This window comes from Stomoxys calcitrans, chromosome 4 (assembly GCF_963082655.1).
Source record: "Stomoxys calcitrans chromosome 4, idStoCalc2.1, whole genome shotgun sequence".
Lineage (NCBI taxonomy): Eukaryota > Metazoa > Arthropoda > Insecta > Diptera > Muscidae > Stomoxys > Stomoxys calcitrans.
This window is the reverse complement of record NC_081555.1, coordinates 68,387,094-68,531,272: the sequence shown is the minus strand read 5'-3', so window position 1 is coordinate 68,531,272 and position 144,179 is coordinate 68,387,094. Positions and strand designations below refer to the sequence as shown.

Genomic DNA, 144,179 nt, shown 5'->3' with positions numbered 1-144,179 from the left:
GGAGATCGGTTTATATGGGAGCTATACAAAGATGGTCTGTCGGAAACTCCAATGTATACGACATACATTTCCGACGCATAATACAAACGTCAGAAACGTCATAAACCTAGCCAAAAAAAAATTTTTTTGACAGAATTGAAAAATTATTAGGAAATCGTAAAATTAAAGGCAACACTGGCTCGCGCACGTTTCGTGTTCTGTTTCACTGCCAAACATCTTCAGTTTGGTCATTTAGCCATAAATCATTTTACAAACGAACAACGCTTGCAAATTATTGAATTTTATTATCAAAAACGCATGCTCTGTTAAGAAAGTTCAACGCGCGTTTCTTCCATTTTATGGACAAAACCCAATGGGTACGTAAATAAGCAGAATGAGAATGCAAGAGCTTGACTCATGCAAGTCATGTGCTTTCAACAAAACGGTGCCAGATGCCACACAGCACGCGTAACAATGGACTTATTCAGAGGAGAGTTCGGTGAATATTTTATTTCACATTGGGGATCGGTCAATTGGCCGCCTAGATCGTGCGATTTTTTTTTATACATTCTTGAGTCTTTAGCTTACATAATCCTTACATACTAAACTATAAACTAAATACAGCGGTCAAAAAAAGTATTCATCATTAGCAAAATTGATAATAAATTCACTTATTTTGGGTAATTGAAGAAAATTTAAAGTAAACAAATAATGCAGTTTTATGCAATAGTTTATTTTTCGTAATATGTTTTAAAATAAATTCAAAAAATAAATTTAATTAGCGCAAAAAATGCAATTTTATATAATAACACCAAAAACAGAACAAACAAGTAAAAGCGTGCTAAGTTCGGCCGGGCCGAATCTTATATACCCTCCACCATGGATCGCATTTGTCGAGTTTTTTTCCCGGCATCTCTTCTAAGGCAAAAAAGGATATAAGACAAGAGTTGCTCTGCTATTAAAACGATATCAAGATATGGTCCGGTTCGGACCACAATTAAATTATATGTTGGAGACTTGTGTAAAATTTCAGCCAATTCGTATTAGAATTGAGTCCATTGGGGCTCACGAAGTACAATTGAGAGATCGATTTATATGGGACGTATGTTAATGATCATGAGAGAATCCATCGTACAAAATTTCAGGCAAATCGGATAATAATTGCGACCTCTAGAGGCTCAAGAAGTCAAGATCCCAGATCGGTTTATATGGCAGCTATATCAGGTCATGAACCGACTTGTACTTTATTTGACATAGTTGTTGAAAGTAACAATAAAAAACGTCTTGCGAAATTTCAGCCAAATCGGATAGAAATTGAGCACTCTAGAAGCTCAAGAAGTCAAGTCCCCAGATCTGTTTATATGACAGCTATATCAGTTATGAACCGATTTGAACCATATTTGGCACAGTTGTTGGATATCATAACAAAATACTACGTGCCAAAATTCATTCCAATCGGATAAGAATTGCGCACTCTAGAGGCTCAAGAAGTCAAGACCCAAGATCGGTTTATATGACAGCTATATAAGATTATGGACCGATTTGAACCATACTTGGCACAGTTGTTGGATATCGTAACAAAACACGTCGTGCAAAATTACATTCCAATCGGATAAGAATTGCGCACTCTAGAGGCTCAAGAACTCAAGACCCAAGATCGGTTTATATGGCAGCTATATCAGGTTATGGACCGATGTGAACCATACTTGGCACAGTTCTTGGGTATCATAACAAAACACGTTGTGCAAAATTTCATCCCAATCGGATAAGAATTGCGCACTCTAGAGGCTCAAGAAGTCAAGACCCAAGATCGGTTTATATGGCAGCTATATCAAAACATGGACCGATATGGCCCATTTACAATACCAACCGACCTACACTAATAAGAAGTATGTGTGCAAAATTTCAAGCGGCTAGCTTAACTCCTTCGAAAGTTAGCGTGCTTTCGACAGACAGACGGACGGACGGACGGACGGACGGACAGACGGACGGACATGGCTAGATCGACATAAAATTTCACGACGATCAAGAATATATATACTTTATGGGGTCTCAGACGAATATTTCGAGTAGTTACAATCAGAATGACGAAATTAGTATACCCCCCATCTTATGGTGGAGGGTATAAAAAAGTATTCATCATTGATGTGCTATCATCAAAGTCAAATTCAAATATTATTTGGGAATCCCCCTTTTCTGTTTTATTTAGTAAAGGAGGCTTTGCCCTTGACAGCAAATATTTAATTTCATTGAAAATATAGTTTTTGTCAAAATGGGTCGTAAGCAAAACGAGGTTTCTGATGAGGTAAAAGTTTTGATAATAAAACACCACAGGAATGGTTTAACTCAAAAAACTATCAGTGAAATATTAAATAGACCACGATCTACTATACAATCCATCATCAGAAAGTGGACAGAAACGAAAACTGTTGACAATAAACCAAGATCTGGTCGACCAAAAGCACTTTCAGTTGGAGATGTGCGTTGGCTAGTGCGGCAAGTTCAGAAAACTCCGAAGACAAATGCGACCATTCTTCGTAAAAACACTATGGAATATTTAGGGAAGGAAGTTACTACACAAACAATTCGAAATACACTCAAAAGGCATAGTTACAGAGGAAGAACTGCACGTAAGAAGCCCTTTATAAATAAAATAAACCGAGTGAAAAGGCTAAACTTCGCAAAAATGTATGTAAAACAGCCCGAATCATTTTGGAAAACAGTCATTTTTGCAGACGAGAGCAAGTTTAATCTTTTTGGGTGCGATGGAAAGGTAATAGTGTACAGAAAACCAAATACAGAGCTTGAAGAACGAAACACAGTTGCTACTGTAAAACATGGTGGAGGTGGTTTAATGGTTTGGGGGTGTATGGCGGCTTCAGGAGCGGGAAATCTTGAAATTATTAATGGAGTAATGGATCATAAGTATTACATTGGCATTTTAAAGAGGAATTTAAAAGATAGTGCTGTAAAACTTGGGCTTGGTAATAACTTTCAATATTATCAAGATAATGACCCCAAACATTCTGCTTTAAATACCAAGATGTGGATGCTGTATAACTGCCCCAAAGTCATTAAAACTCCTCCTCAAAGTCCCGACTTGAACCCAATTGAACATCTTTGGGAACATCTCGAACGCAAATTGAGAACGCGCAATTTTTCGAGCAAGAGTCAAATGCAACAGGTGATAATGGAGGAATGGACTAATATAGACCAAAATATAACCGCTAAATTAGTCCAATCGATGTCAAACCGTTTAAAAGAAGTTATAAGACGCGGTGGTCGAATAACAAAGTATTAATTTTTTTAAATTATGTTATTTATTTTTTTGTTTTTTTGCAATGATGAATACTTTTTTTGTTGAATTTTTGGGTTCAGCTGTAAAATGGCGCTTTTTGTTCCAATAAATACTATTTTTTTCTTTAAAAACAATGAAATTGTGTACATATATATCACACAAGCACTACTGCATCATTAGTTTAATATGTTTTTATTCCAATTGTCTTTTGTAGACTTATTAAAAAAAAACATTGAATGATGAATACTTTTTTTGACCGCTGTATATATAGAATACAAATTTTTATGGGTTGCCCAACAAGTAATTGCGGATTTTTCATATAGTCGGCATTGACAAATTTTTTCACAGCTTGTGACTCTGTAATTGCATTCTTTCTTCTGTCAGTTATCAGCTGTTACTTTTAGCTTGCTTTAGAAAAAAAGTGTAAAAAAAGTATATTTGATTAAAGTTCATTCTAAGTTTTATTAAAAATGCATTTACTTTCTTTTAAAAAATTCGCAATTACTTTTTGGGCAATCCAATACAAAATTTTAGATTAAATGAAAAAACAAAAACAATTTATTAAGGTGTAGTATTAAATTTCTTTTAACAGAATCGCTTTTTGCAGAGAGATCAAAGGGATTATAATAATTATTAAATTCAATAAAGAGGTGGCATAAAAGGTCATTGTTTGCATAGTTCGATGTGAAATAACTTAATTGAAGCAGCTGATAGTTACGGGAAGGACTAAAAGGAACATTTATATAATTCCTATTCAAAATGATATGGGAAATTATTTAGCCTTGCATAATTTTGAAAAGGAAAATTAATATTTAACATTGTACAATAGATAATTTAATTAAGTTTAATCTGAATCCATACAACGGAAGAGCCCGATGATTCCAGCCACGCCCCCAGAGGCTATATAAAAGAAATGGTTTTTGAACAGACTCAATCGCATTTTAGTGAAAAGAATAGGCCGGATCTCATATAATGGACCCATATCCTATAGTACTACGCACGAATGTAATATATAATTGTTTAGTTATCAAGGGAGCTAAAAATTCTTTACTCCAACGCTTGATAAATCCCAGGCTTCTATAGGCTTTATTCGTAATTAGAGAAATATGTTTGCTAAAATCTAACCGTTGGTTCAACAGGATTCGCAAATAATTAATAGAATCCACATAATCCACTATACGATCATCCAAATAATAACTTGTGTCTATCTTCTTGAGCCGAAAGAAAGACATATGTTTAAAAGAATAGAAAAATTTTACATCATCTGCATACATTAGAACCTTACACTGAAGTATTGCATTTTTAACCAATGTAAATAGAATTGGTCCGAGATGACTTCCTTGAGGGACACCAGACGGCACATTAATTTTATTAGAAATAGCATTCCCTATTTTCACCATTTGAGCTCTGCCTATTAGGAAGGATTTTATCCAGTTCAAGAATGCGTTGAAAAACCCCATAAAATACAATAATTCATGATTAACCTTATCAAAAGCTTTGCTGAAGTCCATATAAATACAATCCATCTGATATCGACTTCTAAACCCTTCACTCACAATTGTAGCTAATTTCAAAAGGTTTCTTACAGCCGGAAGCCATGTTGAAATTTACAAAAAATAATATATATATATATATATATATATATATATATATATATATATATATATATATATATATATATATATATATATATATATATATATATATATATATATATATATATATATATATATATATATATATATATATATATATATATATATATATATATATATATATATATATATATATATACAGGGTGGCTGATGAATATTGCTACAATGATGAATATTGCTACATTTTTTTTTTCGGTGTATGGAATACATTTTTCTTTTATTCATGTTAAATTAAATTATTAAATTAATTATTAAATTATTATTAATTAAATTAATTAATTAATTAATTAAATTAATTATTAAATTATTATTATTAAATAGAAAAAAAGTTATTACATTTTTTTTTGGTAGCGGCTTTCATCAGCCACCCTGTATATATATATATATATATATATATATATATATATATATATATATATATATATATATATATATATATATATATATATATATATATACTTTATGGGGTCTTAAACCAATATTTCGATGTGTTACAAACGGAATGGCGATGTTAGTACCCCAATCCTATGGTAAAGGATATAAAAATAAATTGAATATGTAGTGGGAGTCTTCCAGTCGGAGTCGAGCAATTTTCCCTGGAGTCGGAAATTTTTTAGAAATAATTTTATTTAAAGTTTCTTAAGAAAAATTTTGGGAAAATATCAATAAAATTTTGTCTTTAACAGTTTTTGAAAAATTATCTTTCAAAAAGTTCTTGAAATTTCGTGCTTAAAATTTGATTGAAAAATCTAATATATAAAAACAAGTAAAAAGGCGTTAAGTTCGGCCGGGCCGAACTTTGGATACCCACCACCTCGGGTATATATGTAAACCACCTTTCATCAAAATCCAGTGAAAATTGCATACCTTATGTCCCATAGTAGTTATATCGAAATATGATCGGATTTGGACCAAATACTAACAAGTACAAGTCATTGTTCCATAATTTATAACAAAATATTGGTCTTTAGTAGCTATATCTAAAAAAAAAACAATCTGACTCATATACGACATAGATGGCGAAAATCATAATATTAGTCAATGTGTCAAATTTCAGTTAAATCGGATTATAAATGCGTCTTTTTGGGGGCCAAGACTTTAAATCGAGATATCGGTCTATATGGCAGCTATATCCAAATCTTGATCGATCTGAGTCAAATTGGAGAAGGATGTCGAAGGGCCAAACACAACTCACTATCCCAAATTGCGGCGACATCGGACAATAAATGCGCATTTTATTGCCCCAAAACCTAAAACCGGGAGATCGGTCTGTATGGCAGCTATATCGAAATCTTGACCGATCTGTGCCATAATGCAGAACTATGTCAAGGGGTTAAACCTAACTCAAACCTAACTAAACCTAAATCGGAGAATCGGTCTTTATGACAGCTATATCCAAATCTCGACCGATCTGAGCCAAATTGAAGAAGGTTGTCGAAGGGCCAAACAAAACTCGCTGTCCCAAATTTCGGCGACATCGGATAATAAATGTGGCTTTTATGGGCCTTAGACCCTAAATCGGAGGATCGGCCTATATGGCAGCTATATTCAAATCTGAACCGATCTGGACCAAATTGACGAAGAATGTCGAGGGGCCCAACACAACTCACTGACTTAATCGGAGCATCGGTCTATATGGCAGCTATATCCAAATCTCGACCGATCTGGGCCAAGTTAACGAAGGATGTCGAAGGGCCTAAGGGAACTCACTGTCCTAAATTTCAGCAAAATCGGATAATAAATGTGGCTTTTATGGGCCTAAGACCCTAAATCTGAGGATCGGTCTATATGGCAGCTATATCCAAATCTGGACCGATCTGGGCCAAATTGACGAAGGATGTCGAAGGGCCTAACACAACTCTCTGTCCCAAATTTCAGCAAAATCGGATAATAAATGTCGCTTTTATGGGCCCTAGACCCTAAATCGGCGGATCGGTCTATATGGGGGCTATATCAAGATATAGTCCGATATAGCCCATTTTCGAACTTAACCTGCTTATGGACAAAAAAAGACTCTGTGCAAAATTTCAGCTCAATATCTCTTTTTTTGAAGACTGTAGCGTGATTTCAACAGACAGACGGACGGACATGTCTAGATCGTCTTAGATTTTTACGCCGATCAATAATATATATACTTTATTGGGTCGGAAATGGATATTTCGATGTGTTGCAAACGGAATGACAAAATGAATATACCCCCATCCTTCGGTGGTGGGTGTATGTTCCGTATAAATTCAAAAACGGCTGAACCGATTTTCTTGAAATTTTCTCATACGGTGCAGAACGCTTTCGTGGTGAAAATAGGGTACTACATATTTTGATATCTGAAGGGGACGTTGACCCTCATCTTACCGAGTGCGATTTAAACGAAATTTTGTGTGCTCTCTTATAGTATCCAAAACACAAAAATTTGGTATTCAAATTTCGGTTGCGGAGCTTAGGGGGGTCGACCAACCTCCATAGCCCACGAAATACATGAAAGGTATTCGTCGGGTCTACCCTTCCCCAAAACATCCCCCAAACAGGACTTATTTACTGACTGACTGGATATATGGGCTCAAATAAAATATATTTGAGTGTTGAATGCGAATTTGATATCCCAATGTAGGACCAAGTATTTTAAGGACGCCGATCCCCCCCCAAAAAAAAAAAAAATATATAAGGGGCTCAAATGAAAGGTCTATGGGAGTATAGCATTGATATCAATATTCGGCAAAAACTGTCTATGGGGCCATAACACCCCCCAAACCAGGCATGTTTACTGAGTATTGAAATATAGGGCTCAAATGAATAGAGCATGAATCTGATATCAACATTCGGGACCAACTGTCTAGGGAACATCCCCAAAAGAGAGTGGAGCTCAATGTTGATAGTTTTTAGGGCCCACCTCCCAAACCGGACATATTTGCTGACTTTTCAATAAGGGGCTCAAATGAAAGGTATTTGAGATAAGAAAACGGATTTGATATCCAATTTTGGGGCCAAGTGTTTGGGGGCACCTCATCCCTATAAACCAATGACAATATGGGGTTTAAATAAATTGTATTTGAGAGTAACATCATGCTGCTGATATTTTTTTAGTGGAAAATAAATATTTAAAGGATAATTTTGTTCCATATAATGTAAAAGAAGGCGCAGCGGAGCCGGCCCGGTTAAGCATTAATTTGGCTGTTATATTAAATTTAGTCTCCATTGCCGCCAACGATCTTCATACTCGTCATCAACATTCTTCTCCTCTTCATCCTTAATTTTGAATAAAGATGAAAATTAAAAAAAAGCGCCGTAGGTGATTGTAGTTTTTTTTTTGGTTTTCATAATCTACTCCTTAATACCTTTCATTTGATACCAAGATTGTCTAGGGTTAAAATCCTCAAGATCCCGCAAAATTTCAGCCAAAACGGACTAAAATTGTGGCTACCAGGGGTTTATGAAGTCAAATTGGGAGATCGGTTTATATAGGAGCTGTATCCGCATCTGTACCGATATGGCCCATATGCAATTCCCAATGACCTACGTCTAGCGGCTAGCTTTACGCTTTCGACTGCTATCCTGATTTCGACAGACGGAGGGATGGACATGGCTAGATCGGCTCAGAACGTCGAGACGAGCAAGAATATATATACGTTTGGGGTCTTAGACGAATATTTCGAGGTGTTACAAACGGAATGACTAGATTTTTATACGCACCACCATCCAATGGTGGTGCGTATAAAAAATAACATAGTTACTCACAAAATTTAATGAAACTCTAAAATGGGTCTATTAGGGAGTTCTATAGGGAAATAAAAACTTGATTGAAATTTTGATACATATTCAATTTATTTTTATATCCTTCACCATAGGATGGGGGTACTAACATCGCCATTCCGTTTGTAACACATCGAAATATTGGTTTATTTCGAGTTTCATTTTAGAGTTTCATTAAATTTTGTGAATAACTGTGTTATTTTTTATACGCACCACCGTTGGATGGGGGTATACTAATCTAGTCATTCCGTTTGTAACACCTCGAAATATTCGTCTAAGACCCCAAACGTATATATATTCTTGCTCGTCTCGACATTCTGAGCCGATCTAGCCATGTCCATCCCTCCGTCTGTCGAAATCAGGATAGCAGTCAAAAGCGTAAAGCTAGCCGCTAGACGTAGGTCATTGGGAATTGCATATGGGCCATATCGGTACAGATGTCGATACAGCTCCTATATAAACCGATCTCCCAATTTGACTTCATAAACCCCTGGTAGCCACAATTTTAGTCCGTTTTGGCTGAAATTTTGCGGGATCTTGAGGATTTTAACCCTAGACAATCTTGGTATCAAATGAAAGGTATTAAGGAGTAGATTATGAAAACCAAAAAAAAAACTACAATCACCTACGGCGCTTTTTTTTAATTTTCATCTTTATTCAAAATTAAGGATGAAGAGGAGAAGAATGATGATGACGAGTATGAAGATCGTTGGCGGCAATGGAGACTAAATTAAATATAACAGCCAAATTAATGCTTAACCGGGCCGGCTCCGCTGCGCCTTCTTTTACATTATATGGAACAAAATTATCCTTTAAATATTTATTTTCCACTAAAAAAATATCAGCAGCATGATGTTACTCTCAAATACAATTTATTTAAACCCCATATTGTCATTGGTTTATAGGGATGAGGTGCCCCCAAACACTTGGCCCCAAAATTGGATATCAAATCCGTTTTCTTATCTCAAATACCTTTCATTTGAGCCCCTTATTGAAAAGTCAGCAAATATGTCCGGTTTGGGAGGTGGGCCCTACAAACTATCAACATCGAGCTCCACTCTCTTTTGGGGATGTTCCCTAGACAGTTGGTCCCGAATGTTGATATCAGATTCATGCTCTATTCATTTGAGCCCTATATTTCAATACTCAGTAAACATGCCTGGTTTGGGGGGTGTTATGGCCCCATAGAGAGTTTTTGCCGAATATTGATATCAATGCTATACTCCCATAGACCTTTCGTTTGAGCCCCTTATTTTTTTTTTTTGGGGGGGGGGGGATCGGCGTCCTTAAAATACTTGGTCCCACATTGGGATATCAAATTCGCATTCAACACTCAAATATATTTTATTTGAGCCCATATATCCAGTCAGTCAGTAAATAAGTCCTGTTTGGGGGATGTTTTGGGGAAGGGTAGACCCGACGAATATCTTTCATTTATTTCGTGGGCTATGGAGGTTGGTCGACCCCCCTAAGCTCCGCAACCGAAATTTGAATACCAAATTTTTGTGTTTTGGATACTATAAGAGAGCACACAAAATTTCGTTTAAATCGCACTCGGTAAGATGAGGGTCAACGTCCCCTTCAGATATCAAAATATGTAGTACCCTATTTTCACCACGAAAGCGTTCTGCACCGTATGAGAAAATTTCAAGAAAATCGGTTCAGCCGTTTTTGAATTTATACGGAACATACATACAAACAAACAAACAAAGCCATAAACAAACACGAATTGATTATACCCACCACCGAAGGATGGGGGTATATTCATTTTGTCATTCCGTTTGCAACACATCGAAATATCCATTTCCGACCCAATAAAGTATATATATTCTTGATCGGCGTAAAAATCTAAGACGATCTAGACATGTCCGTCCGTCTGTCTGTTGAAATCACGCTACAGTCTTCAAAAAAAGAGATATTGAGCTGACATTTTGCACAGAGTCTTTTTTTGTCCATAAGCAGGTTAAGTTCGAAAATGGGCTATATCGGATTATATCTTGATATAGCCCCCATATAGACCGATCCTCAGATTTAGGGTCTTAGGCCCATAAAAGCCACATTTATTATCCGATTTTGCTGAAATTTAGGACAGTGAGTTCCCTTAGGCCCTTCGACATCCTTCGTTAACTTGGCCCAGATCGGTCGAGATTTGGATATAGCTGCCATATAGACCGATGCTCCGATTAAGTCAGTGAGTTGTGTTGGGCCCCTCGACATTCTTCGTCAATTTGGTCCAGATCGGTTCAGATTTGAATATAGCTGCCATATAGGCCGATCCTCCGATTTAGGGTCTAAGGCCCATAAAAGCCACATTTATTATCCGATGTCGCCGAAATTTGGGACAGCGAGTTTTGTTTGGCCCTTCGACAACCTTCTTCAATTTGGCTCAGATCGGTCGAGATTTGGATATAGCTGTCATAAAGACCGATTCTCCGATTTAGGTTTAGTTAGGTTTGAGTTAGGTTTAACCCCTTGACATAGTTCTGCATTATGGCACAGATCGGTCAAGATTTCGATATAGCTGCCATACAGACCGATCTCCCGGTTTTAGGTTTTGGGGCAATAAAATGCGCATTTATTGTCCGATGTCGCCGCAATTTGGGATAGTGAGTTGTGTTTGGCCCTTCGACATCCTTCTCCAATTTGACTCAGATCGATCAAGATTTGGATATAGCTGCCATATAGACCGATATCTCGATTTAAAGTCTTGGCCCCCAAAAAGACGCATTTATAATCCGATTTAACTGAAATTTGACACATTGACTAATATTATGATTTTCGCCATCTATGTCGTATATGAGTCAGATTGTTTTTTATACCCTCCACCATAAGATGGGGGGTATACTAATTTCGTCATTCTGATTGTAACTACTCGAAATATTCGTCTGAGACCCCATAAAGTATATATATTCTTGATCGTCGTGAAATTTTATGTCGATCTAGCCATGTCCGTCCGTCTGTCCGTCCGTCCGTCCGTCCGTCCGTCCGTCCGTCCGTCCGTCCGTCCGTCCGTCCGTCCGTCTGTCTGTCGAAAGCACGCTAACTTTCGAAGGAGTTAAGCTAGCCGCTTGAAATTTTGCACACATACTTCTTATTAGTGTAGGTCGGTTGGTATTGTAAATGGGCCATATCGGTCCATGTTTTGATATAGCTGCCATATAAACCGATCTTGGGTCTTGACTTCTTGAGCCTCTAGAGTGCGCAATTCTTATCCGATTGGGATGAAATTTTGCACAACGTGTTTTGTTATGATACCCAAGAACTGTGCCAAGTATGGATCACATCGGTCCATAACCTGATATAGCTGCCATATAAACCGATCTTGGGTCTTGAGTTCTTGAGCCTCTAGAGTGCGCAATTCTTATCCGATTGGAATGTAATTTTGCACGACGTGTTTTGTTACGATATCCAACAACTGTGCCAAGTATGGTTCAAATCGGTCCATAATCTTATATAGCTGTCATATAAACCGATCTTGGGTCTTGACTTCTTGAGCCTCTAGAGTGCGCAATTCTTATCCGATTGGAATGAATTTTGGCACGTAGTATTTTGTTATGATATCCAACAACTGTGCCAAATATGGTTCAAATCGGTTCATAACTGATATAGCTGTCATATAAACAGATCTGGGGACTTGACTTCTTGAGCTTCTAGAGTGCTCAATTTCTATCCGATTTGGCTGAAATTTCGCAAGACGTTTTTTATTGTTACTTTCAACAACTATGTCAAATAAAGTACAAGTCGGTTCATGACCTGATATAGCTGCCATATAAACCGATCTGGGATCTTGACTTCTTGAGCCTCTAGAGGTCGCAATTATTATCCGATTTGCCTGAAATTTTGTACGATGGATTCTCTCATGATCATTAACATACGTCCCATATAAATCGATCTCTCAATTGTACTTCGTGAGCCCCAATGGACGCAATTCTAATACGAATTGGCTGAAATTTTACACAAGTCTCCAACATATAATTTAATTGTGGTCCGAACCGGACCATATCTTGATATCGTTTTAATAGCAGAGCAACTCTTGTCTTATATCCTTTTTTGCCTTAGAAGAGATGCCGGGAAAAAAACTCGACAAATGCGATCCATGGTGGAGGGTATATAAGATTCGGCCCGGCCGAACTTAGCACGCTTTTACTTGTTTTTAGATATAGCTACTAAAGACCAATATTTTGTTATACATTATGGAACAATGACTTGTACTTGTTAGTATTTGGTCCAAATCCGATCATATTTCGATATAACTACTATGGGACATAAGGTATGCAATTTTCACTGGATTTTGATGAAAGGTGGTTTACATATATACCCGAGGTGGTGGGTATCCAAAGTTCGGCCCGGCCGAACTTAACGCCTTTTTACTTGTTTTTATATATTAGATTTTTCAATCAAATTTTAAGCACGAAATTTCAAGAACTTTTTGAAAGATAATTTTTCAAAAACTGTTAAAGACAAAATTTTATTGATATTTTCCCAAAATTTTTCTTAAGAAACTTTAAATAAGATTATTTCTAAAAAATTTCCGACTCCAGGGAAAATTGCTCGACTCCGACTGCAAGACTCCCACTCCGACTCCGCAGCCCTGGTTAAAACCCTGTATCATTTGCCTCTGAGCAATATTTATTGCTTAATGACTATTTTCGCACCTTAAAGCCCCTTTCTAGCCCCACAACACTGCCAGCCAGATAGAAAATTTCTATTTTTATTTAAACACCTTCCACAGCAATTGTCCAACCACCAAACATTTGTGGTCAATTCCAAAAACAATAAAAATTAAACGCCTCAAGCTTTTCCGTTCCCTCGCCATTCTCGTAGAGTTGCGATCAATCGCCAAACGCGCTTATGCCGCGATGTAGCGCGAGTAGCCGTTTTTTAGGGAGGGGATATGATCGTACAAATCATTTAATGCATACAAAGAGGAGTAACTGATGTTTTTGATTCAGTTGGCGGATGCGCACGGGAACTAAGCTGAGTGAAGGCAGCGGCTACGGCGGCAATGACTATGGATTTCCTTATATTACCAGTGTTTGGGCTATCAGGAAGATCTCTATCACTACTTACACACATTAAGGCGTTATTGTGCGGCATAGGCACAACCGACCGAAAGACTGTGACGGGATCACTTGGAGGCCAACTCAAAGTCATCATGATCATCACGACGATCATTATGTTGTTGGAAGACGATGGCAATCGTTGTGGGTACTATGTGAATATTGTCGGTACGTGTGGCACTCCATGTCGGCATCGAATATCTTCTCGTAGTAGTCTTACTTTTGGTGGTGTTCTTTTTTTGTTGCAGGCTTTTATATGTGCAACGAATTTTGAAATTGCAGCCTTTAGCTGACAGCATGAATGATAGCGTCAAAGGCGAAGCTAATCAAATTTGACCATCATCATTTTGTGGTGTGGCATTAACAGCAGTACCATACGACGCTGCATGCATCTGTGCAATTGACAATGATGTTTATAATGTTTACTTCATAAATAATGCTACGCAGGCGCCAGAGATAAGGCCCACACAATAAAGCTCCAAACGGAAAATGAAATAAGGCCTAATTTTTGAAATTTTATTTCATTATCTGTTTGGGACTTTATTGCATTGGAGCTTTATTCTATACCGCTTTGGAGCTGCTCTTGCAAATAAAAATAAGGGAGCCTACAGCACAGTCCTCCGCCCAAATTTTTCCACATGGCGAATTTTATGCACATGAAAATGTTTTGCCCAATACACGCAAGAAAATAAAAGGATTGGGACATTTTTACGGAAACCAAAATACTTTAATTACGAAGTTTTTCTGTTCTTGTAACTGCGTACGCTTTGTTCAACATATCAAATGTAAGCTATAAACTTAACAATATTCAAAGTAACTAACTTTGTTTTCTGTAGATTATTTAGCAGCTTCGCCTCCGGTAAAAATGATCTTTCATTTGTTTTAAAACCAAAAAACTCAACCAAACGTTGTAAAACCAAAAACACTTGTGCACATTTCGATGATGATATATTTATTAAACCCAGAGGTCTCGATGTTAACCCAGAACCTTGAAGTCGAGTGCGAGGCACTGCTGCCATCGTCACAGTCTTGAATTGACGGAACCCTGGTATTGCCATCTGGAAGATCATGTTACTCGGATGGATCAAAGCTAGAGGAGAGAGTGGGCGTGGGGGTTTACATTGAGAACCCAGGGTCTGAGATCTGTTTCAGACTGCCTGACGGATAATACGGTCCTGCAGTCGAAGATCCGGGAGATCTTGGAAAACGTGAAGTGGTGTGGACGTCGAATGAGAACATCTTTACTGACAGTAAAATTGACATAAGGGCAATAACAACCAGGACGGTAAGGTCACGAACAGTCTTGCAGTGTAAGAAGGAGATTAACGCCTTCCCTGAGGATGGCGAAATCTGCATCGTTTGGTTGCCGGACCATAACTGAGTAAGGGGAAATGAAAGGGCAGACGATTTGACGGTGAAGGCCAGAGGACTGCCATCAATAAACTTGGTTAACCCAAAGCCTTTCGGGTCGACGCAGTCCGATTTAAGGGAGTGGGCGACGAATACGCATGCAACATTATGAAACAGCGAAACGGTCGGTAGGACGGCGAAAATCCTATAGGAGAATCCAAATCGTGAAAGGACGAGGCTATTACTGGAAGGAAGCAAGAAGAAGGTCAGTAAAGCTATTGGTATCATAACGGGACACATAGGACTACGAGATCACTTATGTAAAATCGGTGCGACAAGTGATAGCATGTGTAGGGCATGTGGGGGGATGATGAGACTCTGGAGCATTTCCTTTGTCATTGCCCGGCTTTCGCGTCTAACAGATACCGGCACTTAGGTGGAGACACAATACCAACTTAGGGGAGTGGTATTGAAAACAATTAAGGTTTTTGTAATTAGCACGGAATTCCTTACTTAACATTTTATTTTTAGAGGTTACTTTATAGTTTTTAGAGCGCCCATTGGGCGAATAAATATCTGCACCGTTTTTTTAACCTAACCTAACCTAACCTAACCTATTTTTTTACTGAGCAAAGAGCAGTCAGAACATTGACTAGCTCAGTCGAGTGCCGATAGCAAACTCCGGTAAAGACAACTTTTAAAGTCTAACCTTAAGTAAAAACATGCTGGTATGACCAATAACAAAAATCATTAGAACACCAGACAAATGGCTACCAGGTACAAGCGAACACTACAAGAACTTCTAAGCCACACACATTGTTTGGTAATATTTCCGCTTTAAGAAATATCCATCCCAAAGTAAGTGAAATATGTGAAAACAACAACTCCCATAAGCAATATTTGTTTTATCCTTACAGTATAACAAATATTATTGGTAAAAATTTGAGTATTTTTTACAACATTATAAATTTGAGTTTATATTACAACATTAAAATGAACTTACATCAAAAATAATACACGAATACATAAGAATGGCATCAAATAAATCTTATATATAAAAATCAATTTGTGTTTGTTTGCAGGTTTGTTTGTTTGTTTGTTTGTATGTTTGTGTGTTCCTTATAGACTCAGAAACGGCTGAACCGATTTTCTAGAAACTTTCACAGATGGTGCATAATGATCCCGTGGTGAAAATAGGGTACTACATTTTTTGATATCTGAAGGGGGGGCGGACCCTCCCCCTTACCCTAATTTTCAGAAACGTAGGTCTCGGAGATGGGTTGTGCCATTTAAGCGAAATTTTGTGTGCTCTCATATAGTACCCTAAAAATAAAAATTTGGTATCCAAATTTCGGATGGGGTATTTAGGATAAGAAAACGTATCTGATATCCAATTGTCGGACTAAGTGCTAGGGGGACTACCCCAACCACCAAAACACCCCTAAATCGGACATATTTACCGATCATGGCAATATGGGACTCAAATAAAAGGTATTTGCGAGTAGAATACGAATTTGATATCCAAATGTGGGACCACTTTTCTGGGGGTCCACCCACCTTTAAGCCCCTATGGGGCTTAAATAAAAGGCATTTGAATGTAGAATACGAACCTGATATCCAAATATGGGACCAAGTGTTTAAGGGGCCGTCTCTCTCCAAAAACATCCCCCCAAAGGGACAAATTTACGACCATTGCAATATGGGGCTCAAATGAAAGGTATTGTCTATGGTTCAAAGTGGAACACGAATCCAATATATATATTTTCAAGGCCAACTCACTGAGTGGCCGCCCATCCCCCAAAACACCCCCCAAGCCGGTCATGTTTGCCGACTATGGAAATATGGGGCTCAAATTAAAGTTATTTGAGAGTAGACCACGTATCTGATATCAACATTAGGGGCAAACTATCTAGCGAACGTCCCACCACCATAACAACCCCCAAATAGGACGTATTTGCTCACCAAGACAATTTGGGTCTTAAAGAGAGTGGAACTAAATATTCATAGTTTTTAGGGCCAATACCCCAAACCGACATGCCAATATGTGGCGCAAATGAAAGGTATTTGAGATTAGAAAACGATTTTGATAACCTATTTTGGGGCCATGTGTTTAGGGGACGCCTCCTCCTGTAAACTCCTCTTAAGCCAATGACAATATGGGGTTTAAATAAGTGGTGCTTGAGAGAAGAGCACGATGCTGACATTTTTTCAGGTCCAAGTATCTGGGGGACCACCTCTCCCCCGAAAACACCACTAAATCAGACATCATGAGAATATCGGGCTGAAATGAAATGTACTCCATTTTAAGAATGGAGTACACCTTACATCCAAACCTAAATTCGTAGACCAATAAAGATCATATGGGATTCAGATAAAGGCACTTTTATTCTTAAACTGTTAGTCAAGCGATGTACTATTTTCGTAGCATTGTTTTTCACTAAAAGATCTTTAATTGAAAATAAATATTCCAAGGAAACTTTTGTCCCATATAAAGTTAAAGAAGGCGCAGCGGAGCGTGCCCGGTTTGTAAATAAATTTGAAACCCCGAAAAATATGTTTTATATTGGTTTTATATAGTAGTAATATAGTCGGCGTTGACAAATTTTTTCAACGTCTTGTGACTCTGTAATTGCATTCTTTCTTCTGTCAGTTATCAGCTGTTACTTTTAGCTTGCTTTAGAAAAAAAGTGCGCGAAATTTTGTTTACATTTGTTTGTTTGGCGTCAATTTTAATATGGGTACCACATGTATTGAAAGAAATTCATTTAACAAACCGAATCAACGCTTGTGATATGCACCTTAAACGCAATGAATTCGATCCGTTTTTAAAACGAATCATAACTGGAGATGAAAAATGGATTGTTTACAACAACGTTAGTCGAAAACGATCATGGTCCAAGCATGGTGAACCAGCTCAAACCACTTCAAAGGCTGATATCCACCAAAAGAAGGTTATGCTGTCTGTTTGGTGGGATTGGAAGGGTGTGGTATATTTTGAGCTGCTTCCAAGGAACCAAATGATTAATTCGGATGTTTACTGTCAACAATTGGATAAATTGAATACAGCCATCAAGGAGAAGCGACCAGAATTGGTCAATCGTAAAGGTGTCATATTCCACCAGGACAACGCTAGACCGCACACCCAATATATAAAGAATGGAAGGTATTATCAGGATAAAAGAATTATATTTGTCACAGATTCTTGAAATAATGTATCCCAAAAAAACTTGTACTTTCATCGCACACGGAGTCCAAATTCCAAATAAAAAGGGGAATTTATAATCCAATTTCTCCAATTCTTCACAAATGGGGAGGGCAGTGATTAACTGTGTGAAGGTCGGGCTCACTGTTGTATTGGAACTCTAATACAGCGCAGAAAAATGATTTGCAACTGCCTTGCAACAACTTATTATTTTTACCCTATTGCGACGAAATTTTTTTGGACGCATTGGCATCTCTGCCTAATAAGGTATGGATCGAGCATATTTGGATATGCATACATATTGAACTGCAGATCTCCCGATTTAAAGTCTGAAAACGTTAATTTAATGAAACCCCCGAAATTCGTGCCGCATATGGTCCAGAACAGACCATACTTTTAGGTAAAGACTATTCTCCCTGATGAAGGGGTTAGGCCCATAAAGGTCGTATTTTTTTATGCATCATTTATACATCGTCACCGTTGCATAATATGAAGAAGACACGGTTGAAACTTATCTCCCGATTATAGGTTATGAACCCATCAAAAGTATTTAAACCCGTTAAACCAAATTTTCTACAGGGAGTTGTTTTGGACATTTCAGTATCTTTGTCCTAGTTGTATACAAACCGAACTCATTACTCAATGTCTTGGGTTTGAAAAAAAACGAAATTTGGATATCTTGTCCACGGTAATACACACAAAAAAGTAAAAACGTGCTAAGTTCGGCCGGGCCAAATCTTATGTACCCTCAACCATCATGGGTCGCATTTGTCAAGTTCTTTGCCCGGTATCTCCTTATATGCAGACAAAGGATAATGAATAATAATTGCTATGCTATTGAGACTATGTTGGGTTATAAACCGATTCGGACCATACTTGGCTTGGATGTTAAAGGACAATCGTATTAAGATACCATTGCGCAAAATTTCAACCAAATCAGATTTCAATTGTGACATAAGAAGTAAAATGGGGAGATCGGTTGGCATGGGAGCTATATCTGGTTATAGGCCGATTCAGACCATATTTGGCACGTTGATTAGAGATCATAGATACAGTAACTGTGCCAAAATCGGATAAAAATCTTGTCCTTTAGAAGTTCAAGAATTAAAATCGGGAGATCGGTTTATATAGAAGCTATATCAGGTTTTAAGCCGATGCAAAATTTCTGCAAAATTTGGAAGGTAATTGCGCCCTCAAGAGGGTCAAGAAATAAAATCTGGATATTGGTTTATATGGGAGCTATATCTAAATACAAACCAATATGGCCCATTTACAATCCCAACCGACCTACATTAATAGGAAGTATTTGTGCAAAATTTCAAGCGTTTAGCTTTACTCCTTCGAAAGTTAGCGTGCTTTCCACAGACGGACGGACATGGCTAGATGTACTTAAAATGTCAAGACGATCAAGAATATGCACACTTTGTGAGGTCTTAGATCAATATTTCGAGGTGTTTCAAAAGGAATAGCGGAGTTAGAATACCTTCATCGTATGGTGGAGGGTATAAACATTTGTGGAAACACTTTTGCCGATTACCGTATATGAACTTCACACACGAAATTCCAGCCAAATAGAATGAGGGTTGTCTCTCTTTAAGATAACGAGCTCTAATCGGGACTCTATTTAATATGATGTGGCACGCATTGGTATTTTCACCTCTTTAATATGAGTCATAAAAATGTTGTATCACTTCATATTACAAGTTTAGGCCCTAAAAAGGCCCTTTTATTATTCTCTATCTCTCTCACTCTCTCGATCAACACACAAATCAAAAAATAAAATAACAACAAGAACACCTTAAAACATTAATCGAAAGATGAATTGTAATTTAAGTTCCTTGATTCCATTTGATTCAAATTTTCTATATGACCTTACAACGTCATTAATACTTATGTTTGTTCCCGTTGAATGTTTACGTAAAAGGAGGGATTCATTTCACCCTGTGCTTAACGTATACGAGTATAAAGTATAATCTCGGTATGGTAAAATAATGTATCACGTAGATGGTAGCAACTATAACACCGCTATTAAAAAAAGTTAATACAAAAAAGCTAATAAACTGAAATGTAATTAAGAATCCGATCAAACTTTTCTGCCAAAATTCTTTTTTTATCAAATTAAAATGCGTCACACTTGCTTAAACTTACAGAAGAAAATTAAAAACCTACACAATTTTGTTTCTATGATTTATATATGATACTTGTTGGAATCGATGACTGGAGCGGTCGTTTTGTTATTTGTCTCCTCAAGAATATTCTGCAATTCGCCATAGGTAGTTATTTTCCGAAAAAAAATGCGTCTGTTTCCAGTTCAGCGGCAGATCTAGAGCCCAGGAATATGCTTTGAATGAACACCAACTGCTATGGTGGAGGTATCAGGCCGTAGCATATTATCTGCTACTAAAATCTCTACTGGCACAGTAGTTATTTAAAAGGCTGCGGTCTCGTTTACAGAAAAAAATGGAGCCATTAGATAAAACTTTTCAAAATTTCCAAAAAAAAATGTATCGATTTTTGGTGATAAAAAAAATTATAATATCGACAAAAGTTGATAACAATTTTTGTCACTTTTTGCAAATGTTTTTTTGTTAGGTTGGGTTGAAAAGAGGGGGCAGATATTAATCCGCCCCATGCCACTATGGACATATACCTAAGCCCCCTATAGGATTTTTGCCGTCCTACCGACCGTTTCGCTGTTTCACAATGTTACATGCACATTCGTCGTCCACTCCCTTAACCCGGACTGCGTCGACCCGAAAGGCTTCGGGTTAATTAAGTTTATTGACGGCAGTCCTCTGGCCTTCACCGCCAAATCATCGTCGTCTTTCATTTCCCCTTACTCCGTTATGGCCCGGCACCCAAACGATACGGATTTTGCCATCCTAAAAGAAGCCGTTAATCTCCTTCTTACACTGCAAGACTGTTCGTGACCTTACCGTCCTGGTTGTTATTAGCCTTATGGCAATTTTACTGTCGGTAAAGATGTTCACACTCGACGTTCTCACGTTAGCACCACACCACTTCACGATTTCCGTGATCGCCCGGATCTCCGCCTGCAGGACAGTATTATGGTCAGGCAGTCTAAATCAGAATTCAGTCCCTGGGTTCTCAATGTAAACCCCCAGGCCCACTCTGTCCTTTATCTTTGATCCATCCATGTAACACGATCTTCCAAATGGCAATACTAGGGATCCGTCAATCCAAGACTGTGCCGATGACAGGAATGCCTCGCACTCGACTTCAAGGTTCATTTCAGGTATCCGATCGGAAACCTCATTCCTTTCTTCTAGGTTTTCTATCGTTGCCTCGATTATACCGCGATGGAATGAGCTGCTTAAGCCTCATAGCCGCAGTGGCACCCTCACAATTAACCTGTATGTCAATGGGTCGGATATCTAGAATAGTCTCCAGTGCCCTAGTGGACGTGGACTTTTTCTCCATAGCAGTCCACGAAACTACTGAGGCGTAAGTAAGTATTGGTCTAATCACGCTCCTGTAGAACCAGTTCTCAGTACACTCCCTAATGTGACACTTTCAATTTAGTTTCCTGTCCAAGATCACACCTAAGTATTTGACCTTGTCAGATATCGAAATCGTCTTATTGAGGAAACGTGATGGGACACACAATTTATCCACCTGTTCCTTAGCATATGGTTTATCCAGTAAGGACCGGGTCCACCCGGTACTGGATCAGTGTGTCGAACCGCACATTGTTAAAAGCCCCCTCGATGTCAATGCATGCCGCCAGTGTGTACGATTTGGCATCGAAGGTTTCTTCTATTTTATGCACAACCTCGTGCAGGGCAGTCTCCACCGACCTTCCCTTGACATAGGCATGCTGTTTGTATTTTAGCAGTTCGCTGGATGTCCTACTCTTTATCATGGTGTCCACAATATGTTCCATGGTTTTGAGTAGAGAGGACGTAAGTCTTGCGGGTCAGTAGGCCTTTGGTGTCGCATAACTTACCTTGCCGGGCTTGGGTATAAACACCACACTTGCCTCCTGCCAGGATTTCGGAGTATATGCACGCTGTGAAAATTTTGGCCAGATGAGGCGCCAGTTAATCTGCCTCTTTCTGTAGTAACGCCGGAAATATTCCATCAGGTCCGGATGACTTAAATAGTTTGAAGCTCCTCAATGATTCCTTCACCATAAATTTAGTTATTATAAACCTTCGATCAAAGTCATTCTTCCAAGATTCCGGTATCTCCGCGAGTTCCTTCGTATCCTGTGGAAAATGGGTTTTCATCAAAAGCCTCAACATGTTCTCAGTTGTCTCTGCTCTCACTCCCATGTCGTCTACTAAAGTTTCAGTTTGGACATGGGTTTTTGAGAGAAACTTTTTTATTATGGCGGCGTCAATAACGATATAGACATGTTCACAGAAAAGCTTCCTGGATGCACGTTTTGCCACTCTGGTAATCTTATTGTATTCCCTGAGCCGTGTGTAATACACATCCCAATAAACTTCCGATTTTTTACGACATGCTCTGTTAAAAAGTCTGCGGACCTCTTCCCGCTATTGCGAATCCCCGGTCATCCAGGGGTTTTCTTGGGTTGATTTCCTTTCCCGAAGAGGACAACTATCTTCGAAGGACCCCACCAGTGCAGTCGCAATGCTGTTGACATATTTGTCAATGTCTACTATACTTGAACAATCTAGATTATCTTGCCCAAGTCACCGTAGCGCAGAGGTAAGCATGTCCGCCTATGACGCTGAACACCTGGATTCGAATCCTGGCGAGACCATTAGAAAAAATTTTCAGTGGTGGTTTTCCCCTCCCAATGCTGGCAACATTTATGAGGTACTGTGCCATGTGAAACTTCTCTCCAAAGAGGTGTCGCACTGCGGCACGCCGTTCGGACTCGGCTATAAAAAGGAGGCCCCTCCTTTCTCATTGAGCTTAAAACTTGAATAGGACTGCACTCATTGATATGTGAGAAGTTTGCCCCTGTTCCTTAGTAGAATGTTGATGGGCAAAATTTGGAAAAAATTTTATTTGTAGTCTTCTTCTGAGTAGCCTTCCGATTTTTGTCCAGTTGGGTTTCAACTTATTCCGGAAGCTTGTCGGATTCGGCGCTGGCCGTGCTATTCTAAACCTAATGTAGCGACGGTCAGAGAAAGAGTGTTCCATGGAGACCCTCCAATCCTGAACCTCATCGATTAGATTTGCCGAACATATCATCACATCTAATACCTCCTCCTTAATCCTAATAACAAAGGTAGCGGTGTTACCAATATTAAGTGTTATTAGGTTGTTAGTATTCAAGAACTTTGCCAGGGCTTGACCCCGCTTGTTAGTGTTGGTACTACCCCACGAAATGTGGTGAGAGTTCGCATCGTACACTATTAGTACCTCGTTTCCTGTCTGTTTTGCTTTCCTCACCAGCCGTTGCAGCTCCGACGTGGGTGGTGGTGTCGGAGAGACGAAAGGCAGATAAAGTGATGCTAGGTATGCTCCACCGTCTCCCTGTCTGACCACTGTTGCATCCGACGCTGACTACTCTGGGAAAAATATATAATTCACATTTTTATGACAAATAAAGCAGGTTCTCGGCCGAGTACCAGTGTTAGCATAGAATAATTGGTAGTTGATGTGGTTCAGTCCAGAAACTTTGTTCTGGGTCATCCATGGCTCCTGAATTAAGGCAATATGAATCTTGCCCTTGCTGATTTTCTCCATCAGAGCGTGTGTAGTAGTCTCGGTCCGGTGGAGGTTTATCTGGATTACCTCAATCATTGGTGATAATCCCATCGTCTGCTCCCTGTTCTTCAGACTGCATTGACTTTCCTGTCACTGCACTACCTGACTTCATCGTTTTAGGTTCTTTGCCTAGTCTAGTCTTCCGGCTATTTATAAAGTCGGTAATGGTTCCATCGTCGGGTCCCTGTTCGTTTAGCTGTAATGGGTTTCCATTGCCTGTACTGCCTGATGTTTCAATACTAGGATGTTTGCCTATCTTAGCCTTCCAAATTTTTAGTAAATAGGCTTCTTGGGAGTGTTTGATGGTACCATCATCGGCTCCCTGTTCGTTGGGTTGCATTGAGACTCCTGTCGCTGCGCTGTATAATATTTCAATACTAGGATCTTTACCTATCCCAGTATTCCGAATCTTTAAGTCGGTGAAAGGTCCGTCGTCGGGTTGCTGTTTCTTAGGCTGTGTTGGGTCTCTCGCCCTGTACTGCCTGATATTTTAGTATTACGATCATTGCTTCTCCTAGTCTTCCAATGTTGAGAGATGCCGTGATTGTCTCGTTGTCGGCCTCCTGTGGGGCGGTGCTGAGTCACCTGCCACTGCATGGCCTGACAGCTTTGCTCCCGTAGTGCACCATGCCTTTAGTGTTAGCCAAACTAGTCACGGAGACTTGATCAATGCCAACCACAAAGAGAGTTCCTTCCTCCTTCTCCTCCCTGTGGAAGACCTCCCACTTCTCTGCGACCAAACCTTGGTTTTGCTTGCCCAAGAATCCCAACATGCGTTCCGTCGCAAATTTACTGCCCCATGCCTTGATGAAGACCGCAGCCTTTGTGAGCTGGGGGATATTCAGCTTTCTTACCAGGCCATACACTAGCATCTGGGTAAGATGTTCTTTCCATATCCTCAGATAATGTATCTGCATCAGTTACCAGATTTCCTTCTTTGTCTCTGCAGGAGAATGTGCCTGCACCAATGCCATCGGTTTGATTCTTTAATAGAATATCCAGACTTCATTCTGACTCTTGTACATCTCAATTCACACTCAGGACTTTCCATTAAATTTTTCTTTCTGCGGAATAGACTTTTCTCCTCTTCTCCCGATACCTCTCCTTCATCAGGCGCCTTGCCATTACGCCGTAATATCATCGGGACAAGGAGGGCTTTCAACAAGCAATTGGGTCAGTGGAGTTGAGTATGCCGTTGTCATCTGCTTTGTTTGCAGATTTCCGATGACCAGCTTCCGTGCAGTGTCAGATCGTACTTTTCTCACCATACTCAAACGGGTGCGAACCTTTGCTGCAGCAAGGTAATGCTCCGAATCTATATTCGCTCCACGGATCGATCGTACATCTAACATACAGGATGAATACCTTCCATCTATCTCAACGTGATCAATTTGATTCCTTACTCCTTGATCTGGGGACAACCATGTGACTTTGTGAATTTTTTTTATGTTGAAATCTGGTGCTGCCAACTACCATGTTTTTTGCCGCGGCGAAATCTATTATTCTTAACCCATTATCGAACGTTATCTAGTGGGAGCTACATTTTCCCACTGTTGGACCAAAGATATTTTCCTTCACTACTTCACCACTTCGCATTAAACATTTCACAGAACGGTTTTAACATCATGGGAGAAGCAGCGGTCGTATTCTTTCTCTAGGCACTCGCAGAAAATATCTTTGGTCTGCGCTCGAAAGTATCTATCAAGCAACTGGGTTATAATAAGCATGCAATTTTAAACATATAAACATTCTCTATTCTTAAAACCGGTGCAGTGTCGGATTTTGGGTTTGTTTTATTTATTATGTTTTACTAGAAGTGAGCCCGTCTATTTTATAACAAAATCACAAAATTTGCACAAATAGCCATCGGAACATCTCAAATTCCAATGACATATAACCAGCGTAACTTTAGAATAATTTATATTGCCTTAGTTTTATAACGCCTTTAACTAATTAAATGAATTTTTAATTAATTTAATGTTTTGCAATAGCTGATCCACACCGTTTTGCATAGCTGATCCACAAAAAAATGGTAGACACTAATTTAAAATATTTATTTTTACTATTGACTATTTAGCACTGTCATGACCATGTTTCAAAATATGTATACTCGCCCGCTCCAAATTCTTTGGATTATCTGTAGTAGACACATAAAGAAATTGTTTTCGTCAAGTTTTTAACAATTTAAAATAGTGTTAATTAACAAAGTAGTAAAAAATAACGTGCTCTACACCGTACTCAATAGTCCTTGGGTATGTAGGGCACCTTAATCAATTTGACAAAAGTACTGATGAAGTTACATGGCGTAACAGAAATCATGATACACTAGCCAGTCAAAGTGTTATGAATAACCACACACACTTGCTCAACTTTAAAAAGTTCTTTGAATAGAAAACATTGAATATGATTTCGAGCTGGAAGATGTTCGCAAAATCGAGAGTATAAAATATATTTATCTGCATATCGTTAGTAGATAATTTTCCAAAGTCTCGTCAAAAATCTCTATGTTATTTTAAAAGATTTTTATCGAAGTATTTTATTAGATATTATTATTTTGCGAGTGTATGCAGAAATTACTACAAGTGAAGTTATTATTCGGTTAAAGAAGATCAGATCCTACATTAACTTTTGTTCACTGAACAAAGTTTTTTTAAATACTTAATGGACTATTAAAGGTTAGTGAATAAAGTTTTTGGCTTAAACGCCTATTAGTCGTTTATAAAGCCTCAATAACTTTTTGTGAATACGGCTGAAGGTCTTTAGGATAATGTCCGAAGGACAACGTATGACATATGGACAAAAAGTGGGGGTTATGAATATTCCAAAAATCAATGGCCAACGCTAGATTTAAAAGGTTACCGCTTTGTTGTCACAGGCTGGAACAGACATCCCAGTCATTGTGTCCATCATGACAGGTCACTGTCTGATTTGAAAACTTGCTGACAGACCGAAGATTCCTATTAACGACTTTTGCAGAATCTGTGAAGTCGTTGAGGAAAAAGAGACTATAGAACATCTGCTGTGTGTATGTCCCGCACTGGCAGTCAGAAGGAGTTCCACATTAGGTTCTTATTTATTTGAGAACTTGTCTGATTAAGCGTATGCGAACATTCGCAAGTTGCCGGGCTTTTTAAAGCGGAATGGATAGTTCAACAGTAGGAACCAGAAGACATCTTCCTTCTCCTATGTCTGTAGCATTACTATGGGCGAAAAAGTCTAAGTGAGTCTGATGGCAGACTGCCACTTAAACCTTACATAGTCTATGATGTTTATAAAAAATAACAGACCTATGTGGTCCAACTAGGGATCCCAGAGTCGACTTTCGCCAAAGCGATTAATCGAAAGTCGAATAGTCGTAGTCGACTTTCAATTATTAAAAAATAGAATAATCGATTTAGACGTCGAAAGGAGATACCAGTTTTGCTTTGCTTATGTTGCTCCTAGGTTGCTAGGTGGGAATTGTTTCCAATTTTTCTGAAACGAATTTGGGCACTTTATTCTCAAGTGCTACGATTCATTTCTCTATGGTTTATGGCAGCGGTTTTCAGATGGGTTATAATAATTCATGCCAAAGTTTGTTATTTAAACGAAAGTCAAGATTTGGTACATGGCTGAATCGCTTTGATGAACTTCCGCATAGGTATTCAGATGGGTTATAACAATTCATGACAAAGTTTGTGCATGCAAATACAATAAAAATTTGCCTATGAACATTCCATAATCTTCTCACATATCGATTAGCGCTATCCGATTCAACTTTTTATAGCCGAGTCCGAACGCCGTGCCGCTGCGCCACACCTCTTTGGGGTGAAGTTTTTACACAGCTAGTACCTCCCAAATGTTGCCAGCATTAGGAGGGGATAACCACCGCTGCAAATTTTGTTCGATGTTCTCGCCAGGATTTGAACCCAAATGTTCAGCTTGATGGGCGGACATTCTAACCTCTGCACTACGGTTGCACTCTCGTCTGTATAAGACTATCAGCCGTTTCACTAAGTTAATAAAACCCATTCACTCGCAGAAAAACGAGTTATCAGGTAAGCCGCAATGCGAAAGAAGACGTAGTCAATTTTGGGTTTCGAGAGCTAAAGAAATAAAAAATCTGAACATACTTTATTGGTTGTTTGGTCATTGATTTCATATATTCTTTATTAATCTCCCAAAAGGGAGGGATACGGGCTGTTGACCATGGGAATGAATATCACTAGAATAAAAGGATTTTTATTGATTACAGAAAAGGAATCGCCAGACATACAGGCGTTGTCTGTGTCCATTCACCCTGCATTTTTGGCGATTTCTGTAACCAATAAAAACCTTTCATTTTAGTGCACTCAATCAAATTTGTCATTCGAAACAGCAAATATGTTTGCTAAAACAAGAGTTTTTGTCTGCTGAAAATGGAAAAGCAGACATTACTGCTGTTTCAGCAATCATAAGGTTGTTGTATTAACTAACATTTCGGTCAGTTAAATCAGTAAACAAAATCTGCTGTTTTAAGTACAAAAATCTGTATACCTTCAGTGGTGATTATAAACTCACACTGAAACACACAGCAAAACTACTGCTATAATAGCAGCAAAACTAACATCTAATATTCAGCAGACAGTGTTTGATATTTTCAGCGAACTTTTTTTCTATCATTCTCATGGTCAATAGTCCTTATCCCTCTCCTTTGGGAGATTAATAAAAAATACTATATGGAAATTTGGAACACGCATTGATGGGAGCTTATTTTAATATCAACGCAGTTCATCCTTGAGCAAAAAAAAAATAAATAACATATGCAAAATTTATTGGGCATTGATGAAAAGTTAATTAAACATTTGTTACAAATTTTATATCCACTGGTTTCTGGGCATTTGCGTTGTTTCGCAAATAAGTTGGACGAATTTCCTCTTCTCTTTAAAAAACCGCTGAAATATGAATTATTTTTTATTTCTCTTAACAACATAGCGAGTTTTAGGCATTCTCTTTTACTTGTTTATTTATTGACATATTGTGTCAACCGCTCTAATTAATGAAGACGATATTTTTTTTTTGGTTTTTACGTGTTTTAGCGATTTTCTGTGCCAAATATACGTATTTTTTTTAACTGAAGATCTGGCCACATTTTCTTTCACTCACGAATCGTAAGGCCATGCGAATAATTTTATAAGAAAGTGAAACCCGGACTCACTCGAGAGTTAATTACTACCATTCTTTCTCATAACTAGTATCTCGGCTTAGTGAAACAGCCCCTATATCTTTTCATTGACCCAGCTCCTAAAATACGTATTTAATGTCCGATATGGCTGGAATTTGGAAAATTTTGTTATAATATACTCATCCGAGCCCATATTTTGATATAGCTGCCATATAGATCAATTCCCAGATTAAACATCTTAAATCTATACAGCGAGTATATTCATATCGGTCCAATTTTAGATGTAGGTCCTATACTAACGTACCCCAATTTTCGGTATTCTTGGTCTGAAACCGACATTTTTGTTACAAGTCTAAATGGAATTTACAATAAAAAGACTCTGATTTAATTTAACAAAACTTGGAAAATTCGACAGTATTGAAGATACTTGGGTATTAACTTTCAGAATAACACTAGTTGAAAGTCGGATAAGATATATGTACCATTTCGAGCTTTAATTCAAAATAAACGGGAATGTAGAAACTTTTGAAATTTTGTAAAAATAATAGCCATATTAACTTTAAACTAGCGGGGTGGTTTCATATAAAAATGCGACAAATTTTCATTTAAAACTTCTTAATACCTGCCCCCTATGAAAATACAAGAAACGATTGTCTTGATGGTAAAAGTTAACGAAAACTTGTAAGAAATAAAAGTTTTCAAACTTTTAACAAAACGTCTACTTTTTGCAAAGGTCGGAAAGTCTACTTTTTGATAAAGTCAAAAAATCGACTACTTGCAAATAAAAGTCGAAAAATCAACTTGTTCCATTTTGATAAAAGTCGAAAAATCTAAACGTAGATTTTTCGTCCCTACTTGGGATCCCTAGGTCCAACAAAAATCCTTCAATGTCTTTAGCTCACAGTAAGGGTTAACTATTTGATATAGCCCTCGCCATAAATGCTATTCCATCGAACTCTTTATATTGGAAGCAGTATTAAAAAGAGTAGGAGCAAGCACTTTGTGGTCAACTTTAATGTAGCACAAATGGAATAGCATAATGGCACAAACACATAGCATCTTTATATTTGTTGAATTTTTTCCCATTTCCCTTTCCCATCATTACCAATACCAACTGCATTTGCAACTCGATCTTTGACAAGAAGTTCATGCTGTCTTTGATCTATATTGAGATGTTAGAATATTAATTTGTACATAAATACTTTCCTGCATCGATTATGCCGAAGGGCTATGCAAGCTGAGTGCAGGTGGTCCTAGAAGATTTGAACATTTTCAAAAAGCCGGCATTGCAAGAAAATATTGACGAAGATATTCAATGAAGGTGAACCACACACAAACTGAAAGCTTCAATCTCATGTTGTGGATAAGGAACAGTGGTTAGAGAAAAATTTAAAACTTTCTTTGAAAACATATATTTAATGTACTGAAATTAAATCAATTACAAATTTTAAATTATTATTGAAACTGGGAGTGGTATAGATATTCTTTATATTATATGTATGCTATTAAATAAATTCTGGTTCACCACTGAATGCCCTTTTCGGTTTTGTGCTTCTACATAATATTACTCGGGACCCCATAAATTTGTGTTTAGTTGTGCACAGTATACATCACAATCTACTTCTTTCATCTATAATTAAAATCGAAATTGAATTCTAAGAATTTTAGCTAGTGATACAATTCATAGGATAGAGTAGAATACATGTTCAACCAATTCGAGGAAGAATTAAAAAAATTAAAGTTCAAGAAAGATCGTATCTATAATGTATCCATTTTTGTCATAGAAGTAACTTCACAACTTAAATGTCACTATAGTTGACTTGGTTGAGTACGTGGCTCACCAATGTGGGTGGTGAATCCGATACCGATCGGGGGCTTTGATCCATGTAGACCAAAACCTTTAGAATCCAAATGGACTACTAATTATCTAATTGAGCCCAGACTGTCATTACCAATACCTAACCTAACATTCACTTCTGCATCACATGTAATAATAAGTTGAATAAAAGGCATTCGTTCTTTTTTATACTCACGACCAAGGGTATGGCATATTAGTTTTGTCAATGCTGTGTATATCAGTATCGTTCTCTACTATCAACAGTAGTTGTTTGTCTATGAAAATTTCAAGAAAATCGCGTCCGCTCCCGTTATTAAATTGACTATTTCTTTAAAAAAAATCCATAACTTTTACAACATCAAGCAATATTCAACTCCGATTGTATGTATTCGTGATCGCCGTCTATATCAGGCTTTAGCGTTATAAAGCCCCATATAAATCAATCTCCTTAACTGATTTCTTGAGACTCTAGAGGGAGTAATTCTTATCCGATTTGGCTGAAATTTTTGCAAACTGGTTTCTTTTATGTCCTCTAACATTTTTGTAAAGTAAAATCTCAATCGGTCTATAACCATTTATAGCCCCATACAAACCAATCCCCCGATTTACTTCTTGAGCCCCTATAGGACGCAATTCTTAAATTTGGGTAACGTTGTGCATAATTTCTCCTAACACCTCCAATGTCCGTATAATCCGACCTCCCGATTTTACTACCTAAGCGTCTAGAGGGCGCCATTATTATTTGATTTCACCAAAATTTTGCACAGTGTTTACTCCTATAACCTCCAACATCCATGCCAAGTATGGTCTGAATCCGTGTCTATTGCTCCTATATAAACAGATCTTTACTTCTTGAGCATATACCGGAAGCAATTCGTAATCAAATTTTAACAAGTAAAAAGACATTAAGTTCGGCCAGGCATCATTTATGAACTCATTGCAGCTGTATTTAAATGTAGTCCGATTTGGACCATAGTCGGCATGAACGTCAAGTGTTCTAATACAATACACTGATTAAGTTGTTAAAACATAATGTTGGTCAATACAGCAGCTATTTTAAAATATTGACCGATATAGGTCAATAGGAGGCCACCGTAACGCAAAGGTTTGCATGTCCGCCTATGACGCTGAACGCCTGGGTTCGAATCCTGGCGAGACCATCAGAAAAAATTTTCAGCGGTGGTTTTCCCCTCCTAATGCTGGCAACATTTGTGAGTTACTATGCCATGTAAAACTTCTCTCCAAAGAGGTGTAGCACAGCGGCACGCCGTTCGGATATAAAAAAAGGAGGCCCCTTATCATTGAGCTTAAACTTGAATCGGACTGCACTGATTGATATGTGAGAAGTTTGCCCCTGTTCCTTAGTGGAATATTCATGGGCAAAATTTGCATTTGCAATATAGGTCAATATGCCAAATTTTAGCGAAATCGGATAATGAGTGCGCCTTTCGTTGGCCTAAGACCTGAAAACGGGAGATCGCTTTATATGGCAGCTATATCCAAATATAGACCGATAGGGGCTATATTGAATACTGATGTCGTAGGGCCTAACACAGGGTAATAAACGCTGCTTTTATGGGTCCAAGGACTAAAATCGGGAGATTGGTATATATGGCACCAACATCGAACTATTGACCGATCTGAACCATATAGGAAACGGATGGCAGAGAGCCTAACATAGGTTCTTGTGCCTAATTTCAGCGAAATCGGGTAATAAATTCACTGGCCCAAGACACTAACTGGCCCAAGATAATAAATGCACCTTTTATGTTCTCAACACCCTAGATCAGGAGATCGGTCTATATGGCTGCTATGCCGAATATAGGCTGATGGGGGCCATATTGAACACACATGTTGATAAATCTAACACAACCTACGGTGCAAAGTTTCAGCGAAATCGGATAATGAATGCTCCTTTTATGGGCCCAATACCTCAAATCGGGATATAGGTATAAATGGTATGGAGTCCGTTTGGACTCGGCCATAAAAAGGAATTCCCTTATCATTGAGCTTAAAAAACTTGAATCGGACTGCACTCATTAATACGTGAGACGTTTGCCCCAGTTCCTTGGTGGAATGTCCATGGGCAAAATTTACTTTTGCATGACAGCTATATTCAAATATAGACCGATCTGAACCATGTAGAGAACGGATGTCAGAAAGCCTAACATAGATCGTTTCGCCAAATTTCAGAGAAATCGGGTAATAAACGCGCCTTTTATGGGCCCTAGACCCTAAATGCAGAGATCAGTCTATATGGCAGCTACAACCAAATATAGCCAGATATTAGCCATACTCAGCACGAATGTCGAGGACCCTTACGTAAATCATTGTGCGGAATCGGATAATAAATGTGGATGTAGTGGGCCTAAAATCTTAAATCGGAAGTTCGGTCTATATGGGGGCTTTATCAAGATATCGTTTTTGATTTTTACAACGATCAAGAATATACATACCTTATAGGATCGGAAATTGATATTTCGATGTGTTGCAAACGGAATGGACATGCCGAACATTGGATACTCACCACCATCGATATATTTATTATAATTTTTTATTAAAAACCTACTATATCTATATTAATGTCCAAGTGTGGGCCGATTTGGATCATATTCAGTTCAGGTTACGAAAAGTTTATATAAGTTACAGTTTAAAAGTTCAAGGAAATCACGTAATAAAAAGGATTTTCTGGCATAAGATCCAATTTAACCAAATATGTTCTGATACTGAACCATATGCGGTTTGTATATGGGGTGGCCTTGTGCAACTTCATGTTCCAAATTTATATCAAAGTGTGGTCCGATCTGGACCAAATTTGGTTCGGACAAAGGGAAATCTAGTCCAACTCAATGCTTTAAATTTCAACGAAGTAGGAAAATACGGCCTTTTATGGGCTTAAGGCCCTAACTATATGGCAGCTATATCTAATTGTGGCCCGATATGGACCATTTTCGGTTCGGGTATCGGGGGCTTTAGTACAACTCCCGGTTTATAATTCCAACGAAATCGGATGATAAATGAGGCTTTTATGGGCTTAAGACCCGCAGCCGTGAGAAGGTCTATATGGCATCCTGCGTATAGACAAAATACGAATCTTTGCCAAACCTTAACTCAATATCTCAATATTTGAAGGCTGTTGCGTGATTACAACAGTCGGACAGACATCGTTAAGTCATCTTAGAAATTTACGACGATCCAGAGAATATATACTTTGTAGGGTCGGAAATGGGTATTTCGATGTGTTGCAAATGGAATGACTAAATGAATATACCTCCATCCAATGGTGATGGATATAAAAATCTATGGAGTTTGTTTCTTAATCCATTTTAGTTTCTGCTTATAACAAGAACTTGACAAATGCGATCAATGGTGGATGATATACAATATTTGGCCCTACCGAAGCGAAACTTTTTATAACGATTTAACGAAAGTAAACTCTTAAGTTATCTCATGTTAATATAATAATTTTAAATTTTGGTTTTAATTCGCCTAAAAACAAGTTGATAAACCAAAAAAAATGTATTTTAAAGATTTTCATTTTGTCGGAGAGGAGCGGATTTTGAAATTGGAAACCACTCCACTCCTGCTCCGCTCCGCTAAAATTGATTTTAATGTATTTATATGAGAAGAAAATTTCGCAGAAATAAAAAAGATGAGTTTCATTATATCCACTGCAAATAATAAATCTTCAATCGGCCAATTTAGGTTTTGGATCACATATCCCAAAACCCCGTAACATTTTATTACCCAGTGTGCACCAATGAGGCGAATATCAGCGAAGCCATACACCATCGGAGCGTCGACATCTCGTAAATTATTGGAGAAATGCTGGCAACAGAAACCGAAATGTATGAAATAAAACAGACGGAGCATGTCGGCAAAACATCAACCGCCTGCAAACAAAGCAGCAACACCAACAACAACCTCACTTCGAAGGACTACGACAACCAGAAGAACGCTAAATAAAGTACTCAACTCAAATTCGCTGAAAATATTAAAACAACACAAACAACACAATTGCAAAATAAGTACACAGATTAATAAATGTAAAGAGCTCAAAAAAATTATTGCTGGTTAAAGAAACTGCAGTTGCAGCAACAACCAAAAAAATCAACAAAACCCCCAGCCCTCAGTATTTAGAAGATGTTGATGGGACTGCTTTCCAGTACTGATGTTGCCAGTGCGGTGGTGGTGCTCTCTGGTACAGCATGGCTGTTTTGAACTCAAGCGACCAGAAAAGTAGTTAATGGCAAATAATATCGAGAAACTCAAACAAAAAACAAAACAGAAACGAAATGAAAAGTAAAACAGCAAAAATAGTACTAAACACAAAATCAAATATCCCAAGGATGGATGGACAGAGCGGCTTCTAAAGCTAAATATAATACACTCAAAAAATGGCACTGTTTGAAATTATTTTATTATCGACATGCTCCAACTGTCGTCACTACGGCCACAAAATTATCGGCTTTTAAGAAGTTTTCTTAGCTAAATCTTTCGCCTGGACATACTAATCGTACATATTAGAAAATAAATAAAAAACAAGTAAATGCGTGCTAAGTTCGGCCGGCCGAATCTTATATACCCTCCACCATGGATCGCATTTGTCAAGTTATTTCCCCGGTATCTCTTTATAGGCAAACAAAGGATACCGGATAAAATTTGCCATGTTATTGATACCAGGCTATGGACTAATTCGGGCCATACTTGGTTTGGCTGTTGGAGACCATAGCGGATGTCATTGAGCAAAATTTCAGCCAAATCCGATAAGAATTGATCTAGAGGCTCGAGAAATCAAGAACAGAGATAGGTTTATATGGCAGCTATACCAAAACATGGACCGAATTGGCCCATTTACAATCCCAACTGACCTGCCCTAATTATAAGAATTAGTGCAAAATTTCAAGCGCCTAGCTTTACTTCTTCGAATGTTAGCGTGCTTTCGACAGACAGACGGACCGACATGTTTAAACCGACTTAGAGCATTAAGACGATCAAGAATATATATACTTAGTTAGGCATCAGATCGATTTTTCGATTAGTTACAAACAGAATGGCGAAATTAGTATGACCCCATCGCATTGTAGAGGGTATAAAAATTAATTGATCATCTTCATTATACCCACCACCATTGGATGGAGGGTATACTAACCCAGTCATTCCGTTAGTAACATCTCGAAATATGGATCTGCGACACCATAAAGTATATATATTCTTGATCGTCTGGCCATTTTGAGTTGATCTAGAAATGTTCGTCCATCTGTCGAAATCACGATGGCGGTCGTACGCATAAAGCTAGGCGCTTGAAACTTTTCACAGATACATCTTATTGATGTAGATCATTGGGGATTGCAAATCCGCCATATCGGTTCAGATTTGGATATAGCTCCCATATAAACCGATGTTCCGATTTGACATATTTAGCCCCTACAAACCGCAATTGTTATCCGATTTAGCTGAAATTTCTCATGTAGTGTTCTGTTACGTCCCATAACGGTACCAAGTACCGTTGAAATCGGTCAATAACCTGATATAGCTCCCATATAAACCGATCTTTAGATTTCACGTCTGGATCCCCTGAAAGTCACAATTATGGTGTTACAAACGGAATGACTAGGTTAGTGTACTCCCCTCCTACGGAGGTGGGTATAAAAATTAATTTAATTGTTTTTATAAAAAATTATTCCACTTCCTATTTTTTACAATTTATTACATACGGAAATTATTTTTCACTTTTTCGACAAAAAACATGAACGAATTTTCTTAGCTCAGCTTTATTGACAATTAAAGACCATAATTCCAGAATTAGTTTATGAATAGGCTGACTTCCAAAATGCATCAATGCGTCGGACGAAAATTGTGGCTTCTACAGGCTTAACGTTTATTTCGGATGAAAGATATATCTGGGACCTATATTTATATCAAAATCTAAATCGAATTTTATAAGATTTTGCACTGATAAAACGTCAAATACAACACCTAGTACTAAATCTTGTTAAGATGGAACCAAAATTGTGTCCATATCGGATAAAAGAAATATATGGGAGCTATATTTTAATCTGGACCGATTTTTATGAAAATTTGTACTCGCATTCGGACTTTAAATAAAACACCGCACGCAAAAAAAAATGGACCAACATTGTGCCTACTACAATCTTAGTAGTAGGAAAGATATATATTGGAGGTATATCTAAATCTGAACCGATTTTTATGAAATTTTTGAAGACATCAAATAAAGCACCTCATGCCAAATTTTGCAAAGATTGGACTAAAATTATGGCTTCTGCAGCCTTAAAAGGTGCAACATATATATCGCATTTATCGAGTTATTTTCCCGATATCTCCTTTTAGCCAAACAAAGGATAAAAGAAAATAATTGATTTAATATTGGAGATAAATCAAGTCATAGTCCGATTCGGACCATAATTGAATTGAATGTTGGACACCACAGTGTGACAGACACACAGACATTGAGAGATCGGTTTATATGGCAGCTGTATCAGGCTATAGACCGATTCGGACCATATTTGACAAGTATGTTGAAGGTCATGAGAAAAGCCGTTGTAAAAAATTTTAGCCAAATCAGATAATAATTACGCCCTCTGGAGGCTTAAGCAGTCAAGATCCCAAATCGGTTTATATGGCAGCTATATCAGGTTATGGATAGATTTGAACCATATTTTACACAGGTGTTAGAAGTCATAATAAAACACCTTCTGCAAAATTTCAACCAAAACGTATAAGAAATGCGCCCTCTAGTGCGTCAAGAAGTCAAGATTCAAGATCGGTTTATATGGTAGCTATATCAGGTTATTGACCGATTTAAAGCATACTTAGCACAGTTGTTGGAAGTCATATCGAAACGAGTTGTGCGAAATTTCAGCCAAATCGGATAGGATTTGCGGCCTCTAGACCCAGATAGATAAACCCAGATAAGTTTATATGACATCTATTGTATATCTGGTTATGGACCGATTTCAACCATACTCAGCACAGTTGTTGGAAGTCATAATAAACAACCTCATGCAAAATTTCAGCCAAATCGGATAAGAATTATGCCCTCTAGTGGCTCAAGAAGTCAAGATCCAAGATCGGTTTAAACATGAAGCGATATAACCAATTTACAATCTCAACCGACCTACACTAATAAGAAGTATTTGTGCAAAATTTCAAGCAGCTAGCTTTATTCCTTCGAAAGTTAGCGTGCTTTCGACGGACAGACGGACGGACGGACGGACATGGCTAGATCGACATAAAATGTCATGATGATCAAGAACATATATACTTTATGGGGTCTTAGACGAATATTTCGAGGACTTACAAACAGAATGACTAAATTAGTATACCCCCTTTCTATGGTGGAGGGTATAAAAAGGTCACACACAAACCACTTGGTATTAAATTTTTGTGAAATTTTTCAAATCAATTAAAATTGTATCTAATATTAAATAAAAACTACGTATTGACATAATACAGACATGAACCTACTTAGGGGAGTGGTATGGAACACAATCAAGGATTTTGTAAGCAGCACCTAATTTAAAATTTTCTTTTTCGAAGTTATTTTTTAGTTTTTAGAGTGCCGAACCCGATTACTGGCTTAGGTATATATCCATAGGGGCATGGGGCGGTTTAATATTCACACCCTCTTTTCAACCTGATCTAAATAAAAACTCGTCGAAATATGATACTGGGATATGATATCGGCAACTACCTGAACTCATATTGTTCAAATGCAGTTGGGTATCATTTCATAGCGGAAAATTTGTGTCGAAAACTATTGTACTGATGCATCGCCTCGAAGAATATGCAATATTTTTAAAAGATCCTTAGGCAATTCTTTTCCTCTCTCTTTTACAAATTATCACTTCTAAATTAGTTTAGATTAACCCTATGTTCCTTGACAGTGAGAGAACCCACTATGTAAATGTAGCCGACTAGGTCGAGAGGGGCTGTTTAAGTGGATTTGCCTTTAATATATGCATTTTAGTTATATTGAACTAAAACTAAAATTTTTTTAACGTAGTTCATTCTGTAATAAATTTGAGAAGAGGTATCGTCAACTATGATATTTCAAAAATAATCGTTTAGCAAAATTACTAACTCCACCCGAGTTGTAAGCTATTTTATCTATACTCTGAGTTGTTAGTTTTATTTGTACAAAGTTCATTTTCAAACTGTTAATGAATTTTTAAAAAATAGTGGATACATTTCATGACCTAACTTGTATTATTTATGTAACTAACTCATAGTTACGATAAGCATTTTTCTGAGTGTAAATCTGAGGCAGCATCTAGGCTACGGAAGATCCTACACTTAAGACTTTTACGGTGGAATATATCCCGAAGTCAGAGAACAAATGGACATCAATGGCTTGTGAAGAAACACTAAAACTACTAGTTGATACACATTTCTTGGAAACTTTCCAACGGACAACGTGGCTCTTTAAGAGATTGTCACTGGTATGCATTCGTCGGAGATTATTGAGGAAATTGTGCCTGAACCGAAAATCCTTTGAGCGATAAAAATTGTCGACTCCTTTAAGTCGACAAGCCCTGATGATGTATCACCGGTTGATTTACAAGCGGTTTCCGATTGACTGGCTTCTTGGCTTCGGGAAACATACTCTGCTTGTATCAACATATCGTATATACCTGTGGGATGGAGGGACACAAAAGTCATTTTCATTTTAAAAGCAGGAAAACCATACCAAACGAAGGCAAAGATCCCTGAAGATCGCCTGTTTCTGCAACCGAATCAACGCTTGTGATATGCACCTTAAACGCATTGAATTCGATCCGTTTTTAAAACGAATCATAACTGGAGATGAAAAATGGATTGTTTACAACAACGTTAGTCGAAAACGATCATGGTCCAAGCATGGTGAACCACCTCAAACCACTTCAAAGGCTGATATCCACCAAAAGAAGGTTATGCTGTCTGTTTGGTGGGATTGGAAGGGTGTGGTATATTTTGAGCTGCTTCCAAGAAACCAAATGATTAATTTGGATGTTTACTGTCAACAATTGGACAAATTGAATACAGCCATCAAGGAGAAGCGACCAGAATTGGTCAATCGTAAAGGTGTCATATTCCACCAGGACAACGCTAGACCGCACACATCTTTGGTCACTCGCCAAAAACTGAGTGAGCTTGGCTGGGAACTTTTGATGCATCCACTATATAGCCCTAACCTTGCACCATCAGACTACCATTTATTTCGATCTTTGCAGAACTCCTTAAATGGTAAGACTTTCGGCAATGATGAGGCTATAAAATCGCATTTGGTTCAGTTTTTTGCAGATAAAGGCCAGAAGTTTTATGAGCGTGGAATACTAAATTTGCCAGGAAGATGGCAAAAGGTTATCGAACAAAATGGCAATTATATATTTGATTAAAGTTCATTCTTAGTTTTATTAAAAATGCATTTACTTTCTTTTAAAAAATCCGCAATTACTTTTTAGTCAAGCCAATAGTAAGAGCAAGTCCACTGAAACGGCACTTCACGACCAAGTCGGCTACACAGAGGATTCTCTCGCTGCACAGTGGACAAAATGGCAGATCTAGCTGTATAAAATTAATATTCTAAAAACCATCAGAGCAAGATAGCTGAAATTTTGAGGGAATAATTCGTGCTATGTCTGTTTTATGGAAGGTAAAAATTGGCCAAATCGGGTTGTTTGTTTTTAAGTTGTGGCCAAAGTGGTTTTTGTTAAGGCAGGTTCCCAAACCATGGTTAACATTTAATTGTTTTACATTGAAATACCTCGTTGGAAGTTAAATTTAGACTTCATTATTATCTTTTAAATATTTTTTTTTTGCATTTGATTTAAAACTAAAATGTTTTTTTAGTAGTTTTGCCGATAAATGGGATGGCCATGAGTATTTTTTTTTTAACTAATTTGGGGGAAAAACTCCATTCTGTTACTTACACACTATCGGAGTGTTGGGTAGTCTACGGCGAAGTAGATGTAAAAAGCATGTAGATCACATCTACTTCGCCGTAGACTTCTGTTACTAACCTCTGCTCGGATAATACATTATCTAAGAAATTGCCAACACCTTAGCTTGGATATGTGTTAGCATTTTATGCTTTAGTACCGGATTGAAGTAAGAGAGTTCGTTAGAAAAAATTCTTCCCACGAAGCACTGGCACCATCTTCAATATACTTTAAGTTTTGTGGCAATATGTTCATTGAGTTTAATAATGTTACAACATAAGATGTATTTTTCTTTTCTTCCTTATAAGCTTTATAGAGACTTGCCTATGTTGCCACCATAAGTTCGCTTGTTGAAAGTTCTTCAATTCTTGCAGATAATTTTTGAAACTGGTGGGAACCAGAACGAGCAGATAATAACTCTTTTTCTTGCCTCCAATGTTTTCGGAAGTGTCAGGTGCAATTGAATTTAGGACTTCATTTTAACTGTTCATTACTCTTCAAACATATTTAAATCGTGGTTAAATGTCTTTTGCAGAAGCTGTGAGGACATCAACGAAGAAGAGGCTATAGAACATTTGCTGTGTGGAGGTGTTCCATATTAGGTTCACATTTCTTTGCGCATTTGTCGGATTTAGCGGATGCGAACATTCGCAAGTTGTTGGGCTTTTTAAAGCTATCTGAATGGTTCAACGATAGGAACTAAAAGGTATCTTCCTTCTGCTATGCCTGTGGTATCACAATGGACGAAAAAGTCTATGTGAGTCCGATGGCAGACTGCCTCTTTAACTGAACCCTCCTGCTTATTAATTTTTTCAAACATTGTATAAATAAAGCGACCCGGTAGCTGAGTTTAGTTGTTACTACCAAAGGTTTTGGTCTGTCCCTAACTGTGGTTAATTAAATCCAAATTATTTAACTGAAAGTCCCAGCATGAAATTAGTTAACATTTATATGGATTTCTTTATAAAAACACAATTTGTACCCTGCACCACTACTGCGACTGTGATAAAATGTATAGTTCGATTCAGAAATTCCTTCTGATTCGGCTAAACCATGTCCGTCTGTTCGCGTTTCATTTCTGTACGGTTTGACTGTGTATCGCTTGTTTAGCTAAAGACAAACGCTATAAGTGTTGGCAAAAATCGGTTCAGATATCGCTCCCATATATATAATTCGCCCGAATTACACCTATAAGGACGTAGTTGCTATAATTTCCATCCCATTTTCACGAAATTTGGTATGGTACGTTCAAATATCCATCTGAAAGCCTCTGCTAAATTCCATCCAAATCGGCATGTACTATGTTCGATTGTTGCGAAATTTTTTTGCGATTACTTTTTTGAGATAACTGGTTTTGAAGCAAAAATAATCGCTGATTACATTAATTAGGACATTCCCCCATAAGACCTGGTAAAGTTTCGGTAGCCAACACAATGTGCCACACTTTTTTCTCTCTTGAAGAACGCATATATCAAAATTAATATGTACAAATAAATCCATCACGCGGTGCAAAAAATTATCGAACATAATTTTTTTTTTTTTTTCAATGAAGCCGAAAATAATGTCCAAAGCTTTCAATGTCAGCCTGTAACACAAATCAAACCGCTTAGGAAATATTTTATGGTAATGAAAATTTCGTTTGAGTTTGAGTACCGCCCTTTGTTCGATTTTTGTAGTGTTTCAAGAAAGTGATCGTGGAGAATATGCGTTTTTAACTGTGGAAAACGATCATAGTACTGGACTTTTCAGAAAAATATTTGTATTTTTTTCAAAACTGTTGCCTTAAAAATGTACCCAGTAATTTTGTCATATTTTTTCTTGAGTGTATTATTGTTCTCTGTTTTGCCATATTTTTATCTGGATATTTGTTTGGCTTAACTAATGTATGAACGGATACGACGACAACATCAAACGTCTATGCGGAAGTTTCCCTCGAATTATAAGTCAAATATTGCGGCTCCGTTGAGTGGAGGCAACAGACTGGCAGTAAATAAAAGGAAAAACGCTGTCGCAACATGCTAAAGAGGAGAATCAGACAAAGTTGTAGATCAAAAGAAGAAAATATTGTCATCAATAGATTATTATTGAGTTTGGCGAAATAGAAATGAAGACGGCAAAATGCATCAAACGGCAACGAAAAGCGACAGCAATAGCAACGACATGGAGATATCGACAACAACAGCAAACACATTGGTCATTGGCTTAGTGACAACATGAGACGACATCTAACGTTGTTGCCGACTTGAGGAGCTTATGCAAAATGCTGAAATGCCCACCGCGTAGAGTTCTCATTGGAATGTCTATTCTCATGGTTTGAGGCAAGTGAGGCAACTTGACGCTGTTATTTGTAAGACCTATCAGATGTAGTTATAGGACGCAGTTCAAATAGTAACACCGAGATTAAAAAGCCTGAAGAGTTTTGGGACGTGTAAAACACCTTATATTATCGCCTCTGCACGAAGGCATTCACCAAGCAGTGTAAGCATCTTGAGAATCCATATAAAATATTGCAAAAGCATAGCGATTTTGATGACATTTCTCAAAGGCTTTCAGATGGTAAATAAAAAATGTTATACCGAATTTCGTGGAATTTGGTTGAACATTTTAGTTACTACGTCATTTTTAGTGTAAATAGTCGACAAATATGTTTAAGGGAGTTTTTTTTCAAAAATTTTTTCCTGTTGCACGAATGAATGAACTTTTGCCTTTTAATGACTGAAATAAAATTTAGGCTACACGAAATAAATCCCAATGAAATAACTCCCAAAAAAGTGAAATAAGTCCCAAAAACTTCCATACATTTTGGGATTTATTGCATAATAAAATAATTTCAAAATTTTTGGGCACTATTTCATTTTTCTTGGAACTTACTTCGTTTTCCGTATAGAATTTGTATACCCATCACCATAGGATGGGGGTATACTAATCTAGTTATTCCGTTTGTAACACCTCGAAACATTGACCTAGGACCCCATAAAGTATATATATTCTTGATCGTCTCGCCATTCTGAGTCGAACTAGCCATGTCCGTCCGTCTGATACTTAATAGATACTTAATACTCAATATTGATATAGGTCGTTGGGGATTGCAAATGGTTGGCCCATTTGGTTCTGATTTGGATATAGCTCCAATATAAACCGATCTCCCGATTTGACTTCTTGAGCCCTTACAAGCCGCGTTTTTTATCCAATTTAGCTGAAATTTTGCATATAGTGTTCTTTTATAACTCTCAACAACTGTGCCAAGTAGGGTCCAAATCAGTCAATAACCAGATATAGCTCCCATATTTTAGCAGAATCCATGGTGGTGGGTTAAAAGATTCGGCAGAACCGAACTTAGCACGTTTTTACTTGTTGTTTCAAATTTTGCAATTCCCGAAAAATGTCAAATAAATTTGGGAATTATTTCATATTTTTCATCATTCATATTTTATTCACCTAAATATCAAAATTTTGTGAAATCGATGTGCTCAAACTGGAATTAAAAGAGATCAAACTGCAAGTCTTACGTCAAGAAAATGCTCCGGTTGCTGCAGATCTTCGTATAAATGGAATCCCTTTCAATGAAAATGAAAACCCTAACAACATTTTCACGTTCCCCGTATGAAGTAATTATTGCTACATTGATGTCTCCGTATGACAAAAATTTCCTTTTGAAAGGACTATCTGAATTTAGGAAGAGAAAAAATACCACCTTATCTCTCAACCTGATTGGATTTGACTCAATTTGTCAGTTCTACATATATGAAAACATTTCGAATTCAAACTATAGAATCTTACAAGATGCCCTCTCCCTAAAAAGAAAGAAACTTTTACACTCAGCTTACACTTTCAAAGGACTAGTGTATGTGAAGCGACGTTCCGGTATGCATTGAAAATTCGGATGCTTCAAATGGGTTTCGTCAAACTAACCACACACAAAATCCTTGACAGGCTTTTGCCTGTCAATTCAACAATTCCCACGCATTTTTCCGCATCCTCCAGCACGCTTCTCGATCTGTACTTTGTTAGTGACACTTCTAAAGTCCTCCTATACGACCAACTGTCAGCCTCATGTTTTTCGAACCATGACTTGATCTTTTTATGTTATGAATTTGAGCTCACCAGGACTGGGGAAACTTATTCATATAGAGAATTTGCCCGTCTCGACCATGATTTTTTGCTTTCGAGTGCTGTGCTCATCGACTGGGATCTTATATTTCGTATGGAAACTATCGATGAACAAACTGACTTTCTACAGAGGACCTACAGGAACTTACGGTTCCACTCAAGACTAGAGAAGTGTCCTCCAGATCGAAACCGTGGTTCCCCGAGATATTCGTTCGGCTATTCACGTGTGGAATATGTCACATCGCAGGTGGAGACGTTCCAGGACGCCTAAGTTACATGATGCCTTTCGCTCAGCAAGAGACCATGTCAATAAGTTGATTAATAGCGAAGAAAGACTACTATTACAGACGCTTTACTTCTGCAATAGGCTCCAAGAGAACGTGGAAGGTTATTTGAGACATAGGAATTGGGAAAGATACTAATAGATGTTCAACAAACTTGGACATCAATGGGCTTAACGATGCCTTTGTTAAGGTCCCACAGATCCCAGTTGATCCCAATTTCTATGGCTTCAATATCTCCCCCTCCCTCGATGACGACTCTGGTTTTGGCTTCAGCTGTATTGGTACCACCGATGTCCTTGAGTGCGTCGCGACTGTAAAGTCTAACGCTGTCGGATCTGATGGCATTGATCCTAGATTTGTAAGACTCTTTCTCCCCCTTATTATTCCTCATGTAACCTATGTTTTCAATAGGATTTTGACCACGAGTTATTTTCCATTAGCGTGGAAACATGCCAAAGCCATCCCACTGCCCAAAAATTCCAAGGAATATAGACCAATTGCGATTCTTTGTTACTTGTCAAAGGTCTTTGAGAAATTGTTGTATTTGCAAATCTCGTCTTTTGTCAACGAGAACTCTTTGTTATATGTGAGACAGTCCGGGTTTCGACCTAACCACAGCTGCGTAACTGGCTTGGCAGAGGTCACTGAGAGGATCAGGGCCAATTTGGAGAATGACAAGATAAATTTCCTTGTTCTTCTTGACCATTCTAAGGCATTTGACACTGTGGATCATTCCTTGTTATGTGATAAGATGAGACATCTTTACAATTTTTCTTCTACGTCTGTTCGTCTTATTTTGTCGTACCTGTCACACCGCAGTCAGTCCGTCAGTTATTGTATAGTAACGACTTGGCGGGTCAATTGTCTTATTGTGAGGTACATATGTACGCTGACGATGTACAAATATATATCGGCAGTCCGAGGGATGAGATTGCTGAAAACATACGTCTGCTGCATCATGATCTGTCAAGAGTCAGTACGTGGGCGAAAGCCAATGGCCTGTGTCTCAACCCTGTAAAGTCCAAGTGTGTGGTTATTAGAAACAGGCTGTCTCGTTTTTCATGTGATGTCGGTATATTCATTAACGACTCTAGATTGAAAATCGTTCCTCATGCAAAGAACTTGGGCGTTGTTATTAACAGCACTCTGACTTGGAATAATCATATCGACTCTGTCGTTGGTCAGGAATATTCAAAATTGCGTGCTCTCTGGGCCACTCAATCGGTTACTCCGCTGCGGGTTAGGTCTCTCTTGGCAAAGACTTATCTTGTTCCTGGCATTCTCTACGGCTGTGAGTTGTTTGCTAATTGCGACTCGGTAACTAGACGTAAGCTAAACACCTTTTTTAATTGCGTTACACGTTATGTATTTGGCTTGAGACGGCGCGATTCCATCTCTGAATACTCTTTATATCTATATGGCGTCTCCTTACAGCACTTGTTGTTCCTAAAATCGCTTACTTTCCTGCATAAACTGATCTATTTCTATCTATTGATTTCGCCAGATCTACTAGAGGTAAAAAAAAATCATTCCCAAAATGTATCGGAGGCTTGTTTCTGAATGGCATATGTTCATATTCGCTGTACGTCTCTGGAATTCACTTCCTAACGATCTGCAATTACTCAGTAACTCGGCAACATTTAAAACCAGACTTTGGAAACATTTTACTGCATTAAGTTGATGAATGTTAAGACTCATTTATATATTTATTTTTATTCTTTTATACTTAACTAAATTTCTTTTTTTTCGGATCAACTAAATCTATTAATTCCTCTTTAATTGATAAATTTACTTTTGTTATTTTCTGTTAAATTCAAATCTACAAAGCCACAAATGTTAGTTTTTTCCGTTAGTAAGTTATTCATTCAAAATCTCTGATGTATTGTATAGCTATAGATTCTTAGTTTTAAGTGTTTACCATGTACAATTGTTGGAGATATTATCCGCACTTTAATTATAAGAATTTTATATTCTTGTTGTGAGGGTGTAAATAAATAAATTACAAATTACAAAAAAATTACAAAAAAACAATTATATATATAAAAAAATATGTAAATCATAACAATATTATGTGCGCTATTTTAAAAATTGCAAATCCAAAATATACTTGCAAAAATAAGTTTGTTTTAAAAACTGCAATGAAGAGCACAACCACGAAAGTCAGGAAAACTTATATAAAGAATTGAAATTATTAAATAGTATAAAAAAGGAATGCATGGATACCGATTCCTTAATTGCAATGTAGAAGGTAAATTTGTGTAATTTTATATCGTGATTTCTGCATTGTTCTGTTTCTAGCAATCCAGCCGCATCACAAAGAATTGAATTTTCAAAGATAAAACAATGAACTACAGTACCTGTCCAGTAAAGTTTTTTTTTCGTCTGCGAAATCCGTATAGGGAATAAATACCGCATTCAAACCCGAAAATATTATACGTAATTTTGGTTTACACCGTCACGAAAGAGTGAAGAGAACCAAATTGTTTCGATCATGCTACTAAGAAGAAGACTTATTGACGCAACGTTCTCCGTTATTTTCCCCTTTTTATACCCACCACCGAAGGATTGGGGTATATTCTTTTTGACAATTCATTTGCAACACATCGAAATATCCATTTCCGACCCTATAAAGTACATATATTCTTGATCAGCATAAAAATCTAACACGATCCAGCCATGTCCGTCCGTCTGTCTGTTGAAATCACGCTACAGTCTTTAAAAAAAGAAATCATTTTTTTTTGTCCATAAGCAGGTTAATTTCAAAGATGAGCTATATCGAACTATTTCTTGATATAGCGCCCATATAGACCGATTCGCCGATTTAGGGTCTTAGGCCCATAAAACCAGATTTATTATCCGATTTTGCTGACATTTGGGACAGTGAGTTATGTTAGGCCAGTCGATATCCTTCTTCAATTTGGCCTACATCGGTTCAGATTTGGATACATCTGCCATATAGACCGATCTCTCGATTTAAGGTTTTGGGCCCATAAAAGGCGCATTTATTTTTCGATGCCGCCCAAATTTGAGACAGTGAGTTAAATTAAGTCCCTCTACATATTTCTGCAATATGGCACAAAAAGGTCCAGATTTGGATATAGCTGCCATATAGACCGATCTCTCGATTTAAGGTTTTGGGCCCATAAAAGGCGCATTTATTGTCCGATTTTGCCAAAATTTGGAACAGTAAGTAAGTATTAGGCCCTTCAACATTCTTCTTTAATTTCAGATCGGTAAAGATTTGGATATAGCTACCGACATCCTGATATAAGGTTTTTGGACCATAAAAGGCCTATTTTTTGTCTGCCTTCGCCGAAATTTGGGACAGTGAGTTGTGTTAGGTCCTTCGACATCCCTCTTCAATTAAGCCCAGATCGGTTCAGATTTGGACATTGCTGCCATATAAACCGATCCCTCGATTTAAAGTCTTGGCCCCATAAAAGGCACATTTATAATCCGATTTCGCTCCAATTTGACACAGTGACTTTTGTTAGACTTTTCAACATCCGTGTCGTATATGGTTCACATCGGTCTATATTTGGATATGGCTAACAAAAATACCAATGTTTTGTTTAACAAAATTGAATAGTGACTTATACTTATTAGACCTCTCAATATCCGTGTCGAATTTGCTCCAAATCGGACCATATTTCGATAAAGCTGCTATGGAGGCATAAATTATGCATTATTCACCGGATTATGACAAAAGGTGGTTACATATATAACCGAGGTGGTGGGTATCCAAAGTTCGACCCGGCCCAACTTAACGCCTTTTTACTTGTTTCCTCATAATTATTTTTTCGTGCATATAATCGGAACTTAAAAAACACTTTTTCTCACCACCACATTTTTTTAATGCGAAATATTACAACTATAAATTATTATTTCTTTACTATTTATTTCTTGTCATCTATAGGTGTTTCCATTTGTAAGTGCTATGCACATATTTTGAAATACACTGATTCCAAAATTATCAATTTGGATGGCCCTATATTTGTTGCTGATTATGAAACTGCACTAAGGAAGGCGGTAACAACGCAATTTCTAAATGCCAAACTTCGTCGACAATTGGTAATGAAGTACAAAACCCTAGCGAAAGTTATTCGGTGGAACAAGTAGGCACCCCTCGAATGCCACAAATTGCTCGTTTTACCTTTACTGCCCCCAAACCACATTACATCATCAATTGAATTAATAAAAAATTCTATTACAAAATTCGACAATCATTTCGAATTTTGTTCGTTTTTAGAATTTTACGAAACCCAATGGATAAAGAAGATAATAGATATAAATCCGTAAAATTGTTCAAAACCCTTACTAATTTATTTTTACTTTTAGATTGGAACGATATCAGTCTTTGGAACCTCTACTCACACAACGTCAACTGTTGATGCGTATAATGGCGTTTTAGGTCGAATAATTCCAAAGCATGGACATTTTTTTTAATTTGTTTCGACACTTCTAAACGAAGAATATTCGAAAAATAAAGTAATTTTTAACTTACTAATAAAAAGTGGAAAAAGTGAAAAAAGGTCACGCACAAACCGCTTTGAAATGAAGTTTTTGTGAAAATTTTTACATCGTTTTATGCGTGAGGTTTTTTTATCGAATCGCCTGATATATAAGATGTTTCTAATCTTAAGTTTAACTTATAAAAATAACCCTTATAATTAGTCAACATGGATTTTTTCCCTACACCACATTTCTACCCGACAAGTCAATTTAGAACTTTGTTCATTAGATTGATGGCTTTTGTTTTTTTTTTTCATAATCTATTTCTTATTGCACGAATGAATGAACTTTTGCCTATTAAACAATAAAATAACACTTACTCCATTAAAATATTAAACAAGGGCCATGCTGCTTTACATAATTGGTCAATTCGAGTAGTAGTTTAAGTGTTCTTTGTTGTGCTATTCTTTGAATAGAAAGCATTCAACAAAGTGGTAGCCGGACAATGTCCTTCAATGGAATCCCAATAAGATTTTTAGACCAATGGCATGTGGTGTAGGCATCACTGCCTGAACACAAAACAGCACTATTGCAATTGGCATTGTTGGCTAAGTTGGATTTGGTTGAAAAGACGGTGCGGATATTAATCCGCACCATGCCACTATGTACATACATCTAAGCCAGCAAGATTTGAATAAGGTGCTTAACAACCTATTCTATCGATTTAACGAAGCCCTCTGATGAAGATTTATGGCGAATCAGAAATCCCAACACGGGATAGCCGGTCAAATGCTTTTTAGCAACATCACACAGTTTGCTTTACTTTTAAGATAACCTTGCTGTGCTATTCATTAAATAGAAATCATTGAACAAAATAGTCTATAGCGGGATAATATCCTGCTATGGAATCACAATCAGATTATGAGACGAAACAAGTAAAAGCATGGTAAGTTCGGCCAGGCCGAATTTTGGGAACCCACCACCACGGATTCTGCAAAAAATGTATACAAAATAAATTTAGTTGAAGTGTATAATTTTATTCTTCACACCAAACTTCTATTATACAGGCAAAAATTAAAGCTTCTGGGAACCGAACAAGGATGACCGGAGAGACCGGTTTACATGAGATCTATATCAGGTTATAGACTGATTTGGACCGTATTTGACACAAATGTTGGAAGTCGTAGCAGAACACATATTTCAGCCAAATCGGACAAAAATCGGTCTATTAGAATTCAAGAAGTCAAATCGGGTGATCGGTTTATATGGGAGCTGTATCAGGTTATAAACCTATTTAAGGCATAGCTGTTGGAAGTCATAACACAACATTACATGCAAATTTTCAGCCAAATCGGACGAAAATTGCGGCCTGTAAGAACTCCAGAAGTCAAATCGGGAGAAAAGTTTATATGGGAGCTATATCATGTTATAGACTGATTTGTAGCGTACTTGGCACAGGTGTTGGAAATCATAACAGAACACTATGTGCAAAATTTCAGCCAAATTGGACAAAAATTTCGGCTTCCAGGGGCTCAAGAAGTCAAATCGGGAGATCAGTTTATATGGGAGCTAAATCTAAATCTGAACCGATATGGCCCATTTGCAATCCCCAATGACCTACATCAATATTAAGTATCTGTGCAAAATTTAAAGCGGTTAGCTTTACGCGTTCGATCGCTATCGTGGTTTCGACAGACGTACATGGCTAGATCGAATCAGAGCGTCAAGACGATCAAGAATATATATACTTTATGGGTTCTTAGACGAATATTTCGAGGCGTTACAAACGCAATATAACATAAACATAAAAGCTCAAGCAGACAAATATTAAGCGAGTAAAAGCGTGCTAAGTTCGGCCGGGCCGAATCTTGGGAACCCACCACCATGGATTCTGCTAAAAATTTATGCAAAATAAATTTGAAAAAGTGAAGGGTATAATTTTATTCTATATACCAAACTTCTGTGAAACAAGTAAAAATTTAAGCTTCTAGAAAGCGAACAAGGATGATCGAGCGACCGGTTTCATCCAATGGTGGTGGGTACAAAAAGGTCACGCACAAACTAAATTAAATTTCTGTGAAATCATTAAATCCTTTTGAGGGTTAAGTTTTTTTTATCGAATCACTTTATATGTAAGATTTTATCTAATCTTTAATAAAATCTCTTCAAAATATGATACAGCGATATAAGGTTGTAAAAAGCCATCACCCTTATATGTATGTGCGAGCTATATTTAAATCTGAACTGATTTTTACCAAAATTCATAGGATTGATCTTTGGTCTTGTTATACCTACATGGTAAATTTCGTGATGCTGAAAGGTGAGTTCACTCAGAGGCCAGTTTGGCCTCAACTGTTCTAGAACCCGCGGCCTATAACCCGCTCACTGTTCTAGAACCCGCGGCCTATAGGACCGGCATATATCCCGATTTCGAACACTATAAATCCCTTCCCACAATTTCTTTAGCGATTATCGTTTTGGCACAGAGCTCTGCCGGAAAGAACGTACACTCGTCCAGCATTCTAACGTTCGTACCGAGGTTGTTAGAAAGTACTACATCAACTTTGGACGCCGTGCCATTATATTTCGTGTTTTGCTTATTGGGGTTCAAAGGTAAGCGTTTCCCTATATGCAAAAAAGTATCCTTTATGGGTTAGACAGTTAAGGTGCTATAACACGATATGTATTCTCATCCTTTTTTTAATGTGGCAACTCTGAAATGTGTCTCTGTAATATGAAAAATGGGTTGTGGAATAAATATTCGTATGCGCCTTTGCACCTTTTCCATTGCCATAATATTTAAGAAGATTTAAAAAAATTGTTAAATGTAAATTGATAGATATATTATCTTATACGGTCGTCAGCAGGCTGCCATATATAAAAAACTGTTTATTATTCAATGAATAATTTAAATTTGTATACCAGTGGCAACAGTTATTTACCGTGAACTAAAGTGAAACAGTATTTAAAAAAATAACAAGTAAAAGCGTGCTAAGTTCGGCCGAGCCGAATCTTATATACCCTCCACCATGGATCGAGTTCTTTTCCCGGCATCTCTTCTTAGGTAAAAAAGGATATAAGAAAAGATTTGCTCTGCTATTAGAGCGATATCAAGATAGGGTCCGGTTTGGACAACAGTTAAATTATATGTTGGACACCTGTGTAAAATGTCGGCCAATTCGAGTAAGAATTGCGCCCTTTGGGGGCTCAAGAAGTAAAATAGAGAGATCGATTTATATGGGAGCTGTATCGGGCTATAGACCGATTCAGACCATAATAAACACGTATGTTGATGGTCAAGAGAGGATCCGTCGTACAAAATTTCAGGCAAATCGGAAATTAATTGCGACCTCTAGAGGCTCAAGAAGTCAAGATCCCAGATCGGTTTACATGGCAGCTATATCGGGTTATGAACGATTTAAAACTTATTTGATACAGTTGTTGAAAGTAATAATAAAAAAACGTCGTGCAATATTTCAGCCAAATCGGATTAGAATTGCGCCCTCTAGAAGTTCAAGAAGTCAAGTCCCCAGATCTGTTTATATGACAGCTATATCAGGTTATGAACCGATTTGAACCATACTTGGCGCACTTGTTGGATATCATAACAAAACACGTCGTGCAAAATTTCATTCCAATCGGATAAGAATTGCGCACTCTAGAGGTTCAAGAAGTCAAGACCCAAGATCGGTTCATATGGCAGCTATATCAGATTATGAACCGACTTGAACCATACTTGGTACAGTTGTTGGATATCATAACAAAACACGTCGTGCAAAATTTCATTCCAATCGGATAAGAATTGGGCACTCTAGAAGCTCAAGAAGTCAAGACCCAAGATCGGTTTATATGGCAGCTATATCAAAACATGGACCGATATGGCCCATTTACAATACCAACCGACCTGCACTAATTAGAAGTATTTGTGCAAAATTTCAAGTGGCTATCCTTTGCTTCTTCGGAAGTTAGCGTGCTTTCGACAGACAGACGGACGGACATGGCTAGATCGACATAAAATGTCGTGACGATCAAGAATATATATACTTTATGGGGTCTCAGATGAATATTTCGAGTAGATACAAACAGAATGACGAAATTAGTATACCCCCCATCCTATGGTGGAGGGTATAAAAATTAAACTAGTTTCAAAATATTTCAAAAAATTTAACTTAACATTGACCTATTCAGCTGCAACTCCAAAAAAATTTATTTCAGTTTTGATCACGGTGAAATGAAATGACGTATGTAAATACATAGTTGGAAATTTTGTAATCACTTTTCAATTCAAATTGTTAAGAGTAAACAGGATATATGTATAAAGTTTGCTGTAGATTCCGTTAGTGATGACTTTCTTCTTTTTCAAATAATTTTTTCTTTTTTTTATCCAAGAACTAAATTAGAAGAAATTGGATATAATGATTATCACTATTTATCAGTTCATTGACGGTAAGCACTAAAACTTACAATAGGAAGTATTCGCAGCAGAAGGCGTCGAAACGGGACCCGACAATCCCTGTGTGGATGGGTCATCCGGTTGGATTAAGCTCAAGGTGTGCGCCAGCGAGAAAGGGCGGAACTCAAAAGCTACATCCACAGCAGCAGCTAGTGAAGCATCTAAGGAGGAATCGTCCACACCGCAAGTATCCAGCGCCTTGAGGAAGAGTGGTTGCACTGCTTTCTTAACTGCCCCTTACATACATAAGAAAACTCATCATGACAAGATAGAACAAATGTTGTGACGACGAACTCCAAAGCGGCCTTAGCCGGGTACGGGAAAGAAACAGGGCCAGTATTTTCACAAAAAGCTGTCTAAATGTTTTTCTTCTTCCAACGCTAAGAACATAAGATTCATTAGTAACCAGCCTTGAAACTAATTGATCTCATTACTAAATAGTTGGCTTTCCTGTGTATCGCACAGAGCGCCTTCCTTAAGCGCCGATCCTTAAGTTGCTGATTGAAGCCGTTTTTGCAAGGAAAAAAGGCTCATTTCGCGAGGTCATTCTAAGCGTTACGTGTTGATTTGTCAGCATTGACTTTAACATTCCAAGTTTCAAGCCACGTATCTACAGCATTTAAGTGAGTTTGCACCAATTTTGAAGCATTCGATGGGTTATTACTAAAGATCAAAATTACAGTGCCATCCGCATAGGTAGCGACGGTAACGCTATCATTGACAGGAAAATCATGAATATATACAGTGTAAAGAACAGGTCTCAAAACACTACCTTTGGAAACTACCAAAAAATTTTTAATCTAGGAAGCTAGATGAGCAATATTTTTTGTTGGCTATTTATTTGTTGCACTTAGCCCATTCGCAAAGATTCATAATTTATATTTTAGTTTGACATTTTTACATGTTTTCATATACAGTCGAATCCGCTAAATTGAACGCCGTTTAATTAAAAAATTTGTAAACTAAAAACAATCACTTGGCCTAATTGATTTCAAGGACATTTCACACATTTCACTCCGCCGCAGAAAAACCGCTTAAATGAAATAGAAATTATGCTGAAAAAATTACATTTGCAATATTTCAACTCCGCTTGGTTGGGAACGTTTATCATTAAATTGTTGTATTTGGTCATTTCCCAATTTCTTACTAACTTCACATCACATGTTTTCCATAATTTTTATATTTACAAATCTTTTAATTAAAAAACCAACTAACTTAACTTCGGCTTATGGAAAACATTAATTTTACAAACTTCGGTTAAGTGAAACGTATTTAAATTATCCGGACTTCGCATAATTGAAGAACCAATTAAGCGGATTCGACTGTAATCTCTAATATTTGATGCTACTGACAAATTTGCTCACATAAGTTTCTTCTTCTATCTGTTGCAATGTTTCTCAGGTCGCTCATTGATTTGGTGGTTTCATCTTGTACGGTTTTTTTCCACATCATACTTGGATGTCCTCGTTTTCTAGTACATTGCGGGTTCCATGATAGGGCGACGTCCGAGATGTCATTTGGATTTCTTCGAAATGTATGCCCCAACCATCTATTTTTCCGAAATCGAATATTTCTCGCAATGCCAGCTTATAATTAGGTAAAGTTTGTCAACCATATTGGATACTGTTTTGACGCAGCTATTAAATATAAGAATTTTTGTTGATAGGAGAGCTACGTCATCGGCATATGCGAGTTCGTTTTCTGTTAGCCTCCAAGTAAGTACGATATCCAGCGCCGCAATGTAGAGTGAATTTCTAGCTATTATCTATTTGGCAACACTGGTTTAAACAGCTCACGCACGTTTCGTGTTTTGTTCCACAGTTAAACATCTTCAGTTTGGTCTATAATTTAACCATGAATCGTCTACAAACGAACAATGCTTGCAAATTATTGAATTTTATTATCAAAATGCGTTCTGTTAAGAAGTTCATCGCGCGTTTTTCCATTTCACGACGAAGACCAATTTTTGGTTTTGGACCGTACTATAGATTCAAATAAAATTTCATGAATTTTTCTGAATTTTAGGTGTTTTTTTTTGAAAAACTTTCCTATAGCTCTTAAATAATCAACCTTTAGTAGTGAAAGGTTCTGTTAAACCTTCCTCCATGTAGTACCTTGAACACACAGCCATCGTAAGTGTTCTTGAAAAGCTTAATAAACTTATCTGGGATACCTCGGGATTCTAGCGCGTTCCATATGAAACCTCTTTTCAAGGCATCAAATGTTTTTCGAAATCCACAAATGTCATATAAAGCAAGGCAGTAAATGCTGCTGATTGCTCTATTAAGATCCCTAATGAGCCTTTTCCATCAACACAACTCTTGTTGGGTAAAAATCCAGTTTATGTGGATAATTTTGTGAGAGTTTTAGCTTTTTTGTCTAGAATTATCTTATTGAAAATCTTGGTTACCGTCGGCGTTATTGATATTCCCCGCCAGTTCGTGCAGTTATTTATATTCCCTTTGTTCGGCAGTTTAACTATTGCTTTGGAATTTCCTCCGATTCCCAAATGCACACGAATAAGCCACGAAGTGTTACAGCAGCATTTCCATGGTCAACTTTGAAGCATTCCTCAGGCTGTTCATCACAACCAGCTGCTTTACTGCTTTTAATACCCTATACCACTACTGTGATACAGAATATTAGGTTAGGTTTAAGTGGCATGCTGCTATCAGACTCACTTAGACGATTTCGTCCATTGTAATACCACAGCAACAGAAGAAGGAATAAGCCTTCTAGTTGAACCATCCATCCGTTGAACCATCCAGATCACTTTAAAAAGCCCAATAACTTGCGACTGTTCACATCCGCTAAATCAGACAACTTCTCACAGAAATGAGAACCTAATGTGGAACTCCTTCTTACTGCTAGTGTGGGACACACACACAGAAGGTGTATATTCTAAAGTCTCCTCTTCTTCGATGTCCTCATAGCTTCTGCAAAAGTCGTGGCTGGCAACCTCCAGTCTGTCAACATGTTTTCCGATTAGACAGTGACCTGTCATGACGAACACAATGACTGGGACGTCTGTTCTAGCCAATGACAGCAAAGCGGTAGACCTCTCCAAATCTAGATTAAGCCACATAGTTCTGGAATGCTCACAACCCTCTCTTTGTGACCATCTATCATTTGTTGTCCTTCGGAACTGGTCCTGAAAATATAGCTTACATGTCGCTAGAGGCATACCCACAGATTCCAGTATTCCTGGAATGTGTAGGGTAGTTCCTAGTCTCGCAAGCCCGTTCGCTTTACAATTCCCTGGGATATCTCTGTGGCCCAGCACCCAGAACAGGTGAATTTTGAACTGTTCAGCCATCTCGTTAAGAGATCTGCGACAGTCGAGGGCGGTTAATGTGTTTAGAAATACGTTCTCCAGGGATTTAAGAGCTGCCTGGCTGTGTTCCACCACTTCCTTAATTGCAAAGATCTCCGCTTAATACACACTGCAGTGATCGGGTAACCTTTTTGATATGACCAGTTCTAGATATTTTATGTAGCTTCTGTTACCACGGATATCGTAATTCCAATCGGTTCTATTAGGAATAGTGGTATAGTACTTTTTATCAAAAAGCGGTTCAGGTAGGGTGTAATCCACACTGCCTACAACATCGCATATTATATCAAGGATATTACAGTGTCCGTTGCCGCCACATAACCTCACGGCAGTGATCGCTGCAATTTGTCTAGCCACAATGGGCTCTGGACATGATGTAGCATTAAATTCAGTGCAGCAGATGGTGGTCCTCAGTGCGACTGTGATGCACAAACAAGCCATCCTTTGAATTGTATTTGTATTTTTATTATGATAAAACCCATACAAAAGACAGTGTCTTATATAAAGCATGGGTTAGTAAATTGATAAATACAATGAGTTCAACAAGTTTTCATTTAAATAGAACAATAATTGGTACAAAATATTTAACAATTTAAGCAAAGTTACTGATGCAATATTTAAGTTAAAAAAAGGTTTAAACAAAACAAAAAAAAGAAAAAGAAACTTTAAAGAAAATTTAACAATTTAATCAAAGTTTCTAATAAAATAAATTAAAAAAAATAGTTATAAAAAAAACAAAACAAATAATTAATTAAAATGATAATAAATCAAAGATTTGAACTGTCGTTCATTACTTATAATTTGAATACTATTGGGAAGATTATTCCAGAGACGTATAGCATTAACAAAGAACTGTTGTTCAGATATACGATATTGATGACGTATTTGTATTACTTGTTTACCTCTTGTAGAGTTAGCAAAACGCAAAACAGAAGCCAGATATGACGGTTCATTGGTATAAATTATCTTGTGGATCATTTGCAACAAGCGTATCTTAAGGAACGAGTTAAAAGAGACACCATATACTTGTCTGGCAAAGTCAGATACCCGGTCTCTTCTACGCAAACCAAAAATGTATCTAACGACATCGTTAAAGGCCACGTGCAATTTATTCCTATGAGTTACATCACTACCGTAAAAAACCTCGCAAGAGTATAATAGTTTCGGCAGAATAAATGTCCTAGCCAAAAGCATTCTTATTGACAAAGGGGTATACTGTCGACTCATATATAAGTTTCGTAAAACGCCGTAGGTCCTGCCCACTGTCATTCTGACATGATTCTTCCATGAAAGTCTATCATCAAACTCCAAACCAAGGTTTCTTGCAGATGAAACAATATCAATTGGGGCTCCAGCAATTGCCACATCAAGATTGGGCGGCATTGTCACCCGATTCCTACCAATTACAAGGCACTTTGACTTTATTGGATTTAAAAGAAGTCCGTTGGCGTTTGCCCATGTGTTTATCCTATCCAAGTCATTATTTAGTCGAAGTACGCCATCGATCAACCTCCCCGGCGAGGAGCTCATATACAGCTGTACGTCGTCGGCATACATATGAATACCACAGTTGCGCAACTGTCCAGGAAGGTCATTGCTATATAAGGAAAAAAGGAGTGGGCCCAACACAGACCCCTGTGGAACACCTCTTGAGACTGGAAGATAACTAGAACAGCGGCTATCAACACAACAATTCGGTCAACTATTGAGCTGTAGGTGGACTTTTGAAGCGCCAGACCACAACACCATATATCATTACAGGTCTGACAAATGCAGTATATACCCAATGCATGATATGCGGTTTAAACCCCCAACATTTGCCTATGGCTCTCTTGCAGGTGTATAGAACAGGAGTTGCCTTTCTTGCCCTTTCCAAAGTGTTTGATTTGATGTTCAATTTCCTGTCCAGCAAAACACCCAGGTATTTTGCGCTTTCTGTAAATGGAACATTCTCTCCACCCAAGGAGATAGGTTCAACTGCAGGCAACTTGTATCTCCTGCTGAAAAGAACTAATTCTGTCTTGCACGGATTTATACCTATACCACTTTCGGTAGCCCACTTTGATGTTGCATGTAGAGCTTTCTGAAGTATATTTCTTAGAGTGCTGGGAAACTTTCCCCTAACCGCAATTGCCACGTCATCAGCATACGCGACCACTTTTACACCTTTTTCTTCCAGAGACAATAATATATCGTTAATGGCTATAATGAACAGTAGAGGAGACAATACACCTCCTTGCGGTGTTCCTCTGCTGACCCATTTTTTAGATCCACAGATCCCAAACCTGCCGTAATGCATCTTTTAGCACTTAAGTTATTAATAAACTTTCTTACGGTAGAGTTGATGCCTAGAAACTCCAACTCCTTCATGATTGACGTCGGTTTTACACTATTGAAAGCACCTACAATGTCAAGAAATGCTACCATTGTATATTCCTTGACAGCGAGAGAACCCTCTATGTACCCGACTAGGTCGTGAAGGGCTGTTGTGGCAAGTGGACTTGCCTTTGCTATATGCATGCTGCTGTCGCGACAGGCGAGTTAATGTTTCGCCTTAATGTAGTAAGGTTTTCCTGCTTTCGGAATGAAAATGACCTTCGTGTCACCCCACCCCACAGGTATATATGACATTCTGATATCTCCAGAGTATATCTCCCTAAGCCAGGGAACTAGTCTATCAGACACAGCTTGTAATTCAACCGGTGATACATCATCAGGGCCAGGCAACTTAAAGGAGTCGAAACTTCTTATCGCCCAAAGAATTTTCGGCTCAGACAGAATTTCCCTAATAGCCTCCGTCGAATGCATACAAATGACAACCTCTTCTGGGGAAATTGTCCGTTGGAGAATTTCCCGGGAAATGTGTATCAACGAGTAGTTCTAGTGTTTCCTCACTAGACATTGTCCAAACATTCTCTGACTTCTGCATATACCCCACCGTAATAGGTATCGAGGACAGAATCTTCCTTAGTGTAGAGACTGAAATTTATCCCAAACCGTCTATCTTCCGTTTAGCCGAGGGACCCCTATTGCAGTATTTTCTTCAAGGCTAAAACAAATATAACGATGATCAGAGAAACTGTGGTTATCCAACACATCCCAGTCGCATATTCTTCCACTTATATCTTCCGATACAAAGGTAATATCTATAAGAATGTTCCTGGTAATAAAGATCAATTTATCCCCTTCATTACAAATCGCCAGATTGCAACTTATAATATATTCGATAAGCAGCTCACCCCTTTCGTTGACATTCGAACTTCCCCATATCTGGTGAGGTGCATTAGCGTCACTTCCCACAATGAGGCTTTTCTTTTCTTCAGAAGCCGCTTCAACCAGCGACATAAGGTTTTAAGGTGGCATCTCTGAATCGTGTGTCATATATAGGGAAGCCACCCAGTAATGAGACTTGTTTATTTTAAGGCTGGCTACTACTAAATCTTCAGAGCTTAGCGACGGAAGAAGAAAAACATTTAGACTACACTTTGCAACAATAAGGTTCTGTGTCTCCCATTCCACGTATACTTGAGTAGTTCAAATCCCGGAGTTCTTAGTCCACGAACCATTCCTCCACAAACCCATGGTTCCTGCTAAAGAACCACGTCAAATCTCCCTGCCATCAGGAGTACCTTTAGTTCCGCCGAAGCGGCCTTACAATAATGAAGATTTATCTGTAGAAACCGAATCATTGTCAAGATTCAGAACCACTGTTGTGTTAGCCTCGTCTTCTGATTCCATCTTTACAAGATTCGTTAGATCTTGTCATGATGAGCTTCCGTACGCATCTAGGGTCAGTTGAGAAAGCTGTGGAACCTCTCTTCCTCAGGACATTTGCGATGTGGCGATTCCTCCTTAGATGCTTCACTAGTTGCTGCTGTCGAAGTACTCTTTGAGCACCGTGCTTCCACTCTGGCGCGCACCTTGAGCCTAGTCCAACCGGATGACCCACCCACACAGGGCTTGTCGGATCCCGTTTCGATTTCATCTCCTCCTGTCTCGATTGTGGCAGAGGGATTTTCAGTCTCCTGCAATCCGCGATGTGGTCGATAGTTCCTCAGGCAAGTGTTCAGCAACAACTGTTGAGTCGTCTCCTGATTTCCCAACCCCACCGCTTCTATAGACATTCAGTTTTAACTTGTTGAATCCGTGGGACACAACCCCTTCAGACTTCAGGTCTGCGAGAGAACCGGAGTTTAGGACGAATAATGCATGTCTCCGGTCACCATCAGCCTCATCCAATCAACCAATCTTCCAGTCGGTGGTTGAAAGATTGGGATTACATTCCCTTTGTCTTCCAATTATCGATTCAGGATCTGACGAAATCCTTGTTATCAAAGCATGCGCCATTGGTCGGGAAGGAATATCTTCCTTCTTGACTAAACCCAGTTCTGCACCTGGCCAGATCTCACCAATCTTTTTTAGCGCACAACGGTACATTATAATTGAGCTTTGATAACCGAAGGCAATTAATTTGTATCGGCCCCGATACCAGCCTGCATCGCCACAACCTGGAGCAGATCCAGGAAATTCTGCAAGGACATCGAAATACACTGATGGCAGTCCATTGACTATCCCACTCCAATTATTCCCAGGTTTGCAGCCCTGTTCTTCTCGCTTGTCGACAACTGCCATAACCAAACTGTCCCTAACGACATTAGCAAAGGTTCTTGGACCCATCTTACTTACTCCAGGTGACCGCAGCCTTTTGGCTGACTGCGGTACAGTTTCCGAATCTAGACGTGTAGTCTTTGGGGTAGCCTGTGAAGCGAATTCCGAACGCAATTTAGGGAGTCTCTCTCCCTATTAGTGAGAGTCTCTCTCCTTATTAGAGAGAGTCTTAGGATCAGTCGTTCCAAGCCTTTCAATAAACCTGAGAGAGATGCGCCTACTTTTATTCCAACCTCTTAAAGAGCGTGTTAGTTTGCCGGGGCAGGCCGATGGCCTGGGCAAATTATAGGCATGCCAAGAAAGAGTAGGTTCGGCCTTGCCCTTAAGACTCGAACCAGGTGTCTTCGTCAAAAGCCCCTACTGACCAGTCGTCTGTCCACTAGTGGAGCCTGGAACAGCCGCTCCTCCAGTCGATGTTTCAGTAGCAGACAAAATGCTACGGCCTGATTTCATCACCGCAGCTGTCGTGTCTTCGAAGTCCATTCTAAGCCTACTCCCGGGCTCAAGATCTGCCGCTCCACTGGAAAGGGACGCAGATCATCAACCGCCTAATGGATACCTTTATCGCAGCTATCCTTCTTCTTCTTCCAAAAATTATGACGAGTTACATGAAAATTCTTGAAGAGCGAAACAACAAAACGTCCGCTCCACTCAACGGTTCAAACAAGAATCAGTACAGAGTATTAAAACATAGTGAATTTGTTTATAACACCCAGAAGGAAGAGAGCTAGACCCATTGATAAGTATACCGATCGACTCAGAATCATTTCCAGATTCGATTCAGCTATGTCCGTCGGTCTGAATATAATAATTTGTGTACAAAATGCAGTTCGAAATTTTCATCCTATTGAAATTGGAAGAAACAGGTTCAGATTTGGATATAGTTCCCATATTGAATTGAAATTGGAAGAAACCGGTTCAGATTTGGATATAGTTCCCATATATATGTTCGTCGTGGGCTAATACTGCAATAGTATCGTCATTTGTAAACCGACTCTCACTAAATTTGACACAAAGGTCGATGCGCGAAGGCTCTCGACAATACTGTTGAATTTGATAGCAATCGGTTCAGATACACTTCTAGAGCCTTTGCAATCACATTTATCAACCGATCTTCTCAAACCTCTATGACTACCACAAAACGTGCCGATTTTGATCGAAAGCGGTTCAGATTTGTATATAATGGGTTGCCCAAAAAGTAATTGCGGATTTTTTAAAAGAAAGTAAATGCATTTTTAATAAAACTTAGAATGAACTTTAATCAAATATACTTTTTTTACAATTTTTTTCTAAAGCAAGCTAAAAGTAACAGCTGATAACTGACAGAAGAAAGAATGCAATTACAGAGTCACAAGCTGTGAAAAAATTTGTCAACGCCGACTATATGAAAAATCCGCAATTACTTTTTGGGCATCCCAATAGTAGCTCTCGTATATATTTTCGTCAGATTTTGGCTAATCTTGCAATAACGTGGTCATTTTTTAACCGATTCATATAAAATTTGCCACAAAAGATTCCCTTATGACTCGGTTCATCCGATATAACCCCCATCTATATGTATTAACCGATTTTCACTTATAGAGTCTTTATCAGCGTATTTCTTAACAGATGTTCTCTTAATTTTGCTCAATGTCTTTTTCCATTATTATAACTATGTATGCCGATTTTGATAAAAATCTGTTAAGATTAAGATATAGTACTCTTATTTATTTTCGTCCGATTTTGACTAATATTGTAATAGTTTGGTCATTTGATAACCGATCCTCACAAAATTTAGAGCGCACAACAAGCCGAATAATGACTTATGTGTATGTTCATAGTGGCATGAGCGGATTAATATCCGCACCCTCTTTTCATCCTAACATAAGCAGCTATTACAAGATAGGACTTGTCATATGAAATTTGAAAAATAGCAATTCTGATAGTTGTACGTGTCACACACACGATGTGGTGTGTGACACGTACGAAAAAAATAATATAACAAATAAATATTATGCATTTTTTACGATTAAATCGGGCTTTTATTTCATCGAATATAAATATAGATACATTTCTATAAAAAAAGCACATTACATATACAAATACATGCCGATTAGAACGCGGTTTATTCGTAGTTCACGTACATTAGACAAGTCTTATGAATACAGAAAGTGTCAGCTAACATGATAAGTCTTATCGTGTAATAACAGCTTTATGTGTAACTAGGCATACCAGTACTTCGCATGTCCCGAAAAATTAGAAGCCAACTAGTGCAACAATGATGCTGTTAGTTCACATACAATAAACTCTAATTTCCAAATACCATTAGGGTTAAATGGACACAAATATTTGATCTACACTTTCTGTTGAGAGAAAATTTGGCCTCCATAACCGTACCGTCTTGGCTTCGACAGCAACATCGACATACTCCATTCATCCATACTCGAATATATTACTACCGTCTGAACAATTTCGGAACAATCTTTGTACCGATTTCTGTCCGACTTGTCTGAGAAATATTTTCACCCGTTCACCCATTAAAAGAGATATTTTTGTTATGATTTTATTTTGTTTGTCTATTCATAGTTCTCTCCTGCTTGTCTTGTGGGTTTTCAAGCTCCATTCGTTACAGGCGGTAATTTTTATTTTTTCGCCTGATGTTTTCCGATTTGCATGTCTGTTTCTGTGTAACATTTTTTTAATTATTGAACCAAATAAATGTTATATCCAAATTCTTAATAAATATGATTTATGTTATTGTTGTTACACGGGCGATGTAAATATGTCCTCAATACATTGACACGTGGGATGATTATTTACACATCCAATTTCAATACGAAACTACTTCCGAAAAGGTTCAGAAATCTTTACGAAATTTCGGCAAAAAATTTCCCTTTCCGAATTTCCCAAGGTTTTTCTTCAGATTTCGTTCCGATTTCTCTCCACAACTTCGATGTTTCGTTCTGAAATCATGTCACTCCACTCCATATGACTTTCGTAAAGATTTCGGATCCGAAGTCGGATATAGCATGCGAAGTTCATACAGATTTCGTTCCGTTTTCGTCCTAAACGTTTTTTTTTTGTTTTCAGCAGAAATTACCATTATCGGACAGCTGTTTTATGAAAACCAGCTGTTTAATTCAAATAAATAGCTAAAGAGGATAAAGACCATTCCTACTCCCCTGCAAATTTTTACTGGAAAAGTACTCGAACATACCTATTATTATTCCTTAATGAGCATACAAACAACCATCTCATTTAAGGCTCTATTACACTGAGTGTAGTTGTGTTATACAATGTCAAATTAAGCACAACGAAACTAACATATGAAAATCACTTTTCACGACTTCACATGTCATTTTTTTCGATTAGACCGTGCTTCCTGCTGACAAAAAAAATAAAGAAATCAGCTGTTTTTGTTGTCAGTTGAATGAAAGCAACCCCAAATTAAGTTATTTCACAAATTCCAGCTTTCTCACAACTCTAACAATTTTTACGCATAAAAATATCAACATTTGCTTAAATTTTTAGGTTATGTCATACGAAAATAACATACAGGTGTGATATCAAAAATTATGAATCGTATTTTAATTGACAATTTTGACAACCATTTTCAATTACATGTGAATACAAAAAGTGACATGTCATAAGACATCTACATGCCTTGTAATAGAGCCTTTAAAAGGCATACAAACAACCATCTCATTTACTATGTTTGTATAAGAGTATATCCAACTCATTCACATGAGTTGAACTAAGGTTGAGATGGTTGCCCAAGGAGAATGCACGAACCCAATGATGGACAACAACAACAGTGAGAATGAAGATGTTGTGCACATGGAAATAGAGTCGTCATCATTTATGCAACCGCAAAGGGAACACTTATTTGGTTATATTGTCATATTTGTCGTTCGAATTACACACAGGCATGCACCGAGAGAAGATCAAACACATGTCGCTTAATAGCTACACATCTCTCCTCCTTCAACAGATCGTAGGAAAATCTTGGACATCTGGTAAAAACAAAGCGCTCAATGTTTGAGGCACAGCTTGGACTTTTCGTTTGATGTGTCGGTTTTTTATTGTTTGTTGTCTAGTCGTCTTTCTTGGCATGCTATTGAGCCCGCCTCTCCATGTTATTCTAGACGCCCATAGAGGCTCTTGGCATCGTATGCCTTACATTTCCCTAGTACTTTAACATTTAATTTATTCTTCAAGTCAAAGATTACATTTGTTTAGTTCTTAAGGTTTCAGCTCACATATCAGGTTGTCATCACAAAAGACATGGCACAGTTCAATATTGCAATTGGATCATTACATGCTAGTGGCCGTGGCAGAGATTTAAAGCAGTCAAAGCAGAATAGCTAAAGTGGCATGTACTTGTTAGGCCGACTTGTTAGGTCGGAAGTTTCCATAATTACGCATAATTGTCTCATATATACCAAATGAAAGTACAAGTAGAGAAGACCTTCCAAGCCAATGTAACTAAATGAAAACTAATTCATTACTATCAAATGAAATTATCAACAAGCAACCTTTTTTGCTAAAAACGTTTTGAGTTTGTTTACGATAAAATTGCAACATCTGTTGTGATAAATTCTCCGTTTTCCTTTTGGCCTTATTTCGAAAAATTTGCTTACATATCGATAGAGGAACTTTCGATATGTAAGCAAGATATTGCACGACTAGGAAGTGCAAACTCATCACGGTGCGCCTAAACCATCTTTAAATAAAAAGGTCTTACACATAGAAAATTACTTTATATTCTGAATTTTCAATCTTCATAGACGAGAAAAAACAAGAAACTATAAAAAACTGTAGAGATTTTAAATAAAAAAAAATTCTTAGAAAATTCGTGAGCACGTAGTACAATTAAGACAAGTACTCAAAGAAATAGAACTCCTTCTGACTGCCAGTGCGGGACACACACACACACAGCAGATGTTCTATAGTCTCTTCGTCCTCTACGTCATTACAGCTTCGGCAAAAATCGTTACTGGTAAACTTCAGTCTGATAGCGAAAACTATACTGACCTCCATTCTACTTCCTTTCAGTAGTAGCATCGTTTTCTCACGATCTGTATCTCCCCATTGGATTTTCGCCGTCCTACCCACCGTTTCGTCGCCCACGCCCTTAACTCGGACTACGTCGGGTTAATCAAGTTTATTGACGGCAGTTCTCTGGCCTTTACTGCCAAATCGTCTGCCCTTTTATTCCCCCTTACTCCCTTATGGCCCGGCACCCAAACGATGCGGATTTTGCAAGACTGTTCGTGACCTTGCCTCCTGGTTGTTATTGCCCTTATGGCAACTTTATAAGATGTTCACATTCGCTGTATTATGGTCAGGTAGTCTAAAACAGATCTCAGTCCCTGGGTTCTCAATGTAGACCCCCCACTCTGTCCCCTAGATTTCCATCCGTGTAACATGATCTTGCAGATGGCAATGCTAGGGTTCCGTCAATCCAAGACTGTGCCGCTGGCAGCAGTGCCTCGCACTCGACCTCAAGTTCCGTCTCAGGTATCCGATCGGAAATCTCTTCCATCCCCTCCAGGTTTCCTATCGTCGCCTCTATTATACCGCAATAGTATGAGCTCCTCCTATCCTCAATCCATTTTCCCATCGCCTTGAGTCTCATGGCCGCAGTGGCTGCATCGCACTTAATATGTATGTCAATGGGTCGGATATCCAGAATAATCTCCAGTGCCCAAGTGGGGGTGGTCCTCATCGCTTCGCCTATGCCAAGACAACATCCTGTAGAGCCAGTGGACTATCCTCGGATTCAGGCCCCATTTCGAGCCTATGGCCCGTCTGCATAGTGTCCAACATCTGTGAAACTTCTCGGTACCCTCCTGAATGTGACACTTCCAATTCAGTTTCCTGTCCAAGATCACACCAAAGTATTTGACCTTGTCAGATATCGAAATTGTTCTATTGAGGAAACGTGGTGCGTCAAATTGGTCCACCTTCGTATTCATGGTGAACAAGCAGAATTCAGTCTTCTCTGGGTTAACATTAAGACATTAATATTGGTCAGGTTAGGCACCAGATAGTCTGCCTCCTTTTGTAGTATCACCAGAAATATTCCTTTAGGTCCGAGTCACTTAAATGGTTGAAGATCCTCAAGGATTCCTTCACCATAAATTCTATAATGATAAGTTTTCGATCAGCATCATTACTCCAAGATTCCGGAGTCTCGGTGAGTCTCGTCGTATCCTGTGAAAAATGGGTTTTCATCAAAAGTCTCAACATGTCCTCCGTTGCCTCTCTGCTCTCACTCCCATGTCGTCAACTAACGTTTCAGTTTGGACATAGGTTTTTGAGAGAAACTTTTTCATCCCCATCGGAGTCAATAACGCTATCGACCTGTTCGCAAGAAAGCTTCCAGGAGTTAGATTTTACCGCTCGGGTAATTTTATTGTATTCCTTGAGCCACGTGTAATACATATCCCAATATACTTCCGTTTTTTACGACGTGTTCTGTAAAAAAGACTGCGACCCTCTTTCCCAATATTGCGAATCTACCCGGTCATCCACGGTTTTTCTTGGGTTTTTGTCCAGTTGGTTTTCAACTTATTCCGGAAGATTATCGGATTCGGCCCTGGCCGTGCGATTCTAAACCTAATGTTTAGAATCGCAGAGAAAGAGTGTTCCTTGGAAACTCTCCAATCCTGACCCTCGTCGATTAGATTTTCCGAACATATCATCACATCTAATACAATACCTACTCCCTGATCCTATTAACAAAGGTAGCAGTGTTACCAATATTAAGTGTTATTACGTCGTTAGTATTCAAGAACTCTGCCAGGGCTTATGTTAGTAGTACTCCACTAAGTGTGGTGAGAGTTCGCATCGCATCCTATTTCCTGTCCCTCGTTTCCTGTCGGTTTTGCTTTCCTCAGCAGCCGTTGCAGCTCCGACGTGGGTGGCGGTGTCGGAGAGTCGAAAGGCATAAAGTGATGCCAGGCGTGCTCCACCGTCACCGACGTTGACAACTCCGAGGAAAATATTTAATTTAAAATTTTATGAAAAATAATAGAATCATTGGTAGTTGATATGGTTCAGTCCAGAAACTTTGTTCCGGGTCGTCCATGGCTTCTAAATTAAGCCAATATAAATCTAGCCCTTGCTGATTTTTTCCATCAGACCGTGTGTAGCAGTCTCGCAGTCTCGGTGGAGGTTTATCTGGATAAATTCCATCATTGGTCCTCCAGTAAATGGACTTCTTTGGTGATGATCTCATCGCCCGCTCCCTTTTCTTTAGGCTGCATTAACTTTCCTGTCACTGCACTTCCTGGTGTTTTCGTACTATGTTCTATGCCTTAGTTTCATCGTCGGGTTCCTGTTCGTTTTGCTGCATTGAGTTTCCCGTCCCTCTACTGCCTGATGTTCCAATACTAGGATCTTTGCCTATCTTAGTATTCCAAATCTTAAGCAAATGGGCTTCTAGTCGACTCCCTGTTCGTTAGGCTGCATTGAGACTCCTGTCGCTGCACTGTGATGTTCCAAAATTAGGATCTTTACCTACACTCAACCAAATTTTTTTTTCAAAACAGCAAAAATGTTTGCTAAAACAGCAGTTTTTGTCTGCTGAAAATGGGAAAGCAGACATTACTGCTGTTTCAGCAAACATAGGTCTGCTGTATTAACAAACATTTAGGTCAGCTAAATCAACTTTGAAGGAAGCCCCATGGTATTGTTTTTATAAAAGATTTGATTGGCATTGACTGCTCAGAGGTGTTGTCTATCTTGCCGATCGGTTTATATGGCAGCTATATCAGGTTATGGACCGATTTGAACCATACTTGGCCCAGTTGTTGGAAGTCATGGCAAACACGTCGTGCAAAATTTCAGCCTATCCGATTTGGCTATTGCGCCCTGTAGAGGTTCAAGAAGTCAAGACCCCAGATCGGTTTATATGACAGCTTTATCAGGCTATGGACCGATTTGAACCATACTTGGCCCAGTTGTTGGAAGTCGTAGCGAAACACGTCGTGCAAAATTTAAGCCAAATCGGATGAGAATTGCGCCCTGTAGTGGCTCAAGAAGTCAAGATCCAAGATCGGTATGGCCCATTTACAATCCCAACTGACCTATACCTATAAGAAGTATTTGTACAAAATTTCGAGCGGCTAGCTTTACTCCTTCGAAAGTTTGAGTGCTTTCGACAGACAGACGGACGGACGGACATGGCTAGATCAAAATAAAATGTCACGACGCCACGGTGGCCTCCAATTTTTTTGGTGCTTTAGTCAACAAAAATTTAAAGTTTTTTTTTCAAAAACTTTTGTTTAACTGGTTGAAGTATTTAAAATATACATGCTTTTTTGAAATGTTTCTTATTTAAAGTGTTCTCTAAAAGATTATTAAATATTTTTATTATAAATTTTGGGTTCCATTTATGACCACCGGGGCAAAACTGTGCGCGGACGGATATGTTCCATGATGATGATCTGGCGAATATTCAAAAATTTAGTTGTTGTACACTGAGACAGCAGCCCTTGCCAATGGAGGACTCCATCAGCTCAATCCAATACGTACAACCGGCTGCCATGGGATTAATGTCCACCAGTAGTGTGATATATGCGCCTTGATTTCTCTGAAAAGCTATCAATTTCGTTTCTTCAAAACTTGTAAATGGAAACAATCTCTCTGTCCTAATAACGATATGGTAATCATTGAGTTGACCATTGTTGCGGATTACGCAAAGGGTGATCAAAAATTCTAAATCAAGCCCATAGCAGTCGGTTGTACGTACCTGATTGACCCCCTGAAGTCCCTCATCGGCAAGGGCTGCCGTCTCAGTGTACAACATACTGCTACAACAACAACATACTAAATATATTTCGTGGTTTTACAAACGCGTTTAGTAAATCCCCAACCTATAGCCGTGGATATAAAAACGCTTCAAGCTTGTCTGGGCGAAAAAGCCGTGTGCAACCATTAATTGATTTATCTTCTTCTTATATATAGAAATCAATTTGTGTTTGTTTGTATGTTTGTTTGTTTGTTTGTTTGTATGTTTGTGTGTTCCTTATAGACTCAGAAACGGCTGAACCGATTTTCTTGAAATTTTCACAGATGGTGCATAATGACCCCGTGGTTAAAATAGGGTACTTACTAAATTTTTTGATATCTGAAGGGGGGTCGGACCCTCCCCCTTGCCCTAATTTTCAGAAACGCCAGATCTCGGAGATGGGTGGTGCGATTTAAGCGAAATTTTGTGTGCTCCCATATAGTACCCTAAACATAAAAAATTGGTATCCAAATTTCGGATGGGGTACCTAGGGGGGCTGCCCCACCCTAAAACCCACCAAACATATATTTAGAACAATCACGACAATATGGGACTCAAATGAAAGGTATTCAGGATAAGAAAACGTATCTGATATCCAATTGTCGGACCAAGTGCTAGGGGGACCACCCCAACCCCCAAAACACCCCTAAATCGGACATATTTACTGACCATGGCAATATGGGACTCAAATGAAAGGTATTTGCAAGTAAAATACGAATCTAATATCCAAATGTGGGACCACGTTTCTGGACCCAAACAGAACTTATTTACTGACCATGGGAATATGGGGCTTAAATAAAAGGTATTTTAGTGTAGAATTAGAATCTGATATCCAAATATGTGACTAAGTATTTGGGGGGCCGCCTCTCCCCAAAAACATCCCCAAGGGGAAAAATTTACTATAGCAATATGGGGCTCAAATGAAAAGTCTTTGGGAGTAAAGCACGAATCTGATATGAATATTCGGGAAAAGTGTCTATGGGACCACCCCACCCCCACAACACCACCCAAATAGGAAGTAATTGCTGACTTTTGCAATAAGGAGTTTAAATGAGATTAGAAAACGAATTTGATATCCAATTTTGGGCTAATGGCAATATGGGGTCTAAATAAATGATATATAGGTATATGAGAATAGAGCACGTTGCTGATATATATTCCGGGCTTAGTGTTTGGGGGACCACCCCAATCCGAAAAACAGCCCTAGATCGGGCATATTTACCGACCATGTCAATGTGGGGCTTAAATGAAAGGAATTGGTGGGAAGAGCAAGAATTAATACCCACTTTCGGGACCAATTTTCTGGGGGTCTACCCCTTTCCCAAAATACCCCACAAACAGCAATTTTTTACTGACCATCGCAATATGGGGCTCAAATAAAGGTATGTGGGAGTAGAATACGAATTTGATATCCAAATGTAGGACCATGTATTTAGGTCATCACCCCTTTCCCAAAACACCCCCCAAAGGGTAAAAATTTTTCGACCATGCCAATATGTGGCTCAAATGAAAGGTATTTGAGATTAGAAAACGAATTTGATAAACTATTTTGGGGCCATGTGTTTGGGGGACGCCTCCTCGTGGAAACTCCTCTAAGCCAATGGCGATATGAGGTTTAAAAAAATGGTATTTGAAAGAAGAGCACGATGCTGATATTTTTTCAGGGCCAAGTGTCTGGGGGATCTTCTCACTCCCGAAAACACCCCTAAATCAGATATCATGAGAATATCGGGCTGAAATAATGTATTTTAGGAATGAGTACACCTTACTTCCAAAATTAAATTCGTAGACCAATAAAGATCATATGGGATTCAGATAACCGCACTTATATTGTTAAACTGTTAGTCAAGCGATATACTATTTGCGTAGTATGGTATTTCATTAAAAGTTATTTGTCGACATTAAATATTCCAAGGAAAATTGGGTCAGCTAGTATTTAATTATAGGAAAGTCCATACCATAGGGAAACCCATAGTCTATATGGACCTAATTCTTCCCGAGAAATTAAACCAATATTTAAAATTTCAAAACTCACACAATAAAACTTGTTTTATTTGAAAATTAAATGTAAAAATATAAAAAGATACATTTTATGTAGTTAAGTGAATACATTCGCCTGCAATATCTTTACTGGCAATACAATTAAAAATTTATTGTTCATGAATAAACTTGTCTACAACTGTGTGAAATGCACGTCTGACCTAACAAACCAGTAGGAGTGGTTAAAATTTAACTTCATCCCCTTATGAAGCAAATAACATTTTATTTAAGAGCAGTTACTGCTTTTTGTGCGGCATCATCCAAATCTGTAGCAGTCTGTATGGCTAAACCCGATTTCTTTAAAATTTGTCTTGCTTCATCGACATTGGTACCTTCGAGACGAACAACTAATGGTACATTCAAACTGAGTTTTTTGGAAGCTGCTACAACACCATTGGCAATTGTGGCACAGTTAACAATGCCACCAAAAACGTTCACTAATATTCCCTTAACCTTGGGATCGGAAGTCAAAATCTCAAAAGCTTTCAAAACTTGATTTTCCTTAACCCCACCACCTACATCAAGAAAATTTGCTGGCTCTCCTCCATTCAATTTGATAATATCCATTGTGGCCATCGCCAAACCGGCTCCATTAACCAGGCATCCAATATTGCCATCCATCGCAACATAATTTAGATTATATTTGGAAGCTTCTAATTCACGTGGATCTGACTCCTCCTCGCTAATATCCATAGCGAATATATCTTTTTGTCTATACTGAGCGTTGTCATCAAAATTCAATTTGGCATCCACAGAGATAACCTCGCCTTTGTCTGTCTCAGCCAAAGGATTTATTTCAATTTGTACAGCATCGACAGCCTTGAATAGTTCATAGAGTTTTTGAATTTCCTGGGCGCATGTTTCAATGCATTTTCCTTTGAACTCTAAAAACTTGGCAACTTTTTCCAAAGTAGCCTGAGGTATAGCTTTATCGATATCCAATGGAATGGTGAGAATTTTCTCGGGAGTTTCTTCAGCCACTGCTTCAATATCAACGCCACCTGCCGGTGAAGCAATTAGAACTGGACCATTGTGTTCACGATCAAGTAAAATGCAGAGATATGTTTCACGAATAATATTAACACTGCGTGCCACCATAACTTTCTTCACCATAATGCCGGACTTGGGTGTTTGTTTGGTTATCAAACGATTTCCAATCATTTTTTTCGTAAGGGAAACCACTTCATTTTTGCTAAAGAGAAATGAGAAAATGTTACATTGGTTTAAAGTAGAATACGAACATCAAAACTAAGTAAATAATCATTAAATGAATACAAGCGTTAAGTTCTAAATTCAAGTTAACCCTAAGAAGCTCGGATTGGTCTGGCCAGAACAATTTTGACTTTTGTGACTTACAATTCATTAAGCATTTTTATGAAAAAGCCACTAAGATAAAAGGGGGTTCTAAGTAAATTAAAAAGGAAATTTATAAAATTTTGAATTATTTTGAACATCATATGCTAATGAGAGTAATACCTACGGATTTGAGCGGACGTGGTCTGGCTGGACCACAACATACATTTCGCAAATTCTGGTACTGTAAACAGATTTAGGGAAGGGATGCCCTCCTAGTTACCGCAACCTTTTGCCTGACTGCTATGCCGTTTCCAAATCTGAAAGTGCTTCGTTTGGAGCAGCCGGTGCAGCCAATCACACATCCCAAATAGGTGAGCCTATCTCCTTATTGGTAAGAGTTCTAGAATCATTCGCATCAAGCCTCTCAATAAACCTGAGAGCGATACGCCTTATATTATTCCACGCCCTCAGAGAGCGTATTGGCTTGCCGGAGAAGACCAATGGCATAGGCAAATTATAGGCATATGAAGATAAAATAGAGTCACCCTTGTGCTCAAGATTCGAACCCCCTGTAGGCCAGTCGTCTGTTGGCTTGAGACACCTGGCGCACCCGCAGACAACATGCAGCAGCCTAATACCGCCACCACAATTCCACAGGTTGCGAAAAGTAGAATGCGAAGTAGCTGCAACGGCAGTCGCGGATAATCATAGGTATCGAGCGGAGAATCTCATTGAGAGGCCATGTGGCACCGACTCTTGCGTAAATACTGAGTGCCTATTATGCTCGATAACTAATGGCCATCATGTTTCCGCGGCGATCGGTCATATAGACCGGAACGAGCTTGCTCGCCTATTAGAGCTTGACGAGGATCGCCACCTCCACATGTAAATATGGGTACAACATCACCGCCACCACAGCTGTTAGGTCTTAGATTACATTCCAAGCCTACACCGGGTCTTTAAATCTGCCGCTCCAATGGAAGCAGACGCAGATCATCAACCGCCTTGTGAATAACTCTACAATAGCTATCCTTGAGTGACTTGAAATTTTTTCCGTAAATAACTGCCTATAACGAGGTGCAGAATACTCTTGCAGAGCGAAATAATAAAACGTATTCTCCACTCAATAGTTCCACTATTCAGTACTCGGAACTGGCGATACAAACTTAAAAGAAGACCACAATTTTTTCAGGGTGCTTATCTGTACTTAAAAACAAACATTATTGGTGACTTTTTACACAAAAATTCGTAAAAATGTGTGGAATCGGATTACATTCATTAACATAAGGGAAGTTTTTCTATGTCAGATAAGACCAACACGTCGCTTATCTTGGTGCAGAGGAAGCATGCATAGGACTGCTGAGATAGTCGGTATTTTGTAGGGTTTAATGACGCGGGATTTTTTTGCGATGATAGGGAAGGAAGACATTTTTGGTCCAACAGTCGAAAAGTTTAAGCTCCACGAGAAAACGTCCAGTAATGGGTTGAGGCTGATAGATTTCGCCGCAGCAAAAAACATGTTAATTAGTAGCACCAGATTTCAAAATAAAAAATTCACAAAGCCACATGGCTGCCACCTGTTCAAAACACGAGAAATCAAATTGATCACGTTGTGATAGATAGAAGGCATTCATCCAGCGTGTTAGATGTACGATCGATCCGTGGAGCGAATATAGATTCGGATCATTACCTTGTTGCAGCAAAGGTTCGCACCCGTTTGGCATGGCAGCGGCATACTCCACTCGACTGACCCAACTGCCCGATGAAAGCACTCCTTGTTACGACGATATAATGGCGCAGTGGCAAACTATAGCCCACTCCATGGAAAATTCCGCGAAATCCGTACTTGGGTACCCGAAGCCTCCTCCAAGAAACCCATAGTACGACCAAGAGTGTCGAGATGCTACTGAAGCCAAGAATGCGGCATATAGAGCAACCCTGCAATCAGTAGCAACGCGCCAGATGGAGGAAAGGTATCGGGAGAAAAGGTGAGAGGAGAAACGTCTATTCCGCAGAAAGAAAAGGGAAATGGAAAGAAGTGAGTGTTAGCGAATTGAGATGTACATGAGTCAGAATAAAGTCCAGAAATTCTACCAAAGAATTAAACATCAAACCGATGGCTTTGATGCAGGCACATCCTCCTGCAGAGACAAAGAAGGAAATCTGGTAACTGATACAGATAACTTGCTGAGGATTGCGAAAGCACATTTTACGCAACTGCTAGTGTCCGACGTTGGCGAGGAAGAGAATACAGCAGAACCAATCCCTGATGATAGTATAGAATGTTTACTTCCTAGTCAGAATGAGGTCCAAGTAGCAGTGACCCGACTAAAGAACTACAAGGCAGCAGGAGCCGACGGGTTAACCGCTGAACTATTTAAGACCGGAGGCGACACGCTGATAAGGCGTATGCATCATCTTATCTGCGCAATCTGGCTAGAAGAACGCATACCTGATGATTGGAACCTCAGCATACTATGTCCCGTACACAAGAAAGAAGACAAGACGGAATGTGCCAACTACAGAGCAATAAGTCTCATCCCCATCGCATATAAGGTACTCTGAAGCGTACTGTGTGAAAGATTAGCTTAGGTTAGGTTAGGTTGAAAAGAGGGTGCAGATATTAATCCGCCCCATGCCACTATGGACATACACCTAAGCCAGTAATCGGTTTGTTGTGCGCTCTAAAAACTATAAAGTAACCTCGGAAAAGAAAATTTTAAGTTAGGAATTCGGTGCTACTTACAAAATCCTTTATTGTTTTCAAAGCCACTCCCCTAAGTTGGTTCATGTCTGATATTGTGTCTCCACCTAAGTACCGGTGTCTGTTGGACGCGAAAGCCGGGCAATGACAAAGGAAATGCTCCAACGTCTCATCATCTTCCCCGCATGCCCTACACATGCTATCACTTGCCGCACCGATTTGACATAAGTGAGCTCGTAGTATTTTGTGTCCCGTTATGATACCAATAGCTTTACTGACTTCCTTCTTGTTTCCTTTCAGTAATAGCCTCGTCTTCTCACGATCTGGGTCCCCCCATGGGATTTTCGCCGTCCTACCGGTCGTTTCGCTGTTCCACAATGTTCCATGCGCATTCCTCGCCCACCCCCTTAACTCGGACTGCGTCGACACGAAAGGCTTCGGGTTAACCAAGTCCACCGCCAAATCGTCTGCCCTTTCATTTACCCTTACTCCGTTATGGCCCGGCACCCAAACGATGCGGATTTTCCCATCCTCAGAGAAGGTGTTAATCTCCTTCTTACACTGCAATAATGTTCATGACCTTACCGTCCTGGTTGTTATTGTCCTTATGGCAATTTTACTGTCGGAAAAGAAGTTTACACTCGACGTCGTCCCGTTAGCACAACACCACTTCACGCATTCCGTGCAGGACCGTATTATGGTCAGGCAGTCTAAACCAGATCTCAGTCCCTGGCTTTTCAATGTACACCCCCAGGCCCACTCTGTCCTCTATCTTTGATCCATCCGTGTAACATGATCTTCCAGATGGCAATACTAGGCTTCCGTCAATCCAAGACTGTGCCGATGCCAGCAGTGCATCGCACTCGACTTCAAGGTTCATCTCAGGTATCCGATCGGAAACTACTCCCCTTCCTTCTAGATTTCCTATCGTCGCTCGATTATCCATTCTCCCATCGCCTTAAGTTTCATAGCCGTAGTGGCTGCAATTAATCTTAATACAATTAATCTGTATGTCAATGGGTCGGATATCTAGAATAGTCCCCAGTGCCCTAGTGGGCGTGGTCCTTATCGCTCCGCCTATGCCAAGACAACATGTTCTCTGAACCTGTTGTATGGTCCTTATGTTGCATTTTTTATCCATAGCAGTCCACCAAACTACTAAGGCGTAAGTAAGTATTGGTCTAGGATTCATGCCCCATTTCGAGCCTACGGCCCGACTACATAGTGTCCAACATCTGTGAGCTATCTCTGTACGCTCCTGAATGTGACACTTCCACTTCAGTTTCCTGTCCAAGAACACACCTAAGTATTTGACCTCGAAAATCAAAGTCGTCTTATTGAGGAAACGTGGTGAGTTAAATTCGTCCACCTTCGTCTTCCTCGTGAACAGGCATATTTCAGTCTTCTCTGGGTTAACATTGAGACCTTGACGTGGTTAAGGGAGCAAAACGAAATAAAACACAAACAATTAAAAAATTTATGAATATTTTTAATTTTGCTTCCTGACACGTCACTTATATTTTTTCGAATGAATCAAATTTTTCTGTACAATGAAAAGAAAATGACAATCCAATGCCTACTCAATTTAACATATTTTTTAAAACTCAAAAGTGTTATATAGACTACAAGGAAAATGAAAACTTAACCTACTTTGTTAAAAAATAAATAATTTAAACGATTGAGAATAATAAATGTGGATACACCACAACCTCTTGGTCTAGCCCAGTCATATGCAATATGCAAGACTTTTTCGACCCTTCTGCATAGCTCGTTCGGATCCTTACCTCTTAGAAGTATTATAACATAGTCTGCGTAGCAGACGGGTTCAAATCCCTCCTCAGTCAGCATCCGTAATAGGTAACCGATAGGTCGATAAAATGCCCCCCTGTGGCGTGCCCATAACTTGCATAACTTGTCGCATAACTTGCCTTTCCGGGTATAAACACCACCCTTGCCTCCTGCCAGGCTTTCGGAGTATATGAAAGTCCTAGGCACGCTGTGAAAATTTTGGCCAGACGAGGCGCCCGATAGTCTGCCTCTTTCTGTAGAACGCCGGAAATATTCGATCAGGTCCGGGTGACTTAAATGGTTTCAAGCTCCTCAAGGATTCCTTCACCATAAATTCCATTATTATAAACCTGTGATCAACGTCATTATTCCAAGATTCCGGTGTCTCCGTGAGTCCCGTCGTATCCTGTGGAAAATGGGTTTTCATGAAAAGCCTCAACATGTCCTCCGTTGTCTCTGATCTCATTCTCATGTCGTCTACTAACGTTTCAGTTTGATCATGGGTTTTTGAGAGAAACTTTTTCATCTTGGCGGCGTCGTTAATGCTATCGACCTGTTCGCAGAAAAGCTTCCAGGAGCCTCGGTTTGCCGCTCTGGTAGTTTTATTGTATTCTTTGAGCCGTGTGTAATACACATCCCAATAAACTTCCGCTTTTTACGACGTGCTCTGTTAAAAAGTCTGCGGACCTCTTTCCCAATATTGCGAATCTCCCCGGACATCCAGGGTTTTTCTTGGGCTGATTTCCTTTCCCGAAGAAGACATCTATTTTCGAAAACCCCCACCAGTGCAGTCGTTATCCTGTTGACATAGTCGTCAATGTCTTCTATGCTTGGACATCCAAATTATCTCCTCCAAGTCTTAGGCTTAGGAGCAAGTCCATAGCGACATGGGGTGGTTTATAATCCGCACAAAGAAAAATTTAAAAACTAGGTTCAATTTAGAAATTTGTACATTATAAACACTTCGAATTTATGATAAGCTCAAAAATCCAATTAAAATCCACAAACCAATTGTTTAAAAGTTGCCCTTTTTTTAAGCAACTCCTTTACTGTTTTCATAAAAATCAGTAAGGAAAGGTAAAAGTCGGGCGGTGCTGACTGTATAATACTCTACACAAGTACAAAGTGGGAGCTATATAGTTCTAAACCAATTTTGATGGAACTCGGCGGATGTTTTCAAATGGGTTATTTAAACAACATCAAATATCGAGCAAATGTGTTCAAACTGTAATAACTATGGTTGACAAATGACAATATTATGCAGCTATATCTAAATCTGAACCGATTTATATGAAATTCTCTCTGTCCTTTCTGCAAAATTTCTAGAGAATCGTTTAACAATGACAATTTTATTACATTTTTACTGCGAATCGGATGAACATATATATGGGAGCTATATGCAAACCTGAACCGATTTTTTCCAATTTCAATAGTCTTCGTCTCAACGCCAATAAGAATGTATGTGCCAAATTTGAAGACGATCGGATGAAAATTGCGCCCTGTAGTTTTGTATGACACTTGCTGATGCTCGGAACCACTTAATACCAAACGAGGTTTCAGACAAGGAGACAGCCTATCGTGCGATTTCTTTAATATCCTACTGGAGAAGATTGTACGAGATGCAGATGTGAATAGATATGGCACACTAATCACAAGAGAACACATGCTACTCGCCTATGCCGACGACATCGACATCATAGGTCGGTCACCGGATGTAGTAAATGCTGCCTTTGAAAGAATCGAAAGAGAGTTAGTGAAAATGGGTCTGGCGGTAAATTGAGATAAAACGAAACGGATCGTTTATACTCCCTAAACGCCTTGTACAACCGAGCAGATAAAGAAAGTGAAGAAAATTGGGAACCACAACTTTTGAGATAGTAAGCAACTTTATCTAACTCGGCACCGCCGTAACCAAAACGAATGACGCCAGTTTTTAGATAAAGCGATAAATAATACTGGCAAACAGATGCTACTTTGGACTAAGTAAGCAGTGTATGGAGTATTTGAGAGAAAGATTCTTCGTAACATATATGGACCAGTTTGCGTTAATGGAGACTATAGGCGATGTATGAACCACGAGCTGTATGACGACGATAGCATAGTTACACGTATCAAAATACAACGGCTGCGTTGCCTAGGTCATGTTGTCAGAATGGATGAAGAAGCTCCAGCAAAGAAGTCGTTTGAAGGCAAACACGATGGTACACGCAAACCGGGAAGACCAAAAGCCCGGAGGAAAAATCAAGTGGTGAGGGACACCTCGAAACTTGGTGTCAGAAATTTTAGAATGAGCGCAGAAGATCGAGGCGCTTGGAACGCTATTCTACGTTCGGCTAGCGGAACAAAATTTATGTCATAGCCAGTTAAAGTAAGACCCGCAATTTATTTTATTTATTTATTTGCATTATGTAATTCGAAGCCACATGACACCGTTTGTACAATTTTGTACAAATTGAACTACTCTTATGTTTAAAAAGTATTGTTTTATATATTTTTAAATTTAAAATTAAAATAGAAATCAAAAGGAAAAAATCAATACTCTGAAGGATCCCAACTAAAAAATTGCAAAGAATCATTGAGAAAATACTCAATAATTTTAATAGTAACAAAACCTTTTTTCTTTTTTGGGAACTTGCTTGATTAAAAATGTTTCGTTTTCGGATAAGAGAGAAGACGCAGGTTAAAGGGTGAAAACCTCTTTCCAAGCCTGGATTTCCAGCGGACGTTTAGTCCTCTCGTGATTCTGGAGTTCTGAAGTAAGTTGAATTGACTGACTGGACGGCTCGTCGTCGTTGTCGTTACATGTCTACATGTGGAGGCGGTGATCCTCGTCAAGCTTCTATAGGTAAAAGCTCGTTACGGTTCAAAGGATCGATGGCCGCGGGAACATGATGATCTTTGGTTATTTAAAGGCGCCAATAACTCGCCTTGTCACATTGAGCATCATAAGCACTCAATATTTATGTACATACCGGTGCCCTCGAACTCTCACTGCGACTATTCGCACGATACCGCAGGTTGCTCTCGACTGCAATTGTAGCTACTCCGTATGAAGGATTCCACTATCCGCAACCTGGGGACGCGCCGATAGCACGCAGCTAAGCTTCTCTTGACAACAATGAACACATCACAGATCGATGCTTAAAGTTCGAGCCTGTGTGGTGCTCATAGTTATCCCTTGCCGATGCTCTCACCAGCGTGTTTATACCTATGATCTTTGAAATTAAATTTATTGGCAATTAAAAATTTCCAGACTTTTTCAACTGCCCCTTTAGAGCATAGTTTCTCTCATCTAGCTTCAGTTTATGTCGAAATATATATGTATATCACTTCCGGTAAATATTCATGTATAATCAGCATATAAAATGATTTTACCATTGTATTCCATATTTGGCACAAAATTCTTTCTCAGATCCTCTCTAACATCTATATATTGCACAAATTGTTGTTGTTGTTGTTGTTGTAGCAGTTTATTGTGTACTATCTTTCGTCTGCTTGATTCTGTTGAGTGTCAAGACCCAGGAACTCCGCGACTAAGATGGGGTGCGTCCACAGGGATCTGGGTCTGAGTCGAGTGGGTCTGGCCGGGCAGTTAAACAGGTGACGTGTATCGTGCGGTCCCTGGTTACAGTCGGGACATACATCTTGCACGTCGGCATCAATCCTAGCTCTGTGGGAATTGAGGCGGCTGCATCTGCCGGAACGTAATTGAGCCAGAATCACTCTGGTTTGCCGGGGGAGGTCGATTTCTTCGGGTGCAATGGGTGGCGGTCGTTCTCCAAGGACTACATTCACCCGGTAGCCAGTTAACGCGTCTGCTACCGTGTCTGCATGAATGTTGTTCAGACCCGCTTGATATGCCGCTTGATCTAGAGGTTCTCTCTTGTAGCGCTGGACCTCACGCTCTAGATCATGTAGATCTACCTTAAGGCTTCTGGGCGGTGGGTATCTATCCACAAGATGATGATTTGGATGATTTCTGCGATAACAGCCCAAAAGGTATTGCTTAGACAGCATGTAGTTATGTCTTCGCACTGGTAGGATCTTTGTCTCCTGGTGGAGGTGGTCCACATGAGAACTAAGGAGGCAGCCCGTCGCAGTTCGGAGGGCGGCATTCTGACAGATCTGAATATTATTCCACTGCGTGTCACAAAGCTGACGTGACCACACTGGCGCTGCATAACTTACCACAGACCGGCCAATTGCTTTGTACGTGGTCAACAAGGTTTCTTCGTCTGCACCCCAAGTGCTGCCAGCGAGTGACTTGAGGACCTTGTTTCTACTTTTGACTTTATTGCAGATTGCTGTGGCATGTGGGGAGAAAGTGTAGGAGCTGTCAAATGTGACGCCAAGTATTTTGGGACACTTGATGGTCGGAATCAATTCTCCATCGACCATCACAGTCAGCTCAGAATTCACCTCACGCGTATTTGTAGTGAACAGTGTGGCTGAAGATTTGGTGGCGGATATCTTCAGATTTCTTGCAGCGAAATATGAGGCAAGCTCGTTGAGGTAGACGTTCAACCTATCGCAGATGTCATCAATGGGTGGGGGGCCTGATGCCAAGATCGTACAGTCGTCCGCATATGATACGATCTCTATGCCGTCTGGAGGAGGTGGGATGGAGGATAGGTAGAGGTTAAACAGAGCCGGAGATATCACCCCGCCTTGGGGAACTCCCTGTTTCACTCTACGGTGTTTTGACTTCTTATCCCTAAATTCCACAAATGACTGGCGGCCACACAGATAATTCGCGACCCAACGTTTAAGGCCTGGCTGGAGGGACGTGTTGGCGATGTCCTCAAATAATTTGGCATGGCTGACCGTGTCGAATGCCTTCGATAGGTCCATTGCCACGAGGACCGTCCTATCACATGGCCTGGGTTGATTGAAGCCACGGCAAATGTGTGTGGTGATGGCATGCAAAGCTGTTGTTGTGCTGTGCAGTCTCCGAAATCCGTGTTGATGCTCGGCGAATGGAAATTCTCCTACGAGGCTCGGGAGGAGTAATGCCTCAAGCGTCTTAGCCACTGGTGAGAGAAGGGAGATCGGTCTGTACGACTCCCCCAAACTCGGGTCTTTACCAGGCTTCAGTAGCGGGATCACTCTGCCCATTTTCCAGACATCGGGAACTATAAGAGTGTTCAATGACAGGTTAAGGACAGTGATAAGGTACTCAACTCCAGGTAAATCCAGATTCTTCAGCATCAATGTAGAGATTCCGTCGGGGCCCATCGCCTTGGAAGATTTGGCGCCACGGATGACATTCGTAACTTCGCCCACGGTAAATTGTGATGACTGTTCATCGGCTCGGAGACCACGAATACGGCGAATGGCTCTCCTCCTTGCCCTGTCTCTCTCGGGACGCACGATAAATTGACGGTTGAACAACCTGGCGCATCTCTTCGGATCAGTCACGGTTAACTCGCCAAAAGTGACTGAGGTCCTGTCGTTCCGTCTACCGGGTGCCTAAGTTACATTGCTCCAAGTGTTCCAGCCACAAATTCCGCTTATGTTCGTTGACTACCCTGTTTATTTCCAGATTCAGCTCGCTGATTCTGGGGTTAGCGGGGTCCATAGCACGAATCCCATCACGCTCGTCTGCGAGTACCACTGCTTGCGCCGGGAAATTGGGTCGCACTTGCGGTATTCCACCGGCTGGTATAAAGCGAGCGGCTGCTGCGTAGATGATGTCTCGGAATTTCCTCTCGGCCACAAGCACATCAGAGGGGGGTGGCAGTTCATTGAAGCGGCGATTGGTATACTCTCTGAAGCCAGTCCAATTGGCCTTCTTGTAGTTGATGAACGTTCGGCGCTCAGAGGGTGGTCGGTCGATGATGAGGATTATGGGGAGGTGGTCTGACCCCAAAGAGATGACGGCTTGCCAGGATACGTCACTCAGGAGATCAGGGGATGCGATTGAGATGTCTGGCGAGCTGCTGCACCTCCTCGTAATCCTAGTGGGGGCATCCTCATTCACCGTGCAAAACGTGGAGCTATCTATTTGCTCTGCCAAAGCTATGCCACGCTGGTCGTTGCCTAGGGGAGAATGCCATGACGAGTGATGTGCATTGAAATCCCCCAGAACCAGACGACTATGGCCAGATAGCAACCCACTTATGTCGGGGCTGTAGGCCTGGCCATTAATCGGGTCACAGCTGCCAACCGGCGGTATATACACGTTGTATATCTCTATCTCGGCAGTACCAGACTTGACTGCTACCCCCATACATTCCATGTATGGGTCACTAGCGTCAAGCGCAGGCGAGATAGGTCTATACTGCACGGAATGGTGTATAACGAAGGCCAATCCCCCACCTCCATTCCTTGAGCGATCCTTACGTAGCACATTGTAGCCGTGACAACTGTGCAAGCTGCAGGTGTTAGTCAGCTTTGTCTCCTGGATCGCTGCGACCGATATGCTCTTCCGACTCATAAAATCCACAATCTCATCAATCTTGCCTCGCAGTCCATTGCAGTTTAACTGCAGGAACGATACATTTCCCGACACTGGCCTGGCAATAGTAGGGCTAGGGTGCTGTCTTTGCATAAATTGCCGTACGGGAGAGGTCGGGGGGGTCACATAGTCCGACGACGAGGACGCCGAAGGCGACGACGGCGACGCTTGTGACCCACTGCTGGCTATGTTCGCACAGCACCTAGCGACATAGCCAGTATGACTATACTCCCGTAGCGAAGTTAGGCCAGAGCAAGAACGGAAATGTACCCACTCCAAGCACCTGTTACACCTCACCGACACTGACCGATGATGAAGGCGGTTCTGGCAAACGGAACAGAACCAGGGTCCGGGGTTCTTTTCAATCCCGGCACGGACCAAAAGCATACGGAGAAGGCACTCCGGGATGTGCCTCTCCCATGACGAAAAAAGACGAACACGTACACTGAGGCGGCAGCCCTTGCCGATGAAGATTCCATCGGGTCAATCCGGTACGTACAACCGGCTGCCATGGGATTGCACAAATTGTCTTTGGTTGCTATTGCGTTTTACTAAACTCAGCAATTTTTGTCAACGTTACAAAAGAATAAATTTCAATAAATCATATTTTTAAATTTTAAGGAATTTGTTATCGCATCACAATTTTATTCGAATATACAGCGGTCAAAAAAAGTATTCATCATTAGCAAAATTGATAATAAATTCACTTATTTTGGGTAATTGAAGAAAATTTAAAGTAAACAAATAATGCAGTTTTATGCAATAGTTTATTTTTCGTAATATGTTTTAAAATAAATTCAAAAAATAAATTTAATTAGCGCAAAAAATGCAATTTTATATAATAACACCAAAAACAGAACAAAAAAAGTATTCATCATTGATGTGCTATCATCAAAGTCAAATTCAAATATTATTTGGGAATCCCCCTTTTCTGTTTTATTTAGTAAAGGAGACTTTGCCCTTGACAGCAAATATTTAATTTCATTGAAAATATAGGTTTTGTCAAAATGTTTTTGTCTGATAAAGGTAAAAGTTTTGATAATAAAACACCACAGGAATGGTTTAACTCAAAAAACTATCAGTGAAATATTAAATAGACCACGATCTACTATACAATCCATCATCAGAAAGTGGACAGAAACGAAAACTGTTGACAATAAACCAAGATCTGGTCGACCAAAAGCACTTTCAGTTGGAGATGTGCGTTGGCTAGTGCGGCAAGTTCAGAAAACTCCGAAGACAAATGCGACCATTCTTCGTAAAAACACTATGGAATATTTAGGGAAGGAAGTTACTACACAAACAATTCGAAAAACACTCAAAAGGCATAGTTACAGAGGAAGAACTGCACGTAAGAAGCCCTTTATAAATAAAATAAACCGAGTGAAAAGGCTAAACTTCGCAAAAATGTATGTAAAACAGCCCGAATCATTTTGGAAAACAGTCATTTTTGCAGACGAGAGCAAGTTTAATCTTTTTGGGTGCGATGGAAAGGTCATAGTGTACAGAAAACCAAATACAGAGCTTGAAGAACGAAACACAGTTGCTACTGTAAAACATGGTGGAGGTGGTTTAATGGTTTGGGGGTGTATGGCGGCTTCAGGAGCGGGAAATCTGGAAATTATTAATGGAGTAATGGATCATAAGTATTACATTGACATTTTAAAGAGGAATTTAAAAGATAGTGCTGTAAAACTTGGGCTTGGTAATAACTTTCAATATTATCAATATAATGACCCCAAACATTCTGCTTTAAATACCAAGATGTGGATGCTGTATAACTGCCCCAAAGTCATTAAAACTCCTCCTCTAAGTCCCGACTTGAACCCAATTGAACATCTTTGGGAACATCTCGAACGCAAATTGAGAACGCGCAATTTTTCGAGCAAGAGTCAAATGCAACAGGTGATAATGGAGGAATGGACTAATATAGACCAAAATATAACCGCTAAATTAGTCCAATCGATGTCAAACCGTTTAAAAGAAGTTATAAGACGCGGTGGTCGAATAACAAAGTATTAATTTTTTTAAATTATGTTATTTATTTTTTTGTTTTTTTGCAATGATGAATACTTTTTTTGTTTAATTTTTTGTGTTCAGCTGTAAAATGGCCCTTTTTGTTCCAATAAATACTATTTTTTTCTTTAAAAACAATGAAATTGTGTACATATATATCACACAAGCACTACTGCATCATTAGTTTAATATGTTTTTATTCCAATTGTCTTTTGTAGACTTATTAAAAAAAAAACATTGAATGATGAATACTTTTTTTGACCGCTGTATGAGTTCGCTGTTTATTTGTTCCCTTTGATAGGCTATAGCACCTGTTATCATTAAAAAATAAGGCCTAATTGATGGTAATAGTGGCGCTAATTATCGCGTATAAATAAAAGTTGTTAAAATATACAATTCAATGCCTGAGCATAAACTTTTGGCTTCTTTTATGTGCAATTGAAGGTATCTTGTTCGTTATAAATGTTGGCAAAGGTTAAATATGATTCAGTCTGGCCTATCTTATCTGTGTGTTTTTGTATTTCAAATTGTCGTCAATGTCAAATGCTTTTCTTTTGCTATTGCACGAAGCAGTATTTAGATGTCACAAATATTGTATACAAAAAAAACTGGTTCAATAAGGAAATACTACTCTCACTCCAGGTACACGAAAAACGCTTTACTTACTTTGTGGTTATGTGAACACCCCCCTTAAAGCCATTATCGAATGTACCTTTACCGCGACCTCCAGCCAATATCTGAGCCTTTACCACATACTCGGGGCATTCTGAAATACAACACACGATTACTATATATATCAAAAACAATAAGTCCCATCACATACCAAATTGCTTTAAAGCTTCAGCATCTTGGCTCGAGTTATCCAACACCTTAAACTGTTGTATGGCAACATTATATTTTTGTAAAAGATCCTTACTTTGGAATTCCAACAAATTCAAGTTACGAACTTGTTGCAGTGCTGGAACCTGCTGCATTTTACAATTAGTATATTATTATTTCCATAATGTTGCTACTGACCTTACGAAGGTTGCGCAGGGTATTAGCGGCAATATTCATCATTTCGAAATTTTGTTGTCGGAACACGGCAGGCGATATCAACAAGTAGTATGTGCCGGTAAACTAAATAAACAATAACAATAAAATAAATACTCAATTCAAAGATTCAATATCTTAAAGGAACTTTGAACCTTTCAGCGAAAAAAAGGCTAAACTTCTTATCAGCCGGTTCAGAGGCGGAATCTTAAAAAGCAGCTGAAGATGTTGCCACAGTGCAGACTTTGTATGGTTCACACAAAGCGATAAATCGTTTGAATGTCACTTCGCTTTGCGTGATTTCTTTTTTTAAATAGTAGAATCCCAATTCCAATACCATGACAGCCAAATGTACGTACCGGATTGATCCGATGGAGTTCTTCACCGGCAAGGGCTGCCGCTTCAGTGTACAACACACTGCTACAATAACAACAACATTTGAAATACATATATGTTATGAATTGCAAAAGGCCCATAACAAAATGATTTTCTACCCATGATTAGTCTTGTCATTATCTTCTTCGTATGATAAAGAATAGCTAAATGCATGCCTGCATATGTGGTGGGTATCATTTTTCAATACAGTTGGTTTTCATAAAACATCTGTTCCCGGCACGAGATAGCTGTGTACACAACACAAACTGGAACTTTGAGGTCCGATCTGTGTGGTGCTCTTTGCTGTCACAAGAAGCTTAGCTGCGAGCTACCGAGCGCGTTCACAGGTTGCGGATAGTCAGATGCTCCATACGGAGTAGCTGCAAGAACAGTCGCAGACAAAAAGCGGTATCTAGCGGAGTCTTAGTGAGAGGTTGGCTCACTTGCCCAGCTGATGGAATTGTCCAACTCTAGAGTTGTTTCCAAATCCCACTAGAACCTCAAATGCTTGATCCTTTTTCCCATTTTAATTGTTGTAATTTATAATTAACACGTTTTTAATGGTAAATCTTTTAATCTTGTGGCAGCTACACATGATAATGCAAATAAAAACAAAAATTTCAATTAGGAAGTGTCCAGAAATTTGATCGCCTAGTGGGAATTTGCGCCACCATCACCACATGGTTGTATAGTTGATTTTGTTTTTAATTCAACCATGATTATACAATTATAGAAGGTAGCGTCACTTGTCCAACAACAACGAAATCCACAATACAACCCTGGGGAATGGGGTAGAAACCAAGATATATTCATTTACAGGTTGTGGCAGTTGCCCAACAACAAAATATTGAGTGCACTATCTGTCAAACTCAGTGATAAGTGCAACTCTGATTTTGTGTATTTTACTAGTTGGCGCCATTTTTCGTTGTTTGTGTGCGTATGGCTCTTAACTATAATACACACACACAACCAAAACTCGTTGACAGATAGTCCACTTCCCGAGAAAAAATTGTACTCAACTGTTTACGGTCTAATTATGTCATGGTAGAAACTCCCACCCATCTGTTAAACTTTTGTACATTGTCAAATTGACATTCTAGTTTTTCTTTGCAATGCCACTTGCAGCAGCCAAAATATCAAAAGATTTGTGATTACAAACGTATAAATTATAAATTAAAATATTAAAAGTGTAAAAAATGAACAAAATGTTGAAAATATTTTAAAATCCAAACAAACCATTTGACATAAGAGTGTATTTGGATACATCTCTGAAATTGCAATATTTCATCAGCTGGGCAAGTGACTTAAGCTTTTTTAGTGAACACTGGTGTAAAATGAAGAAAACTTTAAATTTTTTTACAAGTTTTTGTTGTATAATATACGAAATATAAACGAACAGGTTGTTCATAGTTTCCGCAAGTTATAACTGGAAAAGTATGCGAACAAACCTAAAACTTGCCTTAAGTGAACAGCTGTTAACCATATTGCTTTTTTTTTGGAAACTTGTATATTTGGGTTTTTTCGTCCCCACAATGCTGATACATTTTAAGTAAATTAAAGTTTATAAGTAAGATATTATCGATTAAGCTTTTATAAAACTGACGCACACAATGAATGAAACGAACGAAACAGGCATGGAGCCCAACTACATATTTGACGATGTACCTCAAGTCTCACCGCTGATTACCGTTAGTTGCTGCCTGGCTATGTCCATTCTCTATTTGTCCAGCTTATACATTTGGAACAACAAGCATAACAGAGATCACCCGGCGACAGTAAAGCGAAGGTTCCTCAGCGTTACGGTTGTTATGCTGATAACCCCAGTATTTGTGTATACATTTTCATCACAAGAGCTCTTAGATAAGGTACCTTTCTGTAATCTGTTAGGACTCCGGTGGCAAGGGCTCCTTTTGGCCATTGTAATTCCATATCTTCTGACAGTGTTATTATTTCTGGGCCCATTATGTGTAGAACTGCAGAATGACTCCATAAAGTTGTTTATGGGTAAGTACACAAATTCACACACCAAAGTCAAATAGCGCAAAACACTTTCTTTTTAAAAATTTCTATAGATATCGATTTTTGGAAAAGTTCATTTAGAAATATATTGTGGATACGCAACCACATAATGGCACCACTAAGTGAAGAATTCGTATTTCGTGCTTGTATGATGCCCTTGATACTTCAGAGTTTTCGCCCTATAACAGCTGTGTTCATTACTCCATTGTTTTTTGGAGTAGCTCATGTGCATCATATTGTGGAGAGACTGAGTATGGGGATGGAATTCAAAACAGCTCTTTTAATATCAAGTAAACACAATTTGTTTTTTTTTTTTTTTTTTGTTTTCTATACTTTGCCTTAAATATGTTTTCCTTATCTGGCTTACGTTTTCTTTCTTCCATTATAGTATCGCAAATGACATTTACAACACTATTTGGCTTCTATTCTGCCTACCTTTTTGCACGCACAGGCCATTTTGTGGCCCCAGTTTTGGTACATGCATTCTGCAATCTCATGGGACTGCCAGATGTTCAAGAGTTGTGGCAACAACAATTGTGGAAGCGTATACTCCTAATAATATGTTACATCTTAGGTTTTGTGGCTTGGGTATTTGTGCTGCCCCTCGCAACCCAGCCTTCTTTATATCAGAATAATATATTTTGGCCTTATTAGGCTATGCGCGCGGACTCACGTCATGGTTTTCATTACCATTTAGGCATAAGTTCAAAATGTAACTTAGTTTCCTATAATTATTCGTTTATTTGTAAAAATAATAGTCTCACAAGTTTGTATGAAAATATTTTTGTTGTCTTTACCATTATTCGCCTTTTAACGTCTGCTCCAATTCATTGTTAGCCTTCAGTTCTTTAATTATATCCAGACCACCTATAAGTTCCCCTTTAACATAAACTTGGGGATATGTAGGCCAATCGGAGTATGTTTTTAAGCCTTGGCGAACTTCTTCATCAGTCAAAATGTCGAATGTTTGATACGGAAGACTGCAAACAAAAAAAATGGTTGTATTAAACTAAAATAACATAGACACGTACAAATGTATATGCATGTATTTATATTATCCGGTGTGTTTTAGGTTTCACTCTTTACAGCTCATTACCATGTAAAGAAAAAACTGAAACTTATTCCTTCTTTGGTTTCATTTAGAAGAATTATGATGGAATTTTGACACTTCATTTGGGTGATAAAACCAAGTTCCTTCAAGAGGCGAAAGAGAAAAAGAAATCTAGAACACATCAGTATGAAAATTTAAATCTGGTGGCATATTTATTAGGTTAGGTGAGATTTGCCTTCCGACTCGCTTAGACATACAGATCGCTTTTAAAAGCTCAATACCTGTTCAAATCCACTAATTTAGACAAGCCCTGTTGTCGTTGTAGCCGCATTCGCATGTGGCTACATGCATATCAAGCATCATAGAAACCCAACATTTGAGCAAGAGTTGGTGCCGCAGGGCCTCTCACTGAGACTCCACTAGATACCGCTGATTGTCCGCGACTGCAGTTGCAGTTACTCCGTATGGAGCATACCACTATCCGTATAGAGCACACCACTATCCGCCCGGCAGTTCCCAGCTTCTCATGATAACGAAAAACACCAAACAGATTGGAACTCAACGTTCCACCCTGTGTGGTGTTCATGTTATCCCGTGCCGGACAGACACATACATTAAGGATCGTAATTGAGTTATCCTCAAGCTCTAGTCATGTAGATCTACCTAAAGGCTTCTGGGCGGTGTATACTTATCCACAAGATGATGGCCGACAAGTGATTTGAGGATCTTGTTCCTAATCTTGACTTTATCGCAAATTGCTGTAGCGGTGGGGAGAATGTGTAAGAGCTATCAAATGTGACGCCAAGTATTTTGGAACGCTTGATGGTCGGAATCATTTCTCCATCGACCATCACATTCAGCTCATTATTCAACGGGTGCAATGATCGTTCAATCTACGGCATATGATACGATCTCTACGCCTTCTGGAGGGGTTGGAATGGAGGATTGGTAGAGGTTGAACAGTGCCGGAGATATCACCCCGCCTTGGGGAGCACCCTGTTTCACTATGTGGTGCTTCGACTTCTTATCCCTAAACTCCACAGATAATTTGTGACCCAGCGTTTCAGTCCTGACTGGAGACGAATGGAAATTCTTCAATGATTCGCCATCTTCCAGAATTTCTCTCATGCACTTAGCTAGCTCTTCATTTTGAATTACTTTAGAAGTATGAAGTTGTTGACTGAACGAAGCTCTCGCCTATAGGAGTCCCTTTTTGGACGCCTGGTACCCTTCGTGTTTTGTCTTGCTCGTTGTTTTCCTTTTATCTACGCTTATGTTAATATGCACCGTAGCTCAGAGGTTACTATGTCCGCTTTCGACAGCAAACTGTTAGATTCAAATCCCGGCGAAATAACAAAACAAATTTTCAGCGTTGGTTATCCCCTTCTGGTACTGGTGACATTTGTTAGGTTTTAACTTACATAATCAGCAAGAGTAAGGAGGCCACCGTAGCCTATAACGCTGAGCGTCCGGGTTCTAATCCTGGCGAAACCATCAGAAAAAACATTTTCCAGCGGTTGTTTTCCCCTCCTAATGCTGGCAACATTTGAGGTACTATGCAAACTTCTCTCAAAAGACGTGTCGCACTGCGGCACGCCATTCGGACATTTGCGGCAAGCCTTTCGGTCTCGGCAATAAAAAAAAAGAGGTCCCTCATCATTGAGCTTAAACTTGTTTCGAACAGAACTCATTGCTATGAGTTCACTGTTCCTTAATGGAATGTTCATGGGCAAATTTGCCTAATAGGCCGCACTATAATGATGGGTGTCTGCAATATGTATTCTTTGCTTCTTTTTTTTTTTTTCTTTTCTCTTCTAAGGTGAACACTCGGCTAGAAACCGAGTTCGCAATTCCAATGCGTTCCAACCTAACCGAACTCGGCTTGATTGATATGTAAGATGGGAGAAATAACACGAAATCGACTCACCCAAGCTCGTTCACTATTGCGATAAGTTGTTTGGAAAATCCACAACGTGGCGCATCTCTGTCCCCTTTCATGAATATCATTAAGGGCGCTTTGTTTACAAGGGCCTTCAAACGTTCTTCTAAAGGTTGCTCACTAGTAGCAGCTGCACCCAATTCTTTACACTTTGCTGTCAGCGATGCTATATCAACGCCATCCACACGATCTACAGCGGTACCTTTAGCGAAAAATATCACAGTTGGCACAGCTTCAATCTAAACGATTAAACAATTTAATTTTTTATTCAGAAGTTAGGTAGCGGCTCATATACCTGGTGTTTCATGGCGATATCGGGATAATCTTCGGCAGTTATCACAACAAATTCCAACTTATCGTGTAGTAATTTACTCAGGTCTTCCATGACATCAGACACTTGTTGGCATTGTTCAGCCCATTCGGCGGAGAATAGAACTGCGGAAGTCTTTTCGGCACTGAAAGACATATTTTATAAACAAATATAAACTAATGTATTATTATATACATGAGTAGGAAGCAACCAAATGATGATAGATCAATCAATCTCTTAATGACAAACTTTCACGGCTTTGCAAAAATGCAGTTTACGGGGAAAATAGCAAAAAAATCCAATTATTTGACAGTTCTATAAAGGAAATCTCTCAAATAAACTTATTTCAAACCTATATTTTGTGAACACCGGTATCATATCTAAAGCAAATTAAAATAATTATTGTGTAGGCTACGGTTATAAGCACAAAATATGATAAGCATTGATATGACTAGAATGGTGCCGGTAAGAGAGTTGACGTTTTCGAATCAGTCATAGTCAAGCGTGGTGTGGAGTGGATCTGCGCGCTTTGTTCCGATAGACATATATGTATAGTCACCTACCAACTGCTATTCTACTATATAGTATCTAAAACATTTGCTCATTTTTCTTTTCGTGCATTAATGCGTCTTTTCAAGTATATAAGTGTATGCAAACTGTAGTCTTGCTAGGCAAGATCCCAAAAAATTCAGTTAATGTTTACCTCATCAACTTTTTGTAGTCATCTTCGGATTTAATTACAGACACTGGCATTTTGTAGTTTAAAAGTTTTTATTTTGTATTTAATGATTTTGATTTTGCAAGACTTTTGTTCGAATGGAAATGTCAAAAGTTTTAGGTTAGCAATGTCAAATATGCCAGATTGCTAAATAGTGTTAAAGCTTTGATTACTTCAACGTAATAATACAGTGGAACGGCAAACATGGCTATTGTAGCTACGTATATAGCATAGTGCTGAGTTCGACTTTTCGCCCGAACAACTGTCAAAAAAGCTGCGAGAAGTTAGCGATGTCGCTAATACCAGAACTGGTTTTTTGTTGAACAAATCTTCCAGATGTTTGTTTTGAACAAAAGTGCATATACCAATTCACGGGATAGCTGTGATAACGGCATGAGATAGCTGTGAGCAACACAACGGCTGGAACATTAAGCTCCAATTTGTTGTTGTTGTTGTTGTTGTAGCAGTTTATTGTGTACTATCTTTCGTCTGCTTGATTCTGTTGAGTGTCAAGACCCAGGAACTCCGCGACTAAGATGGGGTGCGTCCACAGGGATCTGGGTCTGAGTCGAGTGGGTCTGGCCGGGCAGTTAAACAGGTGACGTGTATCGTGCGGTCCCTGGTTACAGTCGGGACATACATCTTGCACGTCGGCATCAATCCTAGCTCTGTGGGAATTGAGGCGGCTGCATCTGCCGGAACGTAATTGAGCCAGAATCACTCTGGTTTGCCGGGGGAGGTCGATTTCTTCGGGTGCAATGGGTGGCGGTCGTACTCCAAGGACTACATTCACCCGGTAGCCAGTTAACGCGTCTGCTACCGTGTCTGCATGAATGTTGTTCAGACCCGCTTGATATGCCGCTTGATCTAGAGGTTCTCTCTTGTAGCGCTGGACCTCACGCTCTAGATCATGTAGATCTACCTTAAGGCTTCTGGGCGGTGGGTATCTATCCACAAGATGATGATTTGGATGATTTCTGCGATAACAGCCCAAAAGGTATTGCTTAGACAGCATGTAGTTATGTCTTCGCACTGGTAGGATCTTTGTCTCCTGGTGGAGGTGGTCCACATGAGAACTAAGGAGGCAGCCCGTCGCAGTTCGGAGGGCGGCATTCTGACAGATCTGAATATTATTCCACTGCGTGTCACAAAGCTGACGTGACCACACTGGCGCTGCATAACTTACCACCGACCGGCCAATTGCTTTGTACGTGGTCAACAAGGTTTCTTTGTCTGCACCCCAAGTGCTGCCGGCGAGTGACTTGAGGACCTTGTTTCTACTTTTGACTTTATTGCAGATTGCTGTGGCATGTGGGGAGAAGGTGTAGGAGCTGTCAAATGTGACGCCAAGTATTTTGGGACACTTGATGGTCGGAATCAATTCTCCATCGACCATCACAGTCAGCTCAGAATTCACCTCACGCGTATTTGTAGTGAACAGTGTGGCTGAAGATTTGGTGGCGGATATCTTCAGATTTCTTGCAGCGAAATATGAGGCAAGCTCGTTGAGGTAGACGTTCAGCCTATCGCAGATGTCATCAATGGGTGGGGGGCCTGATGCCAAGATCGTACAGTCGTCCGCATATGATACGATCTCTATGCCGTCTGGAGGAGGTGGGATGGAGGAAAGGTAGAGGTTAAACAGAGCCGGAGATATCACCCCGCCTTGGGGAACTCCCTGTTTCACTCTACGGTGTTTTGACTTCTTATCCCTAAATTCCACAAATGACTGGCGGCCACACAGATAATTCGCGACCCAACGTTTAAGGCCTGGCTGGAGGGACGTGTTGGCGATGTCCTCAAATAATTTGGCATGGCTGACCGTGTCGAATGCCTTCGATAGGTCCAATGCCACGAGGACCGTCCTATCACATGGCCTGGGTTGATTGAAGCCACGGCAAATGTGTGTGGTGATGGCATGCAAAGCTGTTGTTGTGCTGTGCAGTCTCCGAAATCCGTGTTGATGCTCGGCGAATGGAAATTCTCCTACGAGGCTCGGGAGGAGTAATGCCTCAAGCGTCTTAGCCACTGGTGAGAGAAGGGAGATCGGTCTGTACGACTCCCCCAAACTCGGGTCTTTACCAGGCTTCAGTAGCGGGATCACTCTGCCCATTTTCCAGACATCGGGAACTATAAGAGTGTTCAATGACAGGTTAAGGACAGTGGTAAGGTACTCAACTCCAGGTAAATCCAGATTCTTCAGCATCAACGTAGAGATTCCGTCGGGGCCCAACGCCTTGGAAGATTTGGCGCCACGGATGACATTTGTAACTTCGCCCACGGTAAATTGTGATGGCTGTTCATCGGCTCGGAGACCACGAATACGGCGAATGGCTCTCCTCCTTGCCCTGTCTCTCTCGGGATGCACGATAAATTGACGGTTGAACAACCTGGCGCATCTCTTCGGATCAGTCACGGTTAACTCGCCAAAAGTGACTGAGGTCCTGTCGTCCCGTCTACCGGGGTTCGAGAGAGACTTAACAGTGGCCCACAATTTGCCTGCACCGGTGCCTAAGTTACATTGCTCCAAGTGTTCCAGCCACAAATTCCGCTTATGTTCGTTGACTACCCTGTTTATTTCCAGATTCAGCTCGCTGATTCTGGGGTTAGCGGGGTCCATAGCACGAATCCCATCACGCTCGTCTGCGAGTACCACTGCTTGCGCCGGGAAATTGGGTCGCACTTGCGGTATTCGACCGGCTGGTATAAAGCGAGCGGCTGCTGCGTTGATGATGTCTCGGAATTTCCTCTCGGCCACAAGCACATCAGAGGGGGGTGGCAGTTCATTGAAGCGGCGATTGGTATACTCTCTGAAGCCAGTCCAATTGGCCTTCTTATAGTTGATGAACGTTCGGCGCTCAGAGGTTATGAAGTCGGGTGGTCGGTCGATGGTGAGGATTATGGGGAGGTGGTCTGACCCCAAAGAGATGACGGCTTGCCAGGATACGTCACTCAGGAGATCAGGGGATGCGATTGAGATGTCTGGCGAGCTGCTGCACCTCCTCGTAATCCTAGTGGGGGCATCCTCATTCACCGTGCAAAACGTGGAGCTATCTATCTGCTCTGCCAAAGCTATGCCACGCTGGTCGTTGCCTAGGGGAGAATGCCATGACGAGTGATGTGCATTGAAATCCCCCAGAACCAGACGACTATGGCCAGATAGCAACCCACTTATGTCGGGGCTGTAGGCCTGGCCATTAATCGGGACACAGCTGCCAACCGGCGGTATATACACGTTGTATATCTCTATCTCGGCAGTACCAGACTTGACTGCTACCCCCATACATTCCATGTATGGGTCACTAGCGTCAAGCGCAGGCGAGATAGGTCTATACTGCACGGAATGGTGTATAACGAAGGCCAATCCCCCACCTCCATTCCTTGAGCGATCCTTACGTAGCACATTGTAGCCGTGACAACTGTGCAAGCTGCAGGTGTTAGTCAGCTTTGTCTCCTGGATCGCTGCGACCGATATGCTCTTCCGACTCATAAAATCCACAATCTCATCAATCTTGCCTCGCAGTCCATTGCAGTTTAACTGCAGGAACGATACATTTCCCGACACTGGCCTGGCAATAGTAGGGCTAGGGTGCTGTCTTTGCATAAATTGCCGTACGGGAGAGGTCGGGGGGGTCACATAGTCCGACGACGAGGACGCCGAAGGCGACGACGGCGACGCTTGTGACCCACTGCTGGCTGTGTTCGCACAGCACCTAGCGACATAGCCAGTATGACTATACTCCCGTAGCGAAGTTAGGCCAGAGCAAGAACGGAAATGTACCCACTCCAAGCACCTGTTACACCTCACCGACACTGACCGATGATGAAGGCGGTTCTGGCAAACGGAACAGAACCAGGGTCCGGGGTTCTTTTCAATCCCGGCACGGACCAAAAGCATACGGAGAAGGCACTCCGGGATGTGCCTCTCCCATGACGAAAAAAGACGAACACGTACACTGAGGCGGCAGCCCTTGCCGATGAATATTCCATCGGGTCAATCCGGTACGTACAACCGGCTGCCATGGGATTGAGCTCCAATTTGTGTGGTGTCAATGCTATCACGAGTGCTTAGCTGCGAGCTACCAGGTTGCGGATAGTGGAATGCTCCACACGGAGTAGCAGCAACGGCAGTCGCCAAGTCGGATTTAATAAGGTGGTCTCACGCGAACAGCTGTTCACAGCCGGCGATGTTTTGATAAAATTAGGATGTCAGATTTTTGTTTGCATTCGCTTTGTTGTTATCTTCTAGCTCGCATACTCTCTGCTCATTTATACGCACACGTGAACACACAAGCACACAAATTCCTTGAGAGTTAGCAAGACGTCGATCAGCTTGTTGACAGGATGGCGGACCATATGATTTTGTGGTTGTTGAACAAATGAGACCACCTTTAATTCTTTCGCCATGGCCAGTCGCGAACAATCAACGGTATCGAGCGGAGAGTTCGATATGACAAGGCGAGTTATTGGCGCCTTTAAATAACCAATAGCAAAACTGTTCCAGCGGCGATCGGTCCTTTGGATCGGAAAGAGCTTGCTCACCTACAGGAGCTTGACGAGAATCGCCACAAGAAAATGAGGCTACAACAACAATAAAAAACTTTCCACAGTGAACGAACTTCATACCCACCTTTAATTAGCATATATCCAAGGCGGATTTAAAAAGGTTGTTTCAGGCAAACAGCTGTTAATAGTCGGCCAGGTTTAACGGTATTCGGATGTCAGATTTTTGTTTGGATTCTATTTGTTGTTAACTTCTTTATCGCATATTCTCTGCTCCTGAACGCACACGTTCGAAAATGCGTTCAGCTAGATGGCAAAATGATTGTTTCGCTATGGCATATATCTATTTTAAAACATGTAAATTATTAATAAAAATTTGAAAAGAAACAAAATGTGAAAAAATTTTAAAATTTCGATGCAACTCTGGAATTGGATAATTCCGTCAGCTGTACCGCAATTCTGTAACTTATAACGAAAATCGTTTAGTTAAATATGTCGACAAATAGTTTGCACTAATGGTTATGTTATTCTCTAAATAGTATTTAACAGAAATCGTTATCTTTTTTTATCTCTTTGGAAACTCTGCCCAAAAACATGAAAAACACTAAGAGGAATCGACAAAAATAATAAATAATTCTTCTCATAGCCTGAAATTCTTCTTTTATTAATATAAAAACATCACAAATCTAAATAAAATGTACGCAATGTATTGTATTATGAATACCAATTTATTCGTATACAACTTTTGCGGATAGTGTTTTCACATTAAGAAAAAACAAGAGAAAAATACTCTAAAGCCATCGTAAATATTTATCTTAATTTATTTCGTTAAAGTAAACATCAAATAATTGGCCGTAGTTTAGTTAACGAATTTCTATTCATTTGGGAAACAGCTGATTTTAACGATGTCGATTATCGTTAAAAGTGGCTACTGAATACCAAATTCGTAAACTTTTATATTACGACTTGTTAGTTAAAGGCCGGTACTATATTCGGATTTCGCATTGAAACTACACGCCCATTGAGAGCACAATCACACTCGCTATACAACAAGTCATTTTCTTACGCAAAATAAACGCGATCGCCAAATTTCTAATTGTAACTGAGAGTTTGTTAGTTTAGTGATGTTGCTCACATGTATGTATTTACTCTGGGTGGAAATAATAAAGTGTTTGGGGATGCATAAATAAGAACAAGCAACTCAATCAATCTATACGAAACAAAAAGGTTTGTGAAAGAATGTGTTGAATATGAATGTTGGTGTTGAAGAATTTTGTGTCTGCAATGACAACAACATTATTGTGATAAATGTGGAAGATGCTGGCAAAGTCTTTTCGAAAATTGTGATTATTTAACTTATACCAATGAAAATACTAAAAAATCTAATTATATTATATAACAAATAAAAGCTGCAATCGATCCTTTTTAAATAGTTTTTTTGTTTATTAATTTCGAAGGAGTGGGTTTTGGTGGACAACATATATGAATTTGTATGCACCCATGCACGTAAGCAGCTGATACATTGATTGGTGCCATATTAATTTTTTTATGAAAAGCTGAGTATTCTGTTCATTCTACAAAATCAAATTATTGTTATAAATAAATGCGGAATTTGACTCTTTTTAAATTGTTTTGTGTTTTATATTTATTAATTGTGAAGAGGTGAGTTTTGGTGGAAATAAAACACATACATGAATTTCAAGACGACCTAAACACTCACATTTGTGTGTACACATGCACGTAAGCAGCTGATAAATTGTTTGATGCCATATTTGTAAATGGCAACATTTTAGCGAAAGAACCCAAAAAAAATCAAATGTGGTAATCTTGTCAAACCACCGAAAGAACGTTTTTCGGAAATTTTTCCACAAATAAGAACGTAGTACCAGCCTTAAACGATTTTCGTTAAAACACTACTGAATTCCACTACTGGGTAAGTGATCTAAACTTCTTTGGTGAACCCCAAGGCGGATTTAAAAAGGTGGTTTCAGGCGAACAGCTGTAAGATGTCAGGTTTTTATATGCATTCTCCTTGTTGTCACCTGCTTTCTCGCATATTCTCTGCTCATGTACGCACACGTATACATACACGCCCACAAATTTCTTTGTGTGTTTTGGAAACAGGGTGATCAGCTTGATGGCGGATTGCACCATACGATTTATGGTTGTTGTGCAAATGAGACCACTTTTAATTGTTTCGCCATGGGTGAACCCTGGTCAAATATATTGTAGGAAAATTGGACAACCTTTTTTGCAGTGTGAACAGCAAAATATGTAGATATCGGAAGAACCATAAGAATACAGAAGGTGGCAACATTAAAATCAAAAATTAATGTTTATGTTACCAGAAAAATAGATCTTTATTTTAAATTTCGTTTTTTATTAAACGGTTTCAATTAGTTGGAGCAGAATGTCGGCAAAGCCAGCAGTTTTGATAATAGAACCATTTTATGGCGGTAGTCATAAACAGTTGATTGACACATTGATCGAATGTAAGTTTTAATTATTTTGTGTGTGGTGTGTGTGCAAAGAAATTTCTGTAGACATCCTACCTTGACTTTCACTGTTTTTCCATCCATATGTAGGTTTAAATGTGAGTGACTATGAAATTTTCAGTCTTCCAGCCAAAAAGTGGCATTGGAGAGCTCGGACAGGAGCTTTGTATTTTTCCCAAACGATTCCGCAGAACCACGAATACAAAATCCTATTTAGCTCCTCCGTACTGAACTTGGCTGAATTGCTGGGTTGTCGTCCGGATTTGAATGTATGCAAAAAAGTCTTATATTTTCATGAAAATCAGTTAGTCTATCCCGTGCGAGAGGTTAAAGAAAGGGACTGTCAGTATGGCCTTAACCAGATAATGACTTGGTAATTGAAAATCAGTATACCATACGTATATGAAATCGGCCGGCCGGTTCTTTGAACCTAATTCGTATGCTGTTTGCAAACTGGATGTACTGGATCTAATTTTTCTCAATTTTTCAGCCTTGCAGCAGACTATGTCATATTTAACTCCAATTTCAATCGCACATCCTTTTTGGACAACATAACGCCGTTCCTTAATATTCAACCAGATTTGAAACTGAAACACTTGCGTGAGAAAATTGAAAAAAAATGTGAAGTGTTGTACTTTCCCATCAAATTCCATGCCTTTCCCAACAAGCGCCTTATTGTCGGTGGTGATGTACAAATGAATTCCCTTACGACAGAGAATGCCAATGATTGCCTACATTTGATATGGCCGCATCGTTGGGAGCACGATAAGAATCCAAAATTATTGGTTGAAGTGTTGTTGGAATTGAATAAGCGTCAAGTGGATTTTAAAGTGACTATATGTGGAGAAACGTATCACACGTCGCCTGAAGCGTTTGAGGGTCTGCAAGAAAAGCTAGGTTCAAAGTTGGTGAATTTTGGGTTTCTTTCACGGGATAAATATGTGAAAACGCTTCTGGACGGCGACGTAGTCATATCGACAGCTGGACATGAATTTTATGGAGTCGCAATGTAAGTAGATTTTTGTTAAGATATGCATACCAACTAAATGACAACCTAAACACAAATTGCCTACATTTGGTAGAGAACAATTTAGTGTAGAGTTTGACATCCCCGCCTGAGCTTAAATCGTTGCGAAAACACAAGCAATTTTCGAAAATTTGCAGTTCACACTAATGCTGTCGAAAGAGTTTGCCTTTCATTGGGTTAAAACTTGAATCGGGCAATACTCATTGATAGGTGGCGGTCCCCACGCTATTTCTTAGTAGAATATTCAAGGGCGAATTTGTTTGCTGATATGATAAATGAGTTTTATGTGGATGGTTCTTTAATTTAAATTTAATATTGATTAATTAATGAAAGTAATAAAGCTTCTCAACGAAATGTTTTGTCGCTTATATTTAGCTTAAAAAAGGATTTAGGTTTCTTTGTCTGTTTTTACATACAACAAGATGACATTGGTCTTATAATTACAGTATGTGAGATATCAATGAAATTTAACACATTCAACAAAGTTTAGTACATTAAATAAAGTATGGTAAACATAATTAATTAACAAATAATTTTCAACAATATAAACATTATTTAAGACATTAATATTAAGATTATTCAAAGATTTTTCAGCAAAACCTTTTTAAATAAATTTGCGAGGCATAACCAATAGTATTCTGCGGGGTGTTCTTCCAAACTGCAGCTTTTGGTACAGGAGTTTTTGACATTTTTCATAAATGATTTTATGCAATAGGTAAAGATTTTTTATGTTAATAAAATCGCCAAATATCATATTGCATATGCTTTCTTCATAGGCCGAACAGCTCTCCTATCAATTTAGACCATGAACGTATCTTATTATTGTATTGCATAGCAGAGTACAGGCAGTAACAAAATTTTGGCCAATGTGTTTTGACGCAAACAATTGTTTGGTACAGTGGCCTTTGAATACCAAATAATTTTCCAGTAGTCGCATCCAGTGTTGCCACTCATGAATATTATTTCCTATTACAACAACCAATCCTAAGGCAGCCGGTCGTGCGTACCGGATTGACTCGATGGAGTACTTCATGGGCAAGGGCTGCCGCCACTGCTACAACAACAGCAACAATCCCTGCAAACAATCCCAACACTGCTACAATCCCATGGCAGCCGGTTGTACGTACCGGATTGACCCGATGAATTCCTTCATCGGCAAGGGCTGCCGCCTCAGTGTACCACACACTGCTACTACAACAACAACAGCAACAACATTATTTCCTACCAAAATTTGAGAAAAATCCTACCAAACGCGACCAAAACCTACCGAATGTTCTACAAGCCAATACTGCGGTATATGTTTTTATACCCACCACCGAGTAGTTGGTCATTTTGCCATTCCATTTGGAACACATCAAACTATACATTTTCAGTGCTGCAAGGTACTAGATCGTCGTTATTCATATAGGATCTAGACGTGTCCGTCCGTCTGTTTTTTGAACTCACTCTACAGCCTTACATGGCCTATATCTTGATATCGCTTTTTTACCGATCTTCCGATAAGAATTCCTGAGTTCGTAAAGTATTTTTGCCCCGATTTCAATGAACAACCGTGTCGACTTTGGATAAAGCGATCTCCCGGTTTAAGTGGTTGGGCCCAGAAGTGAGCCTCAACCACCTATTTTCGATCTCCAGATCAGACCATATTTGTATGCATCTACCACGTAGCCCTGCCATATTGACTCACAAAAGCCGCAGTTACAATGAAAATCAGAACATACGCCCTTTTTTCTGAAATTTGAAGCAGTGAGAACCCGAATAACAGTATTTGGCCCTTCGACATATAAGGTTTTGTTCTGCACTCTTAAAAATACAAAGAAACGACAAGTGAATTAATTTTAAGTTATCCCCGGCGATTTTTTCAGTAATTCACTTGGTATTCATATGTTAGAAAAACCTATCAAAATTGAGGTTTGGTAATAATAGCTTTGATTCCAAAAAAATTTGTCCCGTTCAAAAATGAAATATTTATATGAAAACTGCCTGAACTATTTAACTTTCTACTAGAATATTACTAGGACTTTGCCTTTTTGCTTACCATCTAAATTTGAAGGTGGTAAATACTTTCTTCCTTTAAAAAAATTAAGAAAAAGTGATCTGTTATTGATGTCCAAATTTACTTCAGTTTTACATTCTTTTTGCACAACAAATTAACTTTTGTTATAACCTTTTGTGACAATCAGAACAGATACTGAAAATCTTTGAATTCATTTAGAAAGGACCATTTTTCTCGGTGTGGGCGTCATTTTAAGGTGGTATGAAAAACAATTTTTCAATTTTTGATGGTGAAATAAAATCGAGATTTAATCAACCATTTTTGATTTCTCTTTTTGAAGGCTGGAGGCAACATACTGCGGCTGCATGCCCATAGCACCGAACAAATTGGTCTATCCTGAGTTATACCCTAAAGAGAATCTGTACAACACTTCCAATCAACTTATTAAGATGCTTTACAATTGGTGCCGTAATCCTTCATTATTTCGTAAACAACGAGAAAAATTCTTTGAATATTTCACCTTTGATCGTTATTCAGCACAACATTTAGTTCCCAAATTCCTGGAAAAATTCCGAGTTTAACTGAGCAAACGAAAAAGAAACTACATATACAACGCCATAGTGCAATAGTTCGAATTTAGAGTGTAAGTCTGATGCGTAACTATTTTACACATGCATGCGTAAAAGTAGAGTAGGAGAGACACACCCAAAGGAGAAAAATTGCATGTGTAGACATATATTTTTTGGTAAAAGTAACATTTAATAGAGCCGAAACTAAACACCAATCCAAAATATCAAAAAACGAAAAAAAATTAAAGACCACTTTTTAAGACAACAAAGCGACACAGACATAGCCGAATAAATTTGTTAGAGAACTGTAATAGCAAATTTTACAATATGTACTATATAATAATTTGTTCTAAAGACCATATAATTGTTATTTTTTTAACTCACAAAATTAACATTATAGTAGAACACAAAATGTGTAGTCTTCTTACGGAGCAGTAATTAAGCTTGTAGTTTTTATTTGTATATTTTATATTTTTTATACCGCGTTGTTTTTATAAATGTCCCCACTTTTTTCAATCGTTTGGAAATTCCCTTAACTTACTTGTTAAGTTGTTTTTGTTTACAAAATTTATAAATAAGTTAATTGTTTATAAAGAAAAGAACTATAAAAATATATTAACTAGAGTATACATAAACAACAACTTTGTGTTTAAAAGTGATTTTCTTTGAATTTTGGAGGGGCACTGTAAGGTTCATTGACATGATTTCGATATTCCTCATCATCGTCGTGACATTCACGGTAACATGGGGCACAGAAAAGTTCACCTTCACAGCCAATACAACGAAGAACAGCGTCCTCATTACAAATATTGCACCAGGGTAGTTCTTCGGTTTTGACCCCAACTGGTGGAGGGGGAACACTACTTGCCAACTCGCTTTCTAATGTGTTTGCTGCTTCGGATAAACGAGCTTCCGCCAAATACTACAAATAGAATTTTTTTTTTTTTTTAATTAAATTTTTTTTTAATTAATTTTTTTTTTTAATTAAATAAATTTAGTGTTTTTCGCCAAAAATATGTTTTAATAAATGGTGACCTAGATTAACGTAATGTTAACCCGGGCGATCTTAGTCTTTGGAATACATTGCATATAAAAGGTAAGTAAGTAGTACGTTCCATATTTGATTTAACTATATATATATATATATATATATATATATATATATATATATATATATATATATATATATATATATATATACAATATATATATATATATATATATATACATATATATATATATATAACCAAAAATTTATATCCCCACTATTTTTTTTGTACAATGCATACGAATAAGATAACCAAAGATATTACTTAGGTGTGCTGGAGGGGTTTCACCTGTATTTTAAATGATATTAATCCATTGAGTACCAGGCCTAATTATCCTCGGATGATTAGACAGATTGTGTTATGCTGACTCGACTTCGTGTTAAGAAGGCAATGTTTAATATGAAACATTTACTATGCTGCTAGAAGGAGTCAGTTAAATATTTCTAGGATTGTGCGGCTAATGGACGATTAATTTGTAGTAAGGGTATACCGGAGATATAATGCACTGACCGACGGTTTTAAACGATTCAGCATTCAGCGGAAACCTCTTGCAACACTGTCTTTAAATTAAATAAAGCTTATTTTTTTTTATTTTGAGTTTATTCTTGGCTTAATGCACTTAAGGTAAGGCAAGGGATTTCATTTTGTTATGCAAGATTATGTGTTTTGTTTTCTTTTTAATTTTTTCTCCGTTTTGATCCATTTACTTTAAAGATATCTCTTTTTGAACTCTTGCTATATTGTTATTAAGAAGAAATATTCCAATATTTTCATTGAGTAGTGTTTTGATTTGCAATAATGTTTTCTTATTGTACGTATTTATGTTTAAAATCAAATGTTTCATTATTGAATAGTTTTTAATCTTATGTTAAAAATAATGTATTCATAGTGCTATTTTAATGGACCTGGTGGCTTTTTATTACATTTGTTGAATAAATGAATGAATCGTACACTACCTACAAGATTTTCCTTTTTTAATTATTTGATGATTTTATGGAACATAAGAAGTAAACGGAATTTAAGGAAATCATCAAATGGACAACCTAGGAAACGCTGTACTCAATTCGAAATGTGGTCACGCCTATTAACATTATAAACAAATCAAGCAAAGCATTCACGATCCGCTTAATCGACGCTATATGATTAAATTTAGTACCGGACAAAAATCTCAAGGCCATACATTACTTGGTACAGCAAAAGGGTATGAGCAAGGCATTTCCTCACAGTAGTATGTAAGATATTAGAAGCATAAATTCTTCTCAATGAACTCCACATTCTACAAGAAACCAAATCAATATGAGGTTTAAATGTGAGTCTCGAATCGAGGACAATACCAAGACATTTAAGTTGATGAACCTATTCAAATTGAACACCGTTCAAATCAAAGATGTTATGGTCATTGGATCCAAACATAAAAGCCTTGGTCTTGGATGTATCAACTGTAAGGTGATTAACCGAAGTCCAATGCAATATCTGTCCAAGGGAATCGGTTATTCTAGCTTCCAGCCAACCCGATGAACAACGATAACCACCAAACAGAAGAAAAACATCATAAGCGTAATAAAGGTTTGTAGGCGACAATATCAACAGCTTGTTTAATGTCGTTGACATACAGAATAAACAAAAGGCGACCAAGAGCAGATCCTTGGGGAACTCCATATGTTTAAGAAAGCATGGATGATGTTAAACCGTTGGACATTACAAATCGAGTTCTTCCTCTCAGATAAGAAAAAATAAGCTTGGATGCTTGTTCTTATTAATTTCCTCTCTCACTGCAGTCTTAAAAGCAGATATGTCGTATTGAAGCCCTTACGGAAGGCATATTGATCTTCACAAATCTGTGAAGAATGTGCCTCAAGAATTTTTTTCTTAAGAAGACGATATAGCAAGGAGAACAGAAATCATTAGGATTACGAGCCAATATTTTTTTCAAAATCGGCATCACCCGAGCAACTTTCCAAGCAGATGGAAATTCAGATCTCATCAAGATACAGTAAAAAAAGTCCAACAATATATCAGAAATATACGTACAAATTATCTTAATGAAACGTATAGATATGTTATCTATGTCAACTTCTTTCTTTTCTTCTTTAATTGGCTATGAGAGAACATTTGTACCACTAGCCGAATATGCCAACAGATTTCGATTTGACCTTGTATGTATAAACAACCTCGTCTTAAATTGACATACCTTTTTCGGAAATATTGAACTGCAACCTAATTAGCTGTTTACCGAGGATCCGATTCATAGAGTTATAATTTTTTACTCATGGTGGATCAGAAGAATGTGATTCTACCATGTTTTTACTATATTCTATATATAAATGGTGCGTATGTTATTCAAACTTGCCACCTTCTCTTCTATATAATAAATAAATAACTTAAAACTTATTTACGATATGATATTTCCAGTAAAATGCTTTATATCACCTTTTGTTTTTTGCTAATATCAATATTAGCCAATTACGGGCACGGTATAACAATGAGCATCACACAGGCTGGAACTTTGAGCTCCATTCTGTGAGGTGTTCTTTGTTATCACGAGAGGCTTCAATCCCATCGCAGTCCTTCATCGGCAAGGGCTGCCGTCTCAGTGTACAACACACTGCTACAACGTGTTCACAGTTTGCGGATAGTGGAATGCTTCATACGGAGCAGCTGCAACTGCAGTCGCGGACAATCAGCGGTGTCGAGTGGAGAGTTTCGGTGAGTGGCCGGCTCTTGCTTAAATACTGAGTGTCTATGATGCTCGATGCGACAAGGCGAGTTTTTGGCGCCTTTAAATAATCAATGGCCATCATGTTTCCGCGGCGATCGGTCTTATAGACCGGAACAAGCCTATAAGAGCTTGAGGAGGATCGCCACCTCTACATTCAGATGTGGCTACTACAACAAAAGCAACTTACCTTCTGCATAATGTCTTTTAGAAGTATTTCATCGTCTATTTCATTATCACTGGGTGTATTTGTGTCCGGTGATATATATCCTTTGAGTCTTGTTTCACCGCCTATTGCTGGTGCTCCATCTACTGGTACATCTCTTAAAGCCCTTAACCGCTTCTCTATATCAGATATTGCATCGTTCCGTTCAGTTTCCACACGACGGTCTAAATTTGCCTCCCCCATAAATTGTTCTAATAAATCTTTCATTTTCTCTTGATCTGTCCGTTGATCTACATTAAGAAGTAAATCTTTTTTGGAGTAATCTTTATACGGTATGCCATTTAAATTCGCCAATCTAGAACGCATTTCTTCATCCGAGGGCAATTGTTGGGCCAAATTACCATCTATTTTTAATTTTTGTAAACGTTTTAAAATCGCAGTATCCAGATTTTCTGTTATGTCAGAATTTTCGCCACTGGAATGTGTAGAAGTATTCATTTGAGGAGATATTGGGGCTAGGACATCTCCAGTTAATGCTGCTGCTGATGGTTCCACTTCAAGTAGGGTATTGATATCAGTTCTAATAATATTCTCATTACATTTTCCCTTGTTCGCTTTAGTTACTATAGTTCCGGGTAAGGCTTCCACATCAATGACCTTTTCTGCAGCCTGTAACTTGGACAGTTTATCATAGCATATTAAGCATACATTTAGTATTTTATTATTGTGTTTTGGAACAGCTATCGGGCGTTTAAGACACTTTGCGCAGTAGGAGTAGCCACAATTAGGACATCCATACTGTAAGGTGAAAAATTATAAGACGATGAACCAATTTTGTAAATTCTTATTTGAAACGGAAATCGAGTAAAAGGTCAAGGTACCAGACAAGGCACACTGATAAATTTTAAAAAGAAAATGTACCAACTGTTAGCGCTTATACCTCTTTGGTGAATAGTCCATATTTCTTTGTGCACCCATAGCAGGACATGATTTTTTCTTTTTCATGTACTTTTTTTTTGTTAATTGTTAATTGGATTGTTTATTGTTGTATTGAAGTTGCCAATTCTGACATATATATCAGCTGATATCCATCAATGATGCCAAATACTTGTTTTAACTTTTGTTCAACTGTAACAGCGATGCGTTAGGCTTTAAAACGTAAACAAACTTAAGCACATCGAATGGTGGTTGTCATGGCTCTAAAACAAGATTTGGCTTGTTTTTTAACAGTCTAGCGGATTCGTTGTTTTTGATGTATTCCTAAAGTTTGATATTTTAAGCATAATTTTGCATCTGTGAGCCCTTAAATAATTATATTCATCGATTAAATTAATCCACTTATATGTGCACTTTTTATAGATTTTGGTGGTTCTATCCCAATGAATACAACGCCATCTATGCGTTCAAAATTATCCCAAATCGACTTTTGTAAATGTTGTATCTTATTGCATTCTAGGTCTTTGTAATTGTTTTGTACTTTAACGTTGGCAGCACTGACACACATCCGAAACATAGATAAATTACATATATATAAAAAATTTGAACTTCGCACAAAGACTTGTTGGTGGCGCTTAGGAATATAGATCAATGAGAATTTTCCAAGAACATGCCACAAGCAGAATTCTGCTCTCAATAAATGGCATGCAGTTTGCATCGTCTGCATGTTCGAAATATGCATTATGTCCTTTCCCATAAAGGAAACTATGGCATAATACACAAGAAGGGGCTTAAAACCATTTAAGTCATCCGGACCTGATGGAATATTTCCGGCGTTAAAACAAAATGAGGTCGAGTATCACTATTTTCACCACGTGCCTAGGAATTGCATATAATCCGAACGCCTGGCAGGAGGCAAGGGTGATGTTTATTACCAAGTTATACGACACCAAAGGCCTACGGGCCTATAAGCCTTACGTCCTTTCTACTCAAAACCATGGAACGCATTGTGGATACCATGATAAAGAGCGAGCAGGAGCGAAATGCTTAAGTACAAACTTAGGTCGGTAGAGACTGCCCTGCACGAGGTTGTGCATAAAATAGAAGAATCCTTCGATGGCAAGACGGACACATTGACATCGAGGGGGCGTTTAATAATGTGCGGACCGACACATTGATCCAATCCTTAGACCAGTACCGGGTCCTTAAAAACTGGATACCCCATATACTAAGGAACAGGTGGATAAATTGTGTGTCGCATGGCATAAATATAAAGGAGAAAGTAGCACAGGGCACGGCACAGGGGGTCATCTAATCGCCACTCCTATGGGTGACCACCATAAATGACCTATTACGGATACTGACTGAGGAGGGATTTGAACCCGTCTGCTATGCAGACGATGTTATAATACTTCTCAGGGGTAAGGATCCGAACTAGCTATGCAGAAGGGCCGAAAGGGTCTTGCATATTACATATGAATGGGCTAGGCCCAGGGGTCTCAGTGTTAACCCAGAGAAGACTGAAATGTGCCTGTTCACGAGGAAAACGAAATTGGGCCAATTTGACGCAACACGTTTCCTCAACAAAATGATTTCTATTTTTGACAAGGTCAAATACTTAGAAGTGATCTTGGATAGGAAACTTAATGGGAAGTGTCACATTCAGGAGCGTACTGAGAAGGCTCACTTATGTTGGGCACTATGTAGAGGAGCCGTAGGCTCGAAATGGGGCCTGAATCCGAGGATAGTCCACTGGTTCTAGGTAAGGGTGATTAGACCAATACTTACTTACGCCTCAGTAGTTTGGTGGACTGCATTTGTACAACAACCACATATCGTATAGTGCAATCCGCCATTTGCCCATCAAGCTGATCGTCGTTTTCCAACACACCCAAATTTGTGTGCGTATGTGTAAACGTGTGCATGCATGAGCGGAGAATATGCGAGAAAGAAGATAACAACAAATGCTAACAAAAATCATCTGACATCTTAATACCGTCAAATCAGGCCTGCTTTTAACTGCAGTTTGCGTGAGACCACCTTATTGAATCCGCTTTACACAACAACAATAATCTACCTCCAACGAAACAACCTTGATTGTCAAATGCCGAAATTCAAATATCAAAGTGAGTTTAGTAATAAACGTTGTTTTACAATTTATCTACTTCAAATGTGTGTTTTATTTGTATTTTCATTATTATAACACTGTTTTTTTGCTTATGTGTGGAATATAGGATCAAATAAAACATCGTCGTAAGATCTTAGAACAAAATCACAGCTGTGTTAACAAGCGTTCAGGATTCGCTAATAGAAGGTTAGGTTACTTACGAAAATATAAAGTGGATAGGCCTCATGAACATCATTAAGGATGTCAAATCTGCCGATTGAAAATTTCATCAAAAAGGAGAAAACGTAAACAAAGAATGAATGTAAAAAGAGAACAAGTTGACATCATCAATGCCAAGTATTGCCAAAAATTAAAAAAAAAATTGTATTTCGGCTGATCGCTTGGCTTACCTTATTCAGTGATTTTGACATTTCGATTTATTGCAAAATCAAAACAAAAACGAAGAAAATAAGAAATAGTACTCAGCTGTACACAGAAAAAATATAGACCTAAATTTGGCCGATTAAACATGGTATTGCCTTATAAAAAACCTTTTAAACAAGGTGTTAATTGTTTTAATTATTTTTGACATTGAAATCCGATTTTTTTTGGTAAAGAAGGCATACGTTGAACGTATTATTAATTGTATGATTTAAATTGTTATTTAATTATTTAATAATACAAATTGTGAGTATCTATATCTGCGATCTGTTGTGTCGTCTTTCATACATATATAATGCGAAGAAGTGCGAATGAGCCAAATATATGTCTAGTTTCTTTCATATACGGATACATAGTGGAGTGGGTAGACAAGAAAATCAAGAAAAATAAAAAGTGTGGTTTTTATTTATCCCAGCCGAAACGGGATAACTATGAGCACCACACAGGCTGGTACTTTGAGCTCCGACTTGTGTGGTGTCCATCGTTATCACAGAAAGCTTAGCTGAAAGCTACCGGGCGCGTCCACAGGTTGCGGATGGTGAAAAGCTCCGTTTTTATGCGGAGTAGCTGCAAATGCGGCCGCGGGCAGTCAGCGATTTTCGAGAGGAGTCTCAGTGAAAAGTCAGGTGGCACTGGCTCTTAATTAAATACTGAGTGCCAATGATACTGGGGATGACATGGCGAGTTATTGTCGTCTTCAAATAACCAATGACCAACATCAGCGTCTGTTCCCAGGTTAGGGGCGGCTGGAGCAAGCGACTCGTCACAACGAGGGATACGTGCAATCCCACAAAACCCATTCGGTTGGGGCTGATTTTTATTTAGTCGTAGATTGAAACACCTTGTCTCCAGCTTTACTCCGGTGGATGAGAGGCTACCCACAATCATAAAAGCCAAGTTATTCATCATCAGCCTTATATGTGCTCAAGCCCCGACCAAAGACAATGAAGAGCGGACCAAGGACATTTTCTACGAGCGCCTAGAGAGAAAATATGACCGCTGCCCCGCCACTGATATTAAAATCGTTCTGGGATATTTTAATGCGAAGATATTGAAGGAAGACATTTTTGGTCTAACAGTCGGAAAATTTAGCCTCCACGAGATAACGTCCAGTAATGGGCTGAGGCTGATAGATTTCGCCGCGGCAAAAAACATGGTAGTTAGTAGCACCAGATTTCAGTATAAAAATATACAAAACACTAGGAACCGTGGAGCGAATATAGATTCCTATCATTACCTTGTTGCAGCAAAGGTTCGCACCTGACGAGGAAAGTACGATCTAACACTGCACGGAAGCTGGACATTGAAAAGCTGCAAGCACAACAGATGGCATCGGCATACTCCAATCGACTGACCCAACTGCTTGATGAAAGCACTCCTTGTTCCGATAATATAATGGCGCAGTGGCAAACTATTGCCCGAAATCCGTACTTGGGTACCAAATGCCCCCTCCAAGGACCCCATGGAACGACCAAGAGTGTCGAGATACTACTGAAGCCAAGAATGCGGCATATAGAGCAACCCTGCAATCAGTATTAACGCGCCAGATGAAGAAGAGGTATCGGGAGAAAAGGAGAGAGGGAAACGTCTATTCTGCAGAAAGAAAAAGGAAATGGAAAGACGTGAGTGTGAGCAAATTGAGATGTGCAGGAGTCAGAATTAAGTCCGGAAATTCTACCAAAGAATTAAACATCAAAACGATGGCTTTGGTGCTGGCTCATCCTCTTGCAGAGACAAAGAAGGAAATCTGATACTGACACAGATAACATGCTGACGATATGAAAAGAACATTTTACCCAACTGCTAGTGTCCGACGTTGGCGGGGAAGAGGATACCGTAGAACCAATCAATGATGATGGTATAGAATGTTTACCTCTTAGCCAGAGCGAGGTCTAAGTAGCAGCGACCCGACTTAAGAACAGCAAGGCAGCAGGAGCCGACGCGTTACTCGCTGATCTATTTAAGACCGGAGGTGACACGCTGATAAGGCGTATGCATCAGCTTATCTGCGCAATCTGGCTAGAAGAACGCATACCTGATGATTGGAACTTCAGCATACTATGTCCCGTACACAATAAAGGAGACAAGACGAAATGTGCAAACTATAGAGGAATAAGTCTCCTCCCCATCCCATACAAGATACTCTCGAGCGTAGTGTGTGAAAGATCAAAACCTATAGTCAATGAGAAAATTGGGCTCTATCAATGCGGCTTTAGACCTGGTAAATGCACCCTGGACCAGATATTCACACTGCTCCAAATCCTGGAAAAGATCCGAGAAGGAAAAATCAACACCTCCATCTCTTTATTGACTACAAAGCCGCCTTAGAAACCCCTTTAGGTTCAAAGGTATTTCGAGCCATGTCTGAGTTTGGTATCCCTGCAAAATTAATTAGACTCTGCAGGATGACACTTGCTGATGCGCGTTCCTCAGTAAGAATAGGAAAGAATCTCTCCGAAGCATTTAATACCAAACCAGGTTTCTGACAAGAAGACAGCCTATCGTGTGATCTTTTTAATATCCTGTTAGAGGAGATTATACTAGATGCAGATGTGAATAGATATGGCACACTAATCACAAGAGAACACATGCTACTCGCCTATGCCGACGCCATCGACATCATAGGTCGGTCACCGGAAGTAATAACTGCTGCTTTGAAAGAATCGAAAGAGAGTCAGTGCAAATGGGTATGGCAGTAAATGGAGATAAGACGAAATGGATGGTTTCAACTCCCAGAACGCCTTGTACAAACGAGCAGATAAAGAAAATGGAAAAAGTTAGGAACCACAACTTTGAGATAGTCAGTAACTTTATCTACCTCGGCACCGCCGTTACCGAAACGAATGACACCAGTTTTGAGATTAAGCGAAGAATAATACTGGCAAACAGCTGCTACTTTGGACTAAGTAAGCAGTATAGAAACAAGGCCACCTCTCGACAGACGAAGATTACACTATACAAGGCACTGATACTACCCGTGTTGTTATATGGTTTTGAAGCATGGGTACTTTTGAATGCAGATGGAGAATATAGGCGACGTATGAACCACGAGCTGTATGACAACGATAACATAGGTACACGCATCAATATACAAAGGCTGCGTTGGCTAGGTAATGTTTTAGAATGGATGAAGAAGCTCCAACAAAGAAGTCTTTTGAAGGCAAACATGGTGGTAGACGCAAACCGGGAAGACCAAAAGCCCGATGGAAAGATCAAGTGGTGGGGGACACCTCGAAACTTGGTATCAGGGATTTTAAAATGAGCGCAGAAGATCGAGGCGCTTGGAACGCTTTACTACGTTCGGTTAATGGAACAAATATTGTCAAAGCCAACTAAAGTAAAGTTTTTATTTATTTCTTAATAAAATAAAATAGCTTATAAAAAATTATTGTTAACTAAAAACAAGTAAAAGCGTGCTAAGTTCGGCCGGGCCGAATCTTATATACCCTCCACCATGGATCGCATTTGTCGAGTTCTTTTCCCGGGATCTCTTCTTAGGTAAAAAAGGACATAAGAAAAGATTTGCTCTGCTATTAGAGCGATATCAAGATATGGTTCGGTTTGACCACAATTATATTATATGTTGGAGACCTGTGTAAAATGTCAGCCAATTCGAATAAGAATTGCACCCTTTGGGGGCTCAAGAAGTAAAATAGAGAGATCGATTTATATGGGAGCTGTATCGGGCTATAGACCGATTCAGACCACAATAAACACGTATGTTGAAGGTCATGAGAGGATCCGTCGTACAAAATTTCAGGCATATCTGATATTAATTGCGACCTCTAGAAGCTCAAGAAGTCAAGATCCCAGATCGGTTTATATGGCAGCTATATCAGGTTATGAACCGATTTGAACCATACTTTGCACACTTGTTGGATATCATAACAAAATACTTTGTGCAAAAATTCATTCAAATCGGATAAGAATTGCGCCCTCTAGAGACTCAAGAAGTCAAGACCCAAGATCGGTTTATATGGCAGCTATAGCAAAATATGGACCGATATGGCCCATTTACAATACCAACCGACCTACACTAATAAGAAGTATTTGTGCAAAATTTCAAGCGGCTAGCTTTACTCCTTCGGAAGATAGCGTGCTTTCGACAGACAGACGGACGGACGGACGGACGGACATGGCTAGATCGACATAAAATGTCGCAACGATCAAGAATATATATACTTTATGGGGTCTCAGACGAATATTTCGAGTAGTTACATACAGAATGACGAAATTAGTATACCTCCCATCCTATGGTGGAGGGTATAACAATATATTTTAAAAAGTGTTATGCTGAAAAAGTGTAAGGAAGACAAAATAGGATGTGAACATATGGAATAGATACATTCCAAACAAAAGAAATTTAAGAATGTGGAAGAAGGTAGACGTGGTATTTATAAATATTATTTTATTTTAATATGTTATTATCTCTATACACAGGGAGAATTTTCCTTCATAAATGTAATGATCGGGTTTCAAAGCCTTCTGTTCACAAATATTTGTGCCAATTGTAGTGAGAATCGGTTTACAAATGATGATACGGATGTAATATACCAAAAATATGAACAGTTAACACCCTTTTCTCCAAATCATTTTGATGTGACAAAAACTCGAAGACAATTACAGGAAAGATGATTTAGGGGCTATTTATCATTTATTTTCACCAGAGAAAAGCGTTTGCTATTCATAAACATAAATGCATGATCAAGGATAAGAATAGTGCTGTTGTCACCATTTGTAAACCCACTTTCGCCTCAAAATTTTAGACTTTCAATATCACCATCGACTTTTTTTAAAATTTCATCGATAACTGTTCGACCCCAGCTTGCCTTTTTTTAGCTATATAGTGAATTAAAAGTCCATACTCGTTATAGGCCATAAGTTACCTCCTTCTTTACCACTCAAGAATGTAGCTCGACCCATTTTGCTACATTAGGATGTCTTTTAACTGATTTTTGCTTTGCGTTTTGCGAACGTTCTTCAATTACTCTCAATGAAAAACTAATAAAATCGTAGGATGTGTTATTCAAATGACCCAAATATTCTACCCGAATTAGTGACTTTGTTATACCCATCACCGAAGGATGGGAGTATATTCATTTTCTCATTCCGTTTGCAAGACATCGAAATATCCATTTCCGACCCTATAAAGTATATATATTCTTGATCGTCGTAAAAATCTAAGACGATCTAGCCATGTATGTCCGTCTGTCTGTTGAAATCACGCTACAGTCTTTAAAAATAAAAATATTGATCTGAAACTTTACACAGATTTTTTTCTTGTCCATAAGCAGGTTAAGTTCAAAGATGGGCTATATTGGCCTATATCTTGATTTAGCTCCATATAGACTGATCCGCCGATTTAAGGTCTTAGGCCCATAAAAGCCACATTTAATACCCGAAGACAGAGTGGGCCTGGGGGTTTACATTGAGAACCCAGGGACTGAGATCTGTTTTAGACTGCCTGACCATAATACAGTCCTGCAGGCGGAGATCCGGGCGATCATGGAATGCGTGAAGTGGTGTGGTGCTAACGCGAGGATGTCGAGTGTGAACATCTTTACGGACAGTGAAATTGCCATAAGGGCAATAACAACCAGGACGGTAAGGTCACGAACAGTCTTGCAGTGTAAGAAGGAGATTAACGCCTTCTCTGAGGATGGCAAAATCCGCATCGTTTGGGAGCCGGGCCATAACAGAGTAAGAGGAAATGAAAGGGCAGACGTTTTGGCGGTGAAGGCCAGAGGACTGCCGTCAAAAAACTTGGTTAACCCGAAGCCTTTCGGGTCGACGCAGTCCGAGTTAAGGGACGAATGTGCATGCAACATTGTGGAACAGCGAAACGGCGAAAATCCTATGGGGGGATTCAGATCGTGAGAAGACGGAAGACTGAAGGAAGTGAGAAGCAGGTCAGTATAGCTATTGGTATCATAACAGGACACATAGGACTACGAGCTCACTTATGTAAAATCGGTGCGGCAAGTTATAGCGTATGTAGGGCATGCGGGGAAGATGAGACGTTGGAGCATTTCCTTTATCATTGCCCGGCTTTCGCGTCTAACAGATACCGGCACTTAGGTGGAGACACAATACCAGACATGAACCAACTTAATTGAAAACATTTAAGAATTTTGTAAGTAGCACGGAATTCCTAACTTAAAATTTTCTTTTTAGAGGTTATTTTATAGTTTTTAGAGCGCACAACAAGCCGATTACAGGCTTAGTTGTATGTCCATAGTCGCATGGGGTGGATTAATATCTGCACCATCTTTTCAACCTAACCTACTCTCTTAAAAAAATTTGCAATCAAAAGTACGCGAACGACTTACGGTGGAAATTTGTAAAACAGCTGATTTTTGTTTTGGTTGGTTTTTTATTTGCTTGCTTGGAAAACCGTTTTTTTTACATAGATAAACGTCAATTTATTGACCCGAGAGTGAAAAGACTAGAAGGGGAGCCATTCGTATATCCGTGCCGCTGGACAGCCATCACAAATTACCGTGCCATCCCATGGCAGCCGGTTGTACATACCTCATTGGCCCGATGGAGTCTTTCATCGGTTCGATGGAGCCTTTCAGTGTAAAACACACTGCTACAACAACAACAACCGTGCACGAAGCTACGAATGTCATCCGCGGCTCCAAGTCGCGCAAATCGCTGGTTCCAGACAGAATATCTACACTGATACTGAACAATCTGGATCTGCCGGGACTCGATTAACTAACAACTGTCCTCAGCCTATCTGAACACTATTATAGTACCCGATGTTTGGAAGATGGGCAGTCTGATCCCGCTATTGAAACCTGAAAAGGACACTAGTAAGGGGGAGTCGCACAGGCCGATCTCCCTTCTCTCGTCAGTAGCCAAGAGGCATTAGGGACTACTCCTGCCGCTCCTCTCGTTGGACAATTTCCATTCGCCGAGCATCAGCATGCATTTCGAAGGATGCATGCCATCACCGTATACAAATATACACTTGTTGTGCTGACAAAGATACCTTGGACTAACCATCTAATGCTTTAGGATATTGTGGCTAAATAAATTGCTACGACCACTGATGTGAGGCGAAGGGAGCTTTCTACGTGGTGGAGGCCACCGTTGTGCAGAAGTTAGCATGTCCGCCTATGACGCTGAACGCCTGGGTTCGAATCCTGGCGAGACCATCTGAAAAATTTTCAGAGGTGGTTTTCCCCTGCTAATGCTGGCAATATTTGTGAGGTACTATGCCATGTAAAACTTCTCTCCGAAGAGGTGTCGCACTGCGGCACGCCGTTCGGACTCGGCTATAAAAAGGAGGCCCCTTATCATTGAGCTTAAAACTTGAATCGGACTGCATTCATTGATGTGTGAGAAGTTTGCCCCTGTTCCTTTGTGGAGTGTTCATGGGCAAAATTTGCAATTTACATGTGGCGGCTACGGACACTTTGTTATCTTTGAAGATATCTGTATCCGTTTACAAATGGCAGAGTAGTTTGCACTTTTTTTTTCTAATCCCACTGTGCGCCACTTGTTTAGCTGCCCAGCTACACCCACTCAATCCCATGGCAGCATCTTTCCTTCTTAACAAACCCAAAGGAACGGTGTTGGTTTCATCGTTGCTCTCCGATGAGGTTGATTCCATTAAAACACTTAAGAAACCGATAATTGCCTTTTCCTTGGTGTCTGGAAGGATACAATGCTTAATTTGTCAAGATTTCCCAAATAATTCCGCCAATTTTGCACTTACCTTCTAATGTAGAACAACCGACTTGAGGTACAATTACAACTTCATTTGTCGAGTTTTCTGTACCTGAACACCAGCTGCTGCCATGAATCTTCATTAAAAGTAAATATAAATGAAAGAAATTTAATAATTATCAATAAACAATATTTATATTTTTTAGTCACCTCTGACTTTTTGATCCAGTTTGCCGTTAGCTTTTGTATTTTCATGTAAAGGCTGCTTTTCATAAAACAGCTGACCTTTACAAAACATCTGTTCAAAGTTGCAAATTTCTGCTGGCAAAAAAAGTCCCAGCAGAAATTTGCAGGTTCTCTTATTTGTAACTGTCAAAATTTGCTCTCTCTCGCGCTCACTTCTGCTGGCAAATAAAGTACGCGAACGACTTTCAGTAAAAATTTATGCAATTTTGCACAAATTTTTGAGTTCCCGAACACAGCTAATATCTCAGCGGTGGTAGGCATAATTATTTCATAATTTTTCTAAATCTTATTTTCATAGACAATTTCCCAAAGTTTTATTTGATTTGATGGAACTATCCATCACATGACAATCAAAAATATTAAATTTATTCTTGATATATTAAATCAATATCTCAACGGTGGTAGGCATAATTATTTAATTATTTTTTCTAAATCTTATTTTCATAGACAATTTCCTCAAGTTTTATTTGATTTGATGGAACTATCCAGCACATAACAAAATTAAGAAATTCTGAATTTTTCACACTGCGTTAATTATATTAGATTTTTTTGGCAATTAGAGCTGGCATTATTATAATAATAGAGGCTTAATTAGTTTTTATTTTAGCAAGTTGGTGCACGTGTGCCCCCTTATAAATTTAAACTAATCCGATATTGTGCCCGGGGAGCCTTTCGTCAGCAATTCAGCCTACGTTCATTTGTATTCATTTTAAAGCCATTAATAAGCATTGAGTTTTCTTTATTGTTTTATTATTGCAGTCTCCTGCACTGGTGTCCATTCACTTCACAATAGGCGAACTTTACTTGTTTGATGTGATTCAATTGAGATTGATAGGTATGATATTGAATTCGTTACGAGTTGGCAGTTACAGCATATGAATTCAATGTTCGATTTGTATGTAACGTGCTTGATTTTGTGGTTAAAATGTAACATACACCTTTTTGAAACATTTAAATATCACCGACATTTTATGCGGGAAGGGAAATAATGCCAATAGTGCTCCTACTAATTAAGTTAATAAAATCTTTATGTAGTACTAAAGTCAAACGTGAAACCTTACACTTTAATTTGGCATTTTTGCTTCGTTTTATAGTACTTGTCACTTACAAGATCTTCGATGGCTTTGCTCACAGCCAAGGCGGATTTAAAAAGGTGCTCTCACGCGAACAGCTGTAAGCAGCCGGCCGGGTTTGACGGTATTAAGGTGTCAGATTTTTGTTTGCATTCTCTTTGCTGTTATCTTCTTTTTCGCATATTCTCTGCTCATGTACGCACACGTTTACACACACGCACACAAATGTCTTTGTGTGGCTTGGCAAAACGTCGATCAGCTTGATGGCCGATTGCACCATGTGATTTGTGGTTGTTATTCATATTGTTTCAAAATATGTGGTTCATATTTTAATATTCTTAGACCCATATGTATAAAGAGTTGTCGCTGAGTGGCACTCCATTCGGATACTAAAAGGGGGTCCCATTTAGCTTAAAGAAGAATCGGGCGGCACTCAATGATATGCAAGAAGTCTTCTGCCTGTTCCTTAATGGAATATTCGTTGTCAATTTCTCAAAAATACTTGGCGCTACGTTTGGCAGCATTTACTCCACAGGAGTATGAATAAATCCATTAGTCGCTTTTCAGCAGCCGTCCCAACCACCAAGAAAAGCGGCCGCCACCCTGAAATGTCGATTAGATCTTCAAGTTCTAGCTCCATAAAAGTAGGATTTTAGATAAAGCGGCGTGTCATGCAGACAACCACAGCATTTATGACGACAAAGGAGATGCAATCTTCTATACTACACACTAAAGTATTCTGCCCAAGAACGATCCGGTAGATTCAGCTACCTTAACTCCTTTTGGCGAGGGAAAATGTCAACATGCAGGATGAGTGCCCAATTCCTGGCACCGGATAGCTGTGAGCACCACACTGTCCGGAATATTGAGCTCCGATTTGTGTGGTGTTCATTGTTGTCATGAGAAGCTTGGCTGCGAGCTACCGGTTGCGTCCACAGGTTGCGGATAGTGGAAAGCTCCATACGGAGTAGCTGCAACGGCAGTAGCGGACAATCATCGGTATCGAGCGGATTTTGTTCGATGGAGAAATTTATTCCCAGGGAGTTTTCAGAATTGGGCTGATAGATAAAGAATTTGAAGTTCGCAACTAGACTGGTTGGTGGCACTTGTGAACATAGATACATGAGAGTTATCTAAGAACATGCCGCAAGCAGACCTCTAGAACTCTGCTCTCAATGGCATGTAGCAGGCACAATGCACGTGTATAGGGTTTCTGGAGTCTTAGCATCTTTCTGCTCTTTTTGGTGTAAATTAGCTTTTTTTAATTTTTTCGGCAGTATTGCTTGCATTGAAGAAAAATAAAATATTTTTTCTCGCGGGGTACACTATCTGTCAACGAGTATTCACAACGTTCAGCTGTGTGTGTGCATTCTATACAATAGCCATAACACACACAAACAACGAGAAATGGCAAAATCAGAGTTGCACGAAACACTGATATTGACAGATAGATAGTGTGTTTGGTTTTTTGTAGTTTCCTGTCTATAAATTAATTTATCTTGCTTCCTAGCATTCTAAATCAGTAGTGGGCATTGCACATCATTGTGCATGCGTGCACGAGAACATACCCTTCAACCATTTTGTATTGCGCGAGTCACTAAATTGGCATACAAAGAAGTTGAAAACAATCGCAGGAGATATCGCTTTATGTCTAATTAGTGAAGCTAAATAGAGACTAAAAATGTTTAAAATCTCGATTATTTGTCTTATGACATGTCAAATTTTGCATTGTTTGGGTTGCACGAATGAAACTAAAAATGGCAATCACATTTCAAAATAACACATGTTATTCGATTAGAGCGCACACAAGAAATAAGCTGTTGGTGTTGTCAGTCGGATGAAAACGAACCCAAATTGTTGGACGCAAAAAAAGTTTACATAAAATTAAAAAAGATGGTTTAGTATTTTGTAAGTTTTGGTAAGTTGTGGTAGGAGTTTGATATCGAAGTTTTGGGCCCACAATCACAAGGGACTTCAAACCTGCTCGGAAGAATCTTGCCGATTGAACAAAATCTGGGTTTTAAATGAAAGGGTTTTAGGAGTACAGTAAAATTTAACAAGTGGCGGAAAGTCCGCTTAATACCTAAGTCGGCATGTGGTCCAATAATGGCAATAAGATATTCAAATGAAGGGTGTATGGCGGTAGGGTATATATTTATTCCGTCCACATGTAAAGCTTTAACATGAAGTATGGTAAGCGCCTGAAATGGCTATATAAAGTCAAGTTTCTAGCGCTCACCCCTCCTTTAATTCTCACCAAACGGACATATAACCTGATAATATTAAAGTAGAGGGATACGAATCCTAACATATAGTAAATCGCAATAGAAAAACCCTGGGCTAAGTGTGTATGCCAACAATGTGGAGTATATTTGAAGTCAAGATACACCCATGAGACCTATAAGTTTAGATTATTTATATATATATATATATATATATATATATATAAAAGTAAATTTTGCAGTTCATAAATTTCCGATTCAAGAATTTGAGCCCAGAAATGTGCATTTACTAAAAATTTTCGACGTTAGTGGACCCCCTTAACATCCTAGTATGAACCGCATCTGAACTTATTTGTATGCACCTGGCCTATATCCCTGTTTTACGTTTTTTTTACCAAAAATTTATGAAATTTGGAAGAGATCCATTAACAGCCGTACCAGTTATAGACAATATAATAACTTAGCCCCTTTTTCCCGAAGTGGAGAAAATACTCGTAAGTAAGACAACGCGTAGAATTTTGGGATGAGTTGCTTTAAAAAATTTGTATATTTTAAACATGCAGTTAAAATGTAATGTTTCGTATTTTGTTTCACTGTCAAATATCTTCAGTTTGGTCTATAATTTAACCATGGATCGTCTTACAAACGAACAACGCTTGCAAATTATTGAATTTTATTATCAAAATGCGTGCTCTGTTAAGAGAATTCATCGCTCTCTTCTTGTGTTAAGAGACGAAGCTCATTTTTGGTTCAAAGGTTGCGTAAATAAGCAGAATAGTCGACTTTGGAGTGAAGATCAGCTAGAAGCATTGCAAGAGCTTCAATTGACGCAAAGAGTATGCCAAAATTGAACTAAGCGGATGGACCATTTAAGGCGCAGTCATGGCCAACATTTGAAATTATCTTCAAACATTATATTATATAGACCGTACTGTCGATTCAAATAAAGATTTCCTGCATTTTCTGAATTTTATGTGTTATTTTTATACCCTCCACCATAGGATGGGGGTATACTAATTTCGTCATTCTGTATGTAACTACTCGAAATATTCGTCTGAGACCCCATAAAGTATATATATTCTTGATCGTTGCGACATTTTATGTCGATCTAGCCATGTCCGTCCGTCCGTCCGTCTGTCTGTCGAAAGCACGCTATCTTCCGAAGGAGTAAAGCTAGCCGCTTGAAATTTTGCACAAATACTTCTTATTAGTGTAGGTCGGTTGGTATTGTAAATGGGCCATATCGGTCCATAGTTTAATATAGCTGCCATATAAACCGATCTTGGGTCTTGACTTCTTAAGTCTCTAGAGGTCGCAATTCTTATCCGATTTGAATGAATTTTTGCACGAAGTATTTTGTTATGATATCCAACAAGTGTGCAAAGTATGGTTCAAATCGGTTCATAACTTGATATAGCTGCCATATAAACCGATCTGGGATCTTGACTTCTTGAGCTTCTAGAGGTCGCAATTAATATCAGATATGCCTGAAATTTTGTACGACGGATCCTCTCATGACCATCAACATACGTATTTTGTGGTCTGAATCGGTCTATAGCCCGATACAGCTCCCATATAAATCTATCTCTCTATTTTACTTCTTGAGCCCCCAAAGGGCTCAATTCTTATTCGAATTGGCTGACATTTTACACAGGTCTCCAACATATAATATAATTGTGGTCAAACCGGACCATATCTTGATATCGCTCTAATAGCAGAGCAAATCTTTTCTTATATCCTTTTTTACCTAAGAAGAGATCCCGGGAAAAGAACTCGACAAATGCGATCCATGGTGGAGGGTATATAAGATTCGGCCCGGCCGAACTTAGCACGCTTTTACTTGTTTTTTTTGAAAAACTTTCCTATAGTTCTTAAAAAATCTACCATTCTAATGCTTCCTTCGAACATACAAAAAGAATTTATTCTTTTCCCAGGACATCTCTCGTGTTCAGAATAGCGTATTCTGGAATCAATAAGCTATAGAGGCTATCGATTACCTTCTCATATCCCATTAATTACCTTTTCCCACAGGGATTCTTTAGAAAAAAACAAGTAAAAGCGAGCAAAGTTCGGCCGGGTCGAATCTTATATACCCCCCACCATGGATCGCATTTGTCGAGTTATTCTCCCGGCATCTCTTCTTAGACAAAACAGGATATAAAAAAAGATTTGCTCTGCTATTAGAGCGACATCAAGATATGATCCGGTTTGGACCACAATTAAATTATATGTTGGAGACCTGTGTAAAATGTCAGTCAATTCGAATAAGAATTGCGCCCTTTGGGGGCTCAAGAAGTAAAAAGAGAGATCGATTTATATGGGAGCAGTAGCAAGCTATAGACCGATTCAGACCATAATAAACACGTATGTTGATGGTCATGAGAGGATCCGTCGTACAAAATCGGCAAATCAGGCAAATCGGATAATAATTGCGACCTCTAGAGACTCAAGAAGTCAAAATCCCAGATCGGTTTATATGGTGGCTATATTAGGTTATGAACCCATTTGAACCTTATTTGACACAGTTGTTGAAAGTAAGAATAAAATACGTCATGGACATCATAACAAAATACTTCGTGCAAAAATTCATTCAAATCGGATAAGAATTGCGCCCTCTAGAGGCTCAAGAAGTCAAGACCCAAGATCGGTTTATATGACAGTTATATCAGGCTATGGACCAATTTGAACCATACATAGCACAGTTGTTGGAAGTGATACCAAAACTCCACGTGCAAAATTTCACTTTAATCGGACCAGAATTGCGCCCTCTAGAGACTCAAGAAGTAAAGACCCAAGATCGGTTTATATGACAGCTATATCAAAACATGGACCGATATGGCCCATTTACAATTCCAACCGACCTACACTAATAAAAAGTATTTGAGCAAAATTTCAAGGGGCTAGCTTTACTTCTTCGAAAGTTAACGTGCTTTCGACAGACAGACGGACGGACATGGCTAGATCCACATAAAATGTCGCGACGATCAAGAATATATATACTTTATGGGGTCTCAGATGAATATTTCGAGTAGTTACAAACAGAATGACGAAATTAGTATACCCCCATTTTACGCTGGATGGTATAAAAACAAACAACAATGTTCTGTGTTTATGCTTCTTATATTATGGAAAATTAATTTCTCATTTTCATGGCTTTTATTTAAGGAAAATTAACTTTCATTCCTTTTCTTCGCTTCTCTGGAAAAATTTCTTTCGATTGATGTTTATTTCATTAAAATCCATTCAGCAGTTTGGCCGTAACATGTACCACAAAATCGCCTTGATCGTTTAATAATTGGTCTGTTCGCGTACTTTTCCAGTAAAAATTGCAGGAGAGTAAGAGCCATTTTACTTTCTTTAAAAAATTTGCAACCAAAAGTACGCGAACGTCGTCCAGTGAAAATTTGCAGAAAAACAGCTATTTTTTGTTTTGGTTTATTTTTTATTTGCTTGCTTGAAAAACATTTTTTTTAATAAAAAATGCTGGCGATACTTGTGAGGTATTTTCCTTAAATAAACGTCAATTTATTGACCCGATAGTGAAAAGGCAAGAAGGGAAGCCATTTGCGTATCCGTGATCTCCGTGCCGCTGGACAGCCATCACAAATCGTGCAATCGCATGGCAGCCGGTTGTACGTACCGTATTGGCCCGATGGAGTCCTTCAGTGTACAACGCACTGCTACAACGACAACAACCGTGCATCATCCGTGGCGCCAAGTCGCGCAAAGCTTTGGTTCCAGACAGAATCTCTATTTGGATCTACCTGGAGTCGATTACCTTATAACTGTCCTCAGCCTTTCTGAACACCGATGTTTGGAAGATGGGAAGTCTGATCCCGCTACCGAAACCTGAAAGATACTCGATGTTTGGAAGATGGGAAGTCCGATCCAGCTACTGAAACATGAAAAGTATCCAAGTAAGGGGGAGTCGTACAGACCAGTCTCCCTTCTCTCGTCAGTAGCCAAGACGCACGAGGGACTACTTCTGCCGCTCCTCTCGTTGGACAGTTTCCGAGCATCAGCATGCATTTTGAAGGCTGCATAGGACTACAACTGCTTTACATGCCATCACCGTTGTTGTGCTGACAAAGATACCTTGTACTAACCAATGCTTTAGGATATTGTGGCTAAATAAATTGCTATGACCACTGATGTGAGGCTAAGGGAGCTTTCTATGTGGTCATGTGGCGGCTACGGATACTTTGTTATCATTGAAGATATCTGTATCCGTTTACAATAGGCAGACTAATTTGCACTAATTTTTCTAATCCCACTGTGCGTCACTTGTTTGACTGCCCAGCTAAACCCACTCAATCTCACGGCAGCATCTTCCCTCCTTAACAAATTCAACGGAACGGTGTTGGTTTCATTGTAGCTCTCCGATGAGGATGACTTTATGATTACATGAAACAACAACACTCTCTCTCGAGCTCTCTTCTGCTGGCAAATGAAGTACGCGAACGACTTCCAGTAAAAATTTGTGCAAATTTTGCACAAATTTTTGAGTTCCCGAACACAGCTAATGTAAAGGGTGATTTTTTTGAGGTTAGGATTTTCATGCATTAGTATTTGACAGATCACGTGGGATTTCAGACATGTTGTCAAAGAGAAAGATGCTCAGTATGCTTTGACATTTCATCATGAATAGACTTACTAACGAGCAACGCTTGCAAATCATTGAATTTTATTACCAAAATCAGTGTTCGGTTCGAAATGTGTTCATTCACCGTAACGTTGCGTCCAACAGCATCTTTGAAAAAATACGGTCCAATGATTCCACCAGCGTACAAACCACACCAAACAGTGCATTTTTCGGGATGCATGGGCAGTTCTTGAACGGCTTCTGGTTGCTCTTCACTCCAAATGCGGCATTTTTGCTTATTTACGTAGCCATTCAACCAGAAATGAGCCTCATCGCTGAACAAAATTTGTCAAAATTTGAACACATTTCGAACCGAACACTGATTTTGGTAATAAAATTCAATGATTTGCAAGCGTTGCTCGTTAGTAAGTCTATTCATGATGAAATGTCAAAGCATACTGAGCATCTTTCTCTTTGACACCATGTCTGAAATCCCACGTGATCTGTCAAATACTAATGCATGAAAATCCTAACCTCAAAAAAATCACCCTTTATAATATGAAATGTCGGGTACCATGTTCCAATCGATTGGTATTTCTACAGACACACCAGAGTTGCAGATAAACAAATCACAACCTAAAATTTCTACGACAATGAAAACAATACAAACATTTTTAATTCATCAAAGCTTAATCTGCCGATATTTGTATTTCAAATTGAAAATGATATCAGATATTAAATTGTAAAATTGACAGGAGATGCATGCTCAGCTTTTCTTTTGATTGAACTTAAACTTAAGTCTACGGAACTGGTTTTACACGGTAAATTTATGAATGAACAGCGGCTCCAATAGTGAATATGATACTAGTATAACGAATTTTTATTTACATTGTCATTTCATACAGTTTTATAACGTTGTATTGTGCAAAATATGTCATCATTATTAGTGTTGAGTTAGTCAGTTTTTGTTTTAATATTTATGATATATTTGCAATCGTTAGACCTATCATCCAAGACCAATGAGATTGACAAACATTTAGTTAAATATATTTCTAAATGGCTACACTGTTAGACATGGGATGCACACAGGTTAACGGACATTGCAAATTTTGCCCATGAACATTCCACTAAGGTACAGGGGCAAACTTCTCATATATCAATGAGTGCAGTCCGATTCATGTTTAAGCTCTATGATAGGGGGCCTCCTTTTTATAGCCGAGTCCGAACGGCGTGCCACAGTGCGACACCTCTTTGGAGAGAAGTTTTACATGGCATAGTACCTCACAAATATTGCCAGCATTAGCAGGGGAAAACCACCGATGAAATTTTTTTCTGATGGTCTCACCAGGATTTGAACCCAGGCGTTCAGCGCCATAGGCGGACATGCTAACCTCTGCGCTACGGTGGCCATATAACGGACGGATATAACGGTTAACGGACACATGTATATAAATTCTACAGCCGTGAAAAAAGCTCCGATATTTTAAAGGTGTAGAGTCATATATTTATAGCCGAATATTTCTTTAAGAAGTTAGAGACTTTTTTATATACAAAAATAATTTGAAATGTATAAGGTAAAGATGCTTATGATCAGGGAGTGTAAAAATATGCACTTTTGGTTTATGGGCCTATATTGAACAAAATTAGTATTTAGGTATAAATTGGTGAAATATCTAATATACAAAAATACAATTAGCCCATGAACATTCAATTAAGGAACAGCGGCACACTTCTCACGTACACAGAAAAAATTAAAGTCTTGATTTAATTAAGAAATATGTGTTCGATTACAAATTTAGGTGAAATCGATCCTAGAAAGAAATTTGTATTATTAATACACGATTTTGCAATTTGAATGTAGGACAATTTGTATTTGTCGCGTTTGCGTTCATTGTATTTTAAAGTAATAACAATTGTTGGCAAATAGGTTGGGTAAGGTTGAAAAGAGGGTGCAGATATTAATCTGCCCCATGCCACTATATAGACATGCACCTAAGCCAGTATTTGGCTTGTTGCACGCTTTAAAAACTAAAAAGGAACCTCGAACAAGAAAATCTTTGTTGGGAATTCCGAACTACTTACAAAATCCTTAATTGTTTTCCATGCCACGCCCCTAAGTTGGTTCATGTCTGGTATTGTGACCCCACCTAAGTGCCGGTATCTGTTAGACGCGAAAGCCGGGCAATGACAAAGGAAACGCTCCAACGCCTTATCATATTCCCAGCATGCTCTACACATGTTATCACTTGCCTCACCGATTTTACATAAGTGAGCTCGTAGTCTTGTATGTCCCGTTATGATACCAATAGCCACACGGACTTCCTTCTTACTTCCTTTCAGTAATAACCTAGTCTTCTCACGATCTGGATCCCCAATAGGATTTTTGCCGTCCTATTGACCGTTTCGCTGTTCCACAGTGTTACCTGCGTTCGTCGCCCACTCCCTTAAATCGGACTGCTTCGACCCGAAAGGCTTCGGGTTAACCAAGTTTATTGATGGCAGTTCTCTGGCCTTCACCGCCCTTTCATTTTCCCTTACTCTGTTATGGCCACCCAAACGATGCGGATTTTGCCATTCTCAGAGAAGGCGTTAATCTCCTTCTTACACTGCAAGACTGTTTTTGACCTTAACGTTCTGGTCGTTATTGTATATGGCAATTTTACTGTCCGTAAAGATGTTCACATTCGACGTCCTCGCGTTAGCATCACACCTCTTCACGTGATCTGTGATCGCCCGGATCTCCGCTTGCAGCACCGTATTATGGTCCGGCAGTCTAAAACAGATCTCGGTCCCTGGTTTCTGAATGTAGACCCCTAGGCCCACTCTGTCCTCTAGCTTTGATCCATCCATGTAACAAGATCTTCAAAATGGCAATACTAGGGTTCCGTCAATCCCCAAGACTGTGCCGATGGCAGCCGTGCCTCGCACTTGACTTCAAGGTTCATCTCAGGTATCCGATCGAAAACCTCTTCCCTTCCTTCCAGGTTTCCTATCGTCGCCTCGATTATACCACGATGGTATGAGCTGCTCCCATCCTCAATCCATTCTCCCATCCCGTCTTATAGTCGCAGTGGCTGCCTCACACTAAATCTGTATGTCAATGGTTCGGATATCTAGAATAGTCTCATGTGCCCTAGTGGGCGTGGTCCTCATTGCTCCGCCTATGCCAAGACAACATGCTCCGATTTTACATAAGTGAGCTCGTAGTCTTGTATGTCCCGTTATGATACCAATAGCCACACGGACTTCCTTCTTACTTCCTTTCAGTAATAACCTAGTCTTCTCACGATCTGGATCCCCAATAGGATTTTTGCCGTCCTATTGACCGTTTCGCTGTTCCACAGTGTTACCTGCGTTCGTCGCCCACTCCCTTAAATCGGACTGCTTCGACCCGAAAGGCTTCGGGTTAACCAAGTTTATTGATGGCAGTAGTCTGGCCTTCACCGCCCTTTCATTTTCCCTTACTCTGTTATGGCCACCCAAACGATGCGGATTTTGCCATTCTCAGAGAAGGCGTTAATCTCCTTCTTACACTGCAAGACTGTTTTTGACCTTAACGTTCTGGTCGTTATTGTATATGGCAATTTTACTGTCCGTAAAGATGTTCACATTCGACGTCCTCGCGTTAGCATCACACCTCTTCACGTGATCTGTGATCGCCCGGATCTCCGCTTGCAGCACCCTATTATGGTCAGGCAGTCTAAAACAGATCTCGGTCCCTGGTTTCTGAATGTAGACCCCTAGGCACACTCTGTCCTCTAGCTTGGATCCATCCATGTAACAAGATCTTCAAAATGGCAATACTAGGGTTCCGTCAATCCCCAAGACTGTGCCGATGGCAGCCGTGCCTCGCACTTGACTTCAAGGTTCATCTCAGGTATCCGATCGAAAACCTCTTCCCTTCCTTCCAGGTTTCCTATCGTCGCCTCGATTATACCACGTTGGTATGAGCTGCTCCCATCCTCAATCCATTCTCCCATCCCGTCTTATAGTCGCAGTGGCTGCCTCACACTAAATCTGTATGTCAATGGTTCGGATATCTAGAATAGTCTCATGTGCCCTAGTGGGCGTGGTCCTCATTGCTCCGCCTATGCCAAGACAACATGCTCTCTGAACCTGTTGTATGGTCCTTACGTTGCATTATTTCTCCATAGCAGTTCACCAAACTAATGAGACCTAAGTAAGTATTGGTTCAAGGATTCAGTCCCCATTTCGTGTCAAGATCACACCTAAGTTTTTGACCTTTTCAGATATCGAAATCGTTTCGTTGAGGAAACATGGTGCGATAAATTGGCTCACCCTCCTCGTGGACAGGCATATTTCAGTCTTCTCTGGGTTAACATTGAGACCTCTGGGTCTAGACCAGACATATGCCATATGCAAGACATTTTCGGCCTCTCTGCATAGCTGGTTCAGACCCTTATCCCTTAGAAGTATTATAACATTGTCTGCGTAACAGACGGGTTCAAATTCCTTCTCTAGAAAGGACATAAGGCTTATAGGTCCGTAGGCCTTTGGTGTCGCATAACTTGCCTTGCCGGGCTTGGGTATAAATACCACCCTTACCTCCTGCCAGGCTTTCGGAGTATATACAAGTCCCAGGCACGCTGTGAAAATATTGTCCAGGTGGGGCGCCAGATAGTCTGTCCCCTTCTGTAGTAACCCCGAAAATCCACAAGGTCCGGGTGACTTAAATGGTTTGAAGTTCCTCAAGGATTCAAGGTTTTAAGCTTCTCAAGGATTCCTTCACCATAAATTCCGTAATTTTATACCTTCGATCAACATCATTATTCCAAGATTCCGGTGGCTTCGTGGGACCCGTCGTATGGAAAATGGGTTTTCATCTAAAGCCTCAACATGTCCTCCGTTGTCTCTGCTCTCACTCCCAAGTCGTCTATTAACTTTTCAGTTTGGACCTGGTTTTTTGGGAGAAAGTTTTTTATCTTGGCGGCGTCATTAACGCTATCGACCTGTTCGCAAAAAGCTTCCAGAAAGCATGGTTTGCCGCTCCTCTAATCTTATTGTATTCTTTGAGCCGCGTGTAATACACATCCCAATAAACTTCGGATTTTTTACGACGTGCTCTGTTAAAAAATCTGCGGACCTCTTTCCCAATAATGCGAATCTCCCCGTCATCCAGGGTTTTTCTTGGGCTGATTTCCTTTCCCGAAGAGAACAACTATCTTCGAAAGACCGAACCAGTACAGTCGTTATCCTGTTGACATTTTCATCAATGTCTTCTATGCTTGGACAATCTAAATTATCTGTATGTAGCGATGGTCGGAGAAAGAGTTTTCTCTCCAATCCTTAACCTCATCGATTAAATTTTCCGAACATATCGTCACATCTGATACCTACTCCCTAATCCTATTAACAAAGGTAGCGGTGTTACCAATATCAAGTGTTATTAGGTCATTAGGTATTGAAGAACTCTGCCAGGGCTTGGCCCCACTTATTAGTGTTGGTACTCCCCCACGAAATGTGGTGAGAGTTCGCATAACACCCTATTAGTACCTTGTTTCCTGTCTGTTTTGCCTTCTTCACCAGCCGTTGCAGCTCCGACGTGGGTGGCGGTGTCGGAGAGTCGAAAGGCAGATAAAGGATGTCGGGTATTCCCACCGTCTCCCTGTCTCACCACTGTTACATCCGATATTGACAACTTCGGGGGAAATAAATAGTTAAAATTTTTTAACAAATAACGTAGGTTTTCGTCCGAGTACCAGTGTTAGCATAGAATAATTATTAGTTAATATGGTTCAGCCGAGAAACTTTGTTTCGTTGTTTCGAGTCGTCCATGGCTCCTGAATTAAGGCAATATGAATCTTGCCCTTGCTGATTTTCTCCAACAGAGCGTGTTTAGCAGTCTCGCTCCGGTGGAGTTAATCTGGATTACCCCAATCATTGGTCCTCCAGTAGACGAGCATCATGGGAGTTGGTGATGAGCATCATCATCTGATGTCATCGTAGGTTCTTTGCCTATCCTAGTCTTCGAACTTTTATAAAGTCGGTAATGGTTCCATCGTCGAGTCCCTGTTCGTTAGGCTGTATTGAGTTTCCATTCCCTGTACTGCCTGATGTTTCAATACTAGGATCTTTACTTATCCTAGTCCTCCGAATCTTGAAGTCGGTGATGGGTTCGTCGTCGGGTCCCTGTTTGTTAGGCTGTGTTGGGTCTCTTGCCACTGCACTGCCTGATATCCTAGTCTTTCCAATATTGAGATAGGCGGTGTTTGTCTCGTCGTCAGCCCCCTATTCGTTGGGCGGTATCAAGGAACCTGCCACTGCATGGTTTGATGTCTCAATATGAGGATTTCTGTCGATTCTAGTATTCCCAATCTTGAAAAGGACAGTCTTGCTCCCTGAGCACGGTTTCAGCTTAATAAAGATTTAAAGAATATTTCATGATTTCAACAGACAGAAGGACAGACGGACGGACGGACATGGCTAGATCGCCTTAAATTTTTACGAGGCCCAGAATATATATACTTTATAGGGTCGGAAATGAATATTTCGATGTGTTGCAAAACGCAATGACAAAATGAATATACCCCCATCCTTCGGTGGGTATACAAATGTCGGAACAATTAATCACTTTGCTACAAATGTTTTTATTAATGAATTCCGTTTTTAATTGATCAAATTTAAGTTATTAATTTTTCTGGGTATCAATGAATGTTGTATGATTCAGGTTTAAGTTCAATAATAGGGGACCTCATTTTTATACGACAAGTTTTTACGTGGCATGGTACCTCACAAATGTCACCAGCAGTAAGAGGGGATAATCGCAGCACGGTGAAGCGGACAGATGAAAGAGGTGGTAAGAATCAAAATTTTCATGTGCGCCTAAGATATTAAAAAAAACGGTCTTAAGTTAAACTTTCCAACGAATTTAAAAACCCATTGAAATATTAAATTTTAAGTTTAGAAGATAGAAGTTCAAAGTTGATATATATATATATATACCAGATATATAAACAGATATATATATATATATATATATATATACCAACTTCACATAAATTTTTATGGCATCATAAGTACCACGGAGAATGAAATTGTACAAGGACCAATCGTCATCATCAAAAATACATTTGAAGATATATGGTAGAATAGAACGCCTGGGTCAAAATATTTATGTCGCCCAATTCAGTTCGAGTATACGAAGGAAGAGCGCTACACGAGCTTCGGTGGATGAAATAAAGGAAGAAATTGCTGCATTACCCATGATTGTTAAATCAATCGGGAAAAAATACAAACGTTTCGTTTTAACTACAACTAACTATGATAGATGGAAAGGTACCAAACGCATTGACTGGCGTTATGTCCAATTGGGCATGTAATATTTGTGGCAAGAAGAATGGGCAATTCGAGGAAAAGTCTGACGAAAATTTAGTAAACGAAAATGCTTTCAATTTTAGTATTTCGCCCCTGCACTGTAGAATTCAAATCAGACACGATATCAGACATGAACCATCTTAGGGGAGTGGTATGGAAAACAATTAAGGATTCTGTAAGTATCATGGAATTCCTAACATAAAATTTTCTTTTTCTTCTTTTTTAGTTTTTAGAGCACCCAATAAGTCGATTACTGGCTAAGGTGTTTGTCCATAGTGACATGTAGCGGATTAATATTTGCACCCCCTTTTCAACATAACCTAACCTAGAGGGAAGAGGGTTTTATTTATCCATTAGTTAGCGAATCCGCTAGACTGGTAAATAAAACGAGCCAGTTGTAGCAATTCACCGATGCGGCCACCTTATAAATACGCCTTGGTCATTTCAATCACTAAAACTAGTGATGAATGTATGTATAGACGTAAATAACACTTGAAAAACTTGTCTCATATTTTTTGTTTAAATTTTGTGTTGTGGGCTATCAAAGTGGGTTATAATTAATTTTCCATTTATTTGTAATCACTACAAATTTGGTGTATGGATATGAATTTGAATGGTGTGCCCATTCATATGATTCAACCAGCTTTACCACCGTTCGCTGCCTCCTGCGTGGAGTTCACAATGATATATGAAGTACATAATATCTAAATAAAGGTTTCGTGTGTCTAAACAAGTGACCAAATATTGGGCAGTTTCTTTGTCAAGTTACCTAAGAAGTTGATACCTTAACACGTGCAACTTGTCTCTGCTTACAAGTTAAGTGATTTAAAAATACTGTACTATAGCCTTTATAAGAGAACAATGATTCTCTCACAATTCACCATAAAAAGTCATAGATTTTATTTACTGCTACGAACGAATTATAAGGGATCTCAATTTAAAATCTGACCACAACATTTTTCAAATAAAAGATATCCAAATTTTCGACTTTGCGTTTGAATGCGGACTCCAGTCACAACATTTTAACAGTATTGTCCATAAAATATACAAAATGAATGTATGTATAAGTATTGGGTTGCCCAAAAAGTAATTGCGGATTTTTCATATAGTCGGCGTTGACAAATTTTTTCACAGCTTGTGACTCTGTAATTGCATTCTTTCTTCTGTCAGTTATCAGCTGTTACTTTTAGCTTGCTTTAGAAAAAAAGTGTAAAAAAAGTATATTTGTTTAAAGCTCATTCTAAGTTTTATTAAAAATGCATTTACTTTCTTTTAAAAAATCTGCAATTACTTTTTGGGCAACCCAATAGTTACCAATTGCCGTTGGCAAATTTGATCGGGTCGCAATTGTTGCAATATTTTATGGTCCTATAATGTAGACTTTGCATTTTTTGGGAGGTCAAATCGAGCACTACAATAAAATGTTTAAGCTGAAAACATATTATGTATTACTTTCTAGCTGCATTTATGAAAACACATAAATTCGTATTATTATAAAACCAAAAGTAGAGGAATGCATCATAAAAAATTTTTTATGTTAAAAGTATATTTTATCAGCTTTCCGAATTATTTGAAAAATCTTTATATTCGGACCCAGAGAAAAAAATTATACTAAACGTGCCCATTTCAGCACCATACGGTATTGATTGCAGTATTGATAAAGCAACGCCGTATGGTAATGCTATGTCCACATTGACTCGTTTTGTCGTTTTGACAAACACCTCAATCATTCACATTAGTGTAGATGTTATGATGCATTATTGATAAGATTTACTTTTTCTTGCTTGATCCGTAAAATTTTGTTGATTTTTGGAAAAAAATAAATTTTTATGTTTTGACATTTTTCAAGGCTGTGCTTATTACCACAATTAAGGCATTTATTTATGTTCACATGCTTGGAATGGCTCATTTTTGTGACATACGAGACGTCTTACCATTGTAAATTGTAAAGGAAAAACGAGTCGTTTGCTGAAAACAGCTTTCGTCTCAACATAGTATATCAAAGCAAATACGCATGTTTAAATGATTAGTTGATTTTAATACGAAACTTTTATTGATTTTAGTACCCAACCATCATTGGTTTTAGTACCAAACCTTTATTGTTTTAATATCAATCTCGTTATAACTTGAATATTCCACACCCTAATGAAACAAAATAAACAAGTAAAAAGGCGTTAAGTTCGGCCGGGCCGAACTTTGGATATCCGGTGAAAAATGTATACCTTATGCCCCATAGCAGCAATATCGAAATATTTTCCGATTTGGACCAAATTCTTATAAGTACAAGTCATTGCTCAAAAGACCAATATTGTGTATTAAACAATATTGGTCTTTTAAGTAGCTATATCTAAAAATAAACCGATCTGAACCATATACGACACGCGTGTCGAAAAGCCTAACATAAGTCACTGTATTAAATTTCAGTGAAATCAGATTATAAATCGAGAGATCGGTCTATATGGCAGTTATATTCGAATATGTACCGATTTGAGCCAAGCTTCAGAAAAATGTCGAAGAGCCTAATCCAACTCACTGTCCCAAATTTCGGCGAAAACGGAAAATAAATGCGCCGTTTATGGCCCTAAAACCTTAAACCAAGAGATCGGTCTATATGTCAGCTATATCCAAATCTAGACCGATCGGGGCCATATTGCAGAAATATGACGAGGGGCTTAACACAACTCACTGTCTCAAATTTCGGCGATATCGGACAATAAATGCGCCTTTTATGGGCCCAAAACCTCAAATCGAGAGATCGGTCTATATGGCAGCTATATCCAAATCTAGACCGATCTCGGCCAAATTGAAGAAGGATGTCGAAGGGCCTAACACAACTCACTGTCCCAAATTTTGGCAAAATCGAACAATAAATGGGCCTTTTATGGGCACAAGACCTCAAATCGAAAGATCGGTCTATTTGGCAGCTATATACAAATCTGGGCCAAATTGAAGAAGGATGTCGAAGGGCCTAACACAACCCACTGTCCCAAATTTCAGCAAAATCGGATAATAAATGTGGCTTTTATGTGGCCTAAGATCCAAAATCGGCGGATCGGTCTATATGGGGGCTATATCAAGATATAGTCCGATATAGCCCATCTTCCAACTTAACCTGCTTATGGGCAAAAAAAGAATCTGTGCAAAATTTCAGCTCAATATCTCTATTTTTTAAGACTGTAGCGTGATTTCAACAGACAGACGGACGGACATGTCTATATCGTCTTAGATTTTTACGCTGATCAAGAATATATATACTTTGTAGGGTCGGAAATGGATATTTCGATGCGTTGCAAACGGAATGACAAAATGAATATAATGTTACACCGTGACTAACCTCGATTCTTTGTATTCAGCTAGATGTTCATACTCGACGTCCTCGCCAAGGACCATACCACCTCATGCATTGCGTGATCGCCCGGACCTCTGCATGCAGAATCATATTATGGTCAAGCAATCTAAAACAGATCTCATTCTCTCGGTTATCAATGTAGATCCCCAGGCCCACTCTGTCCTCCAGCTTTGATCCATCCATGTAACGTGATCTTCCAGATGGCAGTACAAGGGTTCCGTAGGTCCACTGTGCCGCTGACAGCAGTGCCTCGCACTCGCCCCCAAGTGTCTTCTCAGGTATCCGATTGGAAACCTCTTCCCTTCCTTCCAGGTTTCCTTTCATCGCCTCGATTATACCGCGATGGTATGAGCTGCTCCCATCCTCAATCTATTCTCATAGCCGTCTCACACTTAATCTGTATGTCAGTGGGTCGGATATCTAGAATAGGTGGGCGTGGTCCTAATCACTCCGACTATGCCAAGACAACATGTTCTCCGAACCTGTTGTATGGTCCTTATGTTGGACTTTTTCCACAGCAGTCCACCAAACTACTGAGGCGTAAGTTACAAATCCAAAAGTTATACCTATTTTTTACAATGCATTCCTCTACTTTTGGTTTTATGATAATCCGAATTTATGTGTTTGTTTTCATAAATGCAGCTAGAAAGTAATACATAATATGTTTTCAGCTTAAACTTTTTATTGTAGTGCTCGATTTGACCTCCCAAATCCAAACCATAAAAATATTGCAACAATTACGACCCAATCAAAATTGCCTACGGTAATTGGTAGCTGCTTATACATACATTAATTTTGTATATTTTATTGACAATACTGTTACAATTTTGTGACTGGAGTCCGGATTCAAACGCAAAGTCGAAAATTTTGCCCATGAACATCATACTAAGGAACAGGGGCAAACTTCTCACATTTCAATGAGTGCAGTCCGATTAAAGTTTAAAGCTCAATGAGAAGCGACCTCCTTTTTATAGCCGAGTCCGAACGGTGTGCCGCAGTGCGACACGTCTTGGGAGAGAAGTTTTTACATGGCATAGTTCCTCACAAATGTTGTCAGCATTTGGAGGGGAAAACCAACGTTGAAAACTTTTTCTGATGGTTTCGCCAGGATTCGAACCTAGGCTTTCAGCGTCATAGGCGGACATGCTAACCTCTGTGTTACTGTGGTCTGTAAAGTGTAGGTTAGGTTAGGTTTAAGTGGCAGTTTGTCATCAGACTCACTTTGACATTTTCGTCCATTGTGATACCGCAGGAACAGAAGAAGGAAGATGCCTTCTAGTTCCTACCGTTGAACCATCCGGATCGCTTTAAAAAGTCCAACAACTTGTGAATGTTCACATCCGCTCTATCAGACAGGTTCTCAAAGAAATGTGAACCTATAGTCTCTTTTTCTTCGATGTCCTCACAGCTTCTGCAAAAGTTGCTGCTGGCAACCTTCAGGCTGTCAGCATGTTTTCCGATTAGACAGTGACCTTTCATGACGGACATGATGACTGAGACGTCTGTTCTAGCCAGTGACAGCAAAGCGATAGACCTCCTCAAGTCTAGATTAGGCCACGTAATTTTGGAATGCTCACAGCCCCTCTTTTGGGGCATCTATCATTCGTTGTTCCTCGGGCCTAGTCCTGAAAGCTTAGCTTACATGTCGCTAGAGTCATACACACAGATTTCAGTTCCCCTGGAATGGGTAAAGTAGATCCTTGTCTCGCAAGCCCGGCATCCAGAACAGGTGAATTTTGAACTGTTTAGCCATCTCGTTAAGAAATCTGCGACAGTCGAGGGCGGTTTTTGTGTTCAGAAATACGTTCTCCAGGGATTTAACGGCTGTCTTAGAATATATTTATGCCAACCGTCTTTATGACATTATATCTTAGCCATTCAACCACTTATTTAATTGCAAACATCTCCACTTGATACTCACTGCAGTGGTCGGGTAACCTGTTTGATATGACCAGTTCTATATCTTTAGAGTACACCCCAAAGACCACCTGGTCGTTTAGTTTGGAACAATCCATATAGAGGTCTATATAGCTTCTGTTACCAGGGATATCGTAGTTCCAATCGGTTCTATTAGGTATAGTGGTATAGTACTTTTTATCAAAAAGCAGCTCAGGTAGGGTGTAATCCACACTTCCTGGAACATCGCATATTGCATCAAGGATAACACAGTGCTCGTAGCCACCACATGAGCAAAGAGAAATCTTCTTTAACCTCACGGTCAGTGAAATTTGTCTAGCCACAATGTCCAGAAGCATTAGATGTAGCATTAAATTCAGTGCATTAGATGGCGTCGTCCTCAGTGCGGGTGTGATGCACAAACAAACCATCATTTGGATCCGGTTAAGTATTGAGCAGTAGGTGGACTTTTAAAACGACGTCCTCCAGACCACAACACCATATAGCATTATAGGTCTGACAACCGCAGTATATATATAATGCTAACTTTTGCCAATGGCCCTCTTGCAGATGTATAGGACAAGAGTTACCTTTCTTGCCTTTTCCAAAATGTTGGATTTGAAGTTCAATTTCCTGTCCAGCAAAACACCCAGCTATTTTGCACATTCTGTAAAAGGAACATTCACTCCTCCCAAGGAGACAGGTGCCACTGTAGGCATCTTGTATCTCCTGCTGAAAAGAACTACTTCTGTCTTTCACGGATTTATGCCCAGACCACTTTCGGTAGCCCACTTTTTTGTTGCACGTAGAGCTTCCTGAAGTATATCCCTTTGAGTGCTGGGAAACTTTCCCCTTACCGCAATTGTCAGGTCATAAGCATACGCGACCACTTTTACGCCTTTTTTTCAGAGACAATAATATATTGTTAATGACTATATTCCAAAGTAGATAGGAGACAGTACACAAGATAGGAGAGAGTAGATCTCTTTAAGGTATTTCTCTGCTGATCCATTTTTTAGATCCACAGATCCCAAACCTGCCGTAATGCATCTTTTAGTAAGTAAGTTATTAATAGACTTTCTTACGGTAGAAAGCACCTTCAATGTCAAGAAATGCTACCATTGTATATTCCTTGACAGCGATAGAACCCTCTATGTAGTTGACTAGGTCGTAAAGGGCTATTTCATAGGGTTTGCCTTTACTATATGCATGCGGGTGCCGCGACTGGCGATCTTTGCCCTAAGATATGTTTCTATCAACCTCTCAAGAGTCTTCAGCATAAAGGATGACAGACTAACAGGACGAAAATCTTTCGCGTTCGAGTGGTAGGGTTTTCTTGCTTTCAGAAAGAAAATTACCTTCGTGTCCCTCCATCCCACATGTATATGACTTTCTGATACAAGCAGAGTATATCTCCCTAAGCCAGGGAACCGGTCTATCAGGCACAGCTTGTAATTCAGGGCCTGGTGACTTGAAGGAGTCGAAACTTCTTATCGCCCAAAGGATTTTCGGATCAGACACAATTTCCCTAATAACTTCCGACGAATGTATACCAGTGACAATTGTCCATTGGAGAATTTCCCGGAAAATGTGTATCAACGATTAGTTTTTGTGTTCCCTCACTAGACATTATCTATACATTCCCTGACTTCTGAATATACCCCACCTTAATAGGTCTCGAGGACAGAATCTTCCTAAGCCTTGTTCTGAGCCGTTCTCAGCTCGCCCATATATTCTTAGCTCAGCCCTATAGATGTCCCAATCGTGTGGTGCTCTAGCGGCTTTTGCTCTGTTAAAGAGTTTTCTGCAGTCCTTCCTTAGACCAACCAGCTCTGTGGTCCACCATGACGGTCGCTGTTTCCCCCTTGGCTTGACACTAGGATATGCTGACTCAAGCGGGTCATTCAGGGCCTTTGTGATCCGCTTGACCATTATGTCAATATCCTCCGCAGTTCCTCCTCGTCCTTTTCTGTTCTGGAAGGGATAGACGTGCAAAAATTGTGCGAAATATATTCCTATCCGCATTTCTTCTGTCTCCGAGGAACCACTTCTGCTTTATTTTCTCCAAGGCTGAAACTAATGTAATGAAGATCAGAGAAGCTATGGTCATCCAACACTTCCAAGTCGCATATTCCTGTGCTTACATTTTCCGATAGAAAGGTAATATCTAGTACCTCCTGCTTGTTCCTGGTAACAGAGGTCGCTTTAATCCCTTTTTTACAAATCGCCAGACTGCAACTTATAATATATTCGATAAGCAGCTTGCCCCTTTCGTTGACTTCCGAACTTCTCCATATCTGGTGATGTGCTTTAGCATCACTTCCTACAATGATGCTCTTCTTCCCTACAGAGGCGGATTCAACCAGCAACTTAAGGTTTCAAGGCGGCATCTCTGAATCGTGTGCCACATATAGGGAAGCCAGCTAACAAACGAAACTTATTTATTTCAAGGCTGACTACTACTAAATCTCTTTGCAAGAATACAGGCTCTGTGTCTCCCATTCTCCGTAGCCACGGTTCGTGGATGAGAACTACGTCAAATCCCACTGCCATCAAAAGGACCTTTAGTGCCGACGAAGCGACCATGGAAAGGATTCAGAACTTCCACCATTGTTGTGTTAGCGTCGTCTTCTGTATAATAAGAAAAATATTTTTTAATCGTAATGGTTACTAACCTTAGCATTTCGCGTATAGTATCTCGAAGTATTGATCCACATGAAGAGGTGCTGTTAGGTAATTGTGTTTCAGTCAACCAATTTTCTTATATCCTCCACCATAGGATGGGGTTCTACTAATTTCGTAAATACGTTTTTATGTACATACAAGTACATATTTTTTTGATCGTCACGACATTTTAAGTCGATCTAGCCATGTCCGTCTGTCTGTCGCAAGCACGCTAATTTTCGCAGAAGTAAAGCTAGGCTCTTGAAATTTTGCACAAATACTTTCTATTAGTGGAGGTCAGTTGGGATTGTAAGTGGGCCAAATAGATCCATGTTTTGATATAGCTGCTCGACCGAGCCAAAAACCAAATACCCAAAATCGTAGGCATAT

General features: G+C 39.2%; 5 protein-coding genes across 9 annotated transcripts; 2 read left to right on the top strand and 3 right to left on the bottom strand.

The window, feature by feature from the left end:
- Positions 1-73,010: 73,010 nt before the first annotated feature.
- On the bottom strand, positions 73,011-88,570 carry LOC106086810 (succinate--CoA ligase [GDP-forming] subunit beta, mitochondrial). 3 transcript variants are annotated; one of them, XM_059367685.1, is made up of 5 exons: positions 88,484-88,570; positions 88,314-88,415; positions 88,120-88,264; positions 87,963-88,062; positions 73,011-74,227 (listed from the first exon to the last, which is right to left on the bottom strand). In XM_059367685.1, exons 2-5 carry the CDS (start codon positions 88,353-88,355, stop codon positions 73,258-73,260), a joined length of 1,257 nt encoding a protein of 418 aa, XP_059223668.1. In that variant the 5' UTR covers positions 88,356-88,415; positions 88,484-88,570; the 3' UTR covers positions 73,011-73,257. The 3 variants fall into 3 exon arrangements, with proteins under 3 accessions (XP_059223668.1, XP_059223667.1, XP_059223669.1); XM_059367684.1 differs by having other exon boundaries at positions 88,314-88,522; XM_059367686.1 differs by having other exon boundaries at positions 88,120-88,261; positions 88,314-88,522.
- Positions 88,571-90,167: 1,597 nt separating this feature from the next.
- Positions 90,168-91,503, top strand: LOC106086818 (CAAX prenyl protease 2). Its single transcript, XM_013251632.2, has 3 exons — positions 90,168-90,707; positions 90,776-91,012; positions 91,111-91,503. Exons 1-3 carry the CDS (start codon positions 90,314-90,316, stop codon positions 91,374-91,376), a joined length of 897 nt encoding a protein of 298 aa, XP_013107086.2. The 5' UTR covers positions 90,168-90,313; the 3' UTR covers positions 91,377-91,503.
- Positions 91,440-94,864, bottom strand: LOC106086819 (glutaredoxin 3). Its single transcript, XM_013251633.2, has 4 exons — positions 94,726-94,864; positions 94,008-94,167; positions 93,701-93,951; positions 91,440-91,702 (listed from the first exon to the last, which is right to left on the bottom strand). Exons 1-4 carry the CDS (start codon positions 94,773-94,775, stop codon positions 91,522-91,524), a joined length of 642 nt encoding a protein of 213 aa, XP_013107087.2. The 5' UTR covers positions 94,776-94,864; the 3' UTR covers positions 91,440-91,521.
- Positions 94,865-101,439: 6,575 nt separating this feature from the next.
- On the top strand, positions 101,440-105,660 carry LOC106086812 (glycosyltransferase-like domain-containing protein 1-like). Of its 3 annotated transcripts, XR_001221172.2 has the most exons (5): positions 101,441-101,735; positions 101,829-102,111; positions 102,229-102,747; positions 103,351-103,480; positions 103,542-105,192. XR_001221172.2 is itself a non-coding variant. In XM_013251625.2 (4 exons), exons 1-4 carry the CDS (start codon positions 101,654-101,656, stop codon positions 103,397-103,399), a joined length of 933 nt encoding a protein of 310 aa, XP_013107079.2. In that variant the 5' UTR covers positions 101,440-101,653; the 3' UTR covers positions 103,400-105,192. The 3 variants fall into 3 exon arrangements, 2 of the variants coding, with proteins under 2 accessions (XP_013107079.2, XP_013107078.2); XM_013251625.2 differs by having other exon boundaries at positions 101,440-101,735; positions 103,351-105,192; XM_013251624.2 differs by lacking the exon at positions 103,351-103,480 and having other exon boundaries at positions 101,477-101,735; positions 105,102-105,660.
- An 86-nt stretch (positions 105,661-105,746) lies between these two features.
- LOC106086813 (abscission/NoCut checkpoint regulator) lies at positions 105,747-110,335 on the bottom strand. Its single transcript, XM_013251626.2, has 3 exons — positions 110,202-110,335; positions 109,286-110,059; positions 105,747-106,252 (listed from the first exon to the last, which is right to left on the bottom strand). The coding sequence occupies exons 1-3, from the start codon at positions 110,247-110,249 to the stop codon at positions 105,980-105,982; spliced, it is 1,095 nt and encodes a 364-aa protein (XP_013107080.2). The 5' UTR covers positions 110,250-110,335; the 3' UTR covers positions 105,747-105,979.
- Positions 110,336-144,179: the final 33,844 nt, after the last annotated feature.

Bases quoted from the DNA above. Each gene is read 5' to 3' on its own strand.
- LOC106086813 (XM_013251626.2), bottom strand. From the start codon at position 110,249: ATGTCCTGCTATGGGTGCACAAAGAAATATGGACTATTCACCAAAGAG. The intron at 110,060-110,201 runs GTATAAGCGCTA...TTCACCTTACAG, and splicing joins ATGGACTATTCACCAAAGAG to TATGGATGTCCTAATTGTGG. The intron at 106,253-109,285 runs GTAAGTTGCTTT...TTCTATTTGTAG, and splicing joins TAAAAGACATTATGCAGAAG to TATTTGGCGGAAGCTCGTTT.
- LOC106086819 (XM_013251633.2), bottom strand. From the start codon at position 94,775: ATGCCAGTGTCTGTAATTAAATCCGAAGATGACTACAAAAAGTTGATG. The intron at 93,952-94,007 runs GTATATGAGCCG...TTAATCGTTTAG, and splicing joins ATATCGCCATGAAACACCAG to ATTGAAGCTGTGCCAACTGT. The intron at 91,703-93,700 runs GTGAGTCGATTT...TTTTGTTTGCAG, and splicing joins GCAATAGTGAACGAGCTTGG to TCTTCCGTATCAAACATTCG.
- LOC106086810 (XM_059367685.1), bottom strand. From the start codon at position 88,355: ATGATGAATATTGCCGCTAATACCCTGCGCAACCTTCGTAAG. The intron at 88,265-88,313 runs GTCAGTAGCAAC...TGTAAAATGCAG, and splicing joins CCCTGCGCAACCTTCGTAAG to CAGGTTCCAGCACTGCAACA. The intron at 88,063-88,119 runs GTATGTGATGGG...GTTGTATTTCAG, and splicing joins TGAAGCTTTAAAGCAATTTG to AATGCCCCGAGTATGTGGTA.
- LOC106086818 (XM_013251632.2), top strand. From the start codon at position 90,314: ATGAATGAAACGAACGAAACAGGCATGGAGCCCAACTACATATTTGAC. The intron at 90,708-90,775 runs GTAAGTACACAA...AAATTTCTATAG, and splicing joins CTCCATAAAGTTGTTTATGG to ATATCGATTTTTGGAAAAGT. The intron at 91,013-91,110 runs GTAAACACAATT...CTTCCATTATAG, and splicing joins AACAGCTCTTTTAATATCAA to TATCGCAAATGACATTTACA.
- LOC106086812 (XM_013251624.2), top strand. From the start codon at position 101,654: ATGTCGGCAAAGCCAGCAGTTTTGATAATAGAACCATTTTATGGCGGT. The intron at 101,736-101,828 runs GTAAGTTTTAAT...ATCCATATGTAG, and splicing joins GATTGACACATTGATCGAAT to GTTTAAATGTGAGTGACTAT. The intron at 102,112-102,228 runs GTAATTGAAAAT...TCAATTTTTCAG, and splicing joins CTTAACCAGATAATGACTTG to CCTTGCAGCAGACTATGTCA.